This window comes from Bos taurus, chromosome 18 (genome assembly GCF_002263795.3).
Source record: "Bos taurus isolate L1 Dominette 01449 registration number 42190680 breed Hereford chromosome 18, ARS-UCD2.0, whole genome shotgun sequence".
NCBI lineage: Eukaryota > Metazoa > Chordata > Mammalia > Artiodactyla > Bovidae > Bos > Bos taurus.
In genome coordinates, this window is record NC_037345.1 from 2,254,091 (window position 1) to 2,362,521 (window position 108,431).

The window sequence follows — 108,431 nt, forward strand, 5'->3', positions numbered from 1 at the left end:
ACATTTATTAACTTTCTGTGTTGGCATAAACAAGGCTACAGAATATAACGAATTGAGTCCTGAGGGTTTCAAAGTAAAGTGTGGTGGGGAGGCTGATTATTAGGGAGCCAGGGGTTCCCTGGTGGCTCAGATAGTAATGAATCCGCCTGCAGCGTGAGAGACCTGGGTTCGATCCCTGGGTTGGGAAGATCCCCTGGAGGAGGGAATGGCTACGCACTCCAGTATTCTCGCCTGTAGAATCCCCATGGAAAGAGAAGCCTGGTGGGCTACAGTCCACAGGGTTCCCGACAGTCAGACACAACTGACTGACGAGGCACACACAGCACAGGAGTCCCCTAACTCCTCAGGAGACCCTGCCAGGGGAGCAGAAAGAACTCTATGCCAGAATGTAATGAACCCTGGAGCAATACTGGAAATTTAGAAACACATTGTTCAAAATAATCCCACTGGGGTAAGTACTGCTACTCATACTTTACGAGGAAGAAACTGAGGCACCGTGCCAAGGATACAGGCAAGCTGAGATGCAATCCATGCAGTCTGGCCACAGGGCCCAGGCGCTTACCACTGTGTATCATCTCCCCAAATCCATCTTGACTTGGATTTCCCAGATTACTAGTGAGACACTGAGGCATCTTTCCTTTGGTATATTGGCTACTGGACTCCAGGACCTCATTGGGGACAGGTGATACAAAGAAGCCATGAGGAACAGATTCCAGGTAAGACCTCAGAGTCAGAGCTGGTAGAGTTCTGGAAGGACGGCATCCCACGGCCAGAGTGAGGGGCCTGCTGGAGCCAGCAGCTGGGATCATCTCAAGGTGTAATTTAAGCGTGACCCTAGGCAAGGATCACCAGATTCAGCAAACAAAAATATCAGATCCCCACTTAAATTTGAACCTCAGATGAACAATTTTTATGTTCCAAATGAAGTTCAAATTCACCTGGGCATCTGTATTTTAACACTCCCCCTGGCTGCACGGCCCCCAAGCCCAATTTCCAGCCCTCTTAGATTCACTGATCACTTCAGTTGTGGTAGAGTCAGCTGTGACTGAATCAAAACCCCTTACACTGTGGCTCTACTGACATGGGAAGATAAATGGAAGCTCTAGAAGGCTGAGGGGTTCAAGAAAAAATAATTGAGAGAGAAGACAATTCTTTGTGAACAGTCCAATGTGCTTCATATGCAAAATGTCTTTCTAGAGAATTTCACTGAAATTGTCCTCATAAAGCAAATCATAACACTCATTTGCTTCACGTATTTCTGTTACGAGCCTCTTCTGTTAAGGAGAGGGTGGGATAAGTTGAGAGAGTAGCATTGAAACATATGTGAAATTAGATAGCCAGTGGAAATTTGCTGTATGACGCAGGGAGCTCAAATAAGGTGCTCTGTGACAATCTAGAGGGGTTGGTTGAGGTGGGAAGGAGGTTCAAGAGGGAGGGGACATGGGTATACTTATGGCTGATGCATGTTGAAGTGTGGCAGAAACCAACATAATGTTTTAAAGCAATTATTCTCCAATTAAAAATAAATAATGTTTTTTAAAAGCTGCAGTGGGAACACAGGTCTTGAGATTCATAGCCGCCATTCCCGCCACTCCAAACTTCTACCCCAGGAAACCCTCATTACAATAAGCATGGTGCACACTACATGTAACAGTAGGAATCATGAAACAGAAGAAATCACGTCTCATGAATAAGTGTGCTTCTACAGAAGGTAGCGGTGTCTGAAACCAAACAGATACTTCTGAAGTGGGTGGATGGAAAAACAGAATCAGTCCTTCAAGACATTTGTTATTTAAGTATTAATGTATTGAGAATGTGTAATAAATGTCTGCCAACCCAAAGTTGATCTTTGAAAGGACATAATGAGGCAGGTAGAGAGACAGCCATGATGTGTGAGAAACAGTCATAGTCGAGGAGGTGATGGGAAGGATTTCAAGGACTTCCAATGGCATAAGTCTGTTCAGTCCCTGGGTTGATGAATCTAGATGAATGGAGCAGATCTTTCTTTCACAACTGGAGAAAGAGGTATAGTCTGGTTTAACCTTTATCCACAAACTCATAGAAAGTCTTAGGAAGCTATCAGTTTCACCAAATATGGGTCTCTGCTGCCACCTAGTGTTAATTTCTTAGTTTTAAAAAGCTAAAAACAGGAAGCTCCATACTCAAAAAATTTCACCTGGAGCTCCTTTGATCATTTCTATTTCAGGATTTCCAACTCTATCAAAGCCTTTTGTGGGTAAAAAAAAGACAGAGTATATCCTCTATTTGTACTGCAAAAATATTTAAACTGTGTTGCATCTAATGTGTCCAAACTGTTTACAGAAGGAAAACCATTTGATAATGATACAGATTGGCCCAAGCCTCTTAAAGCCAGCAATCTTTTGCTGGGGACTGTTTTTTGGATTCCGATGTTAGATACCTTTTCTCCCTTTCTTTCATTTCTGAACTCTATTAGGAAAAGAAGAAAAAAAACAAAAACAAAAAAAAAGAGACAGTTTTGGGGTGCTCCCATCAACGATTCTCTCTAAATTAAAATAGTGGCAGAAGACAGTGATATCTGGCCCTGGGCTTTTAAACTAGGGCTAGTCTCAGTTTGGACACAGAAGTATTTAGCAGGGAGGGTGAGTTGGTGGCAGCCAAACTTTCAATCTTCTGAAGGCACAGACAGCGTGTGTGCACTTTCCTGCGTGGGAATCCACAGCCAAGAGACCAAAGAGCTGAGCTCATTGAGCAAAGAGTCATCATTTCTGTCTAATTGTCTTCTCATCCTTTATGCTGTATCTGGGTAGCCAAATAAAGGTAGGACCAAGAGAGTGTTATGCAGGACCTCCCTGGTGGTCCAGTGGCTACGACTTCCTGCTCCCAGTGTAAGGGACTGGGATTTGATCTCTGGTCAGGGAACTAGATCTCACATGTTGCAACTAAGCCCCAGTACAGCCAAACAAATAAATAAGTCTTTTAAAAAAATAATTTAAAAGAGAGATATTGTTAAAAGAGTTACATTAAGGTAGTGTTAGTCGCTCAGTCGTGTCTGACTCTCTGCGACCCCATGGACTATAGCCTGTCAGGTTCCTGGATCAGCAAGAATACTGGAATGGGTTGCCATTTCCTTCTCCCAGGATGTTACTGTAAGAACACACCAGGCACACCAGCACACTAGGCTTCCCTGTCCATCACCAACTCCCGGAGCTCACTCAAACTCACATCCAATGAGTTGGTGATGCCATCCGACCATCTTATCCTCTATCGTCCCCTTCTCCTCCCGCCTTCAATCCTTTAGGATGGGCTGGCTGGATCTCCTTGCAGTCCAAGGGACTCTCAAGAGTCTTCTCCAACACCACAGTTCAAAAGCGTCAATTCTTCCGTGCTCAGCTTTCTTTATAGTCCAACTCTCACATCCATACATGACCACTGGAAAAAACCATAGCCTTAACGAGACGGACCCTTGTTGGCAAAGCAATGTCTCTGCTTTTTAATATGCTGTCTAGGTTGGTCATAACTTTCCATCCAAGGAGTAAGCATCTTTAGTTGTATTTCAAAGCGATGGTCGACTTCACGTTCATCGTCTATTCTTGAAAGTTTTAAGTGCTTTTCAATCACAAGTCTTACTGGAAAATACTGATAACCACCATAAGGGAAAGAGTCAAAGGACCAAAACTGGAATGAGAAACTATATTCTGATATTAGTTTGAGCAGAGGGGGAACAGGAAAAGATTGTTCTCTGCAAATGACATGATTCCACTGAGGAACACGATAGAACTTTTATCTTAATACAAATTAGCCAAATTACTACAAATCCCATGGTGCCATTACAGCAGCACTGATACAAACAAGTGAACAGAAGAGAGTGAACAAGTTTGGATTTTCTTGGCCTCCTCCTTTATCAGCCTCCATGTACCTACTGCACCTTATTCAGCCCACTCTGCAGAGTGGCTGACATCTTACCTCGACTCCGAGCCCAGGGTTAAACCTCTGCTTTCATTGCACAGGATCCAGGCTTTTCTTACGTCATGGTCTTTCATATCCAGTAACAGAGGGATGACCTTCACATAAGCCTCACCTAAAAGTGTTCTGAAAATGTTTTGAACAAAACCCTCAGTAAGAAATGAATTTATACTGTGATCCTTTATACACATGTGCAAGTGTGTATGTATATACTTGTAAGCAAGTTACACAAAACAATGTTTATCCTAACTGGTACACTCTGATGTCTCTTCTACTTTAATTTTTTTTAAACTGTGGTTTTTATCCACTACATTGATTTCATAGTCTATTAATGAGTCCTGAGCTGTAGTTACAGTGATGTACAAGACTGTCATATTTTGAGACATGGAGTTGTATTTCTTAAGCTAATCAATCTGGAATTGTAAAATTCTAAAAAATAAATATAAATTTCAGTAGCAATATCGAAAAGCATTTCTCTTTCCTGAAGTGAAAGTCACTCAGTTGTGTCTGACTCTTTGCAACCCCATGGACTATAAGGTTAATGGAATTCTCCAGGCCAGAAGGAGTGGGTAGCCTTTCCCTTCGCTAGGGGATCTTCCCAACCCAGGAATCAAACCCAGGTCTCCCAAACTTCAGGCGGATTCTTTACCAGCTGAGCCTCAAGGGAAGCCCAAGAATACTGGAGTGGGTAGCCTATCCCTTCTCCAGGGGATCTTCCCCACCCAGGAATCGAACCGGGGTCTCCTTCATTGCAGGCAGTTTCTTTACCAACTGAGCTATCAGCACTGAGAACGTTCTGAAGAACTGGTGGATGCAGATAAACATGGGTGGAAGCCTGTGAAGCAGCCCAAAAGAAGAATGAAAGCATTTATGGAAACTCAGCCAACCTGCATAATGGCAACAGGAGCCTCTCACAGCAATGCTGCCATGTAATCTGAGTTTCCTTTTGCTAGAAGAAATGATTAAAAAAACCCAAACTCTTCAAGTTGGGAAGAACCTTAAAGGTCAAGTTCTATTTTCCCCTACTGGATGACAAAAGCAAGTCAGCGTTCCTTTGAAAATCTGAGCACTGACTTTGATCCTATCCCAAAGAGTTAATTTCAATTAGAAGTAGAATTAAAAAAAGATTCACTAAAATATCACCTCTTTTTTCCCCCAGATGATTACTAGAATTTTATTAGCCAAGGGAAAGCAGCTGGAAGAGAAATAGCAAACAAAAAAATACATCTTAAGGATCCTTAAGTACATATTTATAATTTAAGTATCATATTTTAAAAGGCCATAGTCCATCAGTTCATTAAATGCACCAACTTATGTCACAGGTCCATTTGTCAACTGAAGTAATGTCCACTGTCCTTTGGCTCAACAGACTGTCCTTTACATCTGACCTTGATCTCTGTGATTGGCATCAGAAAGGATGCTGTCGATGGTTTGAGGTCAACATCTGAAAGGTAAACACAGCTCTGGAGGCAGGTGTTTCCAGCTGCCGGAGTCCTCTTCCACCGACATCCATGCCAGCAACAAACAGCCAAGAGTTAAGAAGGCAAAGGCTCAGGAACAGCCCACACCGTGTCAGTCTTTGAGGGGAGTGCACCCCAGTCCAGGTGGAGGTGGGCTCTGGAGCCTCGCTCCTGGCAGAGAGCCTATCACCCAGCACTGATGGGCCCCCTAGGACTTCCCACAGCGCCGGGGGCTGTGAGCTCAGAAAGTGCTTTCCAGTAGGCAGTGGCACCCACAGCCGGTGGGACACACCTCCTGGGTCCGAAACCACTCCATCATGTGGCTGGTGTGCCCCCCGTGTCCACAGGCCAGGCAGAAGTTGGACGACCCTCGCACAGCCACGTGGCAGATGGCACACTGGAACGTGAAGCCTTTGCAGATGGCACATTGCGTGCCCCGGACCTCACTCCGGCAGTGGCTGCAGTACACGCCAAACTCTGGAGAAGGGTGGAGGTGGCCAAAAAAGAGACACGGTGAGTTTAGCTCTGCAAACGAGAACTGGGCATTGTGAGCAGTAAAGATGTATTCATTAGGGAGGGCTCTGTAGGATCTTATTAAACCACTGCTGTTCAATTTTTTTAAATGGCAGAACCCCCGATGGCCTCTCTTATTTCCCTTCCCTAAGGAAATAGAAGCCTATCACTGGGGGCTCCTTTCATCTCAACACCCACAGATATTCGTATCTCCCTCTTCTTTCACCCCTTACAGTAGAGGAAGGGTCCTGGGTTCTTCCTTCTATCAGAACCAGCTCCTCTGCTTCAAAACAACAGGCAGTCATAAAAAGGCACCAATAGAGACATTCCATACACAGTAATTGAGGGAAATATTTCATGGTAGTTCCTAGTTAAGGTAAATCCTGAGATAAACCAGCTTGAAAATCTTGATTAAAAATAGCTATGTTTTCTTAAGCGTGACTTAAAAAAATTTTTTTATTGAAGTATAGTTGTTTTACATGTTGTTAGTTTCAGGTGTACAGCAAAGTGCTTCAGTTACACATATATTCATACTTTTTCAGACTCTTTTCTCATATGGGTTGTCAGAATATTGAGTAGAGTTCCCTGTGCCATACAGTAGGTCACACTTGTTATCTACCTTATATACAGTAGTGTATGTATGTTCATCTCAAGCTCCTGATTTATCCCTCCTCCCCATGCTTCCCCTTCGATAACCATAAGTTTGTTTCAATAACTCTGTTTGTTTCTGCTTGGTAAATAAGTTCATTTGCATCATTTTTTAAAAATTATGTTCCACATATGAGTGATATTATATGATATTTGTCTTTCTCTTGTCTGACTTACTTCATTTAAAATGATAATCTCTAGGTCCATCCATGATGATACAAAAGCTTGATTTCATTCTTTTTATGGCTGAGTAATATTCCAGTGTGTATACACACACACACATGCACACACACACTACATCTTCTTTATCCATTCATCTGTCGATGGACACTTAGGTTGCTTCCATGTCCTGGTTACTGTAAACAGCACTGCTATGAACACTGGTGTGTCTGTATCTTTTCAAATTAGGATTTTCTCCAGATACATGCCCAGGAATGGGACTGTTGAATCATACACTAGTTCTATTTTTAGTTTTTTAAGAAACCCCCATATTGTTCTCCACAGCAGCTGCTTCAATTTACTTTCTCACCAGCAGTGTAAGAGGGTTCCCTTTTCTCTACACCCTCTCCAACATTTATTATTTTCATGATGGCCATTCTGACTGATGTGAGGTGATACCTCATTGTGGTTTTGATTTGCATTTCTCTAATAATCAGCAATGTTGAGCATCTTTTCATGTGCTTTCTGGCAATCTGTATGTCTCCTTTGGAGAAGTATCTATTTAGATCCTCTGTCCATTTTTTGATTGGGTTATTAGTTTTTTTTAATATTGAGCTACAGGAACTCTTTGTAGATTTTGGAGGTTAATCCTTTGTTGGTTGCTTTGTTTGCAAATATTTTCTCCCATTCTATGGGCTACTTTTTCATTTTATTTACAGTTTCTTGTGCTGTACAAAAGCTTTTAAGTTTAATTAGGTCCTATTTGCTTATTTTTGTTTTCATTACTCTAGGATGTGGATCCAAAAAGATATTGCTACAATCTATGTCAAGAGTTTATGCCTATGTTTTCCTCTAAAGACTTTTATAGCATCCAGTCTCACATTTAGGTTAAAATCCACTTGAGTTTATTTTTGTGTATACTGTTACAGAATGTTTTAACTTCATTCTTTTACAGGTAGCTGTCCAGTTTACCCAGCACTACTTATTGAAGAGGCTGTCTTTTCTCCACTATATATTCTTGCCTTCTTTGCCATAGATTAATTGGCCATGGGTACATGGGTTTATTGCTGAGCTTTCTAATCTATTACATTGATCTGTATTTCTATTTCTGTGCCAGAATAAAATACCTAGGAATAAACCTACCCAAGGAGACAAAAGACCTGTTCTCTGAAAACTATAAGACACTCATGAAAGAAATCAAAGATCACACAGATGGAAAGATATAGCATATTCTTGGATTGGAAGAATCAATATTGTCAAAATGACAATACTACCCAAGGCAATCTACACTTTCAATGCAATCCCTATCAAATTACCAATGACATTTTTCACAGAACTAGAACAAAAAATTGTTTAATTTATATGCAAACACAAAAGACCCTGAATAGCCAAAGCAATCCTGAGAAAGAAAAAACGGAACTGAAGGGATCAGACACCCTCATTTGTAATCAAAGGAGTATGGATTAAAGACTTCCTGAACAACTTCAACCCCAAACCAGACTTTAAAGTCCTTTGTCCAGCCCAAGGAACCCAGCACAACCTTTTGAACAGATGTCAAAGGGTCTAGCTGACTGATGGGCTGACAAATCAGTTACATATCTCTGTGATTCATTATTTACCTGGAACTAATTTACTAGACAAATTGCAGGAGGCCATCGCTAATCTTTCCCTGATATACCTGCATGCCTGTAGATGCTCTGAAAAATATTATAGATTACCCAAATAGCATTTTGTGTCTGTACTTCTTCATGTACATGCACCAAGATAATCCATATTAAAATAGTCCTTTTATTCAATATTTAAGTCTATGTATTATTTTGGTTTGTTTTTATTTAACTGAAACTATATTCACACAACTTAAAGAATCAAATTATTCTATACACTGTATTATCAAAACCAGCACTCCCTTCCACTCCCAGACCCATCACTCCCTAGAGGAAATTCTTCCAACCCATTTAACTATTTCTTCTGTTTTTATCTCCCTATCTACACATGTTTATAAAGTTATTTCTTTTAAAAAAAATTATTTATTTTCAATTGAAGGATAATTGCTTTACAGTATTGTATTGGTACAGGTATACATATGTCCCCTCCCTAGTTATTCCTTAATTGTCATATTTAAGCACTGTCTATTGACCTTCCCCAGTGGAAGTTCTTTCACTCCCCAATTTCCCCAACCAGACTCATGGACCACTTGTTCCTCTTCTTCCCCACGCAGCTCTATTATCATTTGGTTGGATTAATGTTGCTTTTACATTATTTCTCTAGGTAAGTATTCATCAAGCCAAACCACATACCATGATGACTTCCTTTCTTTCTTGCACATTTTGTTTTTCCTAGAGTTAGTCTTGTTTTTTCATTTGCTTATTATGTACTTATTGACAATTTACCTCCAAACACCTGAATCTTTTAGAAACACACTGAATACTGAAACACGCTAGGTATTTTTTCTCAGGGACAACACTCTGAAGCTCCAGCCTGGACTGCTGTGTCTCCAGGTCTGTCACGCACATCTCCCTTCATCATCGTCCTGACACCCTGGTTTCCTGGCTTCGCATCTATTCCTCCTCCTTAGATAGGCTGAAGGTTTACTCTAACTCTTAAAGGATGACCTGGGTGCAGAACTCTAGGTTAGATGCTAAGGGAGTCTAAGAGGATCGTTTCTTCGAGCCCAGGGAAGGCACTGCTGCACTGCTGCTGTCCAGCCCCAGGATCTTCAGCAGCTTCACTGCTCCCAAGAAGTGTGATGCTATTCGTATTCCTATCCTTTGCAGGCGACTCATCTTCTGTCTCTGGAAACTTCTAGGATCTTCTCTAGATCCCCGAGTCTTTCTTCATTCATATACTAGCTATGTAGCAGGTCCTTTATCAGGAAATTTGTCCACCTTTTCTAGACAGTGAACTTCCAGGTTTCTGCTGGGGGAGGGGAAGGGTGAAAACTGCTTTGCAAAATAGGAGTGGGGATCTGGGGACCCTATAAAGGCCATCATACAAGGCTCCTACTTCTGACCTCACCTTCCTGCCACTTGAAGCAGTTCTGGGTACTTGTAATTCCTGAACCATCTGGGGGTTCTGCCATGTGTTGGGCTTCCCTGGTGGCTCAGACGGTAAAGAATCTGCCAGCAATGCAGGAGACCTGAGTTGGATCCTTAGGTCAGGAAGATCCCCTAGAGAAGGAAATGGCAACCTATTCCAGTATTCTTGCCTGGAGAATTCCATGGACAGAGGAGCCTGACAAGCTGCAGTCCATGGGATTAGTTACATGGGGTTATCCATGTGTGTTACTGTTTTTCTGCCTGCCAGTTCAGTGTTCAGCTCCCTCTCTGTAAAATCAGCTACCACTAACTATCTGTAACCCAGGTCCCAAATTTTATTGCCAATATTTCTTTTCCTTGCATAGCTGTGTCTTTTCATAAAAGCTCTATGTAGACACTTCAGCAGGGTCTGGGGGAGAAAGGAAATCAGAATGTGTTCAGTCTATTCTTGATGTCTCTCTTTTGTATCATTCTTTAGAAAATATCTCTTAACTTCTTTCATATCATAGTCTTGCTTTTCCTCAAAACACACTAGTATCTCATTCAAAGTCTGTTTCTGGTTCTTTCTCCAAGACTCAAGCTCCAACTACTGGTTTCTCTCAAGGCCCAGAATCAGAGGGCTCTCTTATTTGAGAGCCCATTCCACCCCACAGTTCCCAGGTAAATGCACTCAATGCTCACAGCATGAATACCATCAATATGCTAAATATTCCCACATTCCTAGTTTCAGCCCTAAACTCTCCTTTAAGTTCCAGACTCATATCCAACTGTCTACATGATTTCTACAGTTTGAACTTCAACATTTCCTACTATTCCAAACTGCGTTTTCAATTTTCTTCCAATCTTTTCTAATCTTAGAATATGGCATCGCCATTTCCAGTTCAAGCTGGAAACTTAGAATCATTTAAGCTTTGTCTCGTCCTCAAGCCCACACTGATATTGAGTCTACCCCTGAAATGCATTTTTCCTTCATCCATCTCTTTCCACTTCCACTGATGACACCTGAGACCAGGCCGTCCTTCTCTCTCTGACCACCTTAACAGTCTTCAAATGCCCTGTCCGCCTCTACTTCTGTCCTCCTCCAATCCTTTCTTCCTATAATAGCCAAAGAAATCCTCTTGCAGTGGAAACCGGAGCATACCACTTCTTCCAGCTGTCTGCTGCCAGGTGGAGCTATGCTCCCTCCCTGTCAGTTTGGCCTCATTCTCCTTTTTTTCAGCCGCACCACACAGCTTGCAAGATTTTAGTTCCCTGATTGAACCCAAACCCACAACAGTGAAAGCAGAGTCCTGACCACTGGACTGTTAGGAGAGTCATGTCATTTACTCCTTAATGTCCTTTGAAACTCATCACTGGACTTAGAATACAGTCCAAGTTCTTACCGTGACTTTCAAGCCCGACTCTCCTGTGGTCTAGTTTTACAGCACTCTTCTCACTCACTGTGTTCTAGCGCACTGGTCTTCCTTCGCCTGTTCAAAACAATAGCTATTTCCCCTGTGGGGCTGCTCCTGGGTGGGATGCCCTTCGTGAGACTGTCCTGCTGCACAGGTGGCTCCATCCTGTCCTGCTGACCTCGGCTCCTCAGAGAGCCTTCCCAATGCAGCTCAAAATGTCTGCTAAAATTCTCCCTCCCTGCTCCCCTGACCCAACATCCTTTTTGCTTGCTCATAAGTACTGATCACAGCTTGTAATTATTTTTCTCCCCCACTGGCCTAGGAGTTGCCACAAAGGAGGAGTGTGCCAGCACTGCAACTAAGAGGAGTCTCATAAACATTAGCTGAATAACTGAATAAATGTCCCTGCTGCCAGTCAATATCTGAGGATTGTACAGACAACTTCTTCCTTTACAATGAAAATGTAATTGTCTCATGAAATGCCAGGGTTTTCAATAACTTAAAATAGACTCAAAGTACTTCAGAAATTTCCACTTATAAATGAGACACTGGAACTTCCAAGGATTATGTATGGACACGTTAAATGACAGAACCTTTCAGAGAGTGATGAGAACAGAAAGAAGTCATATTTACCAATGCCTTTGTGAGGATCAGGAGGACAGGAAACAAACTTCAGCACTTCAGCTCGTTTCTCCCTCAGACCCCAACGGTAGAGGATTTCTCCATAGCATTTCTTAAAGTCATCAAATTGCTGGGTATTAGCGGGGTCCAGAAGCCTGGATCAAATTCAAAACATATCTTGTCAGTTCCTTTAAGAAAAACAAGTTTGATGCCAAGTGGCACTTAATATACCTCTCTTAGGGTTTCCCTGGCAGCTCAGATGGTAAAGAATCCGCCTGCAGTGCGGGAGACCTGGATTCGATCCCAGGGTTGGGATTATTCCCTGGAGAAAGGCACGGCAACCCACTCCAGTATTCTTGCCTGCCTGGAAAATCCCCATGGACAGAGGAGTCTGGTGGGCTACTTCCATGGGGTTGCAGAGAGTTGGACATGACTGAATGACTAAGCACAGCATATACTTTTGTTAAAAGCAAGAGTCCCAGTGTGGGAAGAATCTAAGCATCACAGAACTACAGCTCCTGGCTGGGAAGGTCATTACCTTTTATTTTTATCATGCTGATCACGCTCTCGCTCACGAGGATCACTGTAGGTCAGACTCCCAAAGCGGATTTCTTCTGGTGAGGACTCTCCCCAGGGTGAAGATATGTGTTCTGTTTCTCTTCCCACTGAAGAAAATCAAATGGGAAGGGAAGATGGAAATCAGAGGAGGCATAGGAAATAATCTGAAATCTCTCATGATGCACATGTGTCCCATTTACTTCCTGGAAGGAAAATAAGCTAAGCTGAAGATTCTGAGAAGTCCTAGAACTAAACAGAACACTTTCCTATCCTTACCTTTCTGTCTGCTGCTGCTGCTGCTGCTGCCAAGTCACTTTAGTCGTGTCCGACTCTGTGTGACCCTTTCTGTCTAGGTATTTACTATTAACGTAACTTGATAATTAGGTACACACACAATGATAAGCAAATTATAAGAGTGATATAGATTATTAGGCAGGCATTACTTATTTTAGAAAAACTCTTTAAATAGCATGAGAAAATGCTCATGATAAAATAAAAAATAGAACATAAAACCACAAATATAGAAAGATCTGCCCCCCCTCCCCCGCCCCCAACACACACACACACACACACACACACACACACACACACACACAGACTGGACGGAAATGTCCTGGAATGTTAACAGATCTTATTTATTTCTAGGTGGGGAAATCAACCATTAGTATTTTCTCCACCAACATTTGTTTTCTTCAACAGGCAAATAGTACTTCTGTTATCAACAAAATTAAAATCATTTTTAAAAAGAAATTTTAAAACTCCAGAAAACACATATACACCTACTGGCTACATAGACCTTTACGGCCAGGTGGGACTGGGCTCGGCTTCACTTCCCTATCCTGAAGGAGGTTCGAGGTGGAGGGTGTGGGGGGTGGTAACAGGAAGTGGTAGGCGATGGGGAAGGGGCTTGTGCAGCACAAAGGATAAGGGCTGGGGCTGGCGATGGACAATGGGAAGGCCCACTGCCAGTTCCTCAAGGTCACAGGATGGGAAGTAACCAAGCAAGGCAGAGAGACTGCAGAAACCAGCCTGCTCAGACACAAAAGCCCATGTCTTCAGCCCTTGCTGACTGGTATCTCCACCGTACTCAGTTTAAAGGTCAATGAGGGGACTTCCCTGGCAGTCCAGGGGTTAGACTTGGCACTTTCACTGCTGGGGCCTGGGTTCAGTCCCTGGTTGGGAGACTGAGACCCTGTAAGGTGCACAGTACAGCCAAAAATTAAAAAGTAAATAAACACATACAAGGCAATGAGAAACAAGGGAAAATATGAAGAATATTCATCAACTAAAGATCACATATTAAATCACACACCACACTGAAAGTATAAAACCCCAGCATGGGCTAAGGCAGCTCCGTACTGACCTATGTTCCAGCCACCAGTGTTGAACCCCGGGTCGGACAAGCTTGAGCAGGAGCCTGAGGATGTAAAGCTGGGCTGCAATGAAAGCGGGAGCAGCGTGAGGGCGCCGCTTCCCACGACGGCTGACCTTTGCAAAAAGCCAGATTCAGGCCAGGAAACCCCCAGCTTACATATCGACTGTGGGACACCACAAGGTTAGCTGAGCGGCTGGGAAAAGGCCCGAAAGGGTTTGGTATCCCCTGCGGTCGAGACTGGGCTTCGAACACGCTGCAGAGCATGGCCAACGTCTGCACGTCCCGGAGCCGGCAGTAATGAGCCAGTCTGGAGAGAAAGGGGCACGGGAGAAGTCGTGAGAAGGCACGGGGGAATGATGACTGTCGCGACTGCGGCAGGTCGTTCCCATTGGGGAAGGAAGGGAGAGCTAATTTAAAAACTAACTTTATTGAAGTGTAGTTGACTTACAACATTGTGTTAATTTCTACTATACTGCAAAGTGCTTCAGTTATACATATATACACATTCTTTTTCATATGCATTTCCATTATAGTTTATATAGAATGGATAAACAACAAGGTCCTTACTGGATAGCACAGTGAACTATATTCAGTATCCTATGATAAACCATAAAAGAAGAGAGAATTCTTGATTTTGCCTCAAAAGCCCCCATCAGGAACAAGAGCTTTCTACAGACCCAGCAGCTTGATCGACTTGTTTTGGAATAACACATATCAGAGTATCACACACGACCTAGAACCCATCTGAAAGCTCCTGGTAGGCATCCAGGCCTGGGCTCAGACTTGATGAAGTTTCTCCAAGAATTAGGGAGACTCAACTCACATCTGAGTGAGGCCTCCCCAGCTCCAGGGAGGCATCACAATGCTTTCTAGGGGTTTCCTAGTCCTCCATTCATATAACCTAAGGCTACATGAAAGTGCTCAGAGAAATGGAGAGCAGGTCAGACTCCAGAGGTGGCATTATGAGTCTGAGCTATTAAATAAGAACAACAGGGAACAGTTTTATTACCTCTTAGGTCCTCACTTCCCCTTTGCTCCTTTCAGGACAACTGCCCCAGAAGGTGAGGTAGAGATCCCAGGAACTTGGCCTTTGCAATGGAATAGTATCGATACTTTCCTAACAAGCAAAGTCTAATAGTTTTAAGGTGTTTTCACACTTTCTCATGAGCCTCCTAGGAAGTGGGTAGAACAAACATCATTATCCTGTGTTACCACGAGGCACTTGAAGAGTGAGCAAGCATCCCAGATCTCTCCTCAAATAGGTAAAGTGAACCTCCACCTGAAGGATGGAGAGCTTCTCCATCTCTCTTCAGGACCTGGGCCTCCCTGTCGTGGAGGCTCCAGTGATTTTTCCTGGCTGTAAATCATTTTGCACGTTGTAGTTCCTGTTAGTCATACTTTAGTGCAATAAATCAAACTCAGTATTTTCATAAACCATCTAGTAGGGTGAACACATCGTGGCCTTTGGAAAACACAAATCCAACATACAGTTCTCTAACCTGCTCTCAGGCGCGAGGTTCTACAGCACCTCAACAAACTTTTTACCTCAGGAGCTCTGTGTTCAGACAGATACGATTTCTGGGACAAAGCATAACTCTCTCAAGGATATCTGAGTCTAAAATCGTCATTATAAATGACAAATATTATATAGTTCCTCCTGTTCTAAGGAATCAGTTCCGCACAGAAGTTACTGCAACTTTAAAAGGAAAGGTCTCACTTCCTCTTCTCATGCCTCAAGGCTTTGTACTTTAGACAATAACACTGAAAGCGTTTACAGACCTAAAAGTGACACCATTCATTTTCCTCACTTTTAGCTCTCAAAACCTACAGGGACTCCAACAGTTGTCGCCCAAATGGATGTCGAGCCCAGGGTGTTTCCAAATCTGGGTCAGACTTCGGACCAAGGCAAAGATCCGTAGCTACTGTGGCCAGCGACCAAACCTGGACAGATCAAAGAGAAACAGCCACACTCAGACTGGGGAGCAGAGGATCAGGAACCAGGAAAGAACCACCCCTCCTCCACCACCTCCATACACAGCCTAATCTGACTCTGTGCGACCCCATAGACGGCAGCCCGCCAGGCTCCCCCGTCCCTGGGATTCTCTAGGCAAGAACACTGGAGTGGGTTGCCATTTCCTTCTCCAATGCATGAAAGTGAAAAATGAAAGTGAAGTCACTCAGTTGTGTCCGACTCTTAGCGACCCCATGGACTGCAGCCTACCAGGGTTCTCCATCCATGGGATTTTCCAGGCAGGAGTACTGGAGTGGGGTGCCACTGCCTTCTCCGCCTTGCTACTCTGGGGGCGGCCAAAGCTGGGAGCTTATTGAAATGCAGAGTTTGAGGCTATGCTCCAGACTTATTGAATCAGAATTTGCATTTCTGCAAGATTCTCAGGGGACTTGTACCCCATCTGAAAAAACCTAGCCCTAAAAACTTTTATGAAGCAGACTTCAGAGAAAGACACTATACAGTAACTTCCATCGGTTGCCTATTTAACCAATGACTTGTGTGTCTTTTTCTGCTGCTTCATTAGTGAATTGGCAGGGGGAAAAAAAAATGCATTCAATATCATACTGAAGATCTGTCCTTTCTCCAAATAATGAAAAACTTTTCATTATGAAAATTTTAGTATACTCTCTGAAGCTACAGAAAAATAGGCCAAGACCCAGCTTTCCTTTTGTTGACATCAAATGTGAGGAGTATCTCCAAATTTGAAATCTCACGGGGCTTGGACTCATCAAGCAGAAACTAAAATCCATAAGATGTCTATTAAATATAAGATTTAGCACACCCAAAATACAAATACATCACACCATCAACAGAGCCCCCATCCCCTCCATACCTATAAAAATGGAATATGTTTTTGGAAAATTTTTCTTACTATTATATGCCCACTAACTGGAAAACACTATTAGACTCTGATAGAAACTCGAAAGGAAAAAGACACAGACTTTCAATCAGGAGTTTAAAACAGAAGAAAAAAACAAGCAAATAAAAACACTGAAAAACAGGAACAGAAACACATCAGATATGTAAAAAAAAAAAAAAAAAATCAACTAAATGGTGTGGCTCCAATAACACCCATGAGTATTGGTTCAAATGAAAAACATTCATTTCTATGATCAATGGCCCAGCTGGATGGCTGCTGGAAGAAGTTCAGAGGTTTCTGGGATAAGAAAGGACTTTTACTATTCTGGCTGACAACTTGGGCCCATCATTTCCTCATTTATAATACATGTTTCCTAAGTGCCTTCAATGGAAATAGTTGATACTTAGGTTTATTTCTGCAAATCTTCCTTGCAAAGCAGGTGACATATCATCTTCAGCACGTGAATAAAAAATTAAAAAAAACTCTCCAAGCATTAGCATTGATGTCGTTCCCAGCCCATTAAGCAAGACCATACCACAGAGATGACTGGAATTGCAAGAATAGCAGCAATCATTTGCCACATATTGGATACTTACACTTACGAGACACAGGTATGGAAACTGTGCATATATTACCTTACTGAGTTCTCATAAGGACCTCAGAAGCAGAAGTATTGTTCCTATTTTAGAGTTGAGGAAATGAAGTTCAAAATGATTAGGCAGCTGCCTAGGATCTCACAACATGAAAGGGACAGAGCCCAGATGTAAATCCAGGTGTGTCTGAGCCCCAGGAAAGGGTCTTTCCACTTCACTTCACTTGGACTAGCCTGACCTTCCAAATCAACTCTGCCATAAAAGTACTGAAAATTTCAAAGAAAAAGAGAAAAAAAACAAAACACTGTAGGAAGTAATTTTTCCTCAGAGAATGTCTTTCTAGAATGTAAACCAATCTTCTTATCAACCCTATGAGGTAATTATTCTTCCAGGTCTCATTTTACAAATACACACAGTGGCTTAGAGAATCTGAAATACTTTGCCCAGGGTTACACCACGAGGGAGCAGAGTTGGGCTGACACTTCCTGTTAGAAATTCCTCACTAGTTCCAGTACTTTGTTTTGCCTTCTCAATGTTTGCAGAATTTTAGGTGGCTCGGTTCTTAAAGAAAAACATTAAATTCATGACTGTAAGTTTTACTTAAAAGGGTCTGAAGCTGAGACTTGATAGTGTTTAGTAGGAGACAAAAGGAAATCTTAGAGATTTTTCAGTCAGATAAAAATCAAGGGAAAGGGTCTTCCATGGCAGTTTGGTGGTTAAGACTTTGCCTTTCAATGCAGGGGGTGCTGATTCCATCCTGGTTGTGGAGCTAAGACCCCACATGCCTTGGGACCAAAAAGCAAAACATAAGACAGAAACAATATTGTAACAAATTCAATGAAGACTTTAAAAATGGTCCACATCAAATAAAAAGAAAAAATACTGAAAGGAAAAAAAAACTTAAAAAAAAAGAAAAAAATCAAGGGAAGGCCTTAGTCCTGGGTCATTTGGAAGGTTACAAGGAAAAAACTAAGCAGACAGGACAACAGCTAGTAGTTTCCATGCTCAATCTAATCTGCACACTAAAGAATAAAGAGTGGAATAGAATGCAAACTAGTGGTTGGAAAAGGCTGGATGGAGGAGTGAGCCTTTATAGGGTAATGGAAATGTTCCAAAATTGCTCGTGGTAATGACTGCAAAATGCTGTGAAAATACTGAGGCCATGGAATGGTACATCTTAAATGAGTGAATTGCATGGTCTCTGGACTACAATCTCAATAAAACTATTTAAAAAAAATAATGACACTGAGAATTCCCTTATGGTCCAGTGGTTAGGACGCTGTACTTTCTGTGCCGAGGGCCTGGGTTCGATCCCTGGCGGGAAACTAAGATCACAAGTTGTACAATGTGGCCAAAAAAGAAAGGAAAACCACCACCAACAAAAAGCCCAGCAACATAGGTGCAACATGCTTAATGCACTCATGTGTTCCTGCAGAAACGAAGGAAATTTAAATTTTGTAATATAACATCATATTTTGGGACTGAACATATCTCCATCTTAAGGACTGCCTTTGTAAACCTTGTATGAAATGATGCACTTTTAAAAGTAAAAACGAAAAAGAACTGAGGGTGCAAATGGCAAAGATTAAGATATCCAAATTTATTAACTATCACCATGCACTAGAAAAGAGTTGTTACAAAAATACTTAGTAAATGCTTTAGGACTTTCTCAACTAAGCACTAATAAGAGAAATATCCAAGGAATTTAGGAAGTTGCAATAGCCCTAGAGTTTGGCAAAGAAAATGGGAAAAAATTTACAAAATAGGAGGCACACTTTAAAATGTCATTAAACCACAACCATAAAGTGAATACAAATTGCTCCAAAAGAAAAATCCAGAATTCCAACAAAAGGGATGGAAAATACCTGGACAAGATCCTTCCTTCCAACAAGTAAGGCAGAAGCGGCATTCTTCTGACACGTTTCTTGAATATCATTCACATTCAGTCTGAAATTTAAAAGGAATTAAAAAGCTGCTTTCTAACTGACTTCTAAATCAACTACTTCCGACTTAACAAATAAACTAAAAACTGCCTCTTTAGGTTGTCACTCAAATGTTTTATTTGTATTGGCCTTAAGCTCCTTTTCTACATAATATGCAGTAAAACCTTACCTTACCCAACATCACAGCTGATGTTACACTGTGAGTTCAGGCCCGGGGAAGGTGAAATTGCTCACCTCTTTGAAGTCAGGAAAAGAGGCCAGACTCAAAGACCAATTTGCCAGCCAGCTTTCCTGGGGAGTTCCCTAGGCTTAAGGGTTGAATAAAACTTGATTTAAATGTGTATAATACCAACTGTAGTTTCTAACACAAGGGATAATGTGCTCTGTACATACAACAAAAGAAATATTTTTTGTTATGCATTCAAGTTCTGCAAGAAGGGGAACCACAGGCCAGCAGCCTCTGTGTGCCTGTCACTCACCTCCCACCTCCCTTCAACCAAAGTGGCTCTGCTATTAAATGTTTTACATACTGAGAGCAGGAGGCAGAATTCTAAGACTGTACCCAAGATTGCTGTATGTGCTTGTATAAAGCAGATCTCTCATCTCTTTAAATAGGGGTGAGACCAGTAAATACTGATGTGATATTACTCCCATAATTGTCAAAAGGGAGATTCTCCTGGATGGGCCTGACCTAAACAGACGAGACCTTAGAAAGAAGCTGAAGCATCAGTGAGAAACTCTTGCTGGTCTCTGAGAAGATGAAATTCCCTGAGTTCTTTGGCTGCAAGGAACTGAATTCTGCTAACAACCTCCACGGGTTTGGAAGAGGACCCTGAGCACTGGCTAAAACTGCCACCCAGCAACTTCGTGACTTTAGTCTGGGGAGATCAGAGCAAGGACCGAGGTAAGCCAAGCCCAGACTCCTGACCCAGGGGAACTGTGAGATAATAAATGAGCGTTATTTAAATACTAGGTCTGTGGTAATTTCACTATCCAGCAGAAGAAAGCTAATGCACTGGACTTCTCCTAAAACTGCTCTTGAAGAAAAGATTCCAATACCTCAAAAAATAAATAGGGAGCTCCCTGGCAGCCTAATGGTTAGGATTCTGGGCTTTCATGGCGGTGGCCTGGGTTCAATCCCCCGTCAGAGAACCGAGATCCCACAAGCCACAGAGCAGCCAAAAAATAAAATGAACAACTCTGATCTCATGTCTAAGTGAGAAGCACTGCATAGTTGAAATTCTGAACTTACATGTATAGTTCTCCCAATGACTTGTGAACTGGAAGAAGGCAAGCTATATCCTGAATGATCACTTTCCCAGCAGCCTTGATTGGTCGATTGCCAGAGTCCGATCCTTCACGCTTACTTTTCCATCTCCTTGATTTCTGGGGGAGATGACAAGATATAACTAATGGGGACTTTAATGAATGGAAACCTACACTTGCAGAGCACATCATTGTTGGGTCATTGGTAATTTGCAGAGACTTTGCATTGCATCATGCCCACAATTAAATGAATCAGCATCTGTAGGAAATAAAAAGGATGACAAAGGGCATTGAGCTCATGGTCCAAAACCCTAACAGTAAAATAAGCACCTACTGCAATGCTATATACATTCTGCAGGTGCTCAAAAATAAATACCTTGAAGCCAAAATTTAAAAAAGAAAGAAAGAACAGCAGGTAAATACGTTAGTATAAGACCACAAAAATGTGGGAGAAGAGCAACTTTTAAGGTTGGGTTCAGTCCTAGGTTCAAAATTCTTGCTTTAAATTAATCAAAGTTTTTTTTTTTTTTCCTTTTCAGATAGCTTTAATCAAGCTTGTTGAAATTTAATTCAGACACAGTAGTGTAGGATCTGCAAACCTTCGTCTATGGGAGGTAGACACAGAAACTTAGTGTTTCAAGGAGAACTGCCCTGTTTTTCCTAGCAGATCTGAGTTATTTCTAAAAGCGATCATTTAGAATGTCAAAAATACCTGAGCAGAGGGACCTGGGTAATGAACATGGAAGATCAGGAGCAATTATCCTATTTCCCCAGAGCCTTCCCTCCAAAGGCCTGCAGAGAAGTCTGTATGTGGGAAATGAGAGATGTCTTAGAGAATGAGAATTATGAGAGTGTAGCCCCATCTGGTATCTTCAAAATGACGACCAGCCAAGGGAGCAATATTCTATTTTATTTCCAGAAGTTAGAAAGGAGGTCAACTAAGTGATCCAACTCAGGAGGGAAGTGACATATTTATTAACGAAGGAGGCAAAAGGAGCTCAGAAAAGGGCCTGGTTGTATTACCAGGGCAAGGTTTACTGGTCTTATTGCCAATGCCCCGGCTCAGGGTGACCCCTAGCATGTTTCTTTTTTGCAGTAAATGCAGGCTCTGGTCACTCTCTCTTCGCTCACTTGGTAACTTTGGCCTCAGGATAAGCTCTGTGTTCCAATCTCACAAGGTTAATCAACAGACAATGAAAAGGTGAGAGTGCAAAGTGTCACCTGGAAAGGTGCAATTTAAAAATCTCTAATTTTTCTAAATGTCCATAAACTCTCGGGCATGTAGGTTAGATAATTACTTAGATGACTCACAGATAAATTCCTTTTCTACCAGTGATTTCGATACAACCACTCTCCCATAAATCAGTCATGGTCTATATTCAGCATTTCTAACCACTGATGTCCCATCTAACCCCTAAAGTTGTCCAATGCATGTAATTTTCTATAGGATCAGTAAGTGGCATGGAACCTACTAAATCTAGGAAACCTAGAGTCAGTGCATGACAGGTAAAAGCAGACCTTTAGCTGAAGTATTTGAATTCTTCATAGTACTTTGTAAACATATATGCTATCAGTTTGGATACACATCTATAAACATATATGCTATCAACCTCAACCCATTTGGTTTTAGAAGCAGTTCAGTTATTAATACTATGTATCCATACACAAGTCACTATTCTGCAATACAAGAAGCTACAACTATTATTAGCAGGGAGCCCTTCAATTCTTTGTTGGCCCAGCTTATTTTCTAAAGAATCCTGATGTGGGTGCAAATAAGGGGTAATTGTGCTAATGACCAAAGAGCTCGTCAGGATGGGCTGGAGCCAGGGAGCATTCACTGACATAAGCCCATGCAGTCACGAGTGCCCTGAGCACTAGGATTGGTTTTCGGGAGGGATACTCGATGTCCAACCCAGCAGTGACAGGACAGAACAACACGGTTAACTAGAACGGGCAGGGCCTAAGGCCACAAACTCACTTCACTGTGACTTTTATCCAGGTTTCTGGGAGTTTAAAAATCCCAAGAAATGACACACCTGCAAAATCCCACATAATCAGTCATCTCCAGTGAGATTTAGGGTACTGGATTTTTTTTTTTTTTTTTAAGGCAGAAAAAACAACCAAAAACATTTACACTCAACAGTTTCCGTCTGGAGCCAACTAGGATTCATCTAATTGAGTCTTCTGGGTTGGTCAAAAGGCTTCTAACACTGCTTTCCAGGCACTGACTCTAGCTCCTTATTACAAAGAGCAAAGAAGAAGCCCGTCAACAACTGAGAATTTCATGCCAGCTCCGTTTAACTGAACAGTGGAAGTCAATGGAGGATTCATGAGGGATGGGGTCTGCAGCGTTCAGACCACACTGAAACATCCACAATTTCTTGACTTTTTAAGCAAACCTAATGAAAGCATAATAATAATTAAGGTCCATGTGCCCAGAGTGATTCATTTACAAATAGACTAGTTCATGTAAGAATGTTTTCTTAGCAAAGAATTAATTTCAGAATGTCAAAAATATTTGAGCAGAGGGACCTGAGTGATGGACGTGGAAGAAGACCACAAGCAACTGTCCTGTTTCCCAGAGGCTTCCCTAAAACGGACACACGGGACCCGGTACCTGGGAAATAAGAGAGTCCTGGACTTGACCAATGAGGACATGAGCTTACTCAAGACTGTACACTCCTAGAGTTGAGATTTGACCACAGGTGTCAGGCTGCTAAGCCCATACTTGTTAACCATTTTTAAAAGTATGATTTTAAAAGGTGGGGGAATTAAGTCCTAAGCTACCTGTTAACACATAAACAGTTCTGGTCCATATAAAAATAGATCTATTTCTGTATATAAGGAGATCAATAACTGATTCTAGTGAGGCCTGTTCAACACACCGTCTTCTAATTATGCACATGTAAAGACACTTCTCTGTCAAGCACTGGATTGAGCTCTGCGGAGTCAGAGCAGTGTGCTGGAGACGGTCAGAGGCAAACTGCTCCTGAGGCTATCAGGCTTCACTTATCGGGCTCAGACAAAGTTGCTGTGTTCCAGGCTGGGCTCACAAGCCTGTACCTCAAACTGTTTAATTTCCTTTTGGGATTTGTTAGGATTGGACACATTCAGAGAGAAGAAAACTCAGGGTCCAAAGAGATGCTTCAGGGCTCTTCTCCCATTTGCAGTCTTGGATAAAATAGGTAGAAACAGGTCCATGTGAGTCATCAATTAGTCCTTGATGAAAATGCAAAGACAGTGGTCTGGGCAACTTTTTGCAACTACCCATAACTGAATTACAGAAATCACAGTCTGTATTTCCTGGGGCTTTCTTATCAATTTCTTGAGAGGTTTCCAGGTGCTTCTCTGTTTGATCTATACTAATGTACAGGGAATGCTTTACATAAGATGCCTTTGAGCCTATAATAGAAGGAGAGTCCCTAACACAGGATCACCGTAATGACAGTCGCCACCAAGAATCAAACTGCAGAGACAGTAAAGGGACAGCTCTTTTTGTTCATTTAATCCAGCAAGAATAACCAGAAAACATTATTGAAAAATCTTTAAAGGGGAGGTGTCACAAATTTTTTTTGTTTTAATTTTAGGTGGGGTTGATGGTTTTAAAATATGAGCTATCTCCCATTAAGGCTACGAGGCCACTCAGTAATCCTGTCTTGGGCCAGTTATTCTAGGGATTCAAATCCAACAAGGCTGCCTAAAGGAAGATGCAGTAGATCTCAAATCAGGTGTCAGGGCCTAGGTCCCTGTTGCTCCCTAACAAGCACAGACAGTGTTTCAGGGTGTTCCCTCCAGTGCTTTGGCAAGAAAAATGGTTCATATCTTATCCACACCTCCCCATGACTTATTTGCCCTAGTATCTTGCTGGTGATTTTAGGATAATCTATCTGGTCTGAGTCACTATCCGGTGATGACAACCATGATACACTGGGATGAGGTGTGGCTGACCTTTCCAGGTGAGATAAGGGTACTGGGCCCCAAAGCCCCCTAAACCTCCTGCATTGCTCCAGTCCCACTCTGATGAGCTTAAATGTGGATACTTTTCTGTGCAGTAAAATCGGTACCTCTGGGAGGCAAAGGACTCTGCACTTCTCTTAGGTCATCTCAATGCCCCATCAATAGAAAACACCCCTTCCCCACAGATTTCATGAGCAGGGATCAAGGGAGGAGAGACAAAGCAAGACAGACAAGTTATCACACAATGAGACCGGGATGCTCCTCTGAACAGACCAAGAAGGTGTTCATGGAATTAGAGGAAAGAGGACAGCGAGGACTGGGGTGGGGAAGAGAGGGGCGAGGAGGGAGGCACTGGTGCAGAGAGCACTGAATGACAACCAATAGCCAGCTTGCGACTGAACCACCAGTGTTACTGCTACAATCGGAGGCAACATTGATGCCAATAAATGGGTTAAATGTAAAACAGCCCAAGAATAAGCCACCAACTGCTTCGCAGCAACCCCATCAACAATGCATAATAATCAGCAGAGTGGGAAGTGAGTCAAAATGAGTTCCTATTTAAATAGCAGCGGGAGCAGGGACTCCTGGAAAATCAGTGGAAACACAGCAGTTGGGTTGGTAGGACAGGCTCTCTGAGGAAAGGTGGCCAGAGAGGCGGCTCCACCTCCAAGGTATTGGGCAGCAGTGGCACTTGCTAATCAGGGTTCCTGATTTCAACTGGCTTTTATATGAAAAGGCTACGGGATGATCCCCCTGTAAGGAAATTTACACAAAAGCCTCAAGACTGCTGCCTTGCACAGCCTGAGGTCACTATGGCAGGACTGAAACACGAAGCGGGTGGGAGAGGAAGACAGAAGAGGAGAGAGTCAGCAAGAGAAAAGGAAAAGAAGATGTCCATTGCAGAAGTTCTACTGGCAATGCAAAATATTGATGGCAAGGGAAAAAATTTGTTCCAGGAAATTCCCGAAGGATTAAAATCTCACTTCAGTGTCACGCCAAGGAAGCAGGTGGGCACTTCCCTCTTTGAACTCGATAAGCAAGACGATAAAAACAGAGACAGAATGGCAGAAGCCTCTTACATCTTCCTCTGCTGCCCCGCCATGCCAAACGTGGGCTTTTGCAAGCTCTATGAAATTATACAAATACTCCAAGTGAAATCAGGTGAACTAAAGGCTTATCATCAGGGTTCTTCCCAAGAAATCTAGCATTTAGCTTCATTTTCAAAGAAGTCTATTCACAATCCTTAGTGATATCAGTATTCAACTATTTGAAACTGATAGAACCAGGAGCAGTCCCTGGGGCCTGACTCCTAAGAGTGAGAAATTGATTATGCTGGTCCTAAAGACCAGCCAGCCTGTCATTTCAGGTTCCTCAAAGCCAGGCAGGTGGCATTTTATTCTTGGGCCTTTGGGCAGAGACAAGATTAGTTAAGAAGAGCATTTGACAGCGCACAGTACCGGGAAGTCGTTAATTGCTTGTATGGACCAACGTCGCCGGGCAGAGCGAGGAGACATCTGTGCGTGAAAACGTTACACCCAGGAGGAGGGAAGAAAAACACCGAGAAAATTAAAAGGGAAAAAATATAGAATAAAATGAAAGCTTCCCACACATCTGATGGATTCAAACTACCATAATATACTGCAAACTCTGGCTGGGAACAACTGAAAAACCTGAACCTCAGCACAGCAGTACTTGAAGCCCTCAACCACCCCCCAACCAATCACACTCCACACACAGCTTCAACATCATTGTCCTTTAGTCCAAAACATGTTTCAAGATATTAGGAGGCTGATGTCCATACAGCTCTGACAGAGGAACTACAATGGAGACCTGTGGTTCTCCTATAAGAATTAAGATCATAAGAAACAGGTAGAGAGCTCTGCTTCCCCTTCAAGAGCACATGTATGTGCGAGAAGATTCTCATTCCTAAACAGGAAGAAGTTCCTCAACAGACTCAACACTGAACTGTTTTTGGTGTGGCTGGGGTCCGCTGGGGAGACTGGAGTTTCAATCTTGGGACTCCAGGACCATCCTCAGAGGGGTGCCACGAGGAAGCAAGAGCCTGTGGGAAAGGAAGGCTCTTGCTAACAACTCAAGCATCAGTGTGAAACTGGGAGCACACAACACTGTTTCAGGAAATCAGAAACTATTCTATTAACCAGGACCTCCTCAGTTGTTTACATTAAAGCTATTTTAGTGACATCAACTGAAGCAAATGTAGGAGGCTGCAAATTTTTTTTAATGTTTACAGGGCAATGCCTAATGTTTATCTTAGGTTCTGGGCCTTCTGATTTACTCTAAGAATAAACAGTAATTCATCAGCCATTAATAGATGGTCCAGTTATCAAATGAAAGTTAGTATCTCTCTGTGCTTTCTAACTTCTTATGAAATTTAATGTGTCCTTTTTTTTAAACTTCTCTTACATTTAAAAAAATTGTAAGAGTGAACATTGGAATTCCATCTGGAGAACCTTTGGGTGATAAAACAAGATGACCTAAGTAGGGAAGGTTAAAAACACACAAAAACAAGTGAAACGAATACCAGTCCCCAACAGCTTGAAGAGATTTTTTTTTTCTTCAATCTCCAAAATACTCTATAATTCCTTCAATGCTATACTTTAATGGAGTTATATTCCTTTCCTTTATTCTTATTCATTTAAAGCTCTCAGGTGTAGAGATCTAAATAAGAATAAAAGTATGTATGAGATAAAATTTGGGCTAAAAATGAAGACAAGCACAGAAACATTTAGTAAACTGGGATCATTTCCAGGACTAAAGTAATAAAAGTGATATGATTTGACATTTGAAACTAGACACCAAGAATCAGAAAACACTCCTTGAGGGATACAACCATTATCGTTCTCTGTGAGGACAATAAGATGGTCTATGCATGACACTGCGGCATATTTCATACCTTTAATTCCTCCCCTATGCCCCATGTGAATGGGATGGATGTGAACAAGCTTCAAAGGAGAATTTATGAATTTATTTCAGATTCATCACAAAATAACTGCCTGACCACTTATTACCAACTGATTTTAACTTACTAACTGGAACCACATGAAACCTTTTCTTAAGGTCAAAAAAGCTTAAATATCAGCAGTTTCCTAATAATTACTATACGTCACCCACTAAAATGTGCCTTCCTCCCCCAGGGCTTCTAGAGTTCCTAGAATAGTCTATTTCTTGGCCTGTATAATTGTTAATTCACTGAAATATATACCAATGATTTGCAAACTTTTCTGTACATGTTATACATCAATACAATAGTTTCATATGAAATTATAATAAAACGATTTCTCCCTATTTTATTTGGCCACTGTCTGAAGTATAATTCAGAGACCATTTACTATGTCATCCTGCTGCTGCTGCTGCTGCTGCTACTGCTGCTGCTAAGTCGCTTCAGTTGTGTGCGACCCCATAGACAGCAGCCACCAGGCTCCCCCGTCCCTGGGATTCTCCAGGCAAGAACACTGGAGTGGGTTGCCATTTCCTTCTCCAATGCATGAAAGTGAAAAGTCAAAGTGAAGTCACTCAGTCGTGTCCGACTCCCAGCGACCCCATGGACTGCAGCCCATCAGGCTCCTCCTTCCATGGGATTTTCCAGGCAAGAATACTGGCGTGGGGTGCCATTGCCTTCTCCACTATGTCATCCTGCTGCTGCTAAGTCGCTTCAGTCATGTCCGACTCTGTGCAACCCCATAGATGGCAGCCGTCCCTGGGATTCTCCAGGCAAGAACACTGGAGTGGGTTGCCATTTCCTTCTCCAATGCAGGAAAGTGAAAGTGAAGTCGCTTAGTCGTGTCCGACTCTTAGCGACCCCATAGACTGCAGCCCACCAGGCTCCTCTGCCCATGGGATTTTCCAGGCAGTCATCCTAGAGGACTACAGTGGCCCATTTTCTGGGGAGAAGTAACACACTGGGAATCAACCCAATCTGAAATGTCACAATCCAGATCCTGTCTGATAAGAGGTAATTAGTTATCTACAGGCCTTTATTCCCTCTTCATAATTACGGCTTTTGTCGTAAAAGAGGTCAGACCATCAAAAACATATAGTAGGCTTTACAAATGCTTCTGCATTAGGAGAGGCCCCTTCTTGGAACTGGAGCTACCTTGATGAAACACACTATCTCAGGTCAAAAGTGCTGGTCCACCTGTGCTGCCCCCTTTGAACCCAAGCATCAGTGGTGCACGCTGTGATCTGAAAGGGAATTCAGAACTGCCTTTTTGACTAAAAGATCTCCTCAGCCTGGCTCTGACGCTAAAGAAAATCCCCAAACTTATCCAATCGTGAGTTTGTTTGGCTATTACATCAATGATAAAATGCCTTAGTTCCAATCCATTTATTAAAGCATCTCACCAGTTACCTGCTAGCTTGCAGAAAAAGAAAAAAGATTTCTTTGAACGTAAAGCACGCGGGAAGATAAAAGTGTTCTAAGAAGGTCCGTGAACAGTTGTGGGGGTTGGGTTGTGGGGGGAGAGTGGAAAACTCCATCAGTGATGCAAAGAAGGGGACTATGGAGTTCGCCAGAAAGGCAACAAAAAATCATTTTCCCTATTGGACTGAAGGTTTTGCCCAATTCTAGTAATGTCTCAAGGCATCAGTTCCTGCCACTCATTTGTTACATACAACCCTAAGACCTGACCAAATCAGAGACAGCCAACTATCTTGCAAACCAAGAAGGTGAGACACTACACTGCAATTGAAGTGAAGACACCTCTAACACTTGCTGGAAATTGGGGTTTTATTTTAAATAATTCAAAAACCAAAATTTTAATTATAGTCAATCTATCATTTCTCAATTAGCAGGAGAGAACAACAAAGTATTACTAAGGACTGAGTTTGTGAGTAATTCAGTGGTAACCAATTAATACATCATGTCAGCTAAAAGCCGGTTTAAGCCAGACTCAACCTGACAACACAAAAAGTCCTCAGAATCATTCCCACGCTCTGCTGACATTCTCTACACTCTCGTCACCAAAGGTTTCTGACAGCTTAATAGCTACTTTAGGGACAATGAGTTCCTTAAGAAGTCAGGAACAGAAAGAGACAGTTTCAGGTGATTTTTGTATAAAGTGGTCCATTCAAATGGGTACTTCAGTGCAGACTTACTAAAAGTATAAAATCTCTTGGAGGTCAACTTTAAAACTTCCCACAACTATGAAGTTACAAATATATTAGGATACCAAGCCTACTGAAGCATCCTGAAATTTGCTAACAAACATCAGAATACCCAGAAAGACCTGAAGCTACGAGATTCTGAAAGGATGGGAATCAACTTCATGAACGGGCATCACAAAGACAAGGTTAAAGGGAGGGAAGAGTATGGATTATACAACCAGTCACCCACTCTCCCACACCCACACAATTTACAGTAGCTAAAACCAACTCAAAGGAAGAAAGCAATGGTCTTTCTCTACCACACCAAGTATGAAAGGGAAAGACCACAGGGGGATCACTAATTTATTAATAGGTGCTGTGTGTGGTAGGTAGGGAGGCCAAGAACAAGAGTCTAGGAAGGAATAAGTATCAAAGGCCATGGCTCAGCCACTTACCCGCTCCTTGTAGTAGAAGGAGCTGATGGAGACCTGCTCCTTCTCACTGCGCGTGGGGCTCCCACTGTACAAACGGAGGTTCCCAGGGGCCTCTGTGCGGATCTTCATGGGTGCAATCAAGCCAGTGTGATAGGCAGACAAGGCCGAGAGAGATCTGTGGTTGAAAAGGCAAGGTTATCCATACTGGCTTCTTCAATCTTTTCATGGTTCTAAGTGATGCCATTCTTAGCACTTGATGAAATCAGGAGGAAAAGACGGATATAACAGGGTGGGGATGATGGAAACTCCAAAAAGGAGCCAAATAGCAATTTTAGAACTGAAAACTGCTTTATCTGCAGAAGCAGAGAATGTTTCTATGACTATATACACAGAAAAGTCAAAGAAATGAGTAAACTACTTAAACTAGTAAGTGTATTTAAATACAAGGTCAATCTACAATAATCTATAGTATTTCTTTATATCACATTTGGAAAATAAACATTTTTAAAACTGCATTTACAATAGCATCAAAATACATTAAATGCCTAGGGACACACTTAAAGATGTGCATTGAAAATACAAATATTGCTGAGAGAAATTAAAGAAGACTGAAAACAATAGAGAAATACATTGTGTTAACAGACCATAAGATTTCATGTTGTTAAACTGTTGATTTTCTCCACATTAATCTACAGAATTAATGCAATTTCAAGCAAAACATGAGCAGACTTTTTTTGTAGAAACCAGTAAGCTGATTCCTATTTTTATAGAAATTATACAATCCTATACAAGAATAATAAAGTTAGGGGACTTAACTACCAGATTTGAAGACTTACTATACAAACCTACATTGACACTGTAGTGTTGGCATAAAAGGAGAAAACAACAAATCAAAGAGAAAATACAGTCCAGAAATAGATTCAAAACATATGGTCAATTGATTCTCAACAAAGGTATCAATGCAAATTTGACAAGAGCAAAATGTCTTCCATAAGTGGTGCTACATATATGTGTAAAACAACTATCTATCTCTACTGAAGGCAAAAAAAAAAACCAAAACCTGTGACTCCCCCTCAACCTCACATCATACATAAAAATTAATTCGAGATTAATTACAGACCTTATATAAGGAATTTAAATCTATAAATTTTTAAGAGGGAATACACAATATTTCTATGACCTTGGGGTAGGCAGACATTTTTTTTTAGACAAGACACAGAAGCACCAACCCTAACACTTAAAAAGTGATAAACAATTGCAGTAAAATTAAACGCTGCTAATAAATGAAAATCATTAAAGAGGGAGAAAGACAAGTCACAGACTAGGAGAAAATCAATATATACATCCAGCAAAGGATTTGCAATCAGAATGGATAAAGAACTACCACAAACAGATAATAAGAAACATAATCTAAAAAACTAGACAAAATACTAGAACAGGCACATCACAAAAGAAGATAACCAAGTGGTCAATTAGCACACGAAAGTTGTTCACCATCATTATGTTGGCTTCCCGGGTGGTTCGTCGGTAAAGAATCCGCCCGCCAATGCAGGAGGTATGGGTTTGATTTCTGGGTTGGGAAGATCCCCTGGAGAAGGATATGGCAACCCACTCTAGTATTCTTGCCTAGAAAATCCATGGACAGAGGAGCCGGGTGGGCTACAGTCCATGGAGTCTTAAAGCATCAGACACAACTTGGCAACTAAACATTAACAAACATCAACAATGAACCATTATGTTATTGAAATGCAAGTCCACGTGCCCGATGCACAGCAAGATCAAGCAATATCAAAATGTCAGAGTTTGAAACAGAGAAAGATTTGCTGAGGGTCCTGCAAGGAGATGGATGGCTCATCCCTTAAAAGCCCCAAATTCCCCGAGAATTCTTAGTAAAACCCTTTTACAGGAAAAGTGAGGGAGAGGAGGGGTCAGTTGCTGCAAACTTCTTGGTGTTAGATCCTGTGTTCTTGAGGTCAGGTAACAACATTCCTGTAAATCTCTACTGCTGCTGCTGCTGCTGCTGCTGCTGCTGCTAAGTCGCTTCAGTCGTGTCCAACTCTGTGAGACCCCATAGACGGCAGCCCACCAGGCTCCCCCGTCCCTGGGATTCTCCAGGCAAGAACACTGGAGTGGGTTGCCATTTCCTTCTCCAATGCATGAAAGTGAAAAGTCAAAGTGAAGTCGCGCAGTCGTGTCCAACTCTTAGTGACCCCATTGTCTGCAGCCTACCAGGCTCTTCCGTCCATGGGATTTTCCAGGCAAGAGTTCTGGAGTCGGGTGCCATTGCTCTGTTCTGACAAGAAAGATCACAGTCTCTCAGCAAAACTTTTACTCTCTGAGGCCCAGGTCCTGCCTAAGAGGAGGTATGTTCAGTTGGTGGCTCCCTCAGGGCCAGGTCCCCAGCTGTCATTGCGGAGGGAGTCAGATGCCCAGGACCCAACGGGCCCTCAGGCTCCTCAGGCCACCCAAATGGTCGGGGCCAGGTTACACGGACTGTGGCTGACATTAGGTCCCAGAGGCAGGAATGGCGGAGAGGTTCACTGCCACCTCAAGGCCTGGGCCGGAGGCCAGTGGGTGAGCTGAAGGGCTCCAGGGAGAAGACTGGGATCTGCCTCTTACGTCACTCAGCCTGACGACCACCACTCCACTGACTGTTGGCTGAATGAACCAACTGACACTCCCTCACTGACAGTTGGTCGCTTGGGGGAGGGGCCCATTGCGCACCAACCAATGGCTGAGCAGGACCACCAACAGTCACTCATTGACAGTTGGTCGCTTGGGGGAGGGGCCCACTGCAACCCCAACCAATGGCTGAGCAGGACCACCAACGGTCACTCACTGACAGTTGGTCGCTTGGGGGAGGGGCCCACTGCGCACCAACCAATGGCTGAGCAGGACCACCAACGGTCACTCACTGACACTTGGTCACTTGGGGGAGGGGCCCAATACGGCACCAACCAACGACTGAGCAGGACCACTAAAGGGCCCACAGGAACCTTCACAAGGTAACCAAGGAGAGGGGTTACAGCTTGCACCAAGGCAGCATATTAAGAGCTGCCCCTCTATTACAATTAGTCATTATCATGGAAGCACAAGTTAAAGGTACAATGAAATACTACTACACACCACCACAATGGCTAAAGTTGAAAAGGCTAAAAACACCAAGTTTTCGAGAAGATATGAATAGCCAGAATTCTGAAACACTGCTTGAAGAGTATAAAATGGCACAACCACTAGGAACAGACTTTTTGGCAATTAAACAGGCACGTATCCTATGACCTAGAGATCTCTTGGATACAGAAATTATTACACATGTACATTAAAAGACTTGTATGTGTAGGTCTACATACAATAAAAATAAAAACTGGAAATAATCCAAATGTCCATCAACAGGAGTATGAATAAACAAATTATATTACTGTCATACAATGGAACTACTGATACACACAATAATGTAGAAATCAATTTTAAAAACATTAAGTTGAGCAAAAGAAGCCAGACATAAAATATTACATGCTGCATGATTCTATATAGATGAAGTTCAAGCACAGGCAAAACTAAACTTCAGTGATGGAAGCAGAAGAGTCGTTTCCTCTAGGTAAAGGGACTAGGGAACTTTTGGGGAGAGGTGAGGGCAATGCTATATATTGATCTGACTGCTGGTCATTAAGGCACAGACTTCACATTTGTGTACCCTAAATTATACCTCAGCAAAAAACTGTTAGGAAAAAACGTTCTAACTGGAACATTTTCCTGCTGACCCAAAGTTCAGATACAGATATTTGTAGTTTCCCTTTAAGAGCAGGTGATTGTTTTCTAGTCCAACCTTTGGAATAACGAACCTGGTGTCATGAAGGGGCTTCTCTGGCATTTAACTCTCAGTTCTTGTGGGGCCAATTTCTCATCTGCCTGAGTTACTGCAGAGACAGGCAAATTCCCAGGATAGCAGTAGCATCTGCTCATGAACTTTCTTGTTAGCTTAGCTATTAATTATTAAGTTTGCTAATTATATCATATACAATATAACCGGGTGTTTGTAGCAAGAGTGTTTCCAAATTATTCTGGCCATCAGACTGCAGAATCAAAAGACTTAGGCATAATATTTAAGTTAAAAAACCACTAGTATGGGGGTGGTTGTAAATGCATGGGGTCAGGGGTATGTGTTCTCTACATTCAACTTTGCTATGAACCTAAAACTGCTCTAAAAGATAAAGTGTATTAATTAAGAAAAAAATTTACAATATGATACAGTCATTCAACTCTGAAGTATATATCTAAGAAAAATGAAAAAATACATATCCACACAAAAATCTCTACAGAATGTTCATAGTAGCATTATCTGTAATGGTCAAACAGTGGAAATAATGCCAATGTCTGCTGACTGGTCTGAGTGAATAAATAAAATATGGTATATACACATGTGATGGAATATTATTTGGCAATAAAAAGAAATAACTGATACAGGCTACAACATGTATGATCCTTAAAAATACACTAAGTGAAAAGAGTCAGTAACAAAGGAACACATATATAATGCCATATATATGAGCCGTCCAGAATTAGGCAAATTTATAGAGAGAAAAGGAGAAGGCAATGGCACCCCACTCCAGTACTCTTGCCTGGAAAATCCCATGGATGGAGAAGCCTGGTGGGCTGCAGTCCATGGGGTCGCTAAGAGTCGGACACGACTGAGCAACTTCACTTTGACTTTTCACTTTCATGCATTGGAGAAGGAAATGGCAACCCACTCCAGTGTTCGTGCCTGGAGAATCCCAGGGACGGCGGGGCCTGGTGGGCTGCAGTCCATGGGGTCGCTAAGAGTCGGACACGACTGAGCAACTTCACTTTGACTTTTCACTTTCATGCATTGGAGAAGGAAATGGCAACCCACTCCAGTGTTCGTGCCTGGAGAATCCCAGGGACGGCGGGGCCTGGTGGGCTGCCGTCTATGAGGTCGCACAGAGTCGGACACGACTGACGCGAATTAGCAGCAGCATAGAGAGAAAGTAGATAAGTGTTTGCCCAGGGCTAGAGGAATGGGGGACTTGGGAACTAGGGTGACCCCCTAAGAATTCAAAGTTTCTTTCTGGTATAATGACAAGGTTATAGACTGATTTTAGGGATGGCTGGCTGCACATCCACTACACATGTGTGGTAATGTTAGGAATAATCAATTAGTTTTGAAAGAAAAATGTGAAAGTGTTAGTTGCTCAGTCATGCACAATTCTTTGTGACCCAATGGACTATATCCACCAGGCTCCTCTGTCCACAGAATTCTCCAAGCAAGAATACTGGAGTGAGTAACCATTCATTCCCTTCTTCAGGGGATCTTCCCAACCCAGGGATTGACCCGGGTCTCCTGCATTGCAGGCAGATTCTTTACCATCTGAGCCACCAGACGGTACACTTTACCCTATTAGTGTTATGGGACTATAAATAATCTCTTTTGCTATTTTTGTAGTTTTATTTAACGTTCAGATAATACTTTATCTGATAATACAGGGGACAGCACATTAAAACAACATTTGCCTTGTTTTGACAAACACACTTTTATCAGCTTTTATCAACCAATTCCTCCCAGTAGTAACTTAATAGTAGAAATCTCAGCTTAGGTGCATTTTAATGAACCTTAATCTTTTGGGAATAAATTTTATAATGAGCACTTGCTTATAACTAACACAAACTGTCCAAAAGCAAATTCCCACATGTCTGCTCACTTCTGGCCCATGAATGTAGCTTATGCCTGCATCTCCCACTCACCTCGGAGTAGGCTCGGTAGGAGAGACTGCTCGGTGCATCGTCATGGGCCTTGTGAAATACACCAGATACCCTGTCAAAGGAGACATCACAGACGGTCACTGAGCTGCTCATGGGAAATCCTAAGACAGTACTGGTTAATCTTTTTTCTACTTCAACATACTTGAAGGATACGACGTAGTATTTTAAGTTGCACGGGCTCATGACTGCAGCCGTACTTAAGACAAAGATCAGGAACTCCAGGATCGGGACTTTCCTAGTGGTCCAGTGGTTAGAATCTGCCTTCCAATGCAGGGGATGTGGGTGGTTGGGGAACTAAGATCCCACATGCCTTGGGGCAACTAAGCCCAGGCACCACAACCAGCGCACCAGTGTGCTGCAATGAAAACCCAGTGCAGTGCCCCCCACCCCAAAAGAATCTCTAGGATCCAGGAGAGACAAGATGTATGTGGTTTGGAAGTCTTCACAGGTGCTTTATATTTCCTACATACATTCTCAGTATTCTGAGACAAGACTCAAATTCACACTCATCAGAGTGAAAAAAGTTAAGAGCATAATTCTGCTAAACATTCTTAGAACATGTCTGCAAATGCCAATCCAGCTCAGATAACACTATGACGGAAATCTTTTGAGTTCTCAGGAAATTAAGAAAAATTTTCTGATGGAAATTCTTATATAGACATTCTTTCTCTCAAAATCTAGAATCAGAGAAACAAAACAGACCTACCTGCCCCACAGAACCTGGCCCCTGACGTCCTGGGAAAGGGAATATTGGCATCCTGGTAGGACCCATAGGCGGTGGTCACCCGGGCGAACGTTGGTAGGGGCGGCGTAACGGAGTTCGGGAGCGCGAAGGGGTTGCTGGAAGCACTGTCTTCTTGGTTCTGAAATTTTAAAGTCAAAGAGACTAAAACCCATAATCGGTCTTCAAGATGAATTACAAAATAGGATGCATTATTACAAGATCAGGGAGCCCAGGACTTTAGGAAGGAGAAAGGAAACAAAAGCCCCAGGCAGAGGTAGGTAACAAGGATCCCACCACAAAAGACTCCAGGCAGGAGACGAGCTGGCGCAGGCAGGGCTCCAAACAGCTCTGGTTGCGTTTCACTTTTTGCAGGGAAGTGTCTTTCAGGATCTAGAAAAGAAACAAAACACAGTCAAGAAGAGCAACATTCTTCCTCCTGATTTGCTTTTATTGTGAGAAGCACTGGAAGCAGCGACGATGCTCGGTGACCAGAGTGTGGCTGTGTCTGAGGCTGCCAACACAACACACTGCTTTCCACCTGTCCAAGAGGCTCAGAGGGAAGACTCCTTTGTGAGTGCTCTTCCAGAAGCCCTTTCCTTTGCCAGGGCACGCACACATGCTGGCTTTGAGATGGCACATTTCTTGTATTAGAATGACCATTCTTCCTTAATAGTGAATTCTATTCCTTGGCTCTCCCCCAGTCCCACCCTCCTCCATGAGAAATCTCAGTACCACTTAGAAGTAACATCCTCCAGTCTGAACTGAAAATGGTTCAAAGTGATACATACATGACAGAGGGAATAGATTCCATCTTTTTTGTTTTATTTTGGCTGCGCTTACAGCTTGTGGGATTTAGTTCTCTAAGCAGGGACTGAACCCAAGCCCTTGGCAGTGATAGCATGGAGTCCTAACCATTCGATTGCCAGCGAATTCCCAGATGTCACTTCAGTGAAAATTAGAAAGTACCTTTTTTTTGATCCTTTAAAAATATAAAATCTGACATTTTAAAGTACGTGCTATAAGGTATCGGAGAATACAATGGCAACCCACTCCAGTGTTCTTGCCTGGAGAATCCCAGGGATGGGGAAGCCTGGTGGGCTGCTGTCTATGGGGTTGCACAGAATCGGACACGACTGAAGCGACTTAGCAGCAGCAGCAGCTATAGGTATAAATTGACACACACATACTGAAGATAGGCATGTAAATTTGGACCTGGGCTGTCTAACACGATGTCATTACCCACATGGGGCTACTAAGCACACGAAGTGTGCTTGGCCAGTCTGGATCAAGATGTGTTGTAAACACAAAACTTACACCAAAAGTTGCAGACTTAGTATAAGAAAGGAAGAAAAAAAAGAAAGCTATTTCAATAATTCTTATATTGCTTACATGTTGATATGATGACACTTTGGATATACTAGATTAAATAAAAATATTATTGAAATTAATTTACCTATTACTTTTTTTTAGGATGGCTACTAGAAAATTGAAAATTACATGCAGTCTACATTTCATTTCTATTGGATACCACTGGACTAGACCTTTAAAACACTTCCTTATCCTATCATTTTATACCAATAGAAAAATCTCTTTTTTATATGTTCAAATGAGTAACAAACTGTTCAGATTACAAGGACAAGATGTCAAATATCACAAAACCTGAGTAATTAGCATTTCAGAGACTCTTGCTGCTGCTGCTGCTGCTAAGTCACTTCAGTCATGTCCAACTCTGTGCGACCCCATAGACGGCAGCCCACCAGGCTCCCCCGTCCCTGGGAGTCTCCAGGCAAGAATACTAGAGTGGGTTGCCATTTCCTTCTCCAGTGCATGGAAGTGAAAAGTGAAAGTGAAGTCGCTCAGTCGTGTCCGACTCTCAGAGACCCCATGGACTGCAGCCTACCAGGCTCCTCCATCCATGGGATTTTCCAGGCAGAAGCACTGGAGTGGGGTGCCATTGCCTTCTCCGTTCAGAGACTCTTACGAAGCTTAAAAAGTTTCCTGGTTACCTATCATACCCCAAGAAGATGGAACAATCAAGTGAGTATAATACAAACCAGGCAAAAAAGGAACAGCAATCAGGTCAAGCTGGTGTCATTAGGACATTTTCACTGATTTCACATATGATGCTGCTCAGATCGAAGAAGGTATATCATCCTAGCTTGAGGAGCATTTTTATGAGGATTCCACCTGATCAGCTCTGTGTGAACTGACACAGAAGTAATCAAGTTTCCGAACCTATCCAGGTCAAGATGAAACGCCAGGCTGTTAGTGGAATCACATGGACTGAAACTGTCCACCCTGGCCAGGCACCATAGTAACCATTTGCATGAGCTGTTTTATGACAGGAGGTCCTGGTAAGGAACACAGAACTAATAAGCCACCGGCAACCAGAAGAGTACAGGAAAGGTCAAAAGGAGACACCACGTGTCCGACCACCTCCCAGAATCTTTTTTCACTGCATCCATCTTGGCTAAACAAGGCGTGCACCACCAGGAAGGACTGAGTCAGAATGATTGGCTAAAGACAACCCAGAAACGAATCCCATCACCATAAAACCAAGACTACAAGTCATGTGGCAGAGGAGTTCTCCTGGGTTCCCTTACCCTTCTGCTCTCTGCCCGGGCGCGCCTTCCCAATAAAATCTTTTGCTTTGTCAGCACGTGTCTCCTCGGACAATTCATTTCCAAGTGTTAGACAAGAGACCAGTTTCGGGCCCTGGAAGGGGTCCCCCTACTGCAACAAGGCTATTACCCTTCATTCAGGCACCACAGTCATATCATACACCCCACTTAACTTGTCCCAACTTGTCCAGCAAGCCAGCCTCACTCTAAATGACATCTCCTCTTATGGAACAGATTTTTTTAATGACCTGAAATACTTTTTTTCTGATTAGAAATTATCTTGTAGCTTCAGAATATATTTTGCCTATAGTTTCCAAATAAACAAAGTCGTATTGTATTAAGCTGGGATCTCATAGCTTTAATGAGATCTGTGAGCAGATTATATGCAATTACAAAACTGCCTATTATTTACATGCACTATTTCTAAAGTTACATGCAACATCTGTGCTAGTTTTTCTGCAAAAGGGTCTATGATTTTCATTAGACTTTCAAAGGGGAGGTAGGTCCATGACCCAAAGAGATTAAGAAACAACACTGGGGATTTTCTACACAAAAAGAATACAACTGTTAACACTGACATGAGGAAAGACAGATGACGTCCAAATCTTAACAAAGGTGTTTTCATTCAACTTTACTACTCGACTCAGACCCAGGGGGCATCAAGGAGAACTCGCACACACAGAGGCCCACCTTGAGCAGCTTCGCTTTCATGGTGGACGTGATGGTGGTGGGGTTGATGAACTGGAAGGAGGGGGCCGCGTGGTTTGGGTACTGCGCGGGGAACTTCACCAGCATCTTGACGCGGTGACTGCTGCAGTGCACGGACACTGTGCAGCTCCTGTCTGCTGCGTCCATCTGCGGGCGACAAATCAAGAGCTGCTTTAGAAGGGAACTGCAAAGGGTCTTCAGAGGCAAACAGGTTTAAGTAAAGTAACGGAATGCTCTAGGTTGCTGGTAACAGAGTCAAGGGTGAGAGTCTCCCAAGACAAATAATAGCGAAGATGTGGACAACTCATTTTCAAAATGGATTTTTAATTTTAGCACTGATTTAATAAGCTCAAAGTGTTTTGACTTAGAAAAGCTTTATCTCGAAGCTGTGAGATAGGCTGAAACTTGTTATATTTATTTTGAGATGGGAAAACAAAGCATGTTAAAAACCTGACTCAAGTTAAAAGCACTCCTGGGAAAATCCATAGAGACTGAAAAAAGATGAGTGTCTATCAGGCAGGTGCTGGGGAGAACGGAAACAGGAAGATGCTGCTAAGGGATGTGGGATTTCTTTGGCGATGATGAAAGATGCTCTGAAAGCAGTGGTGATGATTTGTAAATCATGGGTTTGTAAATGTACTAAGAACCACTAAATTACACACTTTAAAAGGGGGGATTGTGTGGTATGTGATTTTATTCTGTTTTATTTTATATTCTTTTATGGCTGTGTGTCGAAGCATGTGGGATCTTCGTTCCCCAACCGGGGATCGAACCTGTGCCCATCATGGCAGAAGCACGGAGTCTTAACCACTGGACCACCAGGGAAGTACCTTCCAGTGATTTTAAAAAAGCAGTCCTGGGAAAGTGATCTTGGACTAGATCACTGGGCAGTCCAACTGTTCTCAGCTGGGACAGAGGGAACAGAAACTGAGCTGACAGAGATAACCAATCCAGCAGAGAGGCCATTATCTCTTTCAATTTCTTGTAGCGCCAACTAGAGACGGCAGCTGGGGGACAGTGAAAAGAGCCACACGTGCGGGGAACCTGGAGACTGGGATTCAAACACCTGCTCACCTCGCACAGGTTACTTCATTTCTTAGTGTCCCTGTTTCCTCGTTCGTAAAGCGGGGATAAGACCACTTACTTCAGAGCTGTTTTAAAGGCCAAAGGAGACAACTAAGCGCGCAGACCCAGGCCTACTGTTAATGGAGTCTGGGCAAAAGCAAAGCCAATCAAGTTTAAACCTCCTTCACAGAGACTCAGTTCTCTGAAGCCAAGTGTTTCAATACCTGCCCTAAAGGAAAAATGTAAATAAACCTCTCCAAGTTAAATGAACAAAGAGGCTGGGTCACCTCCTTACTATGAATCTAAACCACCAAGGAAATAACCACCTGATAAGGCAAGCACAAAGAACCTGGGAGAATAAGGTTGGCTTCCAAACTCAGCCCTGCCATTAACTTCACCAGCAGCCTCCGCCAAAACACCAAACCTTCCCAGATCTGAGCACCTTCACATAGGGTCAGATGAAGTGTCGGAGCATCTAAGGAGATTTTAAGACATACGAGCATCCGTTTATCCCTTAGTTCATCTTACGATAGTGCAATAGCGTGAAGGGGAAAAAAACTTGTAAACATTTCTTTCTTTAGAATAGATGGGAATGGCTTCCCTGGTGGAGCAAGCGGTAAAGAATCCACCTGCCAATGCAGCAGACGCAAGAGACAGGGGTTCGATCCCTGGGTTGGGAAGATCCCCTGGACTAGGAAATGGCAACCCACTCCAGTATTCTTGCCTGGAAAATTCCATGGACAGAGAAGTCTGGTGAGCTACAGTCCATGGGGTTGCTAAGAGTCGGACACAACTGAACAACTAACAGTCGTTAGTTAACAGTTAATTATTTATTTACAAAACCGAAACAAGAAAGCAAGGACAGCAATTTGCTAGCCCAAATCATGGCTGAAATAGTCCCCTCGGCCACCAACCACAAGCGAGAGACAGAAAACCTGAGCACCTCCACATTCACATTGCGGATCTGCACGTTGATCAGAGAGAACTCCTGCTGCAGAGTCTGAGGCAGGCCCAGCTGCTCTGATTTCTTCTCCTCCAGGAGACTGCTTGGGGGGTCTTCCTTTAAGACTAGCAGGAGAGACAGAGTCACTTGTTGGAAAACATTTCCGAAATGGATTCAGAGAGCAGTTCTGGGGTATCTACCACAACTCAGAGATGCAGAGAGGGGCACCATACCTAGAACATCAGTGTGACCAATTACCTTCTTCCTCCCCATGGCTGGAGTTGTGCTGGTGATCTGTGTCCTGGGTGTGAAGGATCTTCTCTGGTTCCGGGAGAAGGGCAATGCTTTCAATGAACTCATCAACACCATCTAAGATGTCATTTGCACAAAGCTGCAACAGAGGGGAGAGGATCTGGGTCTAGAGAAGTCAGTGGAAAGGATCGTCATGTTTGGCTAAGTTCTGACTCCAAAAATGGAAATCACAAAGGAGAGAAATGTCAGCCCCAAACCAATACAATCAAAATGGGTTTTGCCCATACCCTACTCTCCCTGCTTAAACACACAGGAAAATAGACTATTATTCTACCCCAGAAAATGTTTTATCAGGCTCATAGTTTTTGAAAATCTCAGAAAACCTTTTAAACTTCAAGCCTTGATGGAATTATCGAGCCAGCCAAGAGCAAAAATATAACCTAAAAGCATTTGGAGCATATGGTACTTTCTGGAGGAAAAAAATTTAAACAGCAGTAAGATGATGATGTTTGACCAAAATGCTTAAGAGTGACTTGGTACTAAGCAGTTTAGCAAATCTGTCTCGGCAAGAGCACTGTGTAGGATGCAATATAAGTGAGACATCATTCCCACCTTCAAGGAACTTTGCCACTGGAAGAGAAGACAGAACCCCATAACGGGGCAGAGCAAAGTGAGGGCCACGAAAGCAGTTTACACCTGGGACCATGGTGTTTCATGTAAGCACAGATACAATTTATAGGGCACAAACTGGAAAGGGCTTCACATAACAGGTGTTGCTGATGAATGTGGAGGACTCTGCCCTGTGCCAGGGTAGATTTCCTAGCCCATTTGTGAGAGAAAGAAACAATGCCCCCAAGCCACCTTCTCAGTACTCCAACCCACACTATCTTAGACCAGGCCAAGAGGAAAAAAAGACATTCAGAGGCTTTGCATCCTTGAAGTTCTGATACTGAAGCTGGCTCCTGAAGACCTCAAAGCCTCAGTGTAGCAAACCCAAGCCACTTGGCCAACCAACCAGTACATATTAAACATCTATCCAGTATCCTCTAACTTCTGCAACTACCAAATATTTTAAGTTTCTGGCATATCCTGTTAACGTTCTTCCACAACAACACTGAATACATACCCTTTGCATCTGGGAATCCACTCGCCACATTCTCAAGGTCTGATCCCGTGACCACGTAACCAGTTGGTAGTCCTTGGACCCTGGAAATCACCAGATAAGAATCCTGATGTTTTCCTGGATTCAACATCAAATTTGTTACAGGTTGAAATGGAGGGAGATTCACTCATTCATTCATTTGTCCATTTAACAAATATTTATGGAACACCTCCTATACGCCAGGCACTGTTCTAAGTACTAGGACTACAATATGAATCAAGAATCTCTGTCTTTACAGATCTCACATTCAGATGGTGGAAACAGACCAATACCGGCCAATAGCATGGCCGGTAGTGATAGAGTTGTTAAAAAAACACTGTGGGGTAACTGGATAGAGACTGACAGGGGAGCTATTTTTAGACAGGACTTCTCATAGGAAGTCACATTTGAGCAGAACCTTAAATGAAGTGAAATAAAAGCTGACAAATTAGCAGGTGAAGAGTGATGCTGGAATTTAAGGTCTCACTGAACTTTCACCTCCACAAATGTTCTTCCTTTTCTGTTCCAGAGGAGCTGGGAATGAACAGGCTGTCTGTAAAATGCACTGCTTTAAATGCATCATGACATCTTACTGTTTAAAAGAATTTTTTGGTAAAGAGACACATCTCGTTATAAAAGGAAAAATCAATCTTTAGTAGTCTTAACTGAATTGTATTTCCACACAACAGGGCTAGTCAAAGGGAAACTACTCTAACAAGGTTCAAGGTGGTTTCTGAAAGAGCTTTATGAAAGATCAGGACATTTCAGGGTAATTCTGTAGTATCCAGAATCTTCTTTATGGGTATCTTCAAAGAGTAAACAACCTAGAAATAATTCCATCCGACTCCCTCATTTTATGCGGGAAACAGAGGCAACAGAGAACAGTGAGGGGCAAAGAGATCGGGGGAAGGGGTGGACATGTACACACTGCTGTATTTAAGATGAATGACCAACAAGGGCCTGCTGTATAGCACAGGGAACTCTGCTCAGATCCAGCCTGGATGGGAGCGGAGTCTAATGGAGAATAGATACTTGTATATGTGTGGGTGAGTCCCTTTGCTGTCCGCCTGAAACTGTCACAACATTGTCATTCAGGTATACTTCAATACAAAAATAAAAGTTTACCAAAAAAAGTTCCTTCTCTTGGTCACTGCCTTCAGCCAAGCCTTCACTCAATTTTTTAATACATTCCTGTGCACAACGAGCAAGACAGCAAGCATTCTGAGCTACTGCCTGTCGTGAGTCCCACCATCCAGCCCATGTTCATAGCAACAATTTTCTGGCCCTACATCCAGCCTCTTTTCTTTTTTGGGGGGCAAGCCACGAGGCATGTGGGGTCTTAGTTCCCTGACCAGGGATTGAATTTGCGCCCCTGCTTTGGAAGCACAGTCTTAACTACTGGAGCACCAGGGAAGTCCCCTCCAGCCTCTTTTCATGTCTCTGATGCTGAAGAAAAGTTGTACCTAATTCCTTTCTAAACCCAATTCCTCTACTTGGGCCTTTGGCCCTATTCCCTCCCATTTTCAAAAGACCTTTGCTTTCCTATATATTCCCTTTTTTCATCTTCTCCTTGCCTTCAAATCGAGAGGGAAGCAGCCTCTGCCAGTGAACTCAATCTACTCCTTGCCTCTGAAGGCAACCTCATTCACAAACCCAGTTCCTGCTGCCTCTGTTTCTGCTGTCTTATAATCAGGCTTCCCTCCTCAATGTGCCTTTGGAACTGTTCTCTTAATGATCATATGGCTTCCTGTTTATACCTACTTACACAGTTAAGTGCTTCTCTTATTCTGCATGGAGATCCTTCAGCAAAACCTGAAACCAATGACCTCCGCTTCCTTCATGAAGCATCCTTTTCCGTGGACCACAACATCCTGATTCTCTTCCTACCTCTGAGAGGTCCTTCACCGCAGTGAAAACCAACATCAAAGTCTGAGGTGGGCCAATAAAACATGACTAAGAGGACACCGCAGCAAAAACGAAAGGGAACATCATTAGGTTGAGAAAGAAAGAAAATACAGGAATGTGTGAAGGATGATTATATTTATAAAAGGTTCAAAAACAGATAAACCTAAACTATTTTTAGGGATGCAGAAATGGGTAGTAAAACTATAAACAAGATAACAGAAGTCATACTGTAAATGTTAGGACAGTGTTTACCTCTAGGGAAGGGAAAGAATTGTGATCAGGAAGTTCCTGAGTTCTAGCAATGTTCTCTTTCTTGACCGTGGTGGTAGTTACTCAGATTTTCACTTTATAAACTGTACATATTTTATGTAATTTTGTACATGATGTATCTCACAATAAAAGGAGTTTTAAAAAAAAAAAAAACACCTATAACTTGCACTCAAAATTTCACTACTGGCTAGAACAGCCCTAATTTATATAATTCACCCTGCCAGCTCACAGATGACACAGACAACTGAAAATGGGCTGTTAAAATACTTCTGATTGTAATCCAAAACTATAGTAGGCCAACCTCTCCCTGTCAGATCATGAAGAAACCCTGTCATCTCTTTTCTATGGCAAAGTGCAAGAGAATGTGTTGAAAGCTGAAGTCAAGCATGGAAATTGATGGGATAGAGACCAAGCAGCCTCACATTTCTAGAAGCAGGTGAGATTATAGAAATGAAGATGGGAAAATCAAGAGGATCATCAAAAGGGTCCTTTCAAAAACAATCCTGGAAGAGGCTCGTGAGGGTCACAAACAAGTTGGGATAAGATGTCTGGTCTAATCCCAGGTCCACTAAAGACCTCTCCTGGACTCTGGACAAGTCACACCACTCCACTGCCTGGAGCTTTCCTTCTGTGACACAGAAAGGCCACGAAATTTACTTGTGGTCTTGAGAACATTTAGAGATCATGGCAGTAAGATCTCAGGACAAGGGAGGCTGCAGCTAAAGTCACCAAGTGCCTCGGCAGAGGCAGAAGAGAGTAACTGCTCACTGGCCGCTACTGCTTCTACCCAGAAGAGATTGCATCACTTCTGTCCATGTTTCAGGAGCCAAGCGGGTTACGTGGCCAAACCTGTCTTCAAGGGGATGGGAGGTGAATCAGCCCTCTGCGTTTGTGAAGAGAACTGGGAATATGTGGTGGGTGGTACTGATGATGACTTTGCATCTCCCTCATCAAGTCAGGGGGAAGGTGCAAGAGCCAGGGTTTTCAGAGTGTGGTGACCCCGGAGTTTTTCAGCTCTGGAACTGACCCAACAGCAAAGCTACCAACCTCTTAGAAGCCCCTTCCAGTAGGAGAGAGACTGCACAGAACACAAGAGAAGAAGATGGGCCTGGAGTAGAACCACAGCCACACACGCTATCACCCATCTACGATTAGAGGCAGGGGAACCCTGACTCCCGCTCCGAAGCTGGCCCTGTTTCTACATCCTCCCCTTTGATCATGCAGCCCACCCTTACAGAGCTGGAGGAAACTGGCCAGCGGTCTCCCACCCACCTTCCTTCTGTTTCCTCCACTGGAACTCCAGCACCACGTCATCGTGGCCCACGAAGGTATGGACTGGGGTGTTCAAGTCAAAGACATTCCACAAGAGCAGGCTGTTCTCCCTGCGCAGCTGGGGAACCATCACCGTCACCAACCCGTTGCTGAAAGGCTGCGGCGAGAAAGGGAAGAGCAGGCATCATTCCAGGGGGGATCCGCTGAGTCTTGAGTTACCCAGCTTGGAGTTCTTGCCTAACTTAAACAAATTAGATGATGGCAGGCCCCAACCCACCTGGGGAACATTTTTCCAAGTACCGTTAAGTTAATGTCTACTTTTCGTTTGCTTTTCTTCTCTTTTCTTTCTTTACTGAAGGAAAGGACCACAGCAAGTAAAAGATAAAGTTAAGCCAAATAATTGGAGAAGAATGTTTTTTAATGTAAAATAAGCAAATGGCTCTGGAGGTTGCACCCTGGAACACAGTTTCATACCCTAGCTCCTCTCACAAGACCCCCTGAGAGTTACTGAGTGCTTTCCTGGAATGAGGGTACAAGGCACACTGCAGGTGACTCAGGACAGCAAACAGCCCTGCCTTGCGGAAATGTACCAGAAGCACTCCATCCATGTGAAGCAGCACCTTCCCACGGCCCCCGAGACCACAGCTTTTCAAAAGAATTGAGTGTCTATGGCTCGGTCGTGTCCAGCTCTTTGCAACCCCGTGGACTGTAGCCCACCAGGCTCCTCTGTCCATGGGATTCTCCAGGCAAGAATACTGGAGTGGGTTGCCATTCCCTTCTCCAGGGGATCTTCCCAACCCAGGAATCGAACCCTGGTCTCCTGCATTGCAGATGGATTCTTTGCCGTCAGAGCCACCCGGGAAACCCATTTCAAAGGAAAACCTTTCAATTTCAGGACTAACACATCCCACTTATCAACACCCAATCTGTGCAGTAGCTAAGAGGCCCATTTAGTTGATATGCAGACTCTGTTCTTTAAGGAATAAACCACAGCCACCTAAGAGCATATTTATCTTCGCCTGCTCTCCTGGCAGCACTCTGAACTTTTCTGTTTATTTTTTAAAGCAAACATATTAATCCAGAGGAGTATTTCAATTCACAAAACAATGTCTGACTTCTTCCCAAGTGCTCCCAGATGTGAAGGCCAGTTAATATCCCAATTACCTTCTGCACTCCACGATGCCCCAGGGAACAGCCTGATGTATAAAGGAACCTTTACTCACCCCTGGGCTCCCTTTCAAGTTGACACTGAAGGAAATACATCATCTCTGATCAGCAGCAATCAATGTGGCAAAAAAGATGGAAGTTTGATAAGAGCCTACCCTCTATATTTGCACCATTTTATGGTTTATAGTTTTTCATACTTGGATTTTTTTCAAAGAGAGAGCATACTGTACTGGTAGTAAATGCCACTGAACTGGACACTAAAGAATAGAGAAATTTATCACAATTTAAAAAAAAAGAGCAAGGAATATTAAAAACTATTCATATTTGACACAGGAGGAAGTTATTACTCAAAAAACATCAAGTGACTTGTCCAAGGCCACACAAATATTAAACGGCTCATTGCAGCATTATTCACAAAAGCCAAGATATAGAAACAACCTATTGTCCGTCAACGGGTGAAAACACAGAACGTACACAATGGAATATTATTCAGCTGTGAGAAAGAAGGAAATCCTGCCATTTGTCACAGCAGGGGTAGACCTGGAGGGCATTATGCTAAGCTAAATGAGCCAGAAAAAGAAGGACAGATACTACATGGTATTATTTATGTGCAGAATCTAAAAAGCAGAACTCAGAGAGACGGAGAGTAGAATGGCGGTTACCAGGGGCTGGGAAGCAGAAGAAACGGGGAGATGCTGGTCAAAGGGTACAAACTTCTGGCTGTAAGATGAATGAGCTCTGGGGATCTAATGTACAGCGTGATGATTATGGTCAGTAATACCACATGATATACTTGAGAGGTGCAAGAGAATATAACCTTAAATGTTCTTATCACAGAAAAGAAGGGGTAATTATGTTAAGTGACGGAAGTGTTAATAAATGTTATAATGGCACAGCATTTATAGGAGTATAAATGCTAAATTGCAGTATATTATATATAGTGGTATTATAGTGATAACTGTTTGGCAATACACAAATGTAAATGTAAATGCAACATGTTGCCTAACTTGAACTTACATCATGTGATATGTCAATTATATCTCAACAAAGCTGGAAAAAAATGAAATGGGATTGCTGGGCCCTAAACCCAGATCTTCTGTATCCAAAGCCAGAGTTCCTTCCAGCACAATTCACTGACCTCCAGCCTCTCAGCCCTCCAGCTCACCCCCTCTTCGTCCTTACTGACCACCTGTACTCTGCCCAGCACCCAGCCCAGCTAGTCCATCGCCGCTAGTAGAGTCTCACCCAACGTTCCAAGGCAAAGTTTTAAACAGATAACAGCTTTGATGCCGTCATTACCACCTTTGTCCCACCCCTAAACCAAGACAGAAGGAGAAAACCACCTCATAAAGAAAATAAGAGAAAATGTGGTTGGCCCCCCGCATGCAGAACACCGAGATAATATTTCCAAGCGAGAGGAAGGGCAGCTCACTCACAGTGTATCTGGCCTTCCAGACAGGCACCTGGCAAGGAAGAATGTTGAGGTATTTCCGAGGCTGGCGGTAATCCCAGAACTGGAAAAAAGAAGCAGGATAATTTGTGAAATAAATGCCATTAAAAAAACAAAAACAAACCTCAACTATTGAAGAAGCATAGCCTTTGAACTCCTTGCTTTCTGTCCTCTTAGACAGATTCAGCAGGGCATCTGAGTCAGCCCCCAGGGCCATGCTCCTGTGACAGAGATGCAAAGAAAATGCCCCTTTCACACTTAGAAACATTACAGGTGAAACACAGACTTCATGAGGATCAGTCCTCGAGGCAGATCACTGCGAGTCTGCCTATTAAACCCCCTTCCCAGTCGGAAGGTAAAAGCGACCACTTTTTCATCCTGCATCACTGTATACCACTTACAGGAATTTAACTACTGAGTTGGCAAAAAAAAGTTCATTCAAGTTTTTCTATGACATCTTATGGAAAAACCTGAACAAACTTTTAGGCCAACCCAATACTAATGGGCTTCCCTGGTGGTTCAGACAGTAAAGATTCTGCCTGCAATGCAGGAGACCCAGATTCAATCCCTGGGTTGGGAAGATCCCCTGGAGAAGGGAATGGCAACCCACTCCAGTCTCCTGCCTGGAGAATCCCATGGACAGAGGAGCCTGGCGGGCTGCCATCTCCGGGGTCGCAGAGGGGTGGACACAGCTGAGCGACTACCACGACACTACACTAACAGGAGCGGAAGTGCAGCGGCTGCTGACTGCTTATGGGTTGAGGGAGCAAGTGTAGCTCCCCCGCGGCCATGTGAGAAGCCAAGAACAGTTTAGATAGAAATGACATCTCAACAATATTATTTTGAATATCGAACTTAATTTTGGCAAAAAGGGTTGTCAGAAGAAACAAGAATTACCTCCTACCATCCCTTTCTAATCCCATCCTCTCCAACCCCCTTTTTCCCTTTTTGGCCTAGCTCTAACCCTCAATTCAACAGTTTTACTGTTTACACTCTACAGAGTGAAGTGAAACTCATTCAATGGTATCTTGTTCCAGTAGTCTCCTTAGAATGCACAACAAAAAAAATAGAATAAAAATTCATATAAATTAGAACCTAATAAACTGTCAGGTAAACTAAGTAAATGATTACGTAGGGAAAAAATGGCATGCATTCAACCTTAACAAAATACTAAAAATACTGATTGATTATTACAAGCACTTCCAAATTGCTTCACATTTTTATAATTATGTTTATTTATACACATTCAGTAAAAACTGTCTTTCTACCAGGATATATGGAAAAAATCAAATAACTATGCCAAAAACTCATTTAATTCATAAGCTACAGGCAAATAGAAGGGGGAAAAGTTGAAAGTGACAGATTTTATTTCCCTGAGCTCCAAAATCACTGCAGACAGTGACTGCAGTCATGAAATCAAAAGACACTTGCTCCTTGGAAGGAAAGCTATGACAAACCTAGACAGTGTATTAAAAAGCAGAAACATCACAAAAGTCTCTATAATCAAAGCTATGGTTTTTCCAGTAGTTATGTGTTGATGTGAGAGTTGGACTGTAAAGAAAGCTGAGCACCAAAAAATTGATGCTTTCGAACTGTGGTGCTGGAGAAGACTCTTGAGAGTCCCTTGTACTGTACGGAGATCCAACCAGTCCATCCTAAAAGAAATCAACCCTGAATATTCATTGGAAGGACCGATGCTGCAGCTGAAGCTCCAATACTTTGGCCATCTGATGCAAAGAGCCAACTCATTGGTAAAGACCCTGATGCTGGGATGAGATTGAGGGCAGGAGGAGAAGGGGGTGACAGAGGATGAGATGGTTGGATACCATCACTGACTCAATGGACATGAGTTTGAGCAAACTCCAGGAGATAGTGAAGGACAGGGAAGCCTGCTGTGCTATAGTCGATCGCCAAGAGTCAGTTGGACACAACTGAGTGACTGAACAAGCCCACTAGTAAGGAACGACTGTGTTTCACATGTGGAAAGTGGCCTGTTATCTGCTTTATTACCTATGGCATCCCAGCCTCAAGGGTAATAAAGCTGTCAGTGAATACTGACAAATTTGGAGACCTCAAAGAAAGAGGAGGAGTTGAATCAGATGGTTTCTGGTTCCTGAACTTGGGAAACAAGCCGATCAGGCTATGAGGACAAAAACTTAAGCCCAAAACAAACAAAGAGAAAAACTACTCTGGGCACATAAATGTAAATTACAAGTCCAGAGGATTTACAAACCTCCAGACTGAAATTAACTTTTAAGGCTGAGTGTATGATTCTAGCTTTGCTAACCATACCAAAAAAGCTGTACATGCCCGTGTAAATAAAGTGAAAAATTACATTGGTGAAGCGAATCACAAAATTGCTAAGCAAACATCTGCGGTCAAATCTTTGTCCTTCCAGGCAGACCACAAGGAGAAACTCCATGCCCTGCATCCTTTCGAACAAAGGTGCAGATCACATTCCAAAGCCAGAGAACAAATAAGAAACACTGCACTCTGAGAGAAACCAAGAATAGGCTTACTGACATACGTTAATCCTTGAGCATTTCTTGCAAGTTAGAGTAGCAGTCCCCAACCTTTTTGGCAACAGGGACCAGTTTCGTGGAAGACAATTTTTCTATGGACCTGGGGGCGGTGGTTTTGGAATGATTCAAATGCATTACATTTGTTGTGCACTTTATTATCATTACATCAGCTCCGCCTCAAATCATCAGGCATTTAGATCCCAGAGGCTGGGGACCCCTGAGTTAGAGAATCTCTAATAAAATAACTCCGTCTCTGACTTGTGCAATATGGATGACCAAAAACATCCTAACTTTTGCAGATATGATAATCATGTGTGAAAACTGTTGTTTTTCCACCCAGACTAATGGTCAACTTGTTAACTTTAATGACTGTGTGAGTTTTTCTCCTTTACTTGGGTATCTGTTGTGTTATTTTGATGAGCCAGTCCTTCAGAAATGGGACTTCCTGGCCACATCTTGGAGAGTAAACTTCTAGTCCTTCCTAAATGTTTTTGTCTCTGACTTCCTTTCACAAACAGAAAGAAGACCTCCAAACAAACACAGGCGCCCAGTCCGACACGTGCTGCCACATCCCTCCACTGGTCCACATCACCAGCGGACCCGCCCAGCTCCCCAAGAAGCACACGCGCCCCTGAAACACACGCCATGCTAACCGGCGGCAGCTTTCCTTTTAAAGGAAATGCTCGTGGACCCCTGATGCCCCCCACACACGCTCCCCACCCTGCCCCAGGGGCGCCACTCACCTTGACGGAGTTGTCTTGACTGGAGGTAGCAAGGATGTGCTCACTGTCCGGGTGCCAGTCCAGGCCGTGGATCTTAGAGAGGTGGGCCGCGAGATACTCCACTGCTGTGCTGGGTTTCTGCAACAGGACCATCAGCCAGAGCTGGCACTTTACAAAGAGCTCAGCGCATCCACCTGAGCTGGACACAGCCTATCCCTGTCTGCTGGGTGGGGTTACAAAGACTGCCTGCTGGTCCAGGGGTCAGGGCTCCATGCCTCCACGGCAGGGAGGAGGGGTTCAAACCCTGGCCAGGGAACTAAGATCCCACATGCAGCGCAGCATAGCCAAGAAAAAAATTCTCAGAGGCCGTCTCTGTTCTTAAGAAACTCCATTTTGTTTTGTCTAAAACAAACAAAACAAGACTTCGCCAGCTCTCCCTCACTCATGCTCAGAACACCAGCCTGTGAGTCTAATCTGCTCCCGGCCCAGGCACGGCCTCAAAGAGGGCAGTGGGTGCGTCTCCCCTCTGGGACCGCGGTCTGCGATTCCGCCTCCTCTTCTCACAATCACCCACAGAGCGGGACTGTGACATTCAAACAGACACACCCCACTCCTGGGGTAAAACCACCAAACTTTTTTTGTTTCATTGAAGTACAGTTGATGTACAATATTATACAAGTTATAGGTATACAATATAGTGATACACAATTTTTAAAGATTATAGTACATTTTCAGCTATTAGAAAATATTGACTATATTTCCCATGTTGTAATAACACAGTATTATAGCTTATTTTATACATAACAGTTTGTCTCTCTTAATTCCTGCCCCTAAATTGCCCCTCCCCTCCTTCCCTCTCCCAGTGGTAACCACTAGCTTGTCATAGAGAATAAACTCTATCTGAAAACCACCAAGCTTAAAGTGATCAAGCCCTAAGACCCCCAAAGAGAATGAGTACACATCACAAAAGAAAACAATACATGATTACCAAGTACATATAAAACAAATTCAGAAGGAAACTTCAGAAATATACATTAAAACATGAAGAGATTTCTTTAAGCAATCAAATTAGGAGATACTTGGAAATGATATTCAACGTAGTGAGGCAGTATTTGTCACTGCTGGTATACATATGAAATAGTACATAATCTTTTCTAGGGAAAAAAAATTTGACAATTTTCATCAAGATGCTTAAATTTTTTCCTTTAAGAGACTATTCTAAATTCACAAAGTTTTAGGTACAAAAGATGTTCAGCTTGGTGCTATGTGGAACACCTAGGAAACCAGGAACATAATGAATGACAAGGGGGGAATTAATTAAACATTAGAATCAATTATTGCACAGCTATCTGATACAACATCAGGCAGCCACTAAAGTTATACTTAGAAAAAGCTTATTATAACAGAGGAAATGAATTTATTTTAATGTTAAATGAAAAAAGTATGCACAACTATGTGTGAGATATGATAAACCATGTTTTTAAAAAAGCATAAGAAAAGAAAAGACCAAAACGTTAGCATGTGACTCTAGGCAATAGGACTACAAATGATTTTTATGTGCTCTTTTGTATTACTTTCTGTCATCAGCAACAGTCTATAAGGTTAAGAGTACAATCTCCAGAACCAGCCTCCCTGAGTTTAAATCTTGGCAACAAACTGTGCCTCAGTTTACTCAGCTGCAGAATGGGGGTAATAACTGTAACCACTGTAAAGGCTATTTATAAAGAGAAAAGAATCAATACACATAAAGTTCTTAGAACAATGCCTGCGCATAACAAACACTAAGAAAGAGCAGTGTTACTAAGCATTCATGAGTCTGAGTGAAAATCCAACATCACCACTGATACTGAACTTTTTAAAGCCTGTGATGCTTGCTGCCAGCAGTCCTGCTTTGATACTAGAAAAGTGCCAGAGAAGTGAAATTACAATGAACAAGTTTTACAATCCATATGAACAGAAATCCTGAGTATTAATAGACCAAAAAAAAAAAAAACTAAATCTCTTAAAACAAAATAGATAACAGACTTGCTGAGGGAAGTCAGGGTTATGAGTGGACCAAAGAGAAGCCTATAAAGGAACAGCTCAGCAGTGTATTTTTACAAGATAAGGAACATAGCCACTGTTTCGGAAAACCAGTCCTAGATTCATGGCCAGAGAAGGCAGTGGCACCCCACTCCAGTACTCTTGTCTGGAAAATCCCATGGACGGAGGAGCCTGGTGGGCTGCAGTCCATGGGGTCGCTAAGAGTCGGACACGACTGAGCGACTTCGCGTTTACTTTTCACTTTCCTGCATTGGAGAAGGAAATGGCAACCCACTCCAGTGTTCTTGCCTGGAGAATCCCAGGGAGGGGGGAGCCTGGTGGGCTGCCGTCTATGGGGTCGCACAGAGTCGGACATGACTGAAGCAACTTAGCAGCAGAAGCAGCAGCAGCAGATTCATGGCTAAATACCACATTGTTTATTTTGCCTATGGTTCTGTAAACAGTCTAAGGCAAATAAATATACATGTACTACAAATTAATCAAACATTTTATTTAAACCATTTTTTATATTCAAATATTACTTTTGTTGTTCAGTCGCTAAGTTGTATCTGACTCTTTGCGACCCCATGGACTGTAGCCAGGCTCCTCTGTCCAGGGGATTTCCCAGGCAAAAATACTGGAGTGGGTTGCCATTTCCTCCTCCAGGGGATCTTCCTGACCCAGGGATTGAACCTGCATCTCCAGCATTACAGGCAGATTCTTTCCCACTGAGCCACCGGGGAAGCCCTTAAATGTTATACCAGCGACATGAATAAAACTAATTGCTAATTGAAGAAATAAAGAGGGACGAAGCATGGCTATTACCAGACTGAAGTAAAGAGACAGATATAAAAGTAACATAAAGAAGATGCACCATCCTTCTTATAAAATCACCTCATCACCGAAGAGCCACCCAAGGCGAGGGCTTTGACCAGCACGCCACCACCTCCCCAGCAAGTCCTAGCACCCAAGCCCGCAGCCTCCCCATCTCTGCTTCACTCCCCTCTCCTCTCCCACAATCTGACTTTATTCCCTGCTGGCAGGGGAAGGGAGCAGGGCAGCAAAAAGCAACACTGAGGCTGGAAGCCCAGCATCCCAGCGGGGACAGCCACAGAACACGTTTCGGGAAAACTGACAGTCGGTCCTCCCCACAAAGGCTGGAGCTGTAGCCTCCCGTTTCACAGAGCAGGAAGCTGAATCTACATCCCAGATCGCAAGTCGACTGCCTTCTGCATTCTAACCCCACCAATGGGAGTTACGCAGGCAAGAGGCCCTCTCCCTGATGCCAGCATGACAGGCTTGCCATGACAGCAGATGCCCAGGCCCTTCACCTCCTTCATGCCTCTCAGGACTGTGGGCTGCTGCAGGGAGATTATACGACCTGCAGGCTCTCCTTTTAGACTGACAGGACAGCTAGACTTCTTTTTTAATTTTTGGCCACACCACTGTAGCATGTGGGATCTTAGTTCCCTGACCAGAGATTGAACCTGTGTCCCCTGCAGTGGAAGTGCAGAGTCTTAACCACTGGACTGCCAGGGCAGTCCCAATAGCTAGACTTCTAAGGGGAGATCTGAGCATACTGAGTGCCCGGCCCAGTGGTTCAGATTCTGGATGGTGTATGTTCTAAAACAATGGATGTTCCCTCTGCAATCTGGGGCAGGGATAAAAGCCCAATGACCATTCTAGAATGCTGTCTGGTTCCCCAGGCTTGACCTCCTCAGCGATACACCCACTATTACCACCTTTCTTCCAAAGATAAGGAAACTGAGGCTTGGAAAAGTTTGTGGCTCACCTGATATAATCAGGAAGTAGCAAAATGGGACTGTAGCTCAGGTCAGCTTAACCTGTGATCGTAATGCCTCACTCCCCTATGTTCTTCAACACCAATTTGGTCGGGAAGCAAATGTCATTTGGTGCTAGGATCTTAACATGGCAATTAACTATGCTGCCCAAGGTACCCTGGACTCTCAAGACAAGCCCTGCTGCTCACAACATTCTCTTGATACCCTCCTGGGGGAGAAAGAGATCACTTACCCGCTTGTCCCATATCCGGACATCCCCATCGTGACTGGTGGCGAGGCAATTAGCGTTTTTCTTATTCCATTTGACCTGTGAGGCACCCGCTGCAAAGCAAAATCAGGGGAAGAAAGCTGTTGCCCTCAACGCCTTCGGAAGAGAGTGCAGCTTATCCAGGGGAGCTGGATAATGAGTTCCGGATGAATAAGAACAGAACTCTTCAAGCTTCTATGACTGCATCAGCTCCACAATGAGAGAGAAAATGAAGCCAAAAAAATAAATGAATTAACACATGGGAACAGGATCAGAGTCACCTAATTGAGGAAATAATCTCATGAGGAAAAAAAAAAAAAAACCTTCAGGCTACCTCTGAGTAGAATCAATAGGGAACTGTAGTTCCTTTTTTTCCACTTACTTTTATATATTCATTTTTAAATTTTATTTATTTTTATTTTTGGCTATCCTGGGGACTTCCCAGATGTCACTAATGGTAAAGAACCCACCTCCCAATGCAGGAGACCTAAGAAACATGGGTTCAATCCCTGGGTCAGGAAGATCCCCTGGAGGAGGAAACAGCAACCCATTCCAATTTTCTTGCCTGGAGAATCCCATGGACAGAAGAGCCTGGAGGGTTATGGTCCATAGGGTCGAAGAGAGTCAGACACAACTGAATCGACTTAGCACAAGCTGGGCCTCCGCTGCTGTGTGGGCTTCTCACGGCAGTGCCTTCTCTTACCACAGAGCACAGGCGCTGGGACACCCAGGCTCCAGTAGCTGTAGTACAGGGGCTCAGAAGTCGTGGCTCCTGAGCCCTAGAGCACGGGCTCAGTAGTTGCAGTGCAAAGGCTTAGTTGCTCCATGACATATAGGATCTTCCCAGACCAGGAATCAAACCTGTGTCTCCTGGGTCAGCAGGCAGATTCTTTACCACTGAGCCACCAGAGAAGCCCAGGAAATGGAGCTGCTTAAGCAGTTCAGCCCAGCTCTGCTGGATGGTAACTGACTCATTGCACAACCCACCCTTCATCCTCTCCAACGCCAAGCTTGCGATCACAAGAGCCTCAGATCAAAGCCTGCACCTTCCCACTCTGTTTTTGTTTTGGGAGGAGGGGCAGTCTTGGAAAAACACAGCCTGCAGCTGAAGCTCAGCTGAAGACTGAGTCCCACTGTTACCCAATTCTGCCCTCAGAAAGTTACGTGCTCCCCACCCCTTCTCCTGTCTCCCCATCGGCAATTGCACGTGGCCCTGCGTGGGGACAGGAACTCAGTCCTCTGCCAATACACGGAGGGAACGATAATGACAAAAGAGCTACTTAAGTGAGGGGCGTACTGGTACTGGAAGATGCCAGAAGGGGCTGGGACGGTGGAAAACTGGGACATGGCAGCACTTCTAGCCGACTCCTAAAATAATCACGTTGATTACGTTAAACCAGAACAACATGATGACTCTTTCCACCTCTTCTTGTTGTTGCTCAGACAACACATGACATTTCTGCTTTGACACCCTCTCTCTTCGGGTGGGTGTTTATTACTTGGGGACACCACAGTGGATCCAGGGCTTTAGAGGGCAACCTGACCCAAGAACCTGGAAAGGATGAGAGAGAAAGCAAGGGGTTGGTACCCAACAGGAAATAGAGTAAGGCCCAGACTTGAGCCTTGCTTGGCTTTGGTGAGAATATCTGTTGGTTTGCTTCTTTGTTGTGTTTTTTCCCTGAGACACAGGGCACCTTAAGTCACCTAAGAATGAATGGTGGATACCCCTGAAGTTGGAGGAAGGTGGTATATTACTCAGGAGACCCAGTTTCTTTGCAAGAAAGCTAGAGGAGGAAGTGTAAGAAAAGACTGCTCCATTTCTGTGTGACAGAGTTACCGAAGAGTTCGAAGACACAAGGAAAAAAAAATTTTTTTTTCTATTCCTTTAATGTTGTGCCTATATGAGACAATGAATGTTTATTAAATTTATTGTGATCATTATTTGGTAAGTCAAATCATTATGCTGGACACCTTAAATTTATACACTGCTGTGTGTCAACCATATCTCAATAAAACTGGAAGAAAACAAAGTAAGAAAAATTTTTAAAAAGAAGAAAAAATAATAAAAACCAGTTTCAAGAAAATATACCTTTCCCAGTAGGTGGTCTATCAGAACATTAAGCCTCCCAAAGGATTCTGGGAACCTCCTAATTCAACCTGTAGGATCATGACATCAAGATGAAATGAAGGCCCCAGAGTTCTCAGAATCAGAGAAGGCTCTGGAGGACACACAGACGTGCCTTACTGACTTCCTGCCCCATGGTAGAAACAATTCACTCACAGAGAGATGGGGACCACAGACTCTGGGGAACAGCAGCCTCCGCCTCCACCTCTCAGGGAATGTTAGCCAGAGTGGCTTTATGTAAAGGTCCACAAGCTTCGCGTTCACTTCTATCCCCCCAGGGCAGCTCTGCCACCACTGAGAAGCCTCACTGAGGGACAAAAAGGAAAAACACCTCCTACCTCTGCTTCTTAAGAAGCACTTAGGAAAAAAAAAGCAATTAGAATAACCTTCCTTTTTAGAGGTCCTCTACAATCCAATTAAGTTAGAAACCTGTCAGGAGAACTAACGAATTCAGGGATGAGTGACTGAACAGTCACAGACCCCTGGTACTTTCTTTCAGCTGGATGTCCTCTGCAACCACATCTGTGGGTCATTATACGCCTCAGATCAGAAGTATGTGCATGGGGGCAGGGGCCAGATCAATTAAACTGTTAAGCACAGAGGCACAGGCGCTTGAGTCCTACATCTATGGAACAAACCCTCACAGAGCATCTCCTCAGAGCAGGCACTTAGGTTGACCCTGGTCTGCAGCCCTGAACAACGTGGTCCCTAACCTCACAGAGCAAACAAACCAACTGCTTAATCCATTTGTGATGTTTAATGCCTTCAAATGATGAGGTGGGGGGATGCAGGGGGGAAAAAAAGAATCATGCAATCATTTTGGAGCAAACATCAAATGTAAATTGAAATGACCCAAGAAGATTCAAAATAAGGAGGATTTAAGAGACAGATAATATGATCTGTTTTGATCAAGGACGTCAAAATAGAATCCTGATAACTGGGCTTCATCATAGGGGGGAAGGTAAAACATTTCTATGCCCAAGTTCAACCCTCAGGAAGTGGTGAGAATCTTCTGTAACAAGCCCAGTGGAGAAATGCAAGAGCAGTCAACTCCAAAAGGGTGACGGAAACAGGCAGATGAGAAGGCAACTTCAAAGTTTCTGTGTGTCCATATTAAATGATCCCGTCGGGACACAATCAGCATAACGTAGACTGTGCAGAAACCACAGGACAAACTACCTGTTTTCCTCAATAAAGAAACTGCAGGAAAGGAAAAACAAACCAAAAAAGGGGAAGGGAGAAGAAACCTACCAACTGAAAGAGATGAGAAATAGATCAACCACTTTACCAACACCAGCTTTATTTGGATTCTGATTCAAAAATTTTGTAAAAGGAGAAGAAAAAAACCAGACAACATCTACTGAAACTACTGAGAAAATTTGCATATGCTTAAATATTCGAGGAAATTAAAGAACTACTGTTAATATTTTTAGGTATGCTAATGGTATTGTGGTTATGTGTTTTTTTAAAGGGGCCCCCTCTTGTAAAAAACACTTACTGAAAAAAAAAAAAAACACTTACTAAAATATTTGTTGATGAAATGATATGACACCTGGGATTTGCTTCAAAAATAATCCCAAAGGGCATGGGGTGGAGGTGAAAGATGACAGAAGACTGTCTATACATTGACAGTCGTTCAAGCTGGATGACGAGCACAAGGCAATTCATTCTCTTCTTGTTTCACAGTTTTGAAAGTTTCCACAATAAAAAGTCTGAAAAGCAACGTGGCGCCTGCCCTTGAACTCTGACATAAGTTCCTGACTACGTTCTACAGTCCTGACTCTAGCTTCTGAGAGCAGCAGGGTCAAGGTCCACGCAGCTTGCACAGAGGCAGGGCACAGGTGGGAGGGAGCCAGGCCGGTGCAAGCGGGGTGGTGGGAGGGGGGAGTGAAGGCCACTGGGGAGGGGGGTGGGCAGTCACTCACCTACAGCAGACAGCGCGACAGTGGGCTTCCGCGTGTCTCTGAAACGCGAGAGTCAGAAGTCAAATGCCTGTCCACCGCCACCACCCGCCTGGGGCCTCTCTCCCTCTGCTTGCCTTTCTTCCCTTTCCTTTCAGGGGGTGCTGGGGCTTCACTGGGAATGTGAGCACCTTAATAAGTGGTGTAAAGAAAATCCTGTCTCCCTCCAGGGAGATGAACTTTCTCAACCTCTTCAAATGAGGCAGAATCTGAACTTCAAGTCATATAGCTGTCTCCACAGAGAACAAATTATAGTATTCAATAGTGCGGCCTAAGTGACTAAAGTGAACATACAGTGAGCCAAAAGGCCCCTTCCTGGGTCATTTCTCCTAAAGAACAAGGGGACAGTTGTAGAGATGCAATTGTGCAAGAACCTTCCAACAGCACAGCCAGGATGGCATGAAAAACTACTCTGGATGTTCCCAACAGCCCAGAGGTGGAAGCCACTCAAGTGTCCACTGCTGAACACATAAACCAACTATGGTCTATACAGACAATGGATTGTCACCAGGCCTTAAAAAGGAAGGAAAGGGGGGCTTCTCCAATGGTCCAGTGGTTGAGACTCTGCCTTCCAATGCAGGGGGCGTGGGTTCAATCCCTGGTCAGGGAACTAAGATCCCACATACTGCACCGAAGGGATGAAGAAAAAATCAAGAAGAAAATCCTGTCACATGCTACCACACGGCTGCACCTTGAGGACATTATAGTAAGTGAAATGAGTCAGTCACAAAAGGATGGATTCCACTTACACATAGTACCTGGAATAGTCAAATTCACAGCAAGTAGAGTGGTAGCTGCCAGGGGCTGAAAGGAATAGGAACCGGGGGGTTGTTTAATGGGTACAGAGTTTCAGTTTTGCAGGATGAAAAAGTTCTGGAGCTTCACTGCAGAACAATGTGAATATACTTGACACAACCGATCTGCACAGTTAAAAACGATTAAGATAGCAAATTTCATCTTGTGGTTTTGTTACTACAGTTTAAAAAAAAAAAAACTATTCCTGGATACAGTGGGAGACTCAAATGATCAATGGTTCGTTGCAAATGGTCAGTGGGCAGCTGCCTAGGGCTGGGAGGACCAGACGAGGCAAAGCTGCAGCCCTGGCTTATTGAGAAGGCAAACTGGTTCAGTGTCTTTCCATCTCTAAATTATGAAATGACTGTTTCATATAAATGAGGGATCCTTGCCCCAGAGCTCCCGGGGGACTGCTTGTTTGCTAAGAGCCGCTCTTGGCCCACTTCCCCTGGATTTTCTGCTCCTTCTCCCTCCTCTGGCGCTGCCTTTACACCCATCACCTCGGAGGTGCGGACCTGCATGGGACACTGGTGCAGTTGCCTGTGCGTACCTTTACCCCTGAGAATCCCTCCGCTGGCCTGTCTGCTCCAGCAAACCTCAACACCTGGCCTGTCCTCTGCCTACAGTTCACCTTTCAGTGTAAAGTGTCACAAAATCACTGTCATTTGGGACAGCAGTGGGGAGAGGGTGTCCTGTCCTGGGAACCCCCCAGGCCACGCAGCCCCTAGCTAGGGGTTACGGGGAAGGGAACCTGCTCTTAAAAGAGAACGGGGAACAGCCGTGTACTAAGAACTCAGGATGTGCAGACTCTGAGGCTGGGCGCTCCTCCACGCTTAGCTCCATGGGGAGCTGGCCTACACGCTGGCTCTCGGCCCCCTTTCCAGGGGCGGTGGAGCGGCACCAAGAGCTGGGCAGCTGTCTGGGGGCACTGCCCGCTGCAGACCCACGTGTGTGCCCAGCGAAATGCCCCCACTGTCACCTGCGTTCCCGTTGCCAGAACTTGGGTTTCTTTGCCAACGGGACTTTCCCGGGCTGCTGGAGCCCGTTTTGCAAACCTCTGTGATGAGCCTGAACTGCCAGGGAACCAGGCCCCTGTGGACAGCCTTCACCCAGGGACCGACAGCAGACGGCAGCCCGCTTTCTCAGCCCCAGGTGGGTCACCTCTGGGGAGGGAGTGGGGCGCCTGCACCCAGTGTCCCCCGCAGGACTAGGCTCCACTGGCTCGCCGCGGTCCCCAGGAGGACGACGTGCCCTCTCGCTCACCTTCCTGAGCCTGTCTGCCCCCGCCCCCCACTGGCAGGGCTGTCCCCTCCTAAACAAGGCTCCTGCAGGGTCTGCCTGTCTCAGGGTCTGCAGCGAGGGGGAACCAAGGTCCCGTAGCAGCTGGGCGGTTATGCCCTTTCACTGTTCTTACTTGATATCCCAAATGTAGATGTAGGTGTCCACAGAGCTGGTGACCAGGAGATCAGGCTCAAACACTGCCCAGTCCAAGTCACTGGAAACACAAGGAAGAAAGAAGGAGAAAGCATTGAGTGAAGTTCCAGAGCACGACCAGATTTCATTTCTGGTGGCTTCAAAAAGTCACCCTGCAGGGGCCCCTCAACATGGTCTAGGCTGGGTATCTGGGTATTTAGGCTGGGTATCTCCCAAGTTCCTTGGGAAAGAAGACTTAACTGAGCTCCGAAGGGAACTTTCAGGTCCTTCCCTGGTTACCATCTGCTCCCCCAAAAGAAACAGAGCACTTCAACTTAAAACACACACACACACAAATGCACAGAGACACACGTGTGTGCATGTAAGACAAAACAAAGGGGGAAAAAAAACATAGAATTTTTGACTTACTGCCTTTTAAGTCAGACTTAACCACAGGTACCCTGAGTAAACCCAACATCTTCAAAGCAGTGGCAAAGTGCCATGTTGCCACACAGCTTCCGAGGAGGGCAAGAGGCCTCTGGTGCTCCCTACCAACACTGTCCTCCTCGAAAGGCACTTACTACATACAGAGTTAACACAGCCTGGGGTCTAGCCTTCCCCACCACCTCCCACACCACCTTCACCACTTCCTGCTGCTGCTTCCTGCAACAAAATGTCCCCACCCAGAGACAGTGACCCAAGGAACATCCCAGAAGCCAGCCAGAAGGCCCTCAGGAAGAAGAAACTGCACATCTGGGTAACGGACTGTGAGACAGGAGCCCCACGAGGTGCCCACGTGGCTGGACACAGGGCTAAGGGCTGGGCCCAGAGGTCTCTGCGCCTGGGCACCGCTGACCGTGAGCCCCGGGGAGTTCCTCAGGCATAGCTGCATCTCCTGCAGCAAAGGAGTGCTAACCCTTCACTCTGGAGCAGGCTGTCCTGTCTAGGTATCTCCCGGGATCGGGGTTAATAGCTACAGGGATGCGGGTTCCCAAATTCCAGCTGTTCCTCGCCATGAAAGCCATGACTTCAGGACTGCTAAGGACACAGCAGACACCCAGGGTCAACGCAAACCCAAAGGGTCAAGCCCGGAGCGGGATGGTGTCTTGGCTTCATTTCCCCCGGGATGGGACCAAACGACAGAGGCCCAGAGCAGCAGAGGGCAGTGCCTACCTGATGACGCGTGTGTGGCCTTGTAAGGTCGTGCCAACCTCCCCACTGCCATCTTTCCACTTATAAAGGTCGACCCTTTGGTTGCTCTGGAAAGAAACAAGGTGAACGCCATCTTAAACATCACAGCTGGACTGAAGCTACAGATAGGCTCCTGACACGAGAGCTATGGGTCACAGAGCCCTCCTCCACTGTCAGAGGAACTACCACCCGCTCCCCGCCCCCGGCTCTGAAGGTCACACACCCATCTCCCAGACGCTGGCACACTCCGGGTTCTGAGACCATCCCTCCTGCCGTCAAACACCCAGGGGCCACCTATCGCACTCTGAAAAAACGTCTGCATAAGAAAGAAAGAAAGAACCACCACCAAAAGGGTGTCCCAGAAGGCAGAACTATACAAGAGTCCTTGACACGTGGACTTCTTTAAGGTTAAGCAGAAAGACACCGGGCGAATGGGCCAGCAGGAACCGCAACTACAATAAGAAAAAGGAAGAAAAGAAAAAGCTTCCATCAAACTGCTGCCGCCGCCGAGTCGCGTCAGTCGAGTCCGACTCTGTGCGACCCCATAGACGGCAGCCCACCAGGCTCCCCCGTCCCTGGGATTCTCCAGGCAAGAACACTGGAGTGGGGTGCCATTTCCTTCTCCAATGCGTGAAAGTGAAAAGTGAAAGTGAAGTCGATCAGTCGTGTCCGACTCTTCAGGACCCCATGGACTGCAGCCCACCAGGCTCCTCCGTCCATGGGATTTTCCAGGCAAGAGTACTGGAGTGGGGTGCCATTGCCTTCTCCGTCCATCAAACTACATTTCACTTAAAAAACAACAGGCCAGCAAATGCTCCCCAAATACCATGAGTTCAAGAAGCACACTGACAGTGGATAAAGATTACTAATACACTAACTACTATTAGTACTGTTAGTAATCTCATCATTTCTGAAGACTGGTTTTCATTTTAGCTCAGAGACACTTGTGCAGAGCTCTGAGGTTTTTACCCAGAAATGCCAGTTTCCAGTTCTAAATAGGTAAGGTTCTTGTCAAAAGGTTAGAATTCAGAATGCTTCCAGTGGGAATAGGAGTGAAAGGAAAGCCCTTCCTGATCTTATAATAACATTCCCTGCCATTTCCAGGGTCTACTAGGGCCAGTTTACGGACCAGGAACTTGAAGAAACCTACCCTCTGCTTTTCCTTATCACATGCGCACTAGATGTCATTACCCACGTCACAGATGAGACAACTAAGACTCCAGAAGTTAGGTGGGTGCTCAAGAAAAAACAGTGAGCATTAAAACTCGGACCTGACCTCAGATTTCCTAACTCCAAAGCGCTTTCTCCTGTAACTGCCTTCCAGCCAAGACCAATGAAGGAAAGAAAAAAAAAAATGAGTAAAATTGAAGTTTCATCAAAATGAAATTCCACAAACAACATTATCAAGGATTTAAAAAGACAGTCTACAGAACTGGAGAAATACCTGCAGATCCGATCACTGATAAGGATCTATCTATAGTCTTACAACTAAATAGCAAAGAAAGACAAATAACCCAATTCAAAAACAGGCAAAGGAACTGAACAGACAAATCTCCAAAACGTGATATGAAAACGGCCAACCAACACACAAAAACGTGTTCAACGTCACTAGTCATGAGGGAAATGCAAATTAAAACCACGGTAAGGTACCACTGGTGTGACACCTACTAAGAGGACTAGAATTTTTAAATTACAAAAACAAAAACAGGAAATAACAAATTTTGGTGAGGCTCCGAAGAAACTGGAATCCTTGTGCAGTGCTCATGGGACTGCAAAACGATCCAGCCACTGTAACAGATGGATGGTTCCACAAAAAGTAAACAGACTTACCAAGTAGCCCTCCCACCACCCCTAGGGATATACCCCAAAGAAGAGAAAATGGGCACTCAAACAAGTACACGCACACACATGTGCATATCAGCACTCCTCCTTATAGCCAGACCAAATGTCCGCTGGTAGATGAACAGACAACACGTGATGTATCCATACGAAGGCATAGTATTCAGCCATAACAAAGGGAAAGGAGTATTGATACATGCTACAACATGGACAAAGAAGCCAAACACAAAAGGTCGTGGATCGTTTGACTGCATTCATATAAAATGTCCACAAGTGCTAAATCCAGAGACAGAACACAGAGAGGTCACCAGGGGCCGTGGGTGGAGGGAATAACTGCTTAATCGTAGCGGGGTTTCCTGTGGAGCAGTGGAAATGTTTGGGAATTAGATAGAGGTGGTGATTACCTAACACAGTGAATGTAGTAAAGAACACTGAACTGTTCACTTTAAATGACTGCCTGAAAAAAATCAACAAGGCTCTGTCTCGCCCCTCCTAAACACAAGCAGTGTTAGTCCACTTGGGTCAAGTACTAAGGGCTCAGCCTAAACCTGCGGTTCCCAATCAGGGGAGGTTTTGCTTCCCAGGGGACATCTGACAATGTCCAGAGACATTTGTGGTTGTCGCGATGGGGGTGGGGGAATGCTACTGAGATCTAGTCGGGGAGGGGCCAGGGGTGCTACTGGTTTCCTGCAAAGCCCAGGACAGACCCTGCCACGAAGAAAGATCCAGTCTGACCCTTCAACAGTCCCAGGAACCAGTGCCAATCTAGTTGCCGTCCCTCGATAAAGGCAGACAATCAGATTCTATTTTGGAAGCGACAAGGAAGAGCCGCTTTTTGTTCCTTCTAAAGCTGACAACACTGCTCTTCTTTCTTTTGTAAGATGCATTCCTCTCACAGACTGTCATTCCTGATAAGAATAGACCCAGACGGCACAGCGAATGGTCACATTCCCTGGAGGATGAGGACTCCTTCAAATACTGCCCTCCCTGCCCAGTGCAAAAGGAGCCAGAGGTTTAGATCTCTAATTGTCCTAGGAGAACAAATCCTGATAAAAAATCTGGCCAAGGATACTAGAAATGATCTAAGCCCAGGTCTTTTTTGAGTCTGGAATCCCTTGGAAAATCTAATAATTTGTATGCATCTTTTCCCTGGAAGAATTCACATATAAATAGGTACATAAAATTTCAGAGGGTTAAACAAATCTAACAAATCCTAGTCAAGAAAAGGATCCCTTCCTTTGAGTGGAAAGGTGCCTGGAATCTTCTGATCGCTCTGAAAGCAACAACAATACCCTCCCAGACCAGCTCACCAGGTCCCTCCTTAGAAGGTCTTTCTGAGTCCCTGGCTAGTTATACTCCGGAAATGAAAACGGGTTCTTATCATAAACAGACATGGAGGTATCTACCTGCTTCCCCTTCCAAATCTGGATTCAATCCTTAGAAATACTGATGGGCCCCCGGATTCTTTTCATATATAACTTAAATCTGTAATTTGCTTCCATCTTCCTTTAAGAAGCATGCACACGTCTTTCCCATTTGAAAAAGGAGGACTGCATTCTCTTCTCTACATAGAACACAGACCTACCAGCCCAGATCTCACATTTAAAAGCCTTTTCCAGTACTCGTTACATGAGCTCACCGAGGCTGCAAAATAGTGCGCGAAGCTGTCATGAGGATTCCACTGCACAGCGCCAATGTCCCACTTGCTCTGGCGTGAGATCTTCCGGTGACCTTCGAAGGGGGCATCTAGATTGACGATGTATAGGAATCGGCGGCTAGGAAAACAACATCAACATTTTAACAACAGAACAGCATTTGCATGAAGATAGAAAAGCACATTTGGAATGACATACAGTACTCAAAAACAAATCCCCAGATGCACATGATGTTTATTGACTCTGAAAGGCATACAAGTGACCAGAGTAACTCGCGGCTGCTGTACCCCTGCAAGGTCTGCCTCTAGAGATGGCCCTCCCTCCTGTATCCCCAGAATCCTGACCTCCTCCACCAGATTCAGCTCCTCAGGCTTTCCTATTCCCCCAGCTAGGATCATAGCTGATTCCACAGACCCCCACTACACAGTCTGCATTTCAACTACTGCATCTATCTCCATAGCAGAACTGCTCTTGTAAAGGCTCTTGTCCCAAAGCAGCTGAACGTTTCGGGGTATGGACCACGTCTTGAATATCTCTGTATTCCCTCGTCGTTAGGCACTGCTTTGCATTCAATAAGTGTGGGTAAAACCAAACACATCACTTATCACTTAGCCAAACATTCTGTAGAAAACCTCAGATTCCCATGCAAGTTGACAACCTGGTGACAGGAACCAAATTAACACTATTGGAAGGGGGAAGAGCAACCAAAAAATAATAATGATGAAAACAATAATCATAGTAAGTGCCAATAATGTTCACAGTGCCAATCAAAAAGAAGGACCTGAAAACGGGGAGGTCTTTTGTTCACCTATTTTCTTTCTAAGGAAAAAATCCTTGGTGGGTAGATCAACCTCTCAGCAGCCATCAGCAGCTCTTTGCTGGGGAGTGCTCTGAATGCCCAGGGTATCAGCGACGACAGGTGGGCTGGACAACGAAGACAAAGCTGAACTGTCCCTGCTCAGAAGAGACAGGAATTGGAACGTAAAAGTGGCAGATCGAACTCTAGCAGAAGCCCTAGGAGGCACAGGTTAAGAGAGAAGGAAAGCACAGGTTAAGACACAAATTCAGAGAGTCTGTGGGGCTTCTGAGAAAGCTGGTGCAGAACAAAGGCCTAGAATCTCTGACCTCTTCCTAAGGAATCACCTGATCGTACGGCAGGCAGGCCAGCATCTTCTCATTAGAACGAAAACAGGGCAAAGGCCCAGCACTATACAAATGACGCGGGTATCAACAGGAGAACCCAGAGACAGCACGGGGAAAACGCAGACTAGCAAAAGGTGGGTACCTCCGGATAAACAGGCCTGACTGGACATACTGGTTGCCTTCATTTCCCCACTGAAGATCACTAGAATAAGGGTGAGATACAAAAGAGAGAAAGCCACAAAGACACAGAAAATGAGAGAGGAAAAGATGGAAAGCAGGCAGAAAAATGGTAACTGATCTAGAGGAAACGCAGCCAGCACCCAAGGGCCTGCAGGGCGAGGTGACTCACACTGCGGAATCCAGGCTGGCAGGGGCTGGAGGGGGAGCGAAGCTACTTCAGAGGAGCCGGGGCTGGGGCCGGAGGGGTGGGCGGGAGGTGCTGCGCCCAGAACAGGGCAGGAAGCGGGGGTGGGACCCTCGGGCCTCCGCCCCTGTGCAGCACTCACCACGCGGGGCTTTCAGTCTCCAGACAGGGATGGTGTCAGCAGGACTCTCCTCAGGGGGAAATGACCAGCCCAAGAAAGAACAAAAGCAAACAAACAAAAAACAAAAGCAAAGCCCTGAAGATGACATCCAGCTGAGCTATTTAAAATCTTTAAAGATGATGCTGTTAAAGTACTGCACTCAGTATGCCAGCAAATTTAGAAAACTCAGCAGTGGCCAAAGGACTGGAAAAGGTCAGTTTTCATTCCAATCCCAAAGAAGGGCAATGCCAAAGAATGCTCAAACTACCGCACAACTGTGCTCTTCTCACATGCTAGCAAGGTAATGCTCAAAGCCCTTCAAGCTAGGCTTCAACAGTATGTGAACCGAGAACTTCCAGACACCTCGGCACACTCCAACGAAAGGGCCAGGCTTCCGACTGCTTTCCCTACCGTGAACTGCACCATCACACACGTAAGCAGAGACTGCACTTCCTCTTTTAATATTAACACAGAGCCCGTGAGCATCAGTCATGGAGGAAACTGGAAAGACAGAGACCAAAACAACCAAAAGGATAGAAAAAAGGAAGCAGGCAGCACAGAGGCAAGAAGAAAGCCGACACTTAACGGCCTCAGAGACGTAACAGAAGACAAGGCAAAGAACGGAGAACAGGAGCTCTGAGAAACTAAAGGAACAGCTGCTGCTGCTAAGTCGCTTCAGTCGTGTCCGACTCTGTGAGACCCCATAGACGGCAGCCCACCAGGCTCCCCCGTCCCTGGGATTCTCCAGGCAAGAACACTGGAGTGGGTTGCCATTTCCTTCTCCAAGGCATGAAAGTGAAAAGTGAAAGTGAAGTCGCTCAGTCCTGTCTGACTCTTAGCGACCCCATGGACTGCAGCCCACCAGGCTCCTCCATCCATGGGATTTTCCAGGCAAGAGTACTGGAGTGGGGTGCCATTGCCTTCTCCAAAAGAACAGCTGAAACTTTTAAATCTGATGGAAGGGTTGGAAGTTACAGTTGACGAAAACTCCAAGAATGCAGGACTTCGCCTGCTGTCCAACGGGTAAGACTTTGTACTTCCCATGCAAGGGACAGGGGTTCGAATGCCTGGTTGGGGAACTAAGATCTCACATGCTGAACGGTGTGGCCAAAAAAAATAAACAAATAAACTCTCAAAATGCAAAATCAAAAGACCAAAAGATCAGAAGAGAATGCATACAGGATATCCAACAAGCCCTAAGAGGAGCTACAGAAAGAATGGGGAAAATTATCAAATACAGAATGTAGGAAAATTATCAAAGACAGAATGCAGGAAATTTTCTCCAAACTAAAAGATACAGCAATCCAGACTGAAAGGGCTCTCCTTGTTAATAAAAATTATTCTGTATTTTACTCTGGTGATCACGTGAGTGCTGCTGCTGCTGCTGCTAAGTCGCTTCAGTCGTGTCCGACTCTGTGCAGCCCCAGAGACGGCAGCCCACCAGGCTCACAGGGGAGCCTGGGATTCTCCAGGCAAGAACACTGGAGTGGGCTGCCATTTCCTTCTCCAGTGCATCAAAGTGAAAAGTGAAAGTAAAGTCGCTCAGTCGTGTCCGACTCTTAGCGACCCCATGGACTGCAGCCCACCAGGCTCCTCCATCCATGGGATTTTCCAGCAAGAGTACTGAAGTGGGTGCCATTGCCTTCTCCTCACATGAGTGCATATATTTGTAAATTTAAGGCTATACCTTACTACACATATTTTAAAGCTCAATATAAGAAAATGAAACGGTGAACTTTAAGATCATGTTGAAAAACAGTATGGATGTATACATGTCTAAGAACACATCAAAACAGAAACACCTGCATGATGTCCCATTACATAATCCTGTTTTCTCCTCGAATGCTACAAATGACAATATCCAAAGCAGTCAACACTGAGAAGTCTAACGTTAAGATACAGTTATTCCAGGGCACCTGAAAGTATCTTGTGGGCTGTTAATATGGCTGCTGTGCTGTGCTCCGTTGTCAGTCATGTCCGACTCCTTGCTACCCTTTGAACTGTAACCCGCAAGGCTCCTCTGTCCACGGGATTTTCCAGGTAAGAATACTGGAGTGGGTTTCCATTCCCTTCTCCAGTTAATATGGCTACATAATGCCAAGTTGTTTTTCTTTTTGTTTGGATAAAGCAGGTAATAATGTCAGAAAGGGGAGGTGGGTCCCTCTAAGTGCCCAGCAAAATGAATGAAAAAAGACATACCAAATCAGTCATGGTGAAAATTTCACACACCTAAGAGGTAAAGGTAACACTAGGGATAAAGATAGGATTTCTCCAAAGATAAAAAATAGGTCACATACAGAGTCCAGAATCAAAACAGCATAGGACCTCTTGCCAATAACACTGAGAAAAAGAACCCTGAATGGGTTATATGACTATATTGGCAGGAGGGAGAAAGGCAGGTGTTTATATAAGGGACTCACAGACCAAATAAAAATGCTCAATACTCATCTTCTATTGTAAGAAGTCACTTTGAATATTTATGATGGATAAATCAAGATACAGCAGTACATGTAGTATGTGTGTATTAGTCACTTAGTTATGTCCAACTCTTTGCGATCCCATGGACTGTAACTCGCCAGGCTCCTCCGTCCATGGAGTTCTCCAGGCAAGAATACTGGAGTGGGTTGCCATCTCCTTCTCCAATATGTACTATACCACTTGGAAAACTGGAGGCAATCCAAAAATAACAATAAAAAGAGTCTCAAGTGGACAGAGAAGGACATTATACAGTAGTAAAGGGACCAACCCAACAAGAAGGTGTAACAATTGTTAAATATATATGCACTGAATACAGGAGCACCTAGATACATAAAGGAAATATTAACAGACATAAAAAGAGAGATAAACAGTAATACAATAATAGCAGGGGACATTAACCCTCCACCTGCATCAATGAGCTTGCCAGCATTTACAATTTTCAGACTTTCAAATCTCAGACATCCCAGTGGATGTACAGTGGTATCTCGTTATTCCCAGTGACTAGAGAGATTCATCGTCTTTCATGTACTTGCTGGCCACTGATACTTTTTCTTTCATGAAATGTCTATTTGAATCTTTGGCTATTTTAAAAATTAGGTTGAAATAGAGACATTCGTATATTATCAATACAGTGTCAAATAAATTATTTTTCAAATAAAAAAAAAGTCTCAAGTGGTTGCCTCTGAGGAGAGAGATTGGGGTGGGGAAAGGGTGAGGTGGAATTCTGCTGACGATATAAGCTTTATAATGCTACTTGACCTTTTAAACATGTCTAGGCATTTCCGTCATTAAAAAAAAAAAGAGAGATGTTTAAAAACTGATCAGGAGCAATTTCTCTTGTGCTCCTGTGGTTAAGACTCTGTGCTTCCAAAGCTGGGGGTGCAGGTTCAATCCCTGGTCAGGTAACTAAGATCCCACATGCTGCATGGCACAGCCAAAAAATAAAAAATTTAAAATAACTGATCCAGAAATTAATAATATACACCAAAACCAATGAACTGTACATTGAAATGGGTGAACTGTATGGGTATGTGAATTATAGTTCAATAAAGCTCTTTTTTAAAAAAGTGATTGAGGGAGGGGAGAAAGAGACTTAGCAAATTTTCTTCATCTATGCATCCACTGTGGTACAAGAAAGTGGTATCTGGAGAGAGGGGGTCAGAGGGAAAAGGGAAACTTCCTTTCCATTATGCGTCCTTTTGAGTTACTTAATGTTTGCAATGGTCTTATTTAAAAGTAAATTAAAACATGACTTCAAAATTAATGAATAGAAAACAACTTCATTTTATAAATGGGTCCACAAACCACAAAGTTAATGAAAATACAGCTGAATTTGAGAGGTAGCGATCTAGAACAACATCAAAGGGAAAGGGGGACCCTGACCATTAAATGCTATCATACCGGTACAGTGTTAGGGTGATCAGCAAACGCAGGGATGGACTTCGTTTGCCAGAATCTTAATTTTGAACCAGAAGACACTACAGCGATTACGTAATTCAATTTCTTCATGATGAAATCCAATTCCTTTATGAGCAAACTGAAGTCCAAGGAGGCCAACCGAATACACATCGGGGGGCTCATAATCAATGGAACCCAGATCCTCCCAAACCTAGGAACCAACTACCTGTTAGATTGTACCAGACAGCATCCTTCCAAAGAGTCCGCGCATTAAACAGAAAATGGCGATTTCAAGACCACACTGCCAGTGACGAACTAACATCTCAAAGCAATTTTATTGTTCACCTGTTAGAGCAGAGATGCAAATAATCCCCGTGAGGACCTCTGAGGTCACTAGGAGAGTGGAATACCTGTGGTGGATTCATTTTGATATTTCGCAAAACTAATACAATTATGTAAAATTTAAAAATAAAATAAAATTTAAAAAAAATAAAAAATAAATCCAGTGACTGTAACCCTTACATTAAAGAGGCGCTCTCCAATTTCCCAGAAGCCTCTGGATCTGCAACTTACTCCCGGAAACCGCGGCAGACGAACTCCGCCAGCTCACTTACCCGGAAAGCACTGCATGCTGCCCCACGCAGTCCACGGACATGGCGGTCGCCTGGGAGAGAGAAGAGGCGTTCAGTCCTGCCAGCGAGTCCAGCTCAGGTCGGGGAGGACAGGCAGGTAGGCACCTGCGGGTCTTCCTCTTCCCATGGCCCAGGCAGTTCCCTACAGTGGACTCTTTAACCCCCTTCTAGTTCTCATCCGAATCTCACGTTCATCTTCCACAACAGGGCAGCTGAGATCTATTCCACCAGGGGTACACACCACCAAGCGGGTAGAGTCTAAATGGAGGAAACAAGCCCTGGAATTGTCCGAGAATCCAACTAGTTCACAGCAAACTGAGCTACTAAGAGCTCCTTCCAAACACACACACACACACACACTCCATACCTTTCCAAAGGGTGTGGACTTCTCCTCCAAGCTAAATGGCAATTGAATATTTTCAAACCACTTCTACTGACTCTATAGTCATATTCTTGTGATGCTTAGTTCCTATTTAATCTGAGATTTCCAGCATTTTACTGGTTTCCATTTCCCAGGTCTCCCAACTTCTAGGGAGCACCAGCTTTTCAGGAGCCGATGTCCAATTTCCAAAAGACCACACTGAATCAAGGAGATTTGCATGCAGGCTGGAACATGAGAATAATTTTAATCATGGCAGTTACAGCCCTAAATTCTCTTATTTGGACAAATCCAAGTCGTGTTGCATTCCCAGGGCATTATGTGAAACAGTCTGTGCTGTTGTTTGCTTATTAAGTGCTCTAAGCTCTTTCCAAGAGATAGTCCAGAGAGAATGCATTTTGAACATCCTGCTACACTCACAAATCACAAATGGTAAACAGAAATTCTCTTCCTCACTTTCATTGGTCTTCTTAATGGGTTTCTCACTCATATGCCCCCAAGAAACTTGTAATATTAGGGACAAGATGTCAGAGTGTTTTCATGGAGGCTGAGAAGGGGATTATTACGCATTCTTCATTTCACTGGAGTCGTGAGCAGAGAAATGCCCAGCTGCAAAGACAGGCTCTGAAATGAAATGCCATTTCCAGAACTCTTCTGGACAATTTATACACTAAGGACATGAAAGAGGGCAAGATGGTACCTGCAACCAGGAGCAGTACCATCTTTCTAGAGGGTGTGTGGTAGCAAGAATCCTAGGGTGGCTCCAAGATTCTGGGCCCTTGATATTCACACACATTCTCCCCGTTAGTCTAGGTACTAATCTAGTAAAAGCACTTTGAGGTGTATTAAGGTCCCACATCAGTTCACTCTAAGATAAAAGAGACCTGAAACAACCCCAATAACCCAAATGCCCATCGGCTGATGAATGGACAAACAGAGCATGGTATACACACACAATGGCATACATGTTGCATTGTGAGTGAACCTTGAAAACATTACACTAAGTGAAATAAGTCAGAAAAAAAGGGTAAATACTGCGTAATTCCACTTATATGAGGTGTCTAGAGAGTACAACAGACGTAGCCAGGGACTAGGGGCCTGGGGGTGAGGTGATTCGGTTTAGTGAGTACATAGTTTCCATCTGGGATGATGAAACAGTTATTGGAGGAGCAGACAGAGCTAGAGAGACCTCCACATCAGCCCTTTAAAGGCAGGTCCAGAGGTCAGAGCCAGAGGAAGTCAGAGATTTGGAGGGTGAGGGATTTAACATGGAGAAGACTCTGCTGCCGGCTGTGAAGATGGGCAGACCACATGGCAGAAGCCCAGAGTGATCCCTTAAATAACAATTGGCAAAAAACAGGGACCTCAGTCCCATAACCCCCAGGAACTGAATTCTTCCAACAACCTGAATGAGCTTGTTAGCAGATTCTTCCCTAAGTCATCTGGGGAGCCCCCAGATGAGGACACAGTAAGTGATGGCTGGCTTTCAGCCTGTGAGACACCAAACAGAGAAAGCAGCCTGGACTTCTGACCTACAGAGTGTGTGTGTATGTGTGTGCATGCTTGAACACACATGTGAGCTCAGTCATGTCCAACTCTTTGTGACTTACAGTACTGTAAGCTAATAAATGGATGCCACTTCAAGCTGCTAAGTTTGTGGTACAGAGACAATAAAGGATGATTCGGCAATAATACCAAAAAAAAAAAAGTCATGTCCTCTGACTCTGTAATTCCACCTCCAGAATTTATTCAAAATACAGCAAAACTTTTATACCCAGAGTTGTTGGATTCATGTTATCTATAAGTAAATTACAGGTATCTACACAATGGAATATTCTAGAAGCATTAAGGGGTGGCACAGAAAAATGCAGGCGCCCAGCCTACAATTAGAATATCATAACTCACCATATCTCCTCGTCAGAGTAAGTTATTTTTTAAGAAATAAAACACAAAAAAACCCACACCTAACTTACACTTCCCTACCCCTACCCACCCCCACAAAAAAGAGGCCAACGTTATATTTGCAGGAGCACATGAAGGAGGGTTATGCTAGGCTGCTCCAAAGGGGGAAATGGAGACAGAGAAGTGCTTTAAGACAGGATGTGAAATAAACTGATGAGAGTAAAAGATGGTATTTATCCAGGACAGGAGTCCCCCGCAAGGCCTCAGCACCCTCAGTTTTCTCGATGGGGAATGGCTAAGAGATCCTAAGTCCGGATGTCAGAGGGTGAGGAGCCGTGGGGCTCTTGCACAATGCCACTGCAAAAGAGGAAGGGGGCCCCACAACAAGGAGCGAGAACTCCCACCAGCCTGTGAACAGGGCTTGCTGTAAAGTAAGCCGTGCGAGTAAAGGCTTGCACTTTACTTACAGAGGGAAAGTGATATTCATTCCCTACTATGAACTAAAATTTAAATCGGCTACTCAGCCTGAATAACACTGAAAAAAAGTATATGAAAATGTTTAGATGGTAGACATTTTTATGAGATTTTTATTCCTCTAAATGAGTCTACATTCTTACATTATTTATGTGCAGTATTTTACAATAAAAAGCCCTCCTATCTTTTCAAGGTCCCCTTCCAAGCCTCTTCTCTTTCCACTCCGCTCACAGCCTGGGCATGACATTAAAGGTCACTTCAGACCGCTCTTCTGCTCCTCCTTCGGCCCATCTCACGCCTCTCCCTCCCAACCCCATCCCAACACTCCAGCCATCTGTTCCAGGGAATTCCTGTGTATGAGCTGCTGCTGCTGACAGGAGAACAAAGCGAATTCTTCAGAATTCCAGGTCCTCAAACTCAGGCAAGCAATCTCTCCTCTTTGGCTTCACACCAGCTGCTTCCTCTGCCTTGAAGACCCCTCTCTCCAGTCTTCACCTGGCTCATTCCTTGCTGTTCTGGCTCTTCTAATTTATTCCAAACCCTCTCCGCTTGCACACATTCAGTGCCCTGCCTATGCTCTCACCATACCCAAGGCTCACCTTTATACAGCATTTACTCTTTGTTTTTGCTTTGGGCTGTGTCACGTGTCATGTGGGATCTTAGCTCCCCGACCAGGGATCAAACCCGCGCCCCCTGCAGTGGAAGCACGGAGTCCTAACCACTGGACTGCCGGGAAGTCCCTATACAGCACTTATCATACTTTACAATAAAGTATTTACTTACTGATAGGTCTCTACCACTACACTGCAATTTCTTGAAGGTAAAAATCAATTTGCTAGCACAATGCCTGGTCCATGGTATACACTCCATAAATGCTAGCTACTATAGACAATACAGGGCTTATAAAAGCTTATGCTATACAAAAACATGTACAGAAGTGTTCATGGCAGCATTATTCATAATACCCAAAAAGTGGAAACAACCCCAATGTCCAACAATTGATGAATGGATAAATAAAATCTGGTACATCTATACAATGGTATGTCACAAAGGCCATATATTTATAATTCCATTTGTATGAAATCCTCAGAATAGGCAAATCTATATAAACAGAAATTAGATTAGTCGCTGCTGCCTAGAGCTGGGGTATCAGGGTACTAGGGGGCTGATGGCTAAAGGGTACAGGGTTTCTTCTTGGGGTGACAAAGATGTTCTAAAAATTACTGTGGTCAAAAAAAAATTTTTTTAATTACTGTGGTCAGAGTTACACACTTTGTGAATATACTAGAACCCACTGAATTGTATACATTTTAAACAAGTAAATCGTATGATGTGTGAAAAATATTTCAATAAAACTGTTACCCAAAAAATATTATGGTAAAACACTTTCATCTTTTAAAAAATAACAGGTATAAGACTTTATAACAGTCAAATGACACTGAATTTGGAGATGAATTGCAGTACACATCCACTTTGTGTTTACAGTTAAATCTGGGTACAAACACAAGGTTGTGTTAGAAAGTTGATCTCTGGGAAGAATCTGTAGCACAGATTCATAGGATTATCTTTCTGCCTTGATTGGATGCAAAGGAAAGCCTCCCTAGGGGCCTCTGCTACCTGCAGAACAAAAGCTAGTGTTGGTTTCTTTGAAGGGACTAGGAAAGAAAACAGCTCTTCCTCTTTAGACCCCAGCTGAATTAGAAAGAGCTGTCCAAAAAACAAATGTTTTGCCTACCATCCTTCTAAATGATGCAAAGTGGAAACATTCAGTCAATGCAAATCAGAGCTAGATCAGTTCCCCTAAGATCAGGATGTCATGTGCCTGAGCACAGACTGTAATGTATGCGTTACGAGACTCCAAAGAATAATTCCACAAACTGAAACCCACTGATAGAAAAGGATCAGAGCATTTAACATGACAAGATCCGATCGCTTTAAATTAGAGCCGACACTGTTGCCAAGCCTGCTTTCAAACCACCCTTGCCTAAGGCTCATGAGAGGTTATCTATCAGAGGTTTGCTTACACCCTGAGCACAATGAGCCTTTCTTGGGAAAGGCTCTCCCTCTTTATTTATTATTTCTTCAGTTCAGTCGCTCAGTCGTGTCCGACTCTTTGCGACCCCATGAATTGCAGCACGCCAGGCCTCCCTGTCCATCACCAACTCCCAGAGGAACTGGAGTATAATTGCTTCACAATGTTGTGCTGTGTGAGCCGCCACTGCACAACAAAGTGAATCAGCTATTACGTATGTGCGTGTGGGCTAGGTCGCTTCAGTCCTGTCCGACTCTTTGCAACCTTATGGACGGTAGCCCGCCAGGCTCCTCTGTCCATGGAATTCTCCAGGCAAGAATACTGGAGTGGGCTGCCATGCCCTCCTGCAGGGGATCTTCTCAACCCACCGATGGAACTCGAATCTCCTGCACTGCAGGCGGATTCTTTACCCAATGAGACACCTAGGAAGCCCCGGCTATATGTACACATATATATGGGGGAAGAAAATGGCAACCTATTCCAGTATTCTTGCCTGAAGAATTCCTTGGACAGAGGAGCCTGGTGGGCTGCTGTCCATGGGGTCGCACAGAGTTGGACACAACTGAAGCAACTTAGCAGCAGCAACAGCATACATATATATCTTCTCCATCTTGGACTTCCTCCCACCACCACCCCCATCCCACCCATCTAAGTCATCATAAAGCACTAAGCTGAGCTCCTTGTGCGTTACAGCAGGTCCCACTAGCTATCTATTTTACCCATTAGTGTACATAAGTTAATTTCCAATCTCCCAATTCATCCCACCCTCCCCTTCCCCTGTGTCCCCATGTCCACTCAACATCTGTGTCTCTATTCCTGCCCTCAACACAGATGTATCTGTACCACTTTTCAAGACTCCACGTATATGCATTAATGTACAGTGTTTGTTTTTCTCTGCCTTACTTCACTCTGTATGAGACTCTAGGTCCATCCAAGTCTCTACACATGACCCAACTGCATTCCTTTTCATGGCTGAGTAATATTCCATTGTATAGATGTACCACAAATTCTCTACCCCTCCATCTGTTGTTGGACACTTAGGTTGTTGAAGTGAAGTCTCTCCCTTTAAAATGAGAACATCCTCACTTCCCCACAAACTCAAATGGTACAAACTGGTTTCACAAGGAAAGTCACCTAAACTTTCTGAGTCTCAGGCTCCTCATTTGTAAAATAAGAGGAGAGATGAGATGACTCCCAAAGGTCCTCTTAGTTCCATGAGTCAGGCCAAGATTGCTGCTTCCTCAGGCAACTTTTCTAACATCAACATTGTAATGAACATGCATCAAGCATTTAATGGACACTGATCCCTGCTAAGGGCTCTGCATAATTATCTCATTTAATCCACGTGGAACTTGGTAGTTGGAGAAAAGAGTTCCCAGCAGGCATGAGACTGCTAACCTTACAAAGGCTGGCTTACAAGGCTGACTCCTGACTGGTAGCTCGGACCTGAGGCGGCGGGGTTGGGGTGGGGGTGGGAGGGTCCCATATTCCCTAATTGATAAGAAGAGCTTGCTGTGTCTAACTGTACGTACAAACAACATGGTTTATGCAGAGCCACTGTTGAGCCTCAGGGAATGCAGAATTTCGGTCTGTGCTAGCCAGAAGGTTCCTACATGACCAGTGCCAAAGAAAAACCTTGGCCACTGTGTCCCAAGGGAGCTTCCCTGGTAGACATCATTACATGGGTGTCAAAATTCGATGCTGGAGGAGTTAAGCATGTCCTGAGCGACCCCATGGGAAGATGACTCAAAAGCTCATGCCCGGTTTCTTCCAGGCTTCACTCTTCTTCCGAGATGTTGCTTTGTGTCTTTTGCTCCAATAAATCATAACTGCAAATACAAGTGTGAATCCTCCCAGTGGAACTTGAGACTGGTCTGGGGAATTCTGGACACAGGTAGGTACTGTTACCGCAGTTTAGTGAATGAAGAAATTGAAGTCTAGAAAGGAAATAAGTTGCCTAAGATCACACGACAAATAAGTGGCCTAACCTGGATCCTAATGCCAAACCTCCAGCTCCAAACCCTCTCTGCTCTATGCTCTTCCCTCTTCCCTCACAGCATTTTAAAACTATTTATTTATTTTTGGCTGGGCTAGGTCTTCACTGCTGCATGCGGGCTTTCTCCAGTTGCAGTGAGCGGGGACTCCTCTCAGCTGCGGTGCTCAGTCTTCTCATCGTGGTAGCTTCTCTTGCTGCAGAGCACAGGCTCTAGGGCGGGCTTCAGTAGTCACCGCACACAGGCTCAGCAGTTGTGACTTGCAGGCTCTGGAGCACAGGCTCAATACTTGTTGCACACAGGCTTAGCTGCTCCACAGCATGTGGAATCTTCCCAGACCACGGATCGAACCCATGTCCCCTGCACTGGCAGGCAGACTCTTATCCACTGCATTTTTGTATCAAGTTTTCTAGAAAACAACCTGCAGCATTCACATCATAATAGTCACTTCCACCAAAACTAGTCCTACCATTTCCCTCCATCCCTGTAGTTCTCAAAAAGTAAATCTAGAAAGTGAAAGTGAAGTCGCTCAGTCGTGTCTGACTCTTTGTTATCCCACAGACTGAGACTATAGTCTACCAAGTTCCTCTGTCCATGGGATTTTCCAGGCAAGAATACTGGAGTGGATTGCCATTTCCTTCTCCAGGGGATCTTCCCGACCCAGGGATTGAACCCAGGTCTCCGGCATTGTAGGCAGATGCTTGACCATCTGAGCCACGAGGGAAGTTCCCTAGAATCTAGAAAAGCAGGGATCAAAGCTGGATTGCTCGACATCAGTGTATTGACTATGAATTATTCGTAATTTTCTCCTTAGCTAATGAATTTGCTGAATTCTTTTTTGTTTTTTTTAAGAGCAAAAACCAGTCCTCAAGTCTTCAACTGTCTAGAACAGTTTTAATAATGCTGAGACTAATAAGTCATCCACCACCAGGGGCACCAGAGAGCATGCTTTCTCCTGAGATGCCTCCTCAATTTCAAAGTAGCAGAAAAGAAAAAAATGAAAAATTATGAAGAAAATCTGTATGAACGTAGGATATGGATTTTTCTTAAGAAGACTGAAAAGGTACAATCCATAAATTCAATTGCACTAAGCTTAAACTTCTGTCCATCTAAAAATACCATTAGAATAATGAAAAGGCAAGCCACAGCCGGGAAGAACATATTTGCAACTTATGTAACTAAATACAGGATTAGAATTCAGAAAAATTTTTACAATCTATGAGAAAGAGACAACTCAATTTTTAAAAAGGGGTATAAGACATAAACAAGCATTTGACAGGAAAAAAAATGTGAAAAGATACTCATCTTCACTGTAATCAGGGAAATATAAATTAAACCCCCAAATAATGGGCCATTTCATATGCACTAGATAAGTGAAAATCAGATGTAGAGATGAAAGCATGATGTGGGTGGGGATTTTTTCCTTGTTTTGTTCTGATTATCAGTCCATTCAAGCTGCTATAACAAAACACCATAGACAGCAAATTTTTTTTTTTTTTTAAGATGCTGCTGGGCCTTCGTTGTTTTGCACGGGCTTTCTCTATTTGTGGTGCTAGGGCTTCTCATTGCAGTGGCTTCTCTGGCCCTAGGGCACGCTGGCTTCAATGGTTGTGGTGCACAGGCTTAGTTGCTCCAAGGCACATGGAATCTTCAGGGACCAGCGATTGAATCACATCCCCTGGGCAGGCAGATTCTTATCCACTGCACCACCAGGAAAGTTCAAAAGGGTGAATTTTTATTGAACATTAAGTGTACCTTAATAAACCCGTACTTCTTTTAAGTCACTTTGTGTGGAGGGTGGACTGGAAGGGGGCAAGAAGCTGGGGTGCAGGGAAAGTTTGAGCATTTTGCAAATGCCCAAGCAGAGACATTAAGGAGACAGCTGCTATGAGTCTGCCCTTATCTTCATCACAAAAGTCATGCTCTTTGGTATTTTTGTACTTAACTGTTGAATTAAGAGATCCTTACCTGCACAGTCTACCACCTCCCCCTCTTTGAGTAGAAACTAATCTCCATCTTCTTAGTTCCCTGAACTGTACCTTCCCATACCAGAGCCACTAGCCACAAGTGGCTATTTAATGGCAATTAATTAAAATCTAATTAAATTTTAAAATATGATATCTCTGTCACACTGCTGCTGCTAAGTCGCTTCAGTTGTGTCCAGCTCTGTGCAACCCCATAGACAGCAGCCCACCAGGCTCCCCGGTCCCTGGGATTCTCCAGGCAAGAACACTGGAGTGGGTTGCCATTTCCTTCTCCAGTGCATGAAAGTGAAAAGTGAAAGTGAAGTCGCTCAGTCGGGTCCGACTCTTAGTGACCCCATGGCCTGCAGCCTACCAGGCTTCTCCGTCCATGGGATTTTCCAAGCAAGCGTACTGGAGTGGGGTGCCACTGCCTTCTAGACCCATTTAAATTGTTGAAAAGCCATATGTCCATCATCTCAGAAAGTTCTAGAGGATAGTGTTGCTCTAGAAAACTTTCACCAAGTTTTCTTAGTGTTCATACTCATTGATCTCATTGATTCTAGCGACCACTTCAGAGTGGATGCCAAGCAGCACAGGTTCCTCACTAGTAGTCGGTGAAAGTAACATCTGTTTTATAAAGTAAACAACACATATAAAATGTAAAAAGAGTTTCACCTTTCAGACTAGGGTTTTTCTCTGAAAAAATCTAAAAGCTTTCCATTTTTTAAATTAATTATTTCTTTGGCTGCATCCAGTCTCAGTTGCCGCATGCCCACTCTCCAATGGCTTTGGGTTGTGGCATGCAGCTTTAGTTACCCCATGACATGTGGGGTCCCGGTTCCCAGACCAGGGATTGAACCCATGTCCCCTGAATTATAAGGCAGATTCTTAACCAGTGGACCACCAGCAAAGTCCTTAAGAGCTTGAGATCTTTTTAATCATTTTTTAAAGTGGTGGGATGTTTGGAGAAGTTTATTGTTCTGCTCTTCAGAAAAGCTATATGAAGAGTTTTAACTTTTTCTTTTCTACATTAATGAAATAGTTAATAAAATGGGTCCCAGTAGGTCCCTATCCCTCCCAAAGACCACCAAAATCAATCACAAAACCATGCTAACTCACACGAAGACACACCCTTCCAAATGAACAGAAAAATCAAATAGAAAAACAGAAACTCCCACAAGGCAGTTAGATGACTCAATTTACTTTGTTCTCTATGACAACTGCTGTTTAGGTTTAATTATTCGATACAACTTCATAGCATCTTAATATCCGTGTCAGCACCCTCTCTGCAGGTCTTTCCAATTACATCTCTGCAGAGAAGTAGGGGTGAGACTACCTGGGTTTCTGTGAAAATTAAAGGGTTTGGAGATTAGTAGCTTCCAAATTAGCAGGCTCAGAGGTAGGACACATGACTCTGTTCTTAGTCCCCAGCGAAAGCAATTAACAAGAAGGGTAACAGGAATACGGTTCTTTTTCCCTAGGAGTCTGGCACCTTCCTTCCTTCCAGAGACATCATGCTGACAGTGCAAAGTGCTTTTAGGATCCTTTAATCAAAATTGGTTGCTTAAATTCCCCACGGTTGCTGTGTATCAAGGGCACCACAGAGCAAACTGGTGGGAGGTTCTCCACTCCTTCATCTTCATGGCAAAAGAAGGAGTGGGTTTTAGAAAGAAGGAACCACATCATCCCCTTATCATAAATCCAGATTCCCCTTCAGTAAAGATCACCTCGGCACCAAGACAGTGCCTGGCACAGCATGCACCTGGCAGAAGTTTAGTAAACCTTTATTGAACAAGTGAGTGCATGAAAGCCAGGCACAGAGAAGGTATTCAATAAATATGTGTGCGATGAATGAAGAGAAACACCAAGACAGTGTCCTAGGTGCTGGGGCGGGGGGCGTGATATTTCTCGTGGAATGACTGTATGATAGACTCATACAGTATGAAGCAGGGTGGTGTAATGAGCCCAACAAGACCCTGTGCTCATAATCCCACTTAATGAGAGGCCGTGGCCAAGTCACTTGGAATCAGCCAAATGGGGAACAGCTTCCCCAATGGGAAAAAAAAAAAAGGAGTAATATCTACTTACCTTGCATGATTTTTCATGCATTATTAAAACAAAATGTAGATAAATCACTTAGCACAAGGCCCAACATATGGAAGGAATGAAACAGAAAGCTGGTAAAAATTTCTAGTAAGTAGGAGCTTTCCTTTAGGTTCACCATGTGTCCAGCACTGTGCCACACATTCTAAATGTATGACCTCATAAAATTCTCAAACCAACCCTACGAGGTAGGCACGATTCGTACCTCTTACAGGTAAGAAAACATGAGCAGTGGGTGAGGACAGGCTAAGAGCTGAGGCGGGATTCGAACCCAGGTTAATACATGCAGTGCATACTCCTATTCGCTGTACGATATTTTCCACTATTCTAGAATCAGTGAACACTTAGAAGCTTAGACGCTGAAACAGGCACTTTGCATGCAGTTTTGTTGTTGTTTTTAATCGAATCCACTCCAAAGTCCCGTGAGGCTGGGAAATCCATGCATCTGAGGCTCAGCGAAGTTCTGTGACAAGCCCAAAATCACCAGGGGCGGGGACTGCAAACACCCCCTCGCTCACCACCCTGGTCCTGGGAAGCCTCCGCTCAGCGCTCACAAACCCGCAATCTCTGCACTTAGATGTCCCCAGGCAGACCCCACTCCTTTTATCCACGAGGGGAACCCCGAAACCTCGCCAATGGCAGCCCCAACCACCCCCATCGATAATCCAAGCTCCCCTCGCCCGCTCGGGTCTGACAGCTCCTGGCCACCCTCTTGCCTACCTAACCAGCAGGGCTGGGGGTCGCCCCGACGCCCCCGAGACAGACCCGGCCGCGTGGGGGAGGGGAACCAGGAAGGGCGCATGCTCGGAAGGCCCCACTGGCCCCCAGCTCACCTGGGAATCGCGGAATTCCACCACCACGTTCTCGCTGCTCCATCGCGCCGCCATCACCCGCGCCCAGCCGCGGGGGCCGCAGGACAACGCGCTCCCACCCCCTGCACTCGCGTTCCCGGGCTCAGTAAGCTACACGCAGCCTTCAGGTCCGCCCTGCCACGCCCCGCCCGTCTGGCCACACGCCATTGGCTCACACACCACTGGGTACGCCCCCTCTTCTCGGTTCCTCCAATTGCGGTACCGTGCCGGCCCCGAGACGGGCACGCCCCCTCTTCCGTCACTCTGCTCGAGCCACCCTCGCTTCTCCGGGCGGTGAGGACATGCCCCCATACCGCAAGCTCTGCCGGGAGTTGTAGTCCAAGGTTGAGCCGCAACCAAGGCAGAGCTTGTAGGTTAGGATTTGGCGCAGAGGAGGGAGATATTCCCCTCTGCCCGGGGTCCTTGGCAAGGCCCAGGCCGTGGATAACCAAAGCTGGACATTCAGTTCAGTTCAGTTCAGTCGCTCAGTAGTGTCCGACTCTTTGCGACCCCATGAATCGCAGCACGTCAGGCCTCCCTGTCCATCACCAACTCCCGAAGTTTACCCAAACTTATGTCCATCGAGTCGGTGATGCCGTCCAGCCATTTCATCCTCTGTCGTCCCCTTTTCCTCCTGCCCCCAATCCCTCCCAGCATCAGAGTCTTTTCAAATGAGACAACTCTTCGCATGAGGTGGCCAAAGTATTGGAGTTTCAGCTTCAGCATCAGTCCTTCCAATGAATACCCAGGACTGAATCCTTTAGGGTGTACTGGTTGGATCTCCTTGCAGTCCAAGCGACTGTCAAGAGTCTTCTCCAACACCACAGTTCAAAAGCATCAATTCTTCGGCGCTCAGCCTTCTTCACAGTCCAACTCTCACATCCATACATGACCACAGGAAAAACCATAGCCTTGACTAGATGAACCTTTGTTGGCAAAGTAATGTCTCTGCTTTTGACTATGCTATCTAGGTTGGTCATAACTTTCCTTCCAAGGAGTAAGCGTCTTTTAATTTCATGGCTGCAGTCACCATGTGCACTGATTTTGGAGCCCAGAAAAATAAAGTCTGACACTGTTTCCACTGTTTCCCCATCTATTTCCCATGAAGTGATGGGACCGGATGCCATGATCTTCGTTTTCTGAATGTTGAGCTTTAAGCCAACTTTTTCACTCTCCACTTTCACTTTCATCAAGAGGCTTTTGAGTTCCTCTTCACTTTCTGCCATAAGGGTGGTGTGGTGACATCTGCATATCTGAGGTTATTGATATTTCTCACTGCAATCATTTGTGCAGACCAGTGGTTACCAGACCCAGCTGCAGGGAAAGACTGAGGGAACAGGAGAAGGGGGCGACGAAGGATGAGATGGTTGGGAGGCATCATCAAAACGAGGGACATGAGTTTGAGCAAACTGAGAGATAATGAAATTTAGGGAAGCCTGGCGTGCTGCCGTCCATGGGGTCGCAGAGTCCAAAGAAAGGCACACAACTTAGCCACTGAATAGCAACAATGGTTACTTCTTCCCCCCTGCCACAAAGGTATTGAAAAGCGCCAACATACGAGTCGTTTCTGGAGTGGGTAGCTACTGCCTTCTCCAGGAAATCTTCCCAATCCAGGGACTGAACCCAGGTCTCCCGCACTGCAGGCAGATTCTTTACCCTTTTAGCCACCAGGGAAGCCCATACAGTACAGCAGTGCCTGCCAAAGTATCCACAGATGGAGGGGGAGTGTGCTTCTGAAGGCAAAACAATTTTCATAGTGATCCTAAGAAGTTACTTGTCTTTTCTACTGTGTTTCACCAGTGTACAGTGGAGTTTTCCAGAGGGTACGTGATACATATTTGTAACACACTGAACGAAGCAGATGTGAAAATACAGAGGTTTTCTATTAAGCCAGCTATTAAGGAAACCTGCCACTCTTCTCACTAAAGCTTTTTTGTTTTGGAAAATAAAGTTATTTTTCACTTATAAAATGTCTTAGTAATGTTAATATTTTATATTAATTGAGCAACTGAACAACAACAATGTTAATATGCATTGATGTTTAAATGAAATAATTTTTTTTAAGTCTTCAGTTTTAATTTCTAATGTACTAAATATAGCCCACATAAAAGTTTGGGGGGATCATTAGTAATTTTTAGGAGTTAAAGGGATCTTGAGATCCAAAAGTTGGAGAACTGCTGTGCTAGCATGGGGAATGGTTATTAAGTTCTCTTTTTCAGCCTCAGCCTTTCAAATCCTGGACTTAACTGGCTTAGCCTCAATCTCTCCATCAGTTCAATTCAGTTCAATTCAGTTGCTCAGTCGTGTCCGAGTCTTTGTGACCCCCACGGACTGCAGCATGCCAGGCCTCCCTGCCCATCACCAACTCCCAGAGTTTACTCAAACTCATGTCCATTGAGTTGGTGATGTCATCCAACAATCTCACCTCTGTCGAGGAGACTCCTGCCTTCAATCTTTCCCAGCATCAGAGTCTTTCAAATGAGTCAGCTCTTTGAATCAAGTGGCCAAAGTATTGGAGTTTCAGCTTCAACATCAGTCCTTCCAATGAACATTCAGGACTGATTTCCTTTAGGATGGACTGGTTGGATCTCCTTGCAGTCCAAGGGACTCTCAAGAGTCTTCTCCAACACCACAGTTCAAAAGCATCAATTCTTTGGCACTCAGCTTTCTTTACAGTCCAACTCTCACATCCATATATGACTACTGGAAAAACCATAGCCTTGACTAGACGGACCTTTGTTGACAAATGTCTCTGCTTTTTAACATGCTGTCTAGGTTGGTCATAACTTTCTTTCCAAGGAGTAAGCATCTTTTAATTTCATGGCTGTAGTCACCATCTGCAGTGATTTTGGAGCCCCCAAAATAAAGTCTGACACTGTTTCCACTGTTTCCCCATCTATTTCCCATGAAGTGATGGCACCCGATGCCATGATCATAGCTTTCTGAATGTTGAGCTTTAAGCCAACTTTTTCATTCTCCTCTTTCACTTTCATCAACAGGCTCTTTAGTTCCTCTTCACTTTCTGCCATAAGGGTGGTGTCATCTGCATATCTGAGGTTATTGATATTTCTCCCAGCAATCTTGATTCCAGCTTGTGCTTCCTCCAGCCCAGCATTTCTCATGATGTACTCTGCACATAAGTTAAATAAGCAGGGTGACAATATACAGCCTTGATGAACTCCTTTTCCTATTTGGAACCAGTCTGTTGTTCCATGTCCAGTTCTAACTGTTGCTTCCTGACCTGCATACAGATTTCTCAAGAGGCAGGTCAGGTAGTCTGGTATTCCCATCTCTTTCAGAATTTTCCACAGTTTCTCGTGATCCACACAGTCAAAGGCTTTGGCATAGTCAATAAAGCAGAAATAGATGTTTTTCTGGAACTCTCTTGCTTTTTCGATGATCCAGCGGATGTTGGCAATTTGATCTCTGGTTCCTGTGCCTTTTCTAAAACCAGCTTGAACATCTGGAAGTTCGTGGTTCACATATTGTTGAAGCCTGGCTTGGAGAATTTTGAGCATTACTTTGCTAGCGTGAGATGAGTGCAATTGTGTGGTAGTTTGAGCATTCTTTGGCATTGCCTTTCTTTGGGACAATTTCTCTATAGAAGGAAGAAATTCATTTGGTTGTGGTAAGGAGTTAAGCAAGCACAGGGCCTGGAATGTAGTGAATACTCAAGTGTAAGCTATCATTATTGTTGTTAAAATTATAGCTATTTCTACATGCAAGTTGTGACATGAATAGAGATGAGAAGGCTTCCTTTCCCTCTTGGAGTGTGGATTTAATGGGAAGATGGACTTGTCAGTGCGTTAGGAAGACCAACTCATGCCTGGAAACTGCTCAGTGTGCGCAAACAGGGACACAAGAGTATACACTTAGCAGAACTGTGTTTTATGAAAGCAATGTCCCAGAAGAAAGCAGCTTAAATGGGAGACCTGACATAACATCCCTAAGACAGTAACATTTGAGCTTTACAGTATAATTTTATGATTTTTGATGGAGTCCTCTAGGGAAGGAAAGATGCTAAAGCTGAAACTCCAGTACTTTGGCCACCTCATGGGAAGAGTTGACTCATTGGAAAAGACTCTGATGCTGGGAGGGACTGGGGGCAGGAGGAGAAGGGGACAACAGAGGATGAGATGGCTGGATGGCATCACTGACTCGATGGATGTGAGTCTGAGTGAACTCCGGGAGTTGGTGACGGACAGGGAGGCCTGGCGTGCTGCGATTCATGGGGTCGCAAAGAGTCGGACACGACTGAGCGACTGATCTGATCTGATCTGATCAGTGTTATAAAGTGTGAAGAGCAGGATGTGTTCCAAAGACATAAAACAGTTCCCCAATTAACACACATGATACTGTGGCTTATTCCTTTCTTTCAATATACACATCAATTTGTAACTCAATATTTATTTGTTTACTGAATAGTTTCAAGCTTTCGAAGGACAGGGACCAGGTCTGTTTTGTTCAGCCTTGCATGGTGACAGCAAGTACAGTATTCCATGAATACTGGTCCAATGAATAAAGGCAAGAAGTGTATGTGATGCCCCCCAGTGCTGTCTACATCAAAAGGATGTCTTCTATGAAAGCAAGGTCCTTACTTGTAACTCCTTACACCCAGAAAGTAACACAGAATCACAACAGTGGTCCCTAAAATCCCTTGCTTTCTTTCTCGTTCACCCATCAGACATACTCACCCAACCCAGTCCTTAAACATCTCCTCCAGCCCTGGCCTCCAAACTCCTGCACTGGACTTTCTTCCTACCTTACAGTTTGTTCCCAATTCTCCATCAAAAAAGCTAAATACTGCTCTGGAGAGAAGGGTATCAGCTCAAAGAGCCAGGAAGGGGGAAAACTGCAAGCCAGAGTCAAGGGCAGGAGATTGAAAGATAACCCAGGAATGGGTTCCCATTCTCCAGGGAATCTTCCCAACCAGGGATCAAACCCGTATCTCCTGCTTGGCAGGTGGATTCTTTACCACTGAGCCACCATCTGAGAAGCCCTAGGATGTAGTTGCTCGTTACTCAGTCATGTCCCACTCTTTGTGACCCCACGGACTGCAGCATGCCAGGCCTCCCTGTCTTTCACCATCTCCTAGAAGCTGCTCAAACTTAAGTCCATTGAATCAGTGATGCCATCCAACTAAAACCATTTATCATGGTTTGGGACTCAGACCCATGTGGCTAGGACTCAAAGCCAGCCAAAACCCAGTTTGGGACTTAAACCCACATGGTTGGGACTCAAATCCAGCCAAAAGCCACAGTACCTGGTTTCAGGACCTAATGAAGCTCAGGTTCTTGATGTCTCATCACAGAAAGAATTCAGTGAAAGATTTACAAAGTGACAGCTAAGAAGTGGGTTTATTCAGATACAGAGAGAAACACACTCTACAGAGTGTGGGCCATCACAGACAGAGGGTGAGTACCATGAAATGTGACATGGTTAGTTTTTATAGGCTGGGTAATTTCATATGCTAATGAGTGGGAGGATTATTCCAACTATTTTGGGGAATGGGTGGAGATTTCCAGGATTTGGGCCACTGCCGACTCCTTGGTCTTTTAACAGTGCCATGGAACTGTCATGGCACCTCTGGGTGTGTCATTCACTTGCTGATCCAGGATTAAGATCTAGTCTTGGTCCCATTTGATTCTAATCTGTTTATGTTGTGTCCTTGGGCTGTGTCTTTCTTTCAAAAGTTATGCCCTGCCCCTTTTCCTCCTGTTACATTCACCCCTCAGAGATTTTACTCCCATAATCTTATGGGAAAAAGAAGGGCAAAGGTCCATCTTCTGTAATTGCCTGGAGGCTGAGTAGGGGCCTTGACCCTGCCTATCAGGGAGTGAAACTCTCTGAATACCTGATATAGGGTCCCCAGGGGCAGGGCAGCTCCTTGTTTTAGTCTACTTGGGCTGAAATCCCTACAGCCAGCATCTGGATGTAGGATTATTGTAACTGGTTCCTTAGTCTTCCTATGTATCTTTTTGAAGATGAAGCATTTTTGTATCAGCACCAGTGTAAAGAAATATCTATAAATGACAAAAAAAACCCTCAAAAGACATGGTCAAACATCTGATTACAGTGTACAATAAACTATGGTTACAATAACCAGAATTAAAATGATCACATTTAACATAACATACCAAATAAGGCTAGTTATTAGTTATGTCACGCGAGTGTATGTTCCTCGATTCTTTCTCTCGTCACAACAAAGATTTGGAGCAACGGACATTAAAGCCCTCGGCGCGTCACAGCTCTCAGGTCTTGGACAAACCGTGCTACAGCTCTTAGGCAAATCAGTGTTACAGCTCTATTTTATTTAGAAGATAGCAGGAGAGAGAGAGAGAGAGAGAGAAAGAAAAGAGCGTATGCACGTGGGAGAGAGAGTCCGAGAGAAAGCACTTTGGCTCCTCCTTTTATATGTTTTTTCCTCCACCTGGGCCTGCCCTATGCAAATTGGGCTTAGCCAGGAGAGTGCTGTTTGTTCTGCCTGACTTTTTCACTCTGGTCCTCGGACCTTCCTTGTCTTTTAGCCACCACCATTTTGGACTCCTTTTCCCTATTCTACCTACCTAACAGTTAAATACTTCTCTTTGAGATACCTCAAGAGCCCAAAGTTAGTTTTTAGTCAGATAAGATCACAAGTCACTGGAAGACAATACTTATCCTCTAACCTAAAGATTTTTTTCCCTAAAGATCTCAAAAGCAAATATAAATCACTTACAGGCTAAGAAACTCATCTCAATTTGTTTGTCAAAAGTAGCATTTGAAGAATACTTCAGAGAAACAAACCAAATCCAGTCTTGTCTTAGCCTATTCCTAACAAAATCCATTTACCCAACTAAATTGAATCCAATCTTAGAAAATCATGATCATGTGTAACTCTTTGCCTATATTCATCACACCAAAATGCTTAAACCACTTTCAATACCAGATATCAGTTTTGTCTTGAACATTTTTCAGATAACATTAGCCTGAAACTAATTCTGGCCAGATTATTTTGTATTTTTGAGTATTTATATGAGTATTTAATTTTCTTTAAGTCGAGCTCTTTTACGAATTTTTGGAAATATCACACATCTCTAACACATACAGGCACATCAGATCAGATCAGTTGCTTAGTTGTGTCCGACTCTTTGCAACCCCATGAATCGCAGCACGCCAGGCCTCCCGGTCCGTCACCAACTCCCAGAGTTCACTCAGACTCACGTCCATCGAGTCGGTGATGCCATCCAGTCATCTCATCCTCTGTTGTCCCCTTCTCCTTCTGCCCCCAATGCCTCCCAGCATCAGAGTCTTTTCCAATGAGTCAACTGTTCACATGAGGTGGCCAAACTACTGGAGTTTCAGCTTTAGCATCATTCCTTCCAAAGAAATCCCAGAGCTGATCTCCCTCAGAATGGACTGGTTGGATCTCCTTGCAGTCCAAGGGACTCTCAAGAGTCTTCTCCAACACCACAGTTCAAAAGCATCAATTCTTCAGCGCTCAGCCTTCTTCACAGTCCAACTCTCACATCCATACATGACCACAGGAAAACCCATAGCCTTGACTAGACGAACCTTTGTTGGCAAAGTAATGCCTCTGCTTTTGAATATGCTATCTAGGTTGGTCATAACTTTCCTTCCAAGGAGTAAGCATCTTTTAATTTCATGGCTGCAGTCACCATCTGCACTGATTTTGGAGCCCAGAAAAATAAAGTCTGACACTGTTTCCACTCTTTCCCCATCTATTTCCCATGAAGTGATGGCACCCGATGCCATGATCTTCGTTTTCTGAATGTTGAGCTTTAAGCCAACTTTTTCACTCTCCACTTTCACTTTCATCAAGAGGCTTTTGAGTTCCTCTTCACTTTCTGCCATAAGGGTGGTGTCATCTGCATATCTGAGGTTATTGATATTTCTCCCAGCAATCTTGATTCCAGCTTGTGTTTCTTCTAGTCCAGCGTTTCTCATGAGGTACTCTGCATATAAGTTAAATAAGCAGGGTGACAATATACAGCCTTGACGAACTCCTTTTCCTATTTGGAACCAGTCTATTGTTCCATGTCCAGTTCTAACTGTTGCTTCCTGACCTGCATACAAATTTCTCAAGAGGCAGATCAGGTGGTCTGGTATTCCCATCTCTTTCAGAATTTTCCACAGTTTATTGTGATCCACACAGTCAAAGGCTTTGGCATAGTCAATAAAGCAGAAATAGATGTTTTTCTGGAACTCTCTTGCTTTTTCCATGATCCAGCAGATGTTGGCAATTTGATCTCTGGTTCCTGTGCCTTTTCTAAAACCAGCTTGAACATCAGGAAGTTCACAGTTCACATATTGCTGAAGCCTGGATTGGAGAATTTTGAGCATTACTTTAGTAGCGTGTGAGATGAGTGCAATTGTGCGGTAGTTTGAGCATTCTTTGGCACTGCCTTTCTTTGGGATTGGAATGAAAACTGACCTTTTCCAGTCCTGTGGCCACTGCTGAGTTTTCCAAATTTGCTGGCATATTGAGTGCAGCACTTTCACAGCATCGTCTTTCAGGATTTGAAATAGCTCAACTGGAATTCCATCACCTCCACTAGCTTTGTTCGTAATGATGCTTTCTAAGGCCCACTTGACTTCACATTCCAGGATGTCTGGCTCTAGGTCAGTGATCACACCATCGTGATTATCTGGGTTGTAAAGATCTTTTTTGTACAGTTCTTCTGTGTATTCTTGCCATCTCTTCTTAATATCTTCTGTTTCTGTTAGGTCCATACCATTTCGGTCCTTTATCGAGCTCATCTTTGCATGAAATGTTCCTTTGGTATCTCTGATTTTCTTGAAGAGATCCCTAGTCTTTCCCATTCTGTTATTTTCCTCTATTTCTTTGCATTGATGGCTGAGGAAGGCTTTTTTATCTCTTCTTGCTATTCTTTGGAACTCTGCATTCAGATGCCTATATCTTTCCTTTTCTCCTTTGCTTTTGGCTTCTCTTGTTTTCACAGCTATTTGTAAGGCCTCCCCAGACAGCCATTTTGCTTTTTTTTTGCATTTCTTTTCCATTTCCATGGGTATGGTCTTGATCCCTGATTCCTGTACAATGTCACGAACCTCAGTCCATAGTTCATCAGGCACTCTATCTATCAGATCTAGGCCCTTAAATCTATTTCTCACTTCCACTGTATAATCATAAGGGATTTGATTTAGGTCATACCTGAATGGTCTAGTGGTTTTCCCTACTTTCTTCAATTTAAGTCTGAATTTGGCAATAAGGAGTTCATGATCTGAGCCACAGTCAGCTCCTGGTCTTGTTTTTGCTGACTGTATAGAGCTTCTCCATCTTTGGCTGCAAAGAATATAATCAATCTGATTTCGGTGTTGACCATCTGATGATGTCCATGTATAGAGTCTTCTCTTGTGTTGTTGGAAGAGGGTGTTTGTTATGACCAGTGCATTTTCTTGGCAAAACTCTATTAGTCTTTGCCCTGCTTCATTCTGTATTCCAAGGCCAAATTTGCCTGTTACTCCAGGTGTTTCTTGACTTCCTACTTTTGCATTCCAGTCCCCTATAATGAAAAGGACATCTTTTTTGGGTGTTAGTTCTAAAAGGTCTTGTAGGTCTTCATAGAACCATTCAACTTCAGCTTCTTCAGTGTTACTGGTTGGGGCATAGACTTGGATTACTGTGATATTGAATGGTTTGCCTTGGAAACGAACAGAGATCATTCTGTCATTTTTGAGATTGCATCCAAGTACTGCATTTCGGACTCTTTTGTTGACCATGATGGCTACTCCATTTCTTCTGAGGGATTCCTGCCCGCAGTAGTAGATATAATGGTCATCTAAGTTAAGTTCACCCATTCTAGCCCATTTCAGTTTGCTGATTCCTAGAATGTCGACATTCACTCTTGCCATCTCTTGTTTGACCACTTCCAATTTGCCTTGATTCATGGACCTGACAATCCAGGTTCCTATGCAATATTGTTCTTTATAGCATCGGACCTTGCTTCTATCAGCAGTCACATCCACAGCTGGGTATTGTTTTTGCTTTGGCTCCATCCCTTCATTCTTTCTGGAGTTGGGCACCTACTGACCTGGGGAGTTTCTCTTTCAGTATCCTATCATTTTGCCTTTTCATACTGTTCATGGGGTTCTCAAGGCAAGAATACTGAAGTGGTTTGCCATTCTCTTCTCCAGTGAACCACATTCTGTCAGATCTCTCTACCATGACCCTCCCATCTTGGGTTGCCCCACGGGCATGGCTTAGTTTCATTGAGTTAGACAAGGCTATGGTCCTAGTGTGATTAGATTGACTAGTTTTCTGTGAGTACTTACCCCTAACCTAAAGATTTTTTCCCTAAAGATCTCAAAAGCAAATATAAATCACTTACAGGCTAAGAAACTCATCTCAATTTGTTTGTCAAAAGTAGCATTTGAAGAATACTTCAGAGAAACAAACCAAATCCAGTCTTGTCTTAGCCTATTCCTAACAAAATCCATTTACCCAACTAAATTGAATCCAATCTTAGAAAATCATGATCATGTGTAACTCTTTGCCTATATTCATCACACCAAAATGCTTAAACCACTTTCAATACCAGATATCAGTTTTGTCTTGAATATTTTTCAGATAACATTAGCCTGAAACTAATTCTGGCCAGATTATTTTGTATTTTTGAGTATTTATATGAGTATTTAATTTCTTTAAGTCAAGCTCGTTTACGAATTTTTGGAAATATCACACATCTATAACACATATGGGCACATATGAACACACAAACACAGAGACCTCATAGTACCTGTTCCAGAATTTCAGCCGAGATCTTGAGAACCCAAACAATTTTTCCAAAATAACTCCTAAATCCAGGAGAGGTTCAATATCATTTTGTATACAGTGATGTAATTTTAAAGATGGGATTATCTTCTTAATTAAGTTCTTTGTTACTCCTTTTCTGTCCATGTGGGAAAAGTCTCTACCCATCCAAAGAATGTGTCTACCTTTACCAATAAATATTTGTATCCTCTGGACTTGGGCATCTGAGTAAAATCAGTTTGCCAGTTTTCCAGGTTTTCTTGGTGTTGAATGGGTCTAAATAATGGAGGAGGATGTGGCATTGTTCTGGGATTATTTTGTAAACAAGTGTCACATGATTTGGTAATCTAGGCCACCACCATTTTCATTCCTTTACCCACAAACAATCTTTATAGTAAATTCTAAAGAGCTTTCCAAAGAGCTTCATTACATCCATAGCAGGTAGTTTTATATAAAGCCTTGATTACTTTCCATTGGTGAGCTTGTGAAATCATCATCTTTTCACCTAACATATACCATCCCTTTAGACTTATTAACCCTCTATTTTTAGCCCAGTTTTCTTCCTTGGTGCTCAGACAGTGAAGCGTCTACCTGCAGTGGAGGAGACCCAGGTTCTATCCCTGGGTTGGGATGATACCCTGGAGAAGGAAATGGCAACCCATTCTAGTACTCTTGCCTGGATAAAGGAGCCTAGTGGGCTACAGTCCATGGAGTCGAAAGAGTCAGGCACGACCGAGCAACTTCACTTTCACTTTTCTCCCTTGGCTTAGCAAGGCTGTGGCATTTCCTCTGTCAAGCCTAGGACTTTTAAAACTGCCTGTGTTTTTATCTGTTGGTATATAAGCTGCTTTGTTTGCTTCTTGGACAGCTCGGTGATTTCCTTTTCCAATTTCAGGGAATCTGAGACTGATGTCCTCTCCAGTGAACAGACATTTCTTGAGGATCTTGTGTAGTAACCACTGGCTGGACTCTTTGGCCAGATCTGGAACCTCGATATTCTGCATTCCAGGGCCTATTAAGGCTTCTATCTCAACTTCAGATTCAATCTGTCCCTTTCTGTTTTTTGTTAAAATCATTTGGCGATGAGGGTGGTCCCTTTGCCCCTCCAGAAACAGAGTGGCCCCTAACTTAGTTAATAAATCTCTTCCCATTAGAGGGATGGGGCAATCAGGCACAAACAGAAACAAATGTAAGAACAACTGGCCATTAGCATTTCCCAAAATGAGTTCTAGGAAAGTGTGCCCCTGTTTTTTCTCTAACAACCCCATTACATATTCCTTATGATTGCTAAGGTTTCCAATCCTTTGGGTTAAGACTGAGAAGGTTGCACAAGTGTCTATAAGAAATTCTACCAAGCGGCCAGCCACATCAATGATCACCCGAGGCTGGACATTGGTTATGTAAACATTGTCTCTAGGCAGAGCCACTTTTGGCCTTGGGCCCCATTGGGTCTTCTGATTGCAAAACCATCAATGGCTGAGGGGCCCTGTCACTTTCTGGCATCTGTGGAATTCCCTCTGCCAACGCCCTGGCTGTTTACAAAGGACACCTTGACCACAGGCCTTCCTCCAGTGCCTTTTGTCCACACAGGGTACACTGGCCTTGTAGGGGTACCCATGGGCCTTGTGGTCTGCCAGAACCAGATTGGCCCAGAAAGGGCAGCCTCCTGATTGGTTGTCTCTGAGCAGACAAAGCCATTGCAATCATTTGGGTCTCTTGCATATTTCTCTGGGTGTGTTCAGCCTTTTTGGCCATATCACTATTGTTGAAAACTGAATAAGCCAATTGGAGCAAATCGTTCACTGGAGTCTGAGGGCCAGCAGTTGCTCTCTGAATTTTGTGCCTATGTCTGGGGCAGACTGGACTATGAAATGTGTAGCCAAGAGGGCCTGTCCCTCAGGGGACAGGAGGAATCTACATTTGTGTACTTGTTAAAAGTGAAAAGAAAGTGAAAGTTAGTCACACAGTCGTGTGCGACTCTTTGCGATCCCATGGACTATAGCCCACCAGGCTTCTCCATCCATAGAAATCTCCAGGGAAGAGTACTGGAGTGGGTTGCCATTTCCTTCTCCAGGGGATCTTCCTGACCCAGGAAGATCAAACCCGGATCTCCTGCATTGCAGGTGGATTCTTTACCATCTGAGCTACTAGGGAAGCCCCATACTGCCTAAAAGCCTCCACTAATCTCCTTTGGAAGACTGCAGGATTTTCATCCTGTCCCTGTTGGAGCTCTTTCACCTTTTCATAATTAACAGGTTTTACTGTAATTTCCTTCATCAGTTCAGTTCAGTTCAGTCGCTCAGTCATGTCTGACTCTTTGCGACCCCATGAATCGCAGCACGCCAGGCCTCCCTGTCCCTCACCAACTCCCGGAGTTCACTCAGACTCACGTCCATCGAGTCAGTGATGCCATCCAGCCATCTCATCCTCTGTCGTCCCCTTCTCCTTCTGCCCCCCAATCCCTCCCAGCATCAGTCTTCCAATGAGTCAACTCTTTGCATGAGATGGCCAAAGTACTGGAGTTTCAGCTTTAGCAGCATTCCTTCCAAAGAAATCCCAGGGCTGATCTCCTTCAGAATGGACTGGTTGGACCTCCTTGCAGTCCAAGGGACTCTCAAGAGTCTTCTCCAACACCACAGTTCAAAAGCATCAATTCTTCAGCACTCAGCCTTCTTCACAGTCCAACTCTCACATCCATACATGACCACAGGAAAAACCATAGCCTTGATTAAATGAACCTTTGTTGGCAAAGTAATGTCTCTGCTTTTGACTATGCTATCTAGGTTGGTCATAACTTTCCTTCCAAGGAGTAAGCGTCTTTTAATTTCATGGCTGCAGTTACCATCTGCAGTGACTTTGGAGCCCAGAAAAATAAAGTCTGACACTGTTTCCACTGTTTCCCCATCTATTTCCCATGAAGTGATAGGACCAGATGCCATGATCTTCGTTTTCTGAATGTTGAGTTTTAAGCCAACTTTTTCACTCTCCTCTTTTTTTCCCTTCATACCATCTCTATCAGTAGAGTTCAGCTGGTGATTCCATTGCCGGTTTGCCTCAGGGACAGCTTCATTTCCCCCAGGTGCACTGCGTGCCTCAGGCTGCCAGTATTACACACTGCTTTTTCTTGATGCAGCAATGGGATAGTAAAATCTGTAAGCCCTCCCAGATGAGATTAAAAGATCTCACTAGTCAGGTAAATTGTTTTGTAAAACCTTAAGGATCCTCAGGAAAAACTTCTGGACTTGTTCTCTGTCAAACTTAGATCAGACTTTGAGAAAGGTACAGAGACTCTTATTGTTCCTCAGTTTCCATCAGGAACTTCTCTCAGAGGCAAAACTGTAGGGGCAGTTGGTTGGTAACCTGTATCATTGACTGTGCTAGCCGAGCTAAGGATGGGCCCCTTGGGTAACTCAAGGTACAAAGAAGGGGTTCCTGAATATGAGTGGGCCTCTTTTCATCCCTAGATGTGTCTTCCCCTGAGTCAGTGGTTCCTCCCAGGAGGCCAGGAGCAGCTCTGGCTCCTCCTTGCAGAGGATTTAACCTTTGGATGGCCCCATAGGGTGGATCAGTGAAAATGTCTTTTGTGTCCTTACTGGAATTATCCCTCTGAGCTACTCACACCTTAAGTCCTTTGTGGGATCTCATTGTCTAAATACAAGGCCATGAAGATTTGAACATATAGAAGTTCACTCCATTTAAATTTCCTTCTACAGTATAAATCTAGCTGCAATAATAGTATCATAACACTGGGACTCACTTAGTGGCCAATTTTCTTGGCTTCCTAGCTCATATTGTGGCCAATCGTGATTACAAAGCCTAGCAAGTTTCTTTGGTTTTAATCCCAGTTGTCCAAATATTTCCCAATCCTGGAGGATAAGACCCAGGGGGGTATTGGTTGGGACTAATGCCTCCAGACCCGTTTCAGACCCAAACCAGAGATGATGTCTCTAACTCCTGTTCTATTCAAAATTTTACCCTTAAGTCAGAATCCACCACACAATTTGGTCAAGATTTGCACTTAGGATTTTAGATGCTATCCCTTCCAAGGGAGTCTCCCAACCGGTTGTTAGTGCCCAGAAGTTGTCACAAAGAAATGGCACGAAGACTTGCCCAAAGGTGTTGACGATGAGCTGGAGGTTGTTTATAAGTTGGGAATAAAGGGTCAACACTTGTAAGGCTTAGAGGGAGGGAATAAAAGCAATCTTCTGGGGTTAACAGAAAAAACAGAGCAGAAAACAGCAAAAAGAAAAAAATGTAGGAGAAAAACCTCAGAGTCAAAGAAAGCAATTCTGTCTTGGACCCGCTGTTGGACATGTATAAGCATACAGGATTGACCTGCCAGTCCCAAATAAGCAGACGACAGCAAAGCGTTTTCCTCAGTATACCTGGCTCACAGTGTCCCAGGGACCTCTTCGGACCAAGACCTAACTCTAAATCTTTTCTTACCTTATCACTGGCCCATCTGGGTTACCAGCTGAAACCGTTTACCTCAGATTGGTACTCAAACCCACATGGCTGGGACTTGAACCCAGCCCAAACCCAGTTTGAGACTTAAACTCATGTGGCTGGGACTCAAACCCAACCAAAACCCACAGTACCTGGTCCTGGTTTCAGGATCTAATGAAGCTCAAGTTGTTATGTCTCATCACAGAAAGAATTCAGTGAGTGACAAAGTGATAGGTAAGAAGTGGATTTATTCAGATACAGAGAGAAGCACACTCCACAGACAGAATGTGGGCCATCGCAGAGGGTGAATGCGGCCATGAAATTTGGTGTGGCTAGTTTTTATAGGCTGGGTAATTTCATATGCTAAATAGTGAGAGGATTATTCCAACTATTTTGGGGAAGGGGTGGAGATTTCCAAAGAAAGGCAATACCAAAGAATGTTCAAACTACCAGCAGATGACACCACCCTTATGGCAGAAAGTGAAGAAGAGCCTCTTGATGAAAGTGAAAGAGGAGAGTGAAAAAGCTGGCTTAAAACTCAACATTCAGAAAACAAAGATCATGGCATCTGGTCCCAGCACTTCATGGCAAATAGATGGGGAGACAATGGAAACAATGACAGACTTTATTTTGGGGGGCTCCAAAATCACTGCAGATGATGACTGCAGCCATGAAATTAAAAGACGCTTGCTCCTTGGAAGAAAAGCTATGATCTACCTAGACAGCATATTACAAAGCAGAGACATTACTTTACCAACAAAGGTCATCTAGTCAGAGCTATGGTTTTTCAAGTAGTCACGTAGGATGTGACAGCTGGACTATAGAGAAAGCTGAGCGCCAAAGAATTGATGCTTTTGAACTGTGGTGTTAGAGAAAACTCTTGAGAGTCCCTTGGACTGCAAGGAGATCCAACCAGTCCATCCTAAAGGAAATCAGTCCTGAATATTCTTTGGAAGGACTGATGCTGAAGCTGAAACTCCAATACTTTGGCCACCTGATGAACTGACTCATTTGAAAAGACCCTGATGCTGGGAAATACTGAAGGCGGGAGGAGAAGACAGAGGATGAGATGGTTGGGTAGCATCACCGACACAATGGACATGATTTTGAGTAGGCTCTGGGAGTTGGTGATGGACAGGGAAGCCTGGCATGGTCCATGGGGTTTCAAAGAGTTGGACATGACTGAGCGACTAAACTGACTGAAATGGAGATTTCCAGGATTTGGGCCACTGCCGACTCTTTGGTCTTTAGACAGTGCCATGGAACTGTCATGGCACCTCTGGGTGTGTCATTTCACTTGCTGATTCAGGATTAAGGTCTAGTCTTGTCTGCCATCTTGGTCCCATTTGATTCTAATGGGTTTATGTTGTGTCCTTAGGCTACGTCATCCTTTCAGAAGTTCTGCCCTGTCCCTTTCCCTCCTGATACACAACCATCTAACCCTTTGTTGTCCCTTTGTCCTCCTGCCTTCAATCTTTCCCAGCATCAGTGTCTTTTCTAATTGGTTGGCTCTTCCCATCAGGTAGCCAAAGTATTGAAGCCTTAGTTTCAGCATCAATACTTCCAATGAATATTCAGGGTTGATTTCCTTTAGGATTGACTGGCTTGATCTCCTTACTGTCCAAGGGACTCTCAAGAGTTTTCTCCAACACCACAGTTCAAAAGCATCAATTCTTCCGTGCTCAGCCTTCTTTCTGGTCCAACTTTCACACCCATAACATGACTGCTGGAAAACCAAAGGTTTGACTATACAGACCTTTTTGGCAGTTATGTCTCTAATTTTTAATATACTTTCTAGGTTTGTCATAGCTTTTCTTCCAAGGAGCATGTGTCTTTTAATTTCATGGCTGCAGTCACCATCTGCTGTGATTTTGAAGCCCAAGAAAATAAAATCTGTCACTGCTTCCATTTTTTCCACTTCTCTTTGCCATGAATTGATGCCATGATCTTTGTTTTTTGAATGTTGAGTTTTAAGCTAGCTTTATCACTCTCCTCTTTCACTTTCATCAAGAAGCTCTTTAGTTCCTCTTCGCTTTCTGCCATAAGGGTGGTGTCATCTTACTGATATTTCTCCTAGCAATCTTGATTCCAGCTTGTGCTTCATCCAGCCGGGCATTTCACATGATGTACTGGGCATACAAGTTAAGTAAGCATGGTGACAATATACAGCTTTGATGTACTCCTTTCCCAATTTGGAACTAGTCTGTTGTTCCCTGTCTGGTTCTAACTGTTTTTTCTTGATCTGCATACAGATTTCTCAGGAGGCTGCTAAGGTGGTCTGGTATTCCCACCTCTTTTAGAATTTTCAACAGTTTGTTGTGATCCACAGAGTCAAAAGCTTTAGCATAGTCAATGAAGCAGAAGTAGATGTCCACTGAACAAGTGATTAGCAAATAGTCTAGTATAGCTATAACTTAGGGAAGATGGCAGGGTGTAACAAAAAGTACAGGTAGAAAAGCTGAAAAGGGCTCGTTAGGAAGGGCCCTGTTTAGACTTTGAAGTTTTATTTTGGATAGAAAAAGTGATTCCGAGCCTCTCTGTCTGTCTGTTGACATGTAACTTGGTAATTCCTTTCCCACTAAAACCAGTAAGACTGCCCCTGCCCAAGCATTTCTGAAACCTTCCCCAACTCCCACCTCTTTAGTTTATTTTTGTCTAGTTCTCAAAATCTGCTTGTCATAGGTATTAGGTACAGAAAGTACTTTGGGTTTCAAGTCCTCGGTGCTCTCTGTTTTCCCAATGTTTTCTTTCCTGAACGTGAAAAAGACCAGGGAGAATTTTTAGAGAGGGACCATGAGCCCCTTTCTAGCTACCTCCTCAAGCCTTCTTTCCACCTTCCACCCATGGTGTCACCAGGAAAGAGTCGGGACTCTGGAGAGAAGTTCAGAGCTCTCTGCTTGCTTCTTCACTACTGTGCTCCCCCGAGATCTGCATTTGAAGGTCCGGTCTGTGTTAGAAACCGAAGAGCACTGGGGGTCCCTTGTCAGGCACATTCCAACTTGCTGACCAGGCTGCAGGGCTCTTATCACCAAACAATGTCTTTTCAGAAAGTTACTTGCTAGCCACGCCACAGGAAGGCAGGGTATGATGTAGCCAACCCTGAAATCCAGGACTCTGGCTGGCTCTTATCAGCAACTCGCCTTGCAAGTTTGAGCACAATCCTTTATCTTTCCGGTCCCCTGCTTCCTCTTCTGCAGAATGTGGAGTTAGCTGACCCCTTGAGTCTCTCTATATCTGGGAAGCTTGGAACCCTTCCCTGAAGTCTACCAGTAATTTTCCTCTCTTCATCAATCAACAAATATTTGTGGATGTGCCCACATGCTCTGGCTCTTTGCTACATACATTTGGTTGATCATTAGCCTGGTTTTCTCTCTTTATGTTTTCTCTTTTCAAGTAAAACGATTCAAAAACTAAAGAGCTATGCTGCTGCTGCTAAGTCGCTTCAGTCGTGTCCGACTCTGTGTGACCCCATAGATGGCAGCCCACCAGACTCTGCCATCCCTGGGATTCGCCAGGCAAGAACACTGGAGTGGGTTGCCATTTCCTTCTCCAATGCATGAAAGTGAGAAGAGAACGTGAAGTGGCTCAGTCGTGTCCGACTCTTAGGGACCCCATGGACTGCAGCCCACCAGGCTCCTCCACCCATGGGATTTTCCAGGCAAGAGTACTGGAGTGGGCTGCCACTGCCTTCTCTGGTGGGTTGCCATTGCCTTCTCCAAAGAGCTATGAGAGGGGACTTAACTGGCAGTCCAGTGGTTAGGTCTCCAGGCTTCCACTGCAAGGAATGTGGGTTTCATCCCTGGTTGGGAAACTAAGATCCTGCATGCTGCAGGGTGTGGCCAAAAAAAACCCCCAACAAAATAAAACAAACAATGCCAATAACAAATAAACAAAACCAAGAGCTATGAGAGGGCTGAGAGGACATTTCTTACTTGGAAATAGTTGTCAATTCCTAGAAGCTGCAGTCCATGGGGTCGTGAAGAGTTGGACACAACTGAATGACTTCACTTTCAGTTTTCACTTTCATGCATTGGAGAAGGAAATGGCAACCCACTCCAGTGTTCTTGCCTGGAGAATCCCAGGGATGGCAGAGCCTGGTGGGCTGCCATCTATGGGGTTGCACAGAGTTGGACACGACTGAAGCAACTTAGCAGCAGCAGCAGCAGCAGAAGCCATGGAAGGTCATTCCCAGCCTGGCTACTTCCCAGGAATAGGCCCTAACAAGCCTTTTCCTTCATTTTCTGAACCCTTCAGGTCCAAGACTTACATTCTTCCAGGTGATGTTCCAAACTGGGGTTTTGCATCACTGTCACATACTCACATTGCAAAGGCAAATGGCTTTGGCAATGCTGATTTGTAAAAAAAAAAAAAATTGAGATACAGTTGATTTACAACATTATAAAAGTTTTAGGTGTACAGCATAGTGATTCACAATTTTTAAAGATTATACTCCATTTATAGTTATTATAAAATATTGATTACAGGCAATGCTGATTTTGTCAGCTCTTTCTCCTGACTATTCCGGTAGGTGGGTCAGTGATTTATTAATCCTGGTTCACAGCTGGCAGAGAACCAGGAAACAGTTCTTCCGTGGTCAGTGAGAGCGTGAAGATAAAAATTAAAATAGAGGGTTCTCGTCTAGCTGGAGCCATTTTTGCATATGATATCCTTGCATCGAGTGTGTCCAGAATGACTTGCCACCTCTCCCCAGATCTGTTAACTTTAAACCAAGAACCCACAGGACAGACTTGGAGCAAAACACACACTGGATTCTTGATGCAACAAATGACAAAATGAAGCTAATCTGAGGCTGCAGGTTTCAGTGGATGCCTGTTGCTATGGCATGAGTCACTCTCTCTAAGATGTAAAGGACAGAATCAAGCTACTGAATGAAGAACTTTCCTAGGTCTATATCTTAATATTTTTATTTCAGGGGGAAATTTGTCATCTGAAGAACTGCGCAAGGAGATAACAAGGGCATTGCCTGAGAAAGACTGCCATTCAAGGTCCCACAGGCCACTTAAGCTCAGTGTCATCACACTGCAGAAAGCAGGGGCTTCACCATTGTAGATTAAACTCTCAGCCATTCAGTGGTGCCAGATGTGAGAGAGACAGGACAACCAGTAGACTGGAATATATTCCTCAAGGGCAAATTATTAATATACAAAAAGAAATAGTTATTAGGCAGATCTAATCTTTTTCACCCCATTGGGAAGCATAGAGAAAAAATGAAATTGTCATCCAAAGAGGCCTTAATGAGCATGTTCACTGTAAAGCTTAGAAGTCGAGCTTTGCTTCTTCCAGTAGTTTACACTTTCCATATGCCCCCCTCTCTCTCTATCTAGGCTCTCTGTTCAAACACTACAATACAAAAAAGTATATAATGAATTGAAACATTTCCCATCCATCACCCCAGCTTTCCAGTTCCTACTTCCCACCCCCCAGAGGATTACATTATGTTGTTTCATGTTTCCATCCAGTCTTCCATTCTTATCTTTATGAATATGTAAGCTAAGAAAAATACAGACAACTTTACGGAGGATAAGTTTCTTAATTTTTCAAGTTGTTATCTCCAGTGCTTGGGGCTTCCCCTACCAGTAAAGAATCTGCCTGCCAATGCAGGAGACCTGGGTTCAATCCCTGGGTCAGGAAGACCTCCTGGAGAAGGAAATGGCAACCTACTCCAGTATTCTTGCCTGGAATATCCCATGGACAAAGGAGCCTGGCGGGCTACAGTCGGTGGGGTTGCAAAGAGTCGGACATGACTTAGGGACTAAACAGCAGCAGCAGCATCTTCAGGGCTCATTAATCATTTGGCCTTATTCATCGTTACTATTTTTAACAATAATGATGTTGATAAATCTTTCCAGAGCTCCTCATCCCCTCAAGATACAGTTCATGGCTACCCTGGACCCTTTCGTCAGCTCTGAGGACCAGCTTCATCTCTGGTTCCCACTTCCTCTCTTTGCAGCTCTACTGCATCTTTCAGTTCCTTTGAACATGCCATTCCTTTTGCTTGGAACATTCTTCTCTTCCTGAAACACAGCTAATTCCCCACCCCCACCCTGCTTTCCCTGGCTAATCTCCAACTCATCTTTTAGGTCTTGGCTTAGAATCACTATGTGCCTGTCTCCTTCCATCAGCACACGGTCTTGAATTCTCACAGCAATTACTCATTCATTCATTTCATAAACATATATTGAGTGTTGCTTACTTGCCAGGCACTGCGCTAGGCTTATCTACCACACTGGAGTGTCACTGCCTGCGTTGATACCTCATATATATGTGTGTGTGTTATTGTACTGTAATTCACATATCATCAAATTTACCCTTTTAAGTGTATAATTCAGTGCTTTTTTTTTTTTTTGTATATGGACAAGGTTGTACAACCATCACCATTATCTAATTCCAGAACATTTTCATCACTCCAAAAATAAACCCAGTAGCAGTCATTCTCCATTCTCCCCTCCCTTCCTTCCCCCACCCCCCTACCTTTCTTTCTGTCAATAAATTTGCCTATTCTGGACATTTTATACTACTTTTACTTAGTGTTTTCAAGATTCATTCATGTGGTAGCATGTATCAGCACTTCGTTCTTTTAATGACTGTCCAGTGTATGAATATATCACATTTGCTTTACCCATCCACCAGTTGATGAACATTTAGGTTAGTGTTTCTTCTGAAGCCCTGTGAAAACAAGACTCCATTTGTCTTGCTCACTATCATATCCCAGAACCTAGTGCGATACCTGGCACTTATTAGAAATTCATACTTTGGGAATTCCCTGGCTGTCCAGTGGTTAGGACTCTGTACTTTCACCGTTGGGGGACCAGGTTGGATTCCTGGTCAAGGAACTAAGATCTCACAAGCCTCCCAGTGCAGCAAAAAAAAAAAAAGGTTCATATTTTGTTCAACATTAAAAAAAAAAAGTGTTGAATGAATAGGTAAATCAAAAGCTAGTTAGATGGTTACAATACTTATAGATTATATATTTATCTCCTCGGTAGAGATCTGTTGAGGGTATCCTCTTTTCTGCACAGTACTGAACTACCCCTCTTCTTTCTTCAGGGAGGAAATTGGGTTAAATTTAACCTTTCTTGTTTTTCTTCAAATCACTCATTTGGATCTTAGCTGTATACAAATTCCCCATTTGGAAACTTACAGATAACGTTTTGGGTATTAAAACATTCTGTTTTTTCCTTCATCATTTCTCATACAGAAATCTCAACTTCCTTTTACAAGGCTTTTTGGTGCTTGCAAAGGCCTCCTATTCTTTCCAAGCTGGTCACACTGGGACAATCAATACCTATGACAGATCAACCTTTCTTTTTTCAGTTTTAATATTTCTTTGCACCCTGTTTTGGCTCCTTGATTTGGAAGTATCTGACATTTAGAACAAGGAAGTCAGTTAGACCAGGGACTGAGTGACAGTCCTAGCCAGCACTCAGCACTTAAAAAAATAGCTGTTGAACAAATGAATGAACAAAAGAATGAATGAGTGAATGAATGTGAGTATGTGAGGGAGACACTGCAAAACGCAGGCTCCGTGACCAAATATTGGGTACCTGCTGTGTCCCAGTCCCTGCGATGCATACCTGGATACTTGGTAAACAAAACAGGAGTCCTTCCTTGAACCAGGGAGTTTCTAAAATCACTAGTTCTAGCTGCATTATTAGATTTCCATGTCTGTTATTTTTTTTTTTATCGTACACCTGATGATTTTCAGAATCGAATTTTATCTAAGGATCTACCCATTTGCTTGAGTCCCAAATAGGAAGTTCTGATCTATTGGCAGCAAAATCTGAAATCACAAGCAACCCCCCCACTCCCCCACCCCTGTTTAATCCCGGAAAAACTGTCGAGTCCCAAAACGCTA

The 108,431-nt window shown here is 43.9% G+C and overlaps 1 protein-coding gene and 1 long non-coding RNA gene across 10 annotated transcripts; one reads left to right on the top strand and one right to left on the bottom strand.

Annotated features, from left to right (window-relative positions):
* Window positions 1–3,557: 3,557 nt before the first annotated feature.
* WDR59 (WD repeat domain 59) lies at window positions 3,558–85,446 on the bottom strand. Of its 9 annotated transcripts, none has more exons than XM_059876780.1 (27): window positions 85,321–85,446; window positions 73,622–73,671; window positions 67,449–67,584; window positions 63,953–64,038; window positions 62,781–62,861; window positions 60,536–60,573; window positions 56,471–56,559; window positions 52,436–52,552; window positions 49,157–49,234; window positions 46,554–46,710; window positions 43,092–43,171; window positions 41,972–42,104; window positions 41,714–41,838; window positions 39,688–39,852; window positions 36,671–36,766; window positions 36,359–36,515; window positions 35,635–35,704; window positions 29,896–30,049; window positions 25,795–25,851; window positions 20,367–20,500; window positions 19,037–19,118; window positions 15,537–15,649; window positions 13,865–14,015; window positions 13,697–13,769; window positions 12,314–12,440; window positions 11,788–11,930; window positions 3,558–4,071 (listed from the first exon to the last, which is right to left on the bottom strand). In XM_059876780.1, the coding sequence occupies exons 1-27, from the start codon at window positions 85,372–85,374 to the stop codon at window positions 4,061–4,063; spliced, it is 2,757 nt and encodes a 918-aa protein (XP_059732763.1). In that variant the 5' UTR covers window positions 85,375–85,446; the 3' UTR covers window positions 3,558–4,060. The 9 variants fall into 9 exon arrangements, with proteins under 9 accessions (XP_059732763.1, XP_005218412.1, XP_059732760.1 ...); XM_005218355.5 differs by lacking the exon at window positions 3,558–4,071 and adding an exon at window positions 5,090–5,882; NM_001101130.1 differs by lacking the exons at window positions 3,558–4,071; window positions 25,795–25,851 and adding an exon at window positions 5,092–5,882 and having other exon boundaries at window positions 85,321–85,421.
* On the top strand, window positions 32,668–39,032 carry LOC132342771 (uncharacterized). Its single transcript, XR_009491258.1, has 2 exons — window positions 32,668–32,879; window positions 37,847–39,032. It is a non-coding gene; the product is annotated as an uncharacterized lncRNA (long non-coding RNA).
* Window positions 85,447–108,431: the final 22,985 nt, after the last annotated feature.

Excerpts from the sequence above, each read along its gene's own strand:
- WDR59 (XM_005218355.5), bottom strand. The coding sequence starts at position 85,374 with ATGGCGGCGCGATGGAGCAGCGAGAACGTGGTGGTGGAATTCCGCGAT. Across the intron at positions 36,767-39,687 it reads TGAAAGCGAAGCTGCTCAAG|ATCCTGAAAGACACTTCCCT; the intron begins GTGGGCCTCTGT and ends TTTCTTTTCTAG. Across the intron at positions 35,705-36,358 it reads GGCCAGGTTCTGTGGGGCAG|GGTATCTGGTGTATTTCACA; the intron begins GTAGGTCTGTTT and ends CTCCTTTGACAG.